General features: G+C 36.9%; 1 protein-coding gene across 2 annotated transcripts; it reads left to right on the top strand.

Moving 5' to 3' along the window:
• Positions 1-10,527: 10,527 nt before the first annotated feature.
• On the top strand, positions 10,528-89,838 carry LOC131076898 (aladin). Of its 2 annotated transcripts, XM_058014244.2 has the most exons (14): positions 10,529-10,717; positions 10,813-10,868; positions 14,603-14,824; positions 40,943-41,060; positions 41,233-41,332; positions 41,488-41,669; positions 41,973-42,029; positions 56,832-56,919; positions 57,095-57,170; positions 57,621-57,720; positions 88,354-88,405; positions 88,576-88,716; positions 88,889-88,976; positions 89,091-89,838. In XM_058014244.2, exons 1-14 carry the CDS (start codon positions 10,660-10,662, stop codon positions 89,142-89,144), a joined length of 1,392 nt encoding a protein of 463 aa, XP_057870227.2. In that variant the 5' UTR covers positions 10,529-10,659; the 3' UTR covers positions 89,145-89,838. The 2 variants fall into 2 exon arrangements, with proteins under 2 accessions (XP_057870228.2, XP_057870227.2); XM_058014245.2 differs by lacking the exon at positions 14,603-14,824 and having other exon boundaries at positions 10,528-10,717.
• The last annotated feature ends 42,371 nt before the right edge of the window (positions 89,839-132,209 follow it).

The raw sequence follows: 132,209 nt of genomic DNA, 5'->3' as shown, positions 1-132,209 counted from the left end.
TGAGATATAGGTATTCCATATTTTGAGGACTAGCGAGTCCACAATAAAATCCTTTTAGCTAATAATAGTATAATTGACATATTGAGAATGAATACGCATATATAATATATCACATATATGTATACCTCATATACATACATGCGATATACCTTTTTATATTTATATTTTCAAATATATAAACTTCATGCTATTTGTTATATGTTGATTGAATCCCATTTTCATATTGATTTCACTACGTTATCAAATTGAAACCATATTTTTGCATGAGTATGTAAATGAATGCATATGAACAACCATGTAGATGAAAGTAACATCATTGCATAAACACATATGAACAAGCATGCAAATGAAAGTAACATTATTGCATAAATGCATATGAACAATCATGTAGATGGCTATGTCAAATGCATGTCAACAAGCATGTAAATGACTATATCGTTATTGTATCAAAATAATCATTTAGTCTATGAATGCATAAGAACAAACATGTAAATAAATGTCATCATTGCATTGGAGCAGTCATTTAGTTTTAACAATTACTGTAATTTTTATATGAGATATGACCACACACCACATCATAGGAAGGATGCATAATTTATTTTTTATTGGTACGTATTTGTATTATATGTTGTCAAGCTATGTTTCTGCGAAGGGGTGTTGAATATGGGTAAACAAAGAAGGATGATCCTCTTTTTGGGAAAATCCACATTTTTAAAGTGCTTTGGCCAAATCCCAAATCTTTGAAATAGATGAAGTGCCTAGAAAATTTACTTAATATATTTCTTTGCCATACCTTGATAATATGACAGTGCATTATCATATAGTAAATGTGCATGCAGATGTATTAAGTTGAACTATGGTTTCTATCCTACCATTGTTTCTAGCTAGCTAGGCTATTTGCGCAAGGTCAGTGGTTCTTCATGTCAGGAAGAACTTCGGGGAAGCATAATTACTTTGTCCAGTTGGGCATAAAAGCGCCTGGACCATGTTCCCGTACTTAGCTTGTAGATGACTTGTGGTTGGTGGAGAGAAGTATTATGTGTATTTATATTTATTGTATGTTGTAACTCATGATGAATCATTATTAATTATGACCTTTGTGCCAATTTTGTAATCATATATTTGTATATGTGCTTTCTTGGAACAAGCACTAGAACTCCATGTATTTCTTTATTAATTATTATTTATGAATTTTTTTTAATTAAAAATATATTTGATGATGTGTTGAATGAATATTTTATTTTATTTATGTGAAATATTAAGGTTAAAAACCTTACAATAATCCATAAATAATTGCTACCAAAAATAACATCTCATATGTAATAATAGTCATGACACAGAAGTGTCACAAAAATTCCTGCATCGCAAGCTTAAAGTATCCCAAATACATAAAAGATCCTAGACAAACAATACTAACTCAATATCCCCTCTCTCACTGGACAGTGGATGCTCTCACCCCTCATGATGCTCTTGTTGCTCCTCCCACTAGTAGTGGTGGACTCATACCTACAGATGACCTTAATTAGAATGAGCTCAATCTCCATGATCAACTACTCTTTGCAAAGATAGGTGCTCTTTTCTTTGTTGGTATTACAAACTCATATAGATCCCTGTACTATTGAAGCTCCCACAATAGTCTACTAGTCTCCCTTTATGATGCTAGTACATTAGAAAGTTCCTATGTCAACCCTTGTCTTTCCAATAACCCTATAGCTACACCCCTCTCCTCACAAAATAGGGAAACATTTGTATCACTCCTCTACTATATAGACCTAGATGCATCCCTTTGTACTTTGGAAGCATCTCTCTTTGTTAGTACTATCTCCCTCTCTACCTTGTAGGAATCTCACTCTACCTGCACTAAATACCAAGCTATAACAACATAATCCCTCTCAACCCTAATTTGTGTTATTTCCCCATCATCTACCACCTATCCCTAATGTGCTTCGTCATCACAATATCAGTATGAAGGTTGTCTTGCTCCATAATCTTGGTAGCTAAATCAACATATAGTTGATATCTCTACTGTTGATAATCCTCGAGCTCTAACATAATAGTAGCTAGTGACACCTATACATTCTCCTCCTCATTTCCCCCCTCATCCATTGCATCATCCTCTCCCTTCTTATACCGTCTATCCCCCTTGGTGGGTGCATCCATGTCCTTCTCATCCCCCTCCTCCTCCGCCTCTTGTCGGCCTCATATTGTTGCATGTTATCCACTTAATCTCCCATCTCTTGAGGTCAATTTAAGAATCCCATTGTGGACCCACTATGCAATATAATCATCTGTACACCCTACATACTCAATGTTAGGTGACATAAACATTTGGTCACATTTGCAACCGAGTGTGCCTTGCATATCTAGGGTCTACTAGTAAGCACATGCCTAAATCTCTCAAGTCACTCTAGTAATAGGCACCTCATTTGATTGTCGAGTTTGTTGTGAACTAAACTGAAACAAGACTCTCAATGGTGTGTACCACTTAATAATATTCATTGACTTTCCAATGTGGTAGCAAGTTAATTGCACATAAAGAAGATGATATGCATCCTCCTCCCATGCCTCATAGGGTCACAATGATCATTGAGTGACCTCATATATCTCATCAATAACATGTTTATAATGTCTAAAATCACCCACATGTTTCAAATGGATAACATTAGCATGTAGGTAGATGAAGAGCTAACCTTATAATGGCCACCTCATTGATACTCACTCGAACATTGCAATGTGCTCTTGTGCCTAGATGTGCAGGAGAGTCACGTTGCACCCAATGCTTTGACCATCACTATAAACACTTATTGCATCTCTCAATATAGGTAAGCTAGTATAGAATATCCCCATCCATACGTAGTACCCTTTGATGTCATCATATCTATCATTTGACCCTATTTGATAGGAAATCCCTTGGATCAATGATTTGAGATTAGTATGCCATTAGCAAGTATTGCTATTTGTATAAGGGTAATATTGGTAATCTACCATCCTTTCCCCAAAATCCATTTATACTCATTAAATAGGTGAGTCCGTAGTCCTAAATACCTGCTCTAAGTACCTGCATCCAATCCCAATGTTGTAATTGACTAGATCACCTCTAATAGGAATGCATAGAACACTCCACACATATTCTAGGGTGATGTTTATCTCATCCATAAACAACCTAAGGTGCCACTATCAGAATCCTAGATCTTGACTAGAGCTATCATCATAGCTCAATGAGTACAAATCGTTGGCCATCAAACCACACCATCCAAGCCTATAGTAGCTAAGACGATCTCATCCATGTTTGACAATTGTGCACATAGCATCGCAATCATTGGTTGCCTCTCTCATGACTAAAGTTTTGAAAAATCCTCCTACGCTTGTCCCATAATAATACCATGTTAGCCTTTCTAAAGAAGCCAATCTCAAAGCTTTACTTTGCACAAAAGCACTAATCTCTAGCCTCAAACGTGCTACCATAGTGATAACCTTAATCAAAGCATTAAAAGGTGCTATTCTAACAATATCACTAAATTTGAACCCCAAAAGTGCTATCATGTCAATAATGCTAATCCCACCCCACTAAAGTGCTAATCTAGCGATAGTGCTAATCCATGATGGCAAAAATGCTAAAATAATGTTTGCATTTATCTACCCATACAAATGCACTAAAAAAGAAAATGTGCTAATTAAAACCTACAAAAGAACTAAAGCTAACTCAAAGGAGCTAAAACCTAAATCAACGCTTTTGCTAAAACTACAATAAATCTAGTATTTAATGCTACCTCAACTACAAATTGACAAGGTTTTTTTTTACACATACTAGTGGTCCTACATCCTCTAGCCTCTTATGTTCTTGTACCCTCTTCAAGTAATTCTCAGCTCGTGAAAACAATTCCATCTCAATCAAGTTTCCTCTACACTAGAGCTCCAAGTCTCCTAAACTCAACAATGAAAATGACACTCTATGGACCCTACCTAGGCCTATAAGTAGGTCTCATAAGCTCTAATTTATAGGCCTAACAATCCCCCCACCTTTCTTCTCTTATTTTTGAAAGTCTGAATATCTTTAAACAATCTTTCAAAAGGGTATCGCCACCCTATCTTCTTGTAAGATGACTGAGGCATCATATTACTAGTCCCCGATCATTTCTTTTTCTCATCGTGTTTTATTCTCCTTTCATTTTGTGTATATTGAAATGCAACCCTATTGTAAAATCCTAAATAGCTTAACCACAAGGCTATAAAATACTAAACAAATCCACTCCTTGAGGTACATATTTCACTCTCCCCCCTTTATATACCTCGCCAAGAAACATGGTTGAGGTCAAACCCTAGTGTGATCAAATCCTTGGGCAGGCCTCTCACTAAAAGAAAAATAAATCATTGTGTGTTTCTCTTGCACCCAAGTTCACATGGGCATGCGAGTGGAGAGTATACACACACAACAACCTAGGTGAACATAAATGTGCAAGTGCACAAAACATGACAAACAAAGTTCATTAACTTAGGAAAACCAAATGTGAGATGCTCTATTGATTAAAAATAGAACCAAAAATATGTTAGTAATCTCAAGACCAAGCCTTGGAAAAATGAAAGACAAGCTGCATCACTTGGTTAGTCAAAAGGGGTTAGCAAAAACAAATCCAAATTGAAAAATCAACTCTTTATTTTAAATGCGTAGGAACAATATACAAAAACATAGCTATATCTGGCAAATGTGTGGTAAGATGATGCAAATGAGAAACACTCTTGGATAAATGCACATGAACAGATTATAAATGCATATATAGAATGGACCTGCAAAATCATAGGCAAGGAACAAAAATGTAGCTAAAGGAAACAAAAGCACAATAGAATGGAAAAAATGTGCATAAACATAAACCCTGTAGCATAAAATGATGGCTCAAATACATAACACTGTGATTCAAATACGTACAAATAAGTAAAAAAATGTGCAAATTTGTGCAAAAAATGTACTTAAATAGAAATAAAACCATAAACACAACAAACATGATTAGCAAATGCGTAAATCTAGGTGAAAAACGCATAGGATTGGTGAACAAATGCATTGAAACATAGTGTAATCATGCTGCAAAATTCGTGAAAAGTGCAGGTTTTGAAGTCAAATATGTAGATCCAACATGTAACTTATGTAAACACTAAAAAATCAAGCAAGTTGTTAGAAAAATGAGACTAGTTGGTGTAGTCACGGTGGGAGGGTCCTCAAGGAGAACAGTTTGGATCGTGGAGCAAGAGTTACATAGTAGAAACAACTCAAAGTGATGGAGGCAATGCAAAAACATACAATATTATATCATGAAAATCAGTTACAAATTGTCGGCAACATGTGGGCTCACAAAATTCGACTCACAGGCCTGAGTACAAAACATGCGTGTTATGCAACATTCGGCTCAAGCAGAATGCGAACCAACTCCAGACCTCCAAAACTTTAGATCTATCTTCTATTTTCTAAAAATTGATTCTAAATTCTTACTTACATTGATTTATATGATCAAGGGTGATCCGCGTTGGCCCAAGGGGAAACAATCGCCGATGAACAAGATGAAACATGTAAAACAACAAGGTCAGTCTCCATCAAAGAGATCCATCCGAAAAATACATAGGATGAAGTGTGGACCTAAGGGAGGGTCGGCGGCCACATGGCAAGGAACGTTGAAAACAATGAACTGAAGCTCCACAAGCTACACGAATGATCCGCAAGATTCACCAATAGAAAAATAGGCCCAAGCGGTTCCGGTGTTCTAAGCCAGAAAACTGTCTCGGATTTCGGAAGTGATAACTTGCCAAGGAAAGATCCAAATATCCCGTGAACTTAGGATAAGGCAAATGAACGTGCCTACAATCAAAATCCAACTCCACAAGATCCAGTGAGCAAATGCAAATAAATGCAGAATGAAGTGCTCAAACTGCAAAATAGGAACAAACTGAAAAGAAAATGTTTTTGGTTGATGCAATATTGCCAAGAACTAGGGATGCTCCTTCATCACTAATGTCCCACTGAGTGTGCCAAAATGTGTATATTGAAATGTAACCCTACTATAATCCCCTAAATAATCCAACTACAAGCCTACAATCTACCAAATAAATCAATAACAATAATGGAGCTCTATATCAAATTTGTGAACCAAATAAATTAGATTATGCCTTCACACACATGATAAGCTCTATCGCATTGTCCTCCTATCCTTCACGACCTTGTAGATAATGGAATTTTCTCTCAGCATTAAGTGCTATCACAAGATGACATAAAGAAGTGAAGTGTGGTTGATTGATGATGTAAGTATGATGCAAGTAGGATGGTGAAAACAATGATGGATACTATGAGTCCTCTAAGAAAATTTCAGCATAATAGATGTAGACACTAGTTGTAGATGATCATATGAGAGGAAAAAACCTTTTTTTATAGAAAACTCCAAGAGAATCAAGGGCTTATATTGAAAGATAAATGACCATGATTAAGAGGTTAAAGGAGAATAAACAGGATTAAGAATTTAAAGTGAGATGAAGGGATAAGATTAAGAGGTGGAAGAGGGTGAATAAGATTAATAGGTTAATTTGAATGAAGTGATAAAATTAAGAGGTGAGTTGACTTTTTGAGTTTAATGAACCTCATTTTGACATTTGAGGAAAGGAAAAAGTGGGACACTTGTCACATGACTAAAAATTTAGATTATGATCCATGTGAGCAAGTTGAAGGTCTAGGATTCGAGAGAAGAGGATAACGAATTAATTAAATGAATACAAGTATTTATTTAATTAATAGTGGAAAAAGATGTGTTTAGAATAACTAAATAAATGATAAATATTTTTTTAACCATAGGAAAGAAAAGGGTAAATAAATAAATAAAAATATTTATTTAATTAATAAAAGAAATAGTGGTAAAATAATTATATAAATAATAAATATTTATTTAATTAAGTGAGGACATTTTTAGGTGTCTACAGATATAACATTATTTCCTACAAGTCATAGCGCCATACCAATGAGGGGAAAATGTAGATAGCCAAAATATGAATACTAAATTAGTTAGGTAGTATTTTATTTTATTTGCATTTCTTCAATTCATCCAAGTTTATATCATAATAATTAATTAAATTTGTTTAATTAATTATGTGGTTTTGTAATTGATTACATTCTCTCTATTCCTTCTTATGGTTGATCAATAAAATTATAACCCCCCATCTACATCAATTCTTCTAATATTATAGTAGTTAATTAATTTGAGATTAACTAACTAATATCTCCTCTAATCCTCATTAACATTTTCCTCCAATTTTAGAATTCTCTAGATCCCCAAACTCGTAGTCATGTGACATATGTCTTCCAAGCCCTCATAAATGCTTGTATGCCCATGTCATCCTCACCCTTCCACATCATCCTTTGACCAATTATTTAATTGGTTGGTCACACATGTGTGAGAATCCTCTTCCCAATAGAGCCACCCTACACTTTCCTCTTTCCTTCATTTGTCGCCTTTCCAATCCCACACCTCTTACATTTTGCCTCTTTTGTTTCCACATTTCATCTTGTTGTTCTTCCCAAAATATGCTCACACATGTGTGAGCACACCTTGCTCTCTTACCCAAGCCATCTGTCATTTTCACATGCTTCTCCCTTGTGACATTTGTCAGAAGGCTACTCTTTCAATATTGACTGCCTATCTCATAGTAAGATCTTGACCCTCAATTCCTCCATTCAAAAATCTAAAAATTTGAGCCTCTCCCTTCCTTCATCATCACTTCATTTTATGCTATCATTATTCCATCATTTTTCATATCCATTTTCTAAGGTTATGTTGCTTGAAGAGCCATCCACATATCCAATACAATCAAGAGAAAATCAAGTGCGTTGGGTACATCACTTTAGCTCAATCATGGGATAAAACAATGTATAAATTTGAAGTGTTTTTGTGTTGTTTAATTACTTCATAATGCTTTCTATTGTTAGCTTTTTATTCCCTACACTTATTACACCAATACTATTTTAGTATATCCATCAAAAGGATTTTTTAGCAAATATTTTCCTTCATTTCACCTGGGATCTTAAAGCGATTCATCTAGGATTTCTTTGATATACTTGACTAGACAAGTGAGACCTTTTGAATTGCCAGTGCCAAATATTTTCTTGAGTAATTCCACACCTTTTGAGGTAGGCATCTTTGAGCAAGAACATAGGTGGAGTCGTTGGTGAAATAAAAGGATACCACTGCATAATTTTTCCACGAGCTAGGAGCTTGCAAATTTGGAGGGAATGGGAACCCTATTCCCATAGTCAACCACCTCCAAAATATCATATAACTGCATCTTTGAGCAAGAACATAGGTGGAGCCGTTGGTGAAATAAAAAGATACCACTGCATAATTTTTCCATGAGCTAGGAGCTTGCAAATTTGGAGGGAATGGGAACCCTATTCCCATAGTTAACCACCTCCAAAATATCATATAAGTTGGCCCAATAATTATTTTTTACCACACTTGTTACTAGACACTTGATTATATGCCCCTTTCTTCTCCCAAATCCAACAATGATGTCATGCACATGGATGCTATGTTGAGTTAACCCAATGCTTATGATCTCACGTGAAGCTTGCCCCTAATATCCACTGTATGGTCAAAAGGATTAGACTATGTTTGGTTTTAAAGATGCAGTGCAACCATTGTTTTGTGATAAGGCCTAAAAAAGCCATTTGTCATTGGTAGGAAGTGAGCCCGATAGGTGTTTCCATATTTTTTTTTCTAGTTTTGAATATGTATTTATTTTCTTTCATTTATTTATTAAACAAACTTTGTGACAATGTGAAGCTTGCAATTAATGAAATAAAGACATTTCAATTAATGATTCAAGGTATTAAAAACGTGACTTGTATTGATGATTTAAATAGGTACACATCATGTTTTCAAAATGATTTATCCTTATCCCCACGTCACTCAACCATCATCACTTGATACTTCGAACATGAGTTCCATCTCTCTATTTACTATTGTGTTGGCTAGTGAGTTAACATACATGCTGGCCTTGTAGTATATGTGGTTTAGATTGAAGTCCTCTAGTTTTGGAAACCCTGTTTGTATTGTTGAGATGAGATTTTTAAGCATCTAGTTTTGTAGATAGTTCATCCTTAGGGCATTAACTATGAGAGTTAAATCCCCTTCAATGATCACTTTTAATTTATTCATATTCAAATAAATTTGTAGTCGTAACAATTATGTTGGAAGCTCAACTTTGTTGCTTGTACCATGCTTGGGGCATTTGGATGCATTGTAAACAATTTTGCCTTCCTAATCATGAATTATACACTCTGCATTTGAGGGCCTAGGTTTTCCTTTTGAGGCCCCATCGAAATTCAATTTTACCTATCCTTGTTGAGGAGGTTCCTATTTCACTTTTGCCCTTCTCATATCCATCCCCTTTAATAGAGGACCTTGAAGCAACTTTTTAATCTCAAGCATTATCAAGTTTTTGCAATATATTATCATTACATTTAGGTTGGTTATATATGCATACATATTTGTTAGGTTCCATTTTCTACATTTACAATATAAAAAAATAAACAATTTTACTTATTTTAGAAAACCTACAAAAACCCTTGATTTTGGAAAATGAAATAAAGTGAAAGTAATTGGAAAAAGATAAATATTTGAAGTGTTGGATTGTGGTTAGTATAAAGGAAGGAGATCAAGTTAGATATTTGATAACATTGACACCTATTCTCTTGTTATGCATGGATATTTGTTCATGGGTTTGTAATGACCACCGTTATGAAAAAATAAAAGTTTTATTTTATCAAGAACATATATTTATTTTTAATAGATACATGTTTAGGTTTGAGCATTCATTCCCAAACAAATAATGGTCACCCTCAAAATGATGTTCCATTTTGCTTAGAAATTTCATTTCAATATTTTTTCTCCTTATATCTATCCCATCTGTTTGCTTTCATTCACCCTTAGAATCAAAATTTGGAAGCCAAAAAAGATTTAGAATGCATTCATAAATAAGATTAGTGATAATGGGTATGCATACTAGTTATTGTTGTTATTACAAATTAAGGATAGTTCAATAGTTTATGACCTATAATAGCAAGCACACCCCATGAATGTATTAAGGGGTACATATTTTACCAAATTTGTCAAGAGCACAATCCTCACCTTAGTCTTTACATGGTCAATAACCTTGTATGATCCCCACCTCATCCTTTATAGTGTCAAGAGCTTTGTGCTCAACAAAATTGATCTTTGATGAGCTCATGTACAACCATTCAACTTTACTAACCAATCGAAGACCCTTTGACAAATAAACCTAATTTTAAGACATATCATAAGAACAAAAATTAACTACATACTATTTATTAAAATAAATATCTCCTTTAAATATTAAAAATAAAAATAATAAAAAATAAATTATTTTTTTAATAGACAAAGAAAACAATTTGATTTTTTTTTTAACCAAATTGCTTTTAAATAAAAAATCCTCCAGGAAGAACCTAAATGTTAGGCGTTCCAAGTCTTAATGATATTCAACAGAAACGTTTTAATTTTCAAAATCGACCAATTCACACTTCTTAACCCGCTTACTTTTCTGGCTTCTGGCCATTGAAAGAGGAAAAAAAAGGGTCTCGTCCGTCTCGGAACTCAGTGAGAAAGGGAAGCAATGCCAAGTATACCAGCCATTGGGGAAGTCACAATCTGTGAAATTAATCGCGAGCTCTGTGAGGATTTTTACCCCCCTTTGTATTTTACAACACTTTTCTCTTTCAGTTTCATTATCAACATGCTTAATAATTATTTTTCTGATGTGGCACAGTTACTGCAAAGGATGACTCGGATTCACAGCCCACTGATGCTTATGGAAAGATTTTGGTAATTTATTTATCTTCATACATTTGCATATATTTTATTCAAATGCCCATTGCAGATTTTAAATTCTTTCCATTGTCGGATTTTTTGAAATGTTTTAAACGTATATATTCATTAAAGTACTCATTGCAGATAATTTTTTTCTGTTGTAATATTTATTAATATGTTTTGAATTTACCCATTGCAGGTGTTTTTGTTTTTATTACAAGAGCATATTATGTGTTCAATTTATTCAATTCAAACCACTATTGCGGATTTTCTTTAAAGTAATCAATGTTTATGATACATTTGTTTCATTCAAATACCATTGTAGATGTTGACGGTTTTTATTACAGGAGTTTTTTATATGTCTGGGTTTGTTAATGCTCTCATAATTCATCTTCCATGTTTTAATTAGAAGAACCATCATGTGGCGTTTTTGGTACTCTCACAAGTCATTTTTTATTGGTTTCTTGGTACTTTCATATTCTTATCACCATTGTTTTTGGATTGCTTTATCTTCACCAGTGAGTACATTTTTCAATATTTATTTTCATTCAGAGAATTCTCCTTGCTCGTTGGACAGCCATTTGTCTTGAGTTTGCTTTCATTTCTGGAGTGTTGAGGGTTTTTATTTTTAATTTAACAAATATAGTGAATTGGACGTGGAAAGATTTATTTTGTTTGCATTTATAATTTCTTATAGAGCATAGTGATCCGGAAGTGACATTTTCAGATGAGCTATATATATTTTCTGCACTGTTTTTCAAGTAACTTCGATTTTATTTTGTGATATATAGAAAAGATTTGTAAGCATGGCATGCCTGTTACCAAACAATGAACAATCTACATATTCTTTTTGATTTTGAACTTGTTAGGTTTAGGGAAGAAATGCAAATCCATGCTTATTATGATGCCCAAGTTCAAAGCTCAGCTGTTGAGAATTTCTCAACGACCTGTTTACTATACCTGATTGTGTGAGAAACCACCCCAGCACCAAAACTGATGAAATCCTAATAGTCTCTTTGTCTCATTTTGTATGTCCAGCAAGAGGATTCACCATACCCAGTTGGGTGTTGGCTCCAAGAATTGTCATCTGGCCCAAGGGTTGTTTATTGCATTGTTGTAGATATTTTCCTGTTTTTTAATTTATACGTTTGGGTGTGTTGGTACTCTCATAATCCATTTTCCATGTTTTAATTAGAAAAAACTTTGCTTCATGCTCTTATCACCATTGTTTTTGGATTGATTTATCTTCACCCTTAAATACATTTTTCAATATTTCTTTTCATTCAGAGAATTCTCTTAACAGGTTGGATAGCCATTTGTCTTGAGTTTGTTTTCATTCTTGGAGTGTTGAGGGTTTTTTATTTAGCAAATATAGTGAATTGGAAGTGAGAATTTATTTTGTTTGCATTTATAATTTTTTTAGAGCATGGTGATCCGAAAGTGGCATCTTCAGATGAGTAATATATATTTTTTTTCAATAATTTTCAAATAACTTATGCCCAATTAAAAAAAAATAAAAAAGTCGGCCAAGATTTATAATGAAAGCTCTTCACATAGTGTGATTTAGTGGCCTTTGGCCTTAATGGTTTACCTCATATTTCTTTTGACATCAATATATTTCCCTTCGATATCAATGACAACATTTTTTCAACAATCCGATGTACTAGACAGGTTGTTGAGAATTTCTCAACAGCTGAGCTTTGCACTTAGGCATCATAATAAGCATAGATTTGCATTTCTACCCTAACCCTCACAAACTCAAAATAAAAACACATAAGTTGACGTGGCATAAGTTGATGTGGCATATTGTCTGAGACCATGCCATTCATGTTTCTGTTCTCTCATGCATGAAGGAATGAGAGATAAGGCATAAATGAACACAAAGAAATGTAATGTAGGTTTTCAAATATTCAGAGCCAGAAGCCCTATCTAGCTTGAGGTTGTACCATACTTCGTGCCTAAAGTACTTCAAAGAAATTGATCTTGGTGCATACGTCATATTTCTGGAAAATAAGCAAATGCGGAGATCATTGGTATATGAATTTCTAACTTTCTGTTTTCGAATTCCAAGCTCAAAGATTGCCATACTAGCAGGTGCTTTCCCGAAAAGAGAAACACCTGACCTCAGCAGTTTACCATGCAAGTGTTTCCTATCATAGGAAATGGGGCCATTCCTGGAGTCAATTTATGAATTCACCCCTTCCCTGATGCAGGTGTGTAGTGAATAATCTGCTTCTGATTAAAGAATCGTGTGTATAGCATTGTATTGATGAGAGTCTAATTATACTAACCAAAACACATTTGAAAAGTTACAGTGAGTTTTAGGAATCTCATGCGGTGCTTTTTGGATTCCAATTTCTCTTATCTTCAAATCATAATCATGACTACTTTTTTAAATGTAAAATATGGTAGTATTTGGAGTCTGGACCATAGGTCAAAAACATGACAACCCAAAATTTTGACTTGGGCTTGGGACTTGGCATATAAAATAAATACAGAAAATAAACTTAAATAATTTATGAGGGGCACAAAAAATGAATATAGAGAACACATAAGTCTTTATTTAATAGTAGCATTAGTTTGATTTGGGATTGAATTGACAAACCAAAATTATAAGTGGAATTCAATTACTTGGAGTTGGAATTTAATCTGGAGACCAAAAACTGCTGAGGGGATAAAATGACGTTTTTGTAATTTGAGTCCAAATAAAAGGAAAAACTGTGTTTTTTCTTCTGAAGCAGCCATTTTGTATATTATTTTATTTTGCTATGTTTTTCCTTCTAAAACAAGAGCGGGGTTCGAAAGGCATCATCATTGATGGGTTATAAGGCAGGGTGGAGTTGTAGAGCCCCTGCTACCAGGCCCAAATAAGGCCTTTGAGGCCAGAGGGACTTTCATGATTTTTTCATTATATTATTGCTTTCAACCAACGGTGGTTAAATCCATTCAATCAGTTGACAATTGGTTCAGGCCATTGAGATCCAAGTCACTAAAGATGGAAATGACAAAAACACAAAAAACAGGGCTAATCAAGGATATGCAATTTTTTTGGGTGGTTGAGTCTGCAGAGAAAAATCATGAAAAACTTGCAAGTTTCAGGTGAGTCTGGAGAAATTGGTGTGTGAGTCTCTGGCAAGTTATTCACCAGGCAGAAAAACCTATGAGTTCAGTGAGTTGTTTCTGAGTATGCAATTTATCGTTTAGACACAACAATTACAACAATCCAATTATTTGTAGTGCTGCCAGAAAAGATTGTTTGTGACAATGATTGGATTTTTTTTGCAATGCAGTGTTGTAAATTACCACTGACATTTATCCTAACATAATGATTTGAGAATTTCAGTAATCTTAAGCTTATTATTTTTTAGGGCCCTTGGTATGAGTGAAGTAAACAATGTCATTAATTGTTTGTAAGATTACATCAGTAAGGGAGGGCTTTTGCATATTGACATGTTAGAATATCGCAATTGAAATAATTCATATTAAAGAAACATGGAAGCGGCTTGAAATATTTTTTCCTGTTACTTTCAAGATGGCTTCACATTTGTAATGCAACAATTTATGTATGCTATAATTTATACTTACGTTGATACCCTTGATTTCATAATAAAATAGAGCTGAGTACACATGTTACAGTCCTTATAAAAGATGTTTGATAAAACACAATGCAGGTAGCAAGTAAAACTATTAAATACTGTGAAGCATGTAGGGGTTTGTGATGTCTCTTTTTTCTAACATGCTTCTTGCAGGGTCTTGTTTTCCATCCAATTCATTTTCAGGTAGAAGAGGGTTTTAGCTGCGTCTCTGGAGCTCATTTTGATCAAGAACCAGACAGGAAAATTGCTGATGTGATACCGAGTGTAAGTGAGGACACAGATTCTGTACAGGAAGGAGGTATTCTTTCAAGGAAGTTTGCTGTGGTGAAAAATATCTTGGCTTATTCATTTGGACCCATATTTCACCCTTATGTTGTAAGTTATCTTGAACAACAGAATCTGTGTTGTGTTTTTTCTTGCAGTGCACTGTCATTGACTGACAAGCTATTCCTTGATAAAATCTGTGGGCCTGTCATGTTTGATATATATTAATGGTTTTTCATATAATCTTTACTAGAAGTAGAAATTCATGACACGTCTTCAAGGCCATAGTTACAATTCATCGTTGGGAAAAATGTATCTTAGCCCTTAAATACAATGGAAGGATTGATGGAATATTAGAAACAACTTTCAAATAAAACAGTATTGAGAGAAATGTTTTTACTAAGTAGCTTAGCTGAAGGAATAGCCAAGAGAGACAACTGAAGAATAACCAACCAAACAAATATTTCTGGTCTCTCTGTTTTATTGCATGATGTTTTTTCTTTTTTTGATCATTCAAGCATGGAATGGGGGTTCATTCCCTTTTACATTTAAAAATTAAAAGAAGACAAAGAGAGAATATGTAGTTTGCTTCCACCGTTAAGCAGAGGAGCTCAAAAAGAAAAACTGGATTTCATAAATGTCCGCCCAAGAACCCATCTTTTGTTTTTCAATCAAGATTCCAAAAACTTCTATCAGTACCTATGTCGATTACCACTTATCCTGCTTTCCTTTTTAGTATCCATGTAACTTGATTCTATTCATAAATACCAATGTCTGCTATAGTATCTGAACATTATATTATTTAGATAGAAGAAATGGCATATCTGAACATATAACAAGCTGACAAACCATTCTTGTCATCCCTTCAACTAGGTATGTTAATCCTTCGAGCTGCAACTCCTCCCAGCCTGCGTACTACTTAAAATCTTGTTGGAGCATTCATCTATCCCTTTGCGTCTGTTGAAGGTTATGTAGTAAATCTCTATGCCCTCCCATGTCGAGGGAGATGTATTTAGGATCAACTCCTCTTCATGCTGCATGGCATAGTTTGCCAATTAGTCTGCTCGCACATTGTCCTCTTTGTAGCAGTGTTTAATTTCAAATTTATAAAGGGAATCTATTATCTAATATGGGCCAGACCCCTATCAGTATATTGTTTACTTTCCAATTTGGAGAGAATAAACTCCTCCTTACCACATTGACAATCAAATATAGAATCCCCTTTGATTTCCATATCCCTTTTTCCATTTGCTACACAAATTTGAAGGCCTAGAAGCAACGCCTGAGTGTCTGCCTCATTGTTTATGCCAATCATTAACTTCTTAGATGCAGCACACACCATTCTCCTCTTGTCATCTCTAATGATACAACCTGGCCCAGATGATCCTGATTTCCCATTTGAGGCCCTGTTGAAGTTGAGTTTTAGGCCTTCTTGACATGGGAGAGTCCATATGATCATTTGATCTATCAGCATGAGGGGACTTTACTCCAATAACCTCATGTATGGGGGCAAACTTAGGACACTCCAAACTTTAAAAAAATTGCAGTCCCAAGAAGTGAAAATTCTGTTCTTCCTTGATTGCTCAATGATCCAAGCCATAACTGTTTCTCCACTTGCAATTTCCAACTTTGAGAGAAAGGTTTCATTCAGAAGAGATTGATTCAGAAAGACCCTTCTATTTCATTACTTTCAGATTTGCTAAATTGTCATTAAAGCTCTTGGTATTAAAATTCTTGACAAACAAATTTTTTATTGTATTACTTACAATCTTTAAAAGAAATCTAGAAGAGTGGGAGGAAATGGCCTAGATCAATCAATTCTTGCACATAACCATCTTGAGCATTTAATTGCAAAAGGACACTCCACAAACAAATGATTCACATCCTCCTACATTGATAGGTAGGGAACACATTTGGAGGGACCAATCATTCCTATTCTCTTCATTATTTTTCCTAGCAATATCCTATTGTGGAGAGTCGTCTAGGCAAATGCTTCTACCTTGGGAAGGTATGCCTTATTCCAGCACTTTATCGTTGTCCAATCATTTAAAGTAGTCAACATTGTAGCAGCTTTGTATCTTAATTTCATTGAATATTTGGCCTACTTGGAGCAAGTCCATCTTATCGTGTCTTCTTTGTCTCCAATAAATACCTTCATCTTGGACAATTTGGTTGCTCAAGGGCTTAGTTTAAAATTTGGCATCCCTAGTCCCATAAGCTCCTTCCATTTCCAAATTACCAACTTACTCTAAATGTGATAGCACATGTAGTCTCTGACCTTGAAGATCCATACCAAAGAGTTTTTCTCTTGCTTCCTCTAAATCTCCATAGTTCACCAATAGAGGAAATTCTTGGAGGGGTCTTTATTGTCCAGGTATTTTCTATGTAGGATTTTGCACCATTTGGTTTTCAACTTGGTGTATGTACCTGTTGTGACCATTTCACACATCGCCCCATCGCAAATGGGGACCCCCTCTTTTTTTGCTTTTTTCGCTCGCTTTTGCTTTCGTTTTTAGGGTTTTGTTAGTTAGTTAGTCGTCTGGATTTAGGGTCAAGCCTTAGGGTTTTAAATTCTGTCTTTTCAAGCCAAAATCCAGTCGTTTTTGAGAGCTTTTGAGCTTCCTTTTCTAGGATGCAAATTTTGAATGCAATGAATTCGCCAAAATGGTCTAATTTTTAATTGGAATGTTGATGCAGAGCTTAAATTTGTCTAAGTATTGAAAGTCAATGTGAATTTTGTCCGATTGAATATTTTGACCAAATTTTGACTTTTTTAATTTTTGATCCTGGACATTGGAATTGATTTGTTTTCGCCTCGTGAAGTGTCAAAATGTGAAAATCATGTTATTTTGGCCTGTAGGAGCAAAATCGCTCCTGTCCCTCAGTGAAGGACGGGAGCTCATTTTCAAATATCTCATCATCCCTGCAGAGTCCAGACAAATTTCAAGTTGGAAGTGATGGAGAACGGCGATATCTTTCCATTGAATATAAATTGAAGATTTTCATGAGCACAGAAATGCCTCCAGGAGGAAAATCGCTCCTGTCCCTCAGTGAAGGACCGGAGCTACAATTCAAATTTCGCCTTGTCCTTGCAAGATTTCGATGACTTAATGATTTGAGGACGTCCAAAGGAAGATGCTTTGCCAAATGAATATAATTTGAGATGCAAAAACGAAGGAGAATGACCTATATTGACCAAATCGCTCCTGTCCCTCTCCAAGGGACCAGGGCGAGGTACCTTGTAGCTCTCGTCCCTCTCCCAGGGACCAGAGCGATTTTCTTCATTATGCAAAATCCAGACAAAGGTCAAGGCAAGTTTACGTTCAAAAACAAAGGAAAACATGAGATAAATGCGTTGAATATAAATTGAAGATTTTTGGGACGTCCATAACAGTGTTAAATGCCTAGTTCGCTCCTGTCCCTCAGGAAGGGACCAGAGCGATTTTTGATATAATTGCTTTTCTTGCAAAGTTACAGATGATGTCAAGGCATGGACGAATAGAGTGAAGAGGGACGAGTCCGTTGAATATAAACTTGGAACCTGGCAAAGTAAGATAATGGCCACAAGGGAAGGATCGCTCCTGTCCCTCTCCAAGGGACCAGGGCGATACAATGGTGATGATACTTCCTACGCAAGTTCAAGGTCGTTCCTCCAAAGTTCAAGGTCGCCACAAGTCAAGATAAGGGTGGCGCTTAGTTATCAAAAGGTGGTGCGAATTTGAAGACCACACCGAATGCGAACTTGAAGATACATTAAGGCGAATTTGCTAAAGACTGGGAGGATTTGTTTGAGCGATTTGTCAAGGATAAATTTGAAGATCATTTAGGACCACGCCAAAGGCGATAATTGAAGATCACGTTCTCTCCAGAGGTGGCGAAGTCAATTTTGAGGAGATCATATTGAAGATTATTTTATACCTCAATTTTTGCCTAAGCGAATTTTGTTTTTGCATTCTAGAGTTAGCTCTCTATCGAGGTATGGCGATTTAATTATTATTGCTTTATTCATTCATCGTCATATTTCAAATTTTGAAATTTTGAAATTTTGAATCTCTTGGCTCAATCGTTGTTTTTTAGGAAATGATAACTCTAGAGACTTATCATGATGTTTCCTAAAAATTTATCTCTCTTATTTATGCTATTTATTGCAAAATCTAGTTCTTATAATGAAATGTTGTGTAGGTATGGCGACCCCGAAGGCGGGAGCATCCACCAGTCGCTCGGCTCTCATGAAAGAAGATCAGAAGACCGAAGAAGTGGAGACCAAGATCGTGTCAAAGTGGAGCAACATTGGAGATACAAACTTGGGGAACTTTAGCACGAAGAAGTTCCGAGAGGTCCCTTACATCGGCAAGCCATCACCTGTCGCCCGGAGAATAATAGAGAGTGGCATCATCAAGGCGGCCGGCTTTCCTCCAGCTATTCAGTGCCACGAGTTGATGATCGAGTGTGCCCGTCACTACAATCCACAGTCCAGGACAATTGTGTCCAATGAGGGAAACACTTTGGCATACCTTTCAGAGGAAGCCATAAGTGAGGCCTTCCATCTTCCAGAGCACAGGGACATGATATATAAGAGCATTGAAGGTGCCAGATCAGTGTACGATGATGATCCAGATGCTTGCCTAAGCATAATCAACAAGAACTGGCTACTCAAGAGTCGTCCCCGTCTAAGCAAGGTACCGAACACGCCACACAGGATTGATTTCCAGGAGGAGTATAAAGATTTGATTACCATGCTCAACAGAGTTACAGGAGCACCTCATGCCTTCTATTTTGAGAAATGGATGTTTTACTTCATCCAGGTGATTGTTCAAGGAAAGGGTACGATACATTGGGCTAGAATAATTAGCCATTGCTTAGACGTACAGTTGAGAAGACTCAGGGCTACTAAGTCCTTCCACATGAGTTCATACGTCATCTATGCCTTAATCAGGAGCGTTGAGTACGCTGGACTACCTCACAGAGGAGTGATTGGAAGAGGACCCGGCGAGGTCAGAGCTTGTGAATCCTATACCTACTTGCATCATCCACCAGGGAAGAACTACAAGTTAGTCAATGATACTTTCACGATGAACATCACAAGGACGTTGCAAGGAGGGATTCACAACAGATTATCTCAGGATGCCCAGGAGTTCATCAAGAGGTACGGTGCTTGGTTCATTCAGTTTCCCAAGTTCACTTACATTAGAGTGCATGGATGTCCTTTACCTCCATACATGTTGCCGAGGTACCCGACAGACAGAATTGTGTTACTTGAAGTAACAAGCCAGTTGGCAGCATATGTGAAGGCATTCAGACACAGACATCAGAATGGAGTTCAGGTACCTATTATTTTGGGTAATTCAGTTGAGGTATGTCCTAATGTCTTAGCCATGGATGACGCAGAGAAGGAGTTAGCTTTGTATTCTTTTTCATCTTTTGCTTGGAGGAATAGCTTTGATCCCCATGGACATTTAGAGGAGACGGTCGGTAGAAGATTTAGACATGAGCACCAAATTGAAGATTTTATGATGAACCTCCTAGATGATCTTGAAGTGAAACGTAAGATACATTCTAGATTGCCTTTGGATTTCATCAGGAAATGCAGGATTTACAGAGTGGCCGACCAAGCTCAGGACAATGGTAGGCACATCCAGTCTTCATATGATAGAGAAAGCAAAACAATAAGTTTGAATTGGAATGAGCCCGAGGTCGTGGATTTAGATGATTTGATGGCACCAGTCTTGTCTTGTACTCGCAGATGGGTAGACGTTCAGCATCAGAAGTTGAGAGAACAAGGCATAGCTATGTCTTTTACTTTGGAAGAAAAACCAGCCGAAGGTGGAGCCAGTGTTAGTGAAGGCAATCCTAATCCTAGGAATTCAGGTGAAGGTAACCTTCGATGTGCCAGTGAGGGCAATCTCCATTCGAGAGGTTCGAAGAGAAAGGAAAGATCAGAAAAGAAAGAGCCTTCCAAGAAAAAGTTAGGTGCCAACAAAGGTCAAACACCAGGTACTTCTTCCAGACCAGAAGATAGAACAGTTCGAGTGGAAGAGTCCATGGAGTCGATGGTACAAAATGACAGACAGGAGGAAGGACAGGCACAGCATGTTTCATCAGATGGATCTCTCCAAGACTATGATTTAGAAGAAGATAATGAAGTAACATCTCCTCCCAGACAAGAAGAAATAGTACATAAAGAAATTCAAGTTCAAGAGACAAGATCGAATATCCCAGATTGGTTGAAGGAAAGATTGACTAAGGTGATCGTAATTGAGGATGAGGACAGTGCAATTGATTTAGAGAGCCTTGTTGGACGTTCACATATGACAACAGAGAAGAAGAAGGCTACAAAGATGTCCAAGATGATTCGAGATGAGACTGGATCTAGAAAACTGCAGATAGCTACACCGGCAGCAGACAAATATGAGGGTGAGATCCTAGCAGAAGACTATCATATACAGACTATTGAGTTAGGACCATCCACAGCAGAGCAGGCTTTAGATGATGCCACCGACACATTTGAGGCATTGAAGGACAAGCTTAGAGAAGAAGTAGAAAAGAATAGAAAGCTTGAGAGAGAGGTCGGTGCATGGAGGACTTATTTCAGTCACATCAATGAACCTTTGGGACGTCAGGATCCGGTTAGATCACCAGTGCAGGCATTGCCCCTTCAATCGATCAATGAAGCAGAAAGATTCAGGAACCTGGTCCAGCGTACATGCAGTTGGATGGATAGATCTCATACAATGGCTATAGAATTTGTTACAAGGATGTCGAAGATCATTCATCAAGCTATCCAAGTTCTTGAGATAATCCACAGATTGATGGCAACAGTAGCTGCATTTGCCCATACCAAGGACGTTGTCATCCCTGTCTTGAAAATTATAAGACATACATCCAGAAGAATTTTAGCGCAAGAGAGGATCTTAGAAGGTGATTCTCACAGTTTGTTTCAGTGGTCAACCTTACTCCATATAAAGAGTGTTCTCTTCGAGGACATCAGTGTTAGATGTGGTCAAGTTGAGGAGGTGATCAATCCGATCCAGGACAGAGTATTTGAGGTACTTCGTACCATTCTTGGCAGAAGGATCGAGGTCGAGATAGATGTGGATATACAAGAATTTGAGGACAGAATCAAGATCATCTTTCGCAAGGACGCAGATGTTACAGATGAGCAGTATGATCAGATGTATGCTACCATGCTCCTGATTGATAGAACAAAGGAACTTGAACCTACTTGGGACGCAGCTCTTCTAGATGCATTTGATCAGGTCATCCACTTAGAAGAGAGTATCAAGAATCTTCCCGAGATTCCAATCACAGAAATCGAAGGAATCGTAACAAAATTCATTGCATATGCTAAGAAAGAGAATTGGAAAGGGAATAAGATTCTAGATGAAAGGTTGTTACAGATGACATGACATCTTGTTTCTCATTGGTTGATACCTCCTAGATTTTTGTGCCAAATTTAATATTTGGCTATGTATTTAATATTGTTCAGTAAAAAGGAGGTCATTTGTAACAAACCCTAATTAGGGTTTAGGTGTCATAATCTTGTCCATTGATTTATTTTCAATCTGGACCTTTCATTGTAACTGGGGATGCTATTTATACCCCCATTTTCCATTTCATTTGGTAATAGTATAATAGAGGAATAGAGTAATAGTCAATAGTTGATGTAAGAGAGATTAGAGTTAGAAGCAATTTTTATTTTGTAGCAAGATTGAGTCTTGAAGAGAGAAATTCAAGCAATTGTTGTATATGATGACTTGGAAATCAATAAAATATTGAAGTTATGGTGTTTTGTTGCAAATTTCTTGAGTTATCTTCATGGTTGTTGGATGTACTTGAATCACGCTCAATCAAGGTAGTTTGTTAATTTGAAAGACTAAGTGTGGGATTTGATATTTGGTAGGATTCGCAATCCAAACCACTAGCTTCTTGCTGATTGTAGGAACGCCTTGCGTGGTCGACTGGAGAACATTTTGAGTCCCTAACCTTCAAGCATTTTCGTATCTAGGATATGTACCTTCGTAGTAGTGTCCTTGGTCTTTGATGCATTGAACATCATTATCACCTTAGAAGATCGCACTAATTTCAATTGAGTTGTTATCTTATGGCAAAATTGAAGTTGGTTGAGTCTTGCCAAATCTCATTCATGCTAAGTCGTTCATAGGGTTAGGCTAGATTAGACTTCCTTAAACCCTATCTTTTGCTTTTTTTTTGAAAGTTCCTTTTAGTTTAGTAGAATCTTCGAGCCTTTGGAATCCGTAAGACGCCTTGGAGGAAACAGCAAATCACATCATACCATTAAAAAGCTTGTCCACACGTGGAGACCCTACTAAAAGAACCTTGGAGTCCATCTAACTGATCCTTTTTGCAGATCTTCAGCAGTTAGAGACTATTTTCTCAAGAGAGGATAAGATGCCTTTGGGTATTTTATTCTGTGTATGATTGTGTATAAAATACACGTCAACAGTACCCCAATTTTTTTTTTTCTTTTGCTGGTGCTATATTCTGTAGTTCTATCAATATCAAACTTCCCCCACATTGTCTTTGAGAGCAAAGATCTCTGAAGCTATTAGTGGATTCTCTCTCTTCTTTTGATCCTTAACGAAAACCTTCTTATTTGTTTCTCTAACTAAGTAATTGTTTGCATATGCGTTTTCAAACAATATATCAAGTAAATAGAGATATCTGCAACTACCAATTTCAGCTTTAAGATTCTCCTAATGTAGTAGGCAGAGATAAATATTAGTTAGCCGAAAGTATAAACTGTGTTAGAACTTAGAAGTTAGTTGGCTATTTGGTAAATAAAACTATGCTATGTTAATTGTGTTTATTTACCAATTAGCTGACTAACTTCTAACACAATTTATACTTTCTCTTAATTAATATTTATTTATAAACAAACTTGGCACACTCTGCCGACTACACCCAACGAGTTAGATCCATCTCCCTATCCATGCCAACATTTTGGATTTACAATTCTAAACTAAGGTTAGCCCATGTATTGTTGGATATTAGAGTTCTTGGAATGTGTTGTTGTCATTGATGTCAACATATTCCTGTGTTCTTGTGCTTCGATGTTGCAGAGAGTTGGTTTGGTTGGTATATTTTAGATATGCTAATGCGGATTTAAGGATTTAGAGATTAGGATCTTCAGTTGATTCAACATGGGTTTCAGTGCTCCGAAAGGTGATTTGATCAAGTTATGAGGTCCGATGTGATGATTGGTTTTTCTGTTGGTTCTATATTGCAGAGTTGTGATTTCTGGTTTGTATTGCTCCGGAATTGATTCATTATGTTGAGCGGATTTTGGAGTGTGTCTGGGACGTTCATATGTGTCCCCAGTTCGAGTGGTTCATGATTTGAAACTTCACAAGCATATCTTTTAGTTTGTCAGTAAGCTATGTTGGTGTTCTTGAGCTCAAGAAGGGAGATGATGATGACGATTCTAGTAATCCGAGTTGTTGTGGTGGAATTCACGTTGCTTGTTGATATTTTTCAATCGTGTTCTATTCGTGTTGCTAGTCCGCATTGATCATTGTGCGCGTTATTGATCATTTTCTTGGTCCGGTAGTATTCTTCATGTTATACGACCTTCTGGCCGACTCGATGATTCTTGCGTGTTGCGGATGATTTTGGCGAGATATTCGGTGGTGTTGCGTGCTTGAGGTTTTGATTTTGGTCCATGCTATGCCCTTGACCGACATTGTATTGGTCCACATATTGGTCTATGTAGCGTGTGATGTAATTTTGTAATTAGGTCATGAGTTGAGCCGACCTTGAAATTAAGGTTGATTTTTTGTTTAAATAAGAGTAATAATCATGTATGGTGTGTGTTTGTGTTCTTAGAGGGTGTTGTATGTGCAAACAAGCATTTGATCTTTCAGAAGAGTGATAAAGTGAAGAAGAGAGCTGCAGAGCAGACAGTGTGCTTAACTAGAACTATGATCAGGCATTTGAAGATGCTATTCTTTCAGTTCATGTAATCCAGATTGGTGTCCGATCTTTGTAAGGCAGTGAGCCTTCCTTTCTTTCTTCAGGGGTTGTAGCCCTCTCTTGTATTTGAGCAGTGAGCTCTAGGCAGTGTGCTTGAATGCATGTGCATTCCCCATTGTAATATTTACATAGACTACTGCAGAGTATCATCATATTGTGGGTAGGCTCCCACTGTGGTTTTTCCCTTAATCGGGTTTTCCATGTCAAAATCTGTGTGTTATGTGTATTGCTGTTGTGGTGTTTATCTTTGTTCTTGCTATTAATGATCAGATTTGCAGTTATGGTTAATTTGTTTAAGTTTGGTAAAAATTGATTCACCCCCCCCTCTCAGTTTTCCTTCGTTGTTGTTGCCAACATGTATATGGTCTAGCAGCTCCTTGAAAAAGAGTTACCTTGAGGGATTTACTCAAGTGTTAATAATGTTGAATCCCATAATGTTACCATGCACCATTGCACTTGGCTTGTTATGTTGAAAAATAAGATGTTCAGCTTCTCCAGATGAACAATCTGACCCAAGGTTGTGCCATATCTTCCCAGACTTTCTTTAGTTACTTATGCTTCCTCATAATAGGGTGTACCATATAAGATCATATTGTTTGCAAATTGTTTTTTGTATTTATTACCAGATTCATTCCTTCAATTATTTGAATCACTTGTCATCTTTCTACTGTTTATACCTCTCGGATGTGTTAATGCATTAGTAGCTTCTGCAAGATAAGACTTTCCTAACTCGTTACTCTCCTCTATTCTGTTTTGGTTTACTCATCTATGCTATTAGATTATCTGATTTATGCTTTCCGAACTGAATATGTTTATCAGACTGTAACATTGATCATGATTATGATATTGACATTGGAAAAAGATGGATTAGATCGACGACTTGCTTAACATAGTTAAGCGTCGATCTAAATGCTATCGAATTAATACCCCGATAGCATATTAATGTCGATTCATTTATGAATCGGCATTATTATACTATCGGGGTATTAATTCGATAGCATATGTAATGCTATTAGTTATCGGGCTTGTTTGCTTTGATACCGATTCATTATCGGGTGTGTTTATATCGATCTGTTATCATTTACAATGGCACCGATTAGTTATCATAGACACCGAGTGGATCGGTTGACATTTGTAAGAGTCACGACCAAGTGACATCTTGGTCGGACATGTCTAAAAGACATGTCCGATCAAGGTGCCACTTGATTGTGACTACCTTGCTATATATGCATCATTCAAAAGAAAGGGGATGACATTGAAATCGATACATGTTCATCCTCCATACCTGCAGCAAAAGAAAGACAACAATATTATTGTCATAGTCATAATACCAAAATCTTAAATACACCATCCTGCATATAACTTGTTCATTAAATTGGAAATTGCAATAACATTTACAGGATGGACCTCACCAAGGCCTCGAGCAAAATGACAAACAAAAATGGGGAATTTGGATTACATTCCTTGAGGCCTCGAGTGGGCTTGAAAAAGCTTGTAGGGCTTCCATTTTACTAAAATTGAGAATCTAGTGTTAGATATGTAGTTGAAAGGCCACTTTCCCCAATCAATGTCAAAACCAAGATTTTCAGGAATCTTTGTAAAGAATCTCCAGTCAACTTGATCATAAGCTTATATCAAGCTTGAGAATCATGCTACGTGTTCTTGCAGTGGTTGAATGTATTATTTGATGAGAATGATATACCATTTTTGATAGCTTTGCTAGGGATGAAATGGCTTTGCTCTTTTGAGATTATCACCTTAAGTAGCTCCTTCAATTTGTTGGCCATGGATTTTAAAATTATTTTATTTATTGTATTGCATAGAGATGCCGATAATCTGCAAAAGAGGTAGGGTCTGGTTGTTTTGGAATTGATGCTCTAAATGTGGTTTAAAAATTCTTGAGCATGTTTTTGTGTATTTGTGATTCCTCTATTGTTGCAGGACCATCCCTAGCACTTTTGGTAGAAAGCTGCTGGAAATGCATCAGGACTTTGGGCCTCATTAGGGTGTTGTTGAGACTAAGCAGATTTTATTTCTTTTTATGAGAAAGGCTTCATTAACATATGGTTTATTTCTTTAGTAACTAATTGTGGAATGTTTCTAAGCATTAATTCTCGATTCCTTAGATTCCATGTATCCATATTTTTTTTGATCGATAAACTACAGCTGTTTCGGGCTGCACCTTGATATTGATTCAAAAGTAGAGGTTACATCCAGATTCAGTGTTCAAGTATGCCCCTCTCTGCTAACATCTGCCCATACTAACCCCTAATTACATTATAAATTTCATGCATCCATATTGCAAAAGAGATCTTTACAAAAATGAATGGTTTTTTTGATTGATTTCAATGGGATTTGACAATATTCTTTCATCCTTGGCTCTTATGGAAGAGATTTTGTTCAATGTTCTTGTTGGTTTTTTTGAATTGTGATTATTTTTGTATATCTATTCCCCTCTGAGCCAAGCTTCTCTTAATTTTGTCTCCAGTAAATCTCCTCTTTGGCCAAAATTTTAGATTGAATGGCCAACAATGTTTCTCTATCCATCTTTTGAGCAAGGAATTTCCTATAGCTTCTAGTTCAGCCTCTACCTTATAATTTGTTAGCAAGAAAATGGGGGAACACAAACCAACGTAATGAGTCCCAAGTAATTTATATGTTGTATTTATACCCCCGACTTAGTGGTACAAGGGATAAGAAGCTAACTTAGACAGTCAATACACTAGTTAGCAGATTGAAATATAAACAGAAAACTAATTACCTTCTATCATAACACAAATCCATATATATTTATGTATAAAATAATGATTCTCCATCATGTACATATGTTGTGTGATTTATCCCTATTACAATAGCCAATATCTAATATTCTTTCCTTTGTTCCTTATATCTCTCTCTGCCATTCCTACTTCTTGACTGTTACATTATATCTTGTCTTATACAAATTTCTATTTGATGGGACGTGTCCCTTATATTCTACTACTTCCTGGAGGGTGTCTCTTCCGCTAGGAGCTCCAAAACTCATTTGCGGTAGGATTGTGTTGCTATTTTGGCTTTGGTTGATCCCCTACTAACATCATCCTCCCTTTCAAAACTTTCTCTTGTTCTCAAGACAACTTTATGCTGGAAGAATTGATTTGTATATTTCCTTAAGATTAGCACTATTGCTATCCCAATGTACCTTAGCGTGTTGAAAGAGCTGATTTTGGACATTAATTTGTTAAGTAGGCGTTTTGCTTTTGGTAGTGTGGTGGGGATTTGGATTTGTTTGGCCAATTTATGTGCATCCTTCAATAGCTTGGTCATATGTGCCTCCTTGAGATTGACAACCTCCTTGAGTTGTTGAAATTTGTGCCTTGTCTGCTCTCTTTGATCTTGTAGCTACTGGAATTGTGCATGTAATCCTTCCATTTGTGCTCTTCTTCGCCCATCTGCGTTTGTCATTACATCATAAGAAGTTGCCACTTGAAGGATATGTAGTTCAATGTAATCAATCTGCCCTTTGATCTTTGCTCTAATTGTAGGCCATTGGAGGCAAAATTGGTATAAGGCATTGATATCACTTTCTGTATTCTTCAATGTATTGATGTGTGCCTCTTATGCAAAGTGGGTATTCACACATTTCTTCCTCTCCTCATCCATTTTTTAGCCTTTTGTAGCTCTCAATGATGTTCTGTGTTCTGTTGGCTTTCATCTACCAATAGTTCAACTTGTGCCACAAGGGGATGAGACTTCACCCCTTGTACTTGAGGGTACTTATTTTGGATGTCTTTAACAATGTCTTCTAGTTGCTTGATATTGTCTATGTGTTACTTCAAGATGTCTGCCCGTGCTATTTGGTGGAGAAGATTACCCAGTTGAAACTTTTGTAGAGGGGAAATGCTAGATAGGTCAACCTGGGAATCAACTAGTGGTAGTTGGAGTAGCTGGAGAGTGGCCACTGGTTGGAGTTGTTTTTGTTTAGCTAGGAAGTCCTTAATGGATTGCATAGGAGATGTGGTGGAGGAGGATGGTTTGTCAAAGGAATGCGGTGGATAAGTTACTTGTTGACCTATGGATGGGTTTGTTTTGATGGAGGGGGAAGATGATACCTCTTCCTATTTTCCTTCATCCTCACAAATTTCTATGTATACTTTCTTTGTAGCCTTCTCGATTTCTTCTTGTATTTGTTTTGTTATCCTTGACTTTTTGAGCATTAATCTATCTAGCATTTGCTTTGAAAGGAGCTCTTTGGTCTATATCAGAGCCAATTTATCTTTTTGGGCCTTATTAGTCAAGGTGACTGCTTCTGCAATAGCTGCCTCTTTTAGTTTTTCTTCTTCCCGTGCATCTTATTTCCACTTTTGTCTAAATATGGCAGCTAGTGGGGCTTGGAACTGGTCAATTAGATCTTTCGATGTGATATTGGAGGGCACCATGTATTTGATGAGTGTTGCTTCTGCTATTTCTTGATTGGGTGCACCCATCTCCTCATATACGTGGAAAGTATGTTCTAAGACTTCTTTTTTGAATCACCCACTATATAATGTATCCTCATCCATAAGCACCTCCTGTTGTTCTCTTGTTGGTGACTCTTCTTCCTTGCTTTCTTCCTTTGAAGGGAAGGCGTACTTTTGTCCTTTTTATTTCTTCCTTCTTTGCTTTTTCTGCACACTCATTTGAAGGATTGCCTCTAAGGCTTTCTCTATCGAATACTTTGCTTGTGGTGGAGTAGTTGGCAATTTCCTCTTTGCTTTCCTTTTGCTACCTTTAGATTGTGTTGATGTCATCAGGGATGCCCCTACTTGAATTTGTTCTGATCTCTGCGAAGTAGTTGTATTTTGCTCCTCAGATTTGGCCTAGGTATATCACATTTCTCTTGGTTCTTGTGTATATGTTCCTCTAATTTCTTTTTAGCTAGGTTGCCCATATATTCTTGATATATTGTAAACTTTTTTGCTTGAGGATCTTTGGGGATTTTGAGTAGTGTGGCTGCACAGGAGTTTATTTTTGCATTAGAGACCTCATATGGCAACTTGGAGATCTTGGATTTTCTTGGCTCAATCACCTCCATGAAAGTATAATCTTTATCAACTAAAAATATCATCTTTGATATACTTGTGAACTACATTATAGAGATGCGTTCTCTATCTTGTAGTTTTTTCTAGAGGGATTTGGAAAAACCCCAATAGGTGGTTGTAAAAGAAGTGGCATCTTGAAAATGCTTTAGATGATCTTGGATTTGTGTGGACCGACCTAGTATTGCCCCAAACTTTACTCGCAAGTGTTAGAAGTTTGTTCATGAAGTAAACTGCAAGGTAGATAATTAGGGTGCCATACCTAAACTAGTATTGTGTTTGTTTGGTGCATTCTAAATTCTCCATCAGCTTTTGCTGCAACTCCTCATAGAGATCAATATCTTTACCTTCAACCACAATTTGATATCTTGCATGAATGGAAGCCGCAATAGCAGATTCTTTTCTGTTTGTGTAGTAGACCTTGTAGGTTATGTCCATGGTGGCACACTTGACTGCAGGGTTTGTGATTTTCGTAATGTCTAAGCCTCGACCATCATATGTTGTCCTTGTTAGATTTGTGATCTTTGAATTTTTGATTGGCGTTTTGGGTAGAACCTTTCCTTGTGCACATAGAATAATCATTGCTTGTATGGATTCTTTAGAACTTATCTTGAATACGGTTGTCTTGTGGAATCTAGTTCTGTGTCCCCGATTGTATTATGGTTAGTCGTAGGGCTTCAAAATTTCGTGTGGTCTATCTTTGTTAATGACACATAGATATACCTTCTAATATCTTCTAGGAACATAACATTTGCGAGCACTTTAGAGAATGCTTCGTATAGGTTTGCTTCCATCGCCTTGTATGGGAACTTCTTGTATTTGGGCCGAAGCTTTCAAGAGATGTCTATGAGAGTAGGGGAAGTCATTTCTTGGATATGCAAGAAGATGCACTTGGTAGGGTTTTTAGCTGAGAAGTTCTAGTTGCATGGGAGTAAGGGTGAGTTTAGTGATAGTGTCTTCTCTTATTTATAGAACTTAGTTGGGTAGGGGTATTGAATGTTGTAGTCATTTTTTTATCGTCTTGAGTCTATTTGCCTGTTACTTTTCTTATGTGGTGGGTAAGATTATCATATACTTATGATACTCTTATTATACAATGTAATGTCCCCAAAGTTGGACATTACATCGCTAGTATTCCTCAATTTTGTGAAGTCTCTAAAAGAGACAAAATTGCAAAAATGATAATCAAATAAAGAATATTATATACCCTTGTTGATCATATTGGCAAAGTTGATGGAAGAAAGGAACGACAAAGACAAAGAAAGATTAGCAGTTACTCATTCACGGATCCTACATGTGGAGAGCATAGACAACGATATTGTTAGTCTGTAGGCAAGCTTCTGGAAATGATTGTGTGCGAGTTTTTGATCGACATTTCGGATCACACTCCGTGATCCATCATCAGGATGAATGAGAGCACAAGAAGCAAAAAATGATCGTTTGCAGTCTAGGATGATATTGTTAGTATCAACTCCTTATAAAGACAAGGGTCAACATCCCCACAATACGAAGATGCACCAGATATAACCGTAAGGGTACCACTTGTTAATGCATGATAGCCTCGGTAAGATAAATGATTGAATGAGAGATAAATGAAGTCTCTCATTCAAACATTTATTATCGTGAGGGGGCATGATCAAGTGATGTCTTGATCGGCCATGTCCAAAAGACATGGCCGGTCAAGGCATCGCTTGACCGTACCCAGCCCACTACATATACCAAATGAAATGTGTGAGAATGGACATTGAAATAAAATGCTCCTCCTCTCCTGCAACATAAAAGAAGACAATCAGATTTATACAACAATTCAGTGATAGATAATACATAGAACAAGATAGATTTTAATTCTGATCCACAAAATTAACATGGTATCAGAGCCAAGTTTCCTTCTATAAAGCCTAACCACCTGAAGTAAGATCCGATTAAGATCAGATTGATATCTCCTTGAAAGTCTCGAATATGGCCACATTGCAAGAACTTGTCCTCTCAAACTTAAACTACAAGCGTCCCTTGCTGAAGTCAGAAATTCAGACGTATGTTCAAAAAAATATGTTCTCTAGAAGAAACTCAAGATACCTTGTGATTGAGAGGGAGCTTGCTAATCAAGATTGAGCACTTCTGAGGTAAAAATTGTAAATATTGATTATTATTATTAATACTAATAATTATTTTATGGGCCCTGTGTAAATCATAAGGAAGTGATGACTTCCAAATGATTTCCACTTGTATTTTTGAGGTTATTGGAAGGTGACAATCTTACAATAACTCAAGATTGTGGATAGAATTGCCGACTGAGGCAATCCACGTAAAAGCTTGTGGATAGAATCGCCGACAGAGGCAATCCACACAAGAGCTCATGGATAGAATCGCTGACTGAGGCAATCCACGTAAGAGCTTGTGGATAGAATCGCCGATTGAGGCAATCCACGTAAGAGCTTGTGGATAGAATCGCCGACTGAGGCAATCCACACAAGAGCTCATGGATAGAATTGCTGACTGAGGCAATCCACGCAAGAGCTCATGGATAGAATCGCCGACTGAGGCAATCCACACAAGAGCTTGTGGATAGAATCACCGACTGAGGCAATCCACACAAGAGCTTATGGATAGAATCGCCGACAGAGGCAATCCACTCAAGAGTTTGTGAATAGAATCGTCGACAGAGGCAATTCACATCTTGAAACTATGGTCCCAAGATAAGCATCATACGATTTATGAATATTGCTCCCAATACCTTTTACATTTATCTTACCTAGCTAAGAGGGAGTGTTAATGCATGATAACCTCGGTAAGATAAATGATTGAATGAGAGATAAATGAAGTCTCTCATTCAAACATTTATTATCATGAGGGGGCATGATCAAGTGATGTCTTGATCGGCCATGTCCAAAAGACATGGCCGGTCAAGGCATTGCTTGACCGTACCCAGCCCACTACATATACCAAATGAAATGTGTGAGAATGGACATTGAAATAAAATGCTCCTCCTCTCCTGCAACATAAAAGAAGACAATCAGATTTATACAACAATTCAGTGATAGATAATACATAGAACAAGATAAATTTTAATTCTGATCCACAAAATTAACACCACCAACAAATGTTTACTATTCATGGACATCAAGAAGGATTAGTACGGATGGTGATCTTTAGCATTGATTGCTCTTGGATTACGGAGTGTCGAATTGTTTAAGAGGAGCCCGATCCTTCATGAGAATAGTTTTCTTCTAAGATGCCGCTACTGTATTGTCTCCAATGAACAATAACAAAATACAAGCAAACATCGACTTAGTAATATCAATAATGAAAGCATCGATATCAGTTGGTACCAACTAATGTTCTCTCGAAGCCGGACCTGAATATTTGCCATGATTGATAAAACACAGGAATCATTGCTAAAATATAGACTACAAATTACCGAGATTGTTGACTATTGTTGAATCCTTCAGATCGATAATCATCTACATACGTTGTTATTGGATCAATCTCTTACAAGAGTTATGCGCGAGAAGGAATGATTCCAATAATTGAAGGAGAACTATTAGTAAGACAGCAGGATGATACTAATTAGTGATGGAATTCCATGTAGGAACTAAGTTGTAATAACCAACCAATATAATTGTTGAAGTCGTCACTATGCATCTTGATACGCTGAGTAATTGAAGGAAGTGATTGACATACAGATAAATCATATGGCCTCTTCAACAATGACGAAGCCGCAAAGCATTATCAATAGCTAATGAGCATTAGAGTTATCAACTATATACCTCTAAATTATTATAACTGCTATACAGACGATCACAGCCTCAGAAGTATGATGATCGGTCCCTATATGTTCACAATACCTACCCGTGTCTACCATGTAGAGGAGGAAAGATAGAAGTTCGTGCTTGTTCTATTTCCGACATGAAATATGATCTGCTAAGAACATAATACCAACGCAGTTAAATAACGATTAATATTATTTTCATAATAATATAGTGTTGAAAACAAGCAACGATATTGATAACCATTTGCAATTAGAAGGCACAACTAATAATCATTATGAATAGGCCCAATGGTTATGAGGAGATACAATTAGATTAAATGAACCATTTTATTGTGAAAGAACATTTCTCTAAATAATTTTACCGATCAAAGATATAAGAAGGCCATTGATCACACTCCCTCAAAAAAGGAGAGAGGATTGGGTAGGGGAAGATCATACAAATTTGAGAAGGTATAAAAAGACAGATATAATGGCGGTCAACAATAGCAGAGCGGAGATCTTGTGAAATACAACAGTGAACATTAAAAGAGGAGGTTTGTGTTAATAAAATAACAATCATATTTAAAGGTCAGTGCTGGAACCAGGCTGACTCTTCTAAGGAGCTGCTTCATTTTGAGAAGTCCAATTATGAAGAGGGATGTCTCATTGATTTCCAAAGATGCCATCCTTTTGGTTTGAGAGCCATTTGTCCTTATCAGTATAGGTGAAAGAAAAGATTTGTCAACATAATATAGTTGCTAAATCTAAGAAAATTATGAAGATCTAGGTAACTCCCAAAAGGGGACATTACATACAACTAGAATATAGTTATAAGCTAAGTTGCTAGTACGTCACCTTTTTCCCCCAAATCCGGGTACGGTACGTATCTGATTTGGATTCGACCTGGAATCCCTGTGGATTCGAACAGGGTTCTGTTTTTCCCTCCTGAAACGAATCTGCCTTTTGAGTCACGAATCCCGACGCATTTGTGTTTGACGTGGCAATTCCATTGGGTTTTTTACACGAATCCGCATCCTGCACGAATTTCAAGGGGTTTTTACTGACTTTTCGCGGGATGTAATCGCGTTGAATATGTTTTAAACCCTAAAGGCGAAGTTAAAAAATAAGTGAAAACGGCAGGCGCGAGGGCACAGAGAAGGCGTAGTGAAAACCGAAAGGTGAAAACGCGAGGGCACAGAGAAGGCGCGCAACGTTGGCACAGAGAAGGCGTGACGACGAGAGAAGGCCAGAAGGCGTTACGGGAGGCGTGATGACGGGAGAAGGCCATATGGGAGACGCAACGACCAGCACGACGGGAGGTGCGGCGGGAGGCAATACGACCAGCACGACCAGTGATGGCACAGCGGCGGGAGGCAATACGACTAGGAGGTAAGAAATAATTTTTTTTTAACTCTTTTAGACTTTTCTATAGTTTGTTAATTGTTTTCAAATGTTTGTTTATTTTAATTTGTTTGTTAAATGTTTATATTTAAAATCTAAAATCATATTTGTCTATTTTAATTTTTAATTTGTTTGTTTTTATTTAAAATCATATTATAAAACTATTAGTCTATTTTTATATTTAAATATATATAAATAATAAAACTATTTTGGCATTTTGCTAGTTAAAATAATAAAATATGAATATTCATATTTAAAATTAAAATAATAGTAAATACTAATCAAAATTAAATATAATTTGTAGTATTATTATTTAATTTATTTTAAATAGGTATATTTTAATTAGTTGTGTAATTTAGAAGTTTGTAAATATTTAAATGTTGTAATAGGTTACTTTCATAATTATAATAATTTCACTTTCATTTTAAATTAAATTTAAATATTTAACATTTATAATCTATTGTTTAATATTAAATTTTAATAATTATTTTTTAATTTGTTGTAGAAATCATAATGACAACGACTGCTAGCTCTATTCCGCAACGGACTTTCAAAACCGACCCAAATTCACCTTTATGGAAATATGTCAAAATAATAGACCAAGTAAAAGGTGGTGGAACATTTAATTGGATATGCAACTTCTGTAGTGTGAAAAAAACTAGCTCCTACAGTCGTGTCAAAGCCCATTTTTGTGCCATTCCCCAACAAGGAATCAAAGCATGTCTAGGAAAGGATGGAAATGGGATGTCACCTCAAGAAATAGCAAGATATATTAGAGAGCAAGAGGAAGCAGATGCAAGAGTTGGTCGTGCTTCAAACCATCCTTTGTTGACAGCAAGAGGAAGTAGATCAAAGAGGCCCCCTACTTCTCCATCTTCTAGTAATTTTCCCGATATCGTGGTAGAGAGCCACCCATTCTTGGACCCAATTAGTGAAGAACCTGTTATTGTGAAGAGAAGCAGGGGACCATTAGAGAGAGCATTTCAAAATGATGCTAGAGAGATTGCAGATCAATCCGTTGGAAGATGTCTATATGCAAACGGTTTGTCATTTAATGTGGTACGATCACCATATTGGCAGGATATGTTGAGAAAGGTAAATGAGGCTTCACAAGGGTACACAGGGCCTGGTTATGAGAAGGTGCATAGCACCTTATTGGCAAAGGAGGTAAAAAACATAGACAATGCATTGGCTCCCATTAGAAATTCATGGAAACAAACAGGTGTGTCCATCATTTTAGATGGATGGAAGGATACCAAAAATCGGCCATTAATTAATGTAATTGCAGTGTGCCCTAAAGGGGCAATGTTTCTGAAAGCTGTGGATTGTGAGGGACAGGTGAAGGATGCACAATTTATTGCTAACATCCTTATACAATGCATTCAGGATGTGGGACCTCAAAATGTTGTCCAAGTAATAACGGACAATGCAAAGAATTGTAGAGCTGCAGGTATGTTGATTGAAACACGGTTTGAACACATATTTTGGACACCTTAAGCTGTCCACTCTTTCAACCTCATGCTACAAAAGATGGGCAGGAAAATACATTGGATCAAACAAATTTATGCTGAGGCTGAAGAGATCCAAATGTTCATCACAAACCATAACATGTCACAGGCCATTTTCAGATCATTTTCACAGTTGGAGTTGCTAAAGGTAATTGAAACACTTCAATTTTTAAAATCTACATTTCACTTTGTTAATCATTAATTTTTTTTTTTTAATCATGTCTTCTTTGTATTCTAAATTTTATTTTTAATTTTTGAATAGGTTGCTGAGACTCGATTTGCATCCAACACAATCGTCTTGAGGCGACTTGTGAAGGTGCGGGAGCCACTTGCTAGCATGCTAATTAGTCAAAGTTGGTCCCTATGGAGGCAATCCAATACTGAAAGGGCAACAAATGTAAAGCACATGATCCTAGATGACACTTGGTGGGATCGAGTGGAATATCTTTTGAGTTTCATTGAGCCCATCATGAGTATGATCCGTTATACTGACATGGATCACCCATGTTTGGGAGAGGTATATGATGGCATTGACTCGATGATTGAGAAAATGAAAGCCATCATCAATGCAAAAGAGCAAGATCCCGAAGAAACTTTCTTCAAAGAGGTTCAGACAATTTGTGTTGAGCGGTGGAACAAAATGACCACCCCACTACATCTTCTTGCATTTGCATTGACTCCCAAATTTTATAGTGATGAAATGCTTGCTAAGCCATCAAGGGTACCACCATATAGAGATTCAGAAGTTAGTGAAGGGTGTAGGGCAGCACTTACTAAACTCTTCCCCGATTCTGAAATGGAGGATTTAATGACAAGTGAGTTTGCTGATTTTGTAGCCTCCAATGGTCAAAGTGTTTCCGCTCTCCGTGACAAGTATAAAAAGGATTCTCATGCTTGGTGGTACCTCAATGGCCATACATCACCAAACCTTCAAACTCTTGCAATCAAAGTTTTATCGCAAGTAAGTTTCTTAATTTTTATTGGTTCTAAATTTATATTTTTTACTATTTTATAATTGTCGCCCTCTCACTTTGTGTCAATTATTCAATAGGTTGCTAGTTCCTCTTCATCTGAGCGAAATTGGAGCACATACTCCTTTATCCACTCAGTGAAACGCAACCGATTGGCAGCAAGTAAGGCGGAAGAGCTCGTTTATGTGCATTCAAACTTGCGCCTTCTTACTCATAAACAAAATGAGTATAAGGATGGGAGCACAAAGTTTTGGGATGTAGATCCAGAGCGAACTGATTTGGATTTTTCAGCTGCCACACAATCTTTACTTTCTGGGGAGTCTGATAGCCAATTTGCTGCTAGTGCAAGTGGCAGTGAGGCTGCATGTGGTTCCAGTACTCTACCTACATCATCTAATGTCAATGATGATGTTGATCTTGATCTTCCTAGTGACCCATATGATGCTATTGCTGATTATTAGTTGTGTTATTTTATTGTTGAACAGTTGAACCAATGAACAATGAATTTGATATCTATCATAACATTAAAAGTTTGACAAATGGATATTTCATATTAGATTAGACTTATAGTAAATTTGTAATTTTGTTATAGTTATATCAATATGAATCATATATGATAGTTCCAAGTTTTGTTTAGCATATGGATGATATGTGGGATTCTAAATTTAATTTTTGTTTCTACTTATTAGACTGTATATATGTATATATTTATGATTTTTACATTTTTTTGTATGGACATACCCATACGTACCCAGCCCCCCCCCTAAAAAATTTGCCGTACCAGCGTACCGTACCCACGTACATGTACCCGTGCCCGTACCCATACCGGCAACTTAGGTTATAAGTAATTGTGTTTATTGACATCACCCTATAGGCTCATAGTGGGTTAGTTTATTGATATCCCTCTTTTATGTTCTTAGGAGTTGGGTTAGTCGAGGAAATAGGTGTTCAATCTTGGTCCTAACTGTCATCATCATCTACTTTTGGATGTAATAATACAAATTAAGAGGTAGTGGGGCTGTCCATGGCCATTTTTGTTTTGTCTGTCCATATGTTATCAAGTTATTTTTGTGAAGTGTGGCCTCAGTGGGTTTTTCTGGCTTTTGTAATGTAGCAGTGTATGGATAGCTTGTACAATTTTGATTAACTTGCTTTGAGTTCTTGGGATCCTTAAGCACATTAGACGTATTAAAGGTTTCAGCTTTTTGTGGTGCAAGGTTCCTTTTTGCGGTAATATGCAAGTGTTTTTAATTCTTGATTGTATCATATAAGCTCTTCGAAACCCATGTACTTTTGGGGATTTTAGTTCTGGTTCTTCTTGCATCCACGCAGTTAGCAACTGATCATTGTCTGTACTACCCTCTTCAGTTTCTAATTCAATTTTCCCATCACTATTTGGTTCTTCTAATTCATCTGTGTTAGGCAATTTAGAATTTGAATACATTAATCTTGAATTGACTTCGTTCTCTTTTGGAGCAATCTCTTCTACATATGAGCTTTCCTTGTCCTCTCCTAGGGGAATGTGGACAACTTAATATCATCTGCAAATGAGATCTCTTCTGTTCTGGAGTCTACTATTCTATTTGCATTGACAAAACATTTGAGGTCTAGTAATGCACAAAATGTACTGAAAAGTTCTTTTATTTCTATCGCTTCAAAGTCTACAGTCAATTTGAGGCCCTACACATTAACTTAACATTCTTCCAAGTGCCCATTGTTTGCATCTCAGATCTATTTGCTAAGCTGGCATTGAATTGAGTTTTTAGTAGTTCAGGCCTTCCCAATTTCTCCCATGTTGTTGCCGATATGATATTAATGTCTGCACCTAAATCCTCCATAATTTTTTTTTCATTTCGTGTTAGTGTCTGCATCTATTACAACTTGCATCATCTCTTTTGTGGTTTCCCCTTCCACATCCTTGACCTCCTCTATAATTGAATGGTCTTTCTCCTCCTCATAATTTTTTGAAGGGGTAATTTGTAATGCATTGGCATTTCTGTTGTTCCTCCATGGTGTCTATACCCAACATCTTGTGTATACAAGGGTCGTGCAACAAGCTTGTTGACATATGCCATTGTTTGATTAACTTCTCTATTATATCCTTGGCTTTGCAGACATTTAGGGTTTGGATGAGCTTTTGTATCTCTCAAGTGGAATGCTTTTGATGGACAATTATGTGCCTCGTGGTCATCCCGTTTTTGGCAGATTCCACAAAAAACAAAGTGGAGTCTTTGTGGTGCAGTCTGTAGTTCTACTTTTATTAAACCTAAGAATCCACCAAATGGGCTTGAAGGTTGCCCCCCTCTTGCATGAGGTTCATGCCCCCTTGTGAACTTTCTAGCCAATTCCCAAGCTTTCTAGGTTGAGTCAAAAGTGGGTGAGCCATTGGGTCCAACTTTAAAAGGGCCAGATAGAATGTCTAAGGAATGAAGACCATTCCAGCTAAATTTCCCCTTAGTAGTTCTTGCAGCAATATTATCTAATGGCTAACCAACACCTTCAAAAGCTCCTCATCTACCAAAGTCTTCATTAGTCATTTAACAGCTAGAGGAATCCCTTGCACAAACAAATTCTTTAGTTCCATACTACCAATTCCTTTAGGCTTGCAACATGTCCTCTAGGAGATAGCATGTCTTTTTTTAGAGCCTTTACCATCCAACTGTCAAAAACCTTTGATAATTTTATTTATGTGATTGACATGAGAGAAGCAAGAAAATTAGGAAGAAGAGTATAAATAGTGTATGAAGACAACGGTCTCTGACACATCTGGAATCTACTTCCTAAGGAAAGGAGATGGCCTTGCCATCCAGAAACTTTTTTGGCAACTCTATCCATTACCCATTACCACATATCCTTAAAAGACAGAAGCATGTGTTGAATGTTAAGGTATTGAATTGGTGTTGTATTGCAAAGGAAAACATAACTAATGACAATGAAAACATTCACAAGATTCGACACATGCAGTTTTACGTTGAAAACTAAGTACCAATCTTGGTACTTGTTTGGGTTAGGGTTGGGGTTTGGTTCAAAAGAAATTTGGGGTTGGGTTCATTTTGGGTTCATCCACACACACACACACACACACACACACCTGTGAGAAAGATAGTAATTCTTGAATCTTTTGCAAATTACATCTCAATTTATTTCTTCTTTGAAAAGAAATCATGCAAGCATTATCTAGAAGTGATGCTCAAGGCCTTGTTCCTGGGTGTGTGTTGCCTTTTGTGAAATATATATAGGGGCTTTGCTGTGTGTACAAGATATGTGTTCCATGGGAAATGAACCTACAGCATAATCTTAGATTTACCACTTATTTTGTGGGCTACTAACACAGAGAGATCTCTTTTTTCAATATCTAATAGTATACAATGAAGAAATTGCTTGACACTATTTTATTCTTAGCTCAAACATTAGAACCATAAGAAGTGAAAAATTTGTCTTGTAGTATAAGTTCTCTGATTTTCTAGGGTCAGCATATCACTCATCCACACAAAATGCTCAATCTTACCCTGATAGTTCATCCTCGTTAACACTCCATGTCTCATTTTCTGCAGGTAAAGAGACTTAACAAGTTTGAACTATTTCAAGGAGTCAGTTGGCACAAGCATAAGCATATTTTAGCATTTATATCAGGTCCCAATCAAGTTACTGTGCATGATTTTGAAGATTCAGGTAAGAACACAAATATTCTTTGTCCTCTCAATCTAGGCAATTATGTTCTTGTTTGTTGATTCGTTTCTCCTTGTTCTTTCTTGGATAATTACATTTAGTACTTGTGTGTACTGGTATTATTTACTTTGTATCATTTTAGCATCTGGTCCTATGTCTTGTCTATTTTGGCCAGATTGGCAAGGGTCATCTATATTGACTAGTGATTCTCAAAGAGGAGTTGAGGCAATTGAATGGCGACCAAATAGTGGGACAACATTGTCTGTAGCTTGCAGGTCTGACACTAGACTTAATTGGAAGCAGTGTAATGATAAGGACCTTGTTTTCCTGGGCTTGTTATTTTATTGTTGGTTGTTTGTAGAGATTTTATGTTTTTTGAAGTTCTTTCAATTTGATGTGATAACTTAGGAATCTCATTTTGTTCCTATAGGGGTGGAATCTGCATTTGGACTGCCTCATTTCCTGGGAGTGTAGCACCTGCAAGGTCAGGGGTTGTTTCTTTCCTTGGAACTACTTCTCGAGGAACTGGTCTAAGATGGACATTAACAGACTTTCTTAAAAGCCCTGGCAGTGAAACTGTCACCACACTCTCATGGAGTCCCACTGGGAGATATCCTTTTACATTTTTTATAAGAATAAGTTTAATTTCCTTCAAATAAAACAATTGGAACTCTATATAGTTTGGTTCCTATAGGTTTGAATTTTTGAGGGCTATTCCTATTCTTCAAGTTTTATTGTTAGCATTATATTTTATGTAATGTATATGCTTGTGCATTTTGTCTTTTTGGATAGTTTGTAAAACCATTGTTAATTTGTAGAGCCATGGAAACATGTTGTGATGTGGTTAAGCAGTTCCTTGATGTAGAAGTAGTTTAAAAGCTGGAAATATAGTTTGGTTCTTAATAATGATCATATTGTTAGCATCAGCATCTCTGGAGGACTCATCAATTACAATCTGGGATGTTGCTCAAGGTAATTGTAAGCAGTTTCTTGTGTATTATCTTCTTTCTTTTAGCATGTATATTTAATAGTAGCTAATATATATCTCCTCCCCATAATTTGTTATATAATATTTCTCTATAATTGGAGACATTAGTAATTATTTCTTTGGAGTTTGAATATGTTTGTAATACTTTGAAAGATGTCACCATTGAATAGAAATCATATCTAGTATTTTATCTGACTTCTTGATAAGAAAGTTGATCTAGATATGAGTCTAAACCATATGATCTAGATATAAGTCTAAACCATATGATCTAGATATAGTCTAAATCATATGATCTGGATATTCCATTGAAATGGAACATGGATGAAGCGCATAATTGGAGACCAAAACTAGAAGGGGTGTGTCACTCATTTGTGGCAAGGTTGACTGTAAGATTTCGTACGCCGTATGGTCTTCTAAAACACTACTACACCACGTACGTGATGGCTGTACGGTATGCTTCCTTGTGATGTCCGTACGGTAATCCCTCTCTTATGTGCTGTCCGTACAATATTCTCTTCCTTCGGTGCGTGGAACAATGTCTTGACCGTACAATGACTGTTTGATGTACGGTAGTATGCTTGGCCGTATGGTGGGTGTTGGACGGTGTGTACGGTAGTGGGCCGTACGATGGGTGTTGGATGGGGGTGTACGGTAGTGGGCCGTACGGTGGGTGTTGGATGGGGGTGTACGATAGTGGGTTGTACGGTGGGTGAATGCTCGCCAAGTTTTGCCCTCGAGCCCTTCAGACACTTAATTAGTTCGAAGTTGTATAGAGTAGTGGAATGAATTATTATTATTACAGGCACAAGAGACTTAGGTGTAGATGATGAATATTCGCACATGCACAGGAAATTATATTGGTAATGATCACACAACAGCTTACACAGACTCGGAACAGAAGCAAAATAGGGTAAGGAGAATTCCCACCGAAACTGCGGATGCCAAGCAGGGAGGATCTCTCACCTCCGAAATGACAGACAAACTGAACTCCAACTTGAATTCGCACATACAAAGAAAAATACTAAATTCCCATCCCAACACAAATGATAGATTCGACCATAAATATGGGCTCTGGGAGCTTTCCCGAAGGGTTACAAACGGGCCGACACGACCAAACTAAGACTTGACTAATCTAATTAAATAAAAGGCTCGAAAGATTTGTTATTAAATTTGGGGCCTTACAATAAAGTATTTAAATTTATTATTTAATTATATCGGGGACATCACAGTCCTCCAGGGCCAAAAATTGCTTGCCCTTAAGCAATTGCAGACTTGGATGCTCCAGAATTTGCTCACCTTTCCAGGTGGCATTCTCGATGGGTAGATTCTTCCAGTGCACAAGGAACTCCTTGACCGTGTGTGATCTCAGCCTCTTTTCTCTGACATTGATGAGCTTCGCTGGCTTCGGAATTAGTTTTCCTTCTTCGTCGATGGGTGGGAGATCCTTGGACACTGTGACGCACTGTTCGACAACCTTCTTGAGACATGACACATGAAAAACATTGTGAATCCGACTCCCCTCAGGAAGCTCCAACTCGTAGGCAACTTCGCCCACCCTTCGAATCACCCTGTAGGGTCCATAGAAACGCGGCTTCAGTTTCTCCTTACCACTTGTCTTCAAGGAGGATTGTCTGTACGGTTGAAGTCAGAGGTATACCAGATCGCCCACCTCAAAATTTTGCTCAACCCGGTGTCGGTCGGCATACATCTTTTGCTGGTTCTGAGCCCTTTGCAGGTTATCTTTGAGAGATGTCAAGACGTCTAAACTCTCTTGAAGCCAATCTTTGGCCCTCGGTGCACGATTGTCTCCCAATGCCAGATCAACAAATGAAGAAGGTTCATAACCGTACAGTGCTTTGAAGGGTGGCATGCCTATCGACATGTGATAGGTGGTGTTGTAACAATGTTCGCCCAAATGTAACCAGCGAACCCAAGCCTTTAGTTGAGCTGAGACGTAGTTCCTGAGATAACCCTCCAGCCATTTGTTCACAATCTCGGTCTATCCGTCTATCTGCGGATGGTAGCTCGTGCTGGGCGACAACTCGGTTCTTGCCAACCGAAATAACTCCATCCAGAAGGTACTCAGAAAACAGCTATCCCTGTCATTGACTATGTTTCGTGCTAGACCATGTAAGCGGAATACCTCACAGAAGAATAACTCGGCCACTTGAATTGCTTGGTATCCTGTGGGGATGGCAAAAAAATGTGCATACTTGGTCAAGCAGTCAACTACGACGAAAATGCAATCCTTTCCTTGCACTCTGGGAGCCCAGTAATGAAATTCATCGAGATGCTATTCCATTTTTGGTCGGGGATTGGCAATGGTTGTAGTAGTTTGATCGGTAAGGTGTGCTCAGAGTTGTTTTGCTAACAGGTGGAGCATTCCCGCACATACTGCAGGACGTTGTTCTTAAGTCCCTTCTAGGAAAACCTTTCTCGGATCTGTCTGTAGGTTTTCAAGTATCCCGGGTGTCCGACCAAGGGAGAGTCGTGCATTTCCTTCAGAATCTTTTCCTTCATCTTGGACTCGGGTACCAGATAAATTCTGTCCTTGTAGTAAATGATGTCGTCAACCACCTTGTATCGGTCATCCTTCACTTGACCATCCATCAGTTCGCAGGCAAAAGTATTCTTGGAGTATTCAACCAACAGGTGTTCCTTCTAATCTGTCGAAATCTGGGATAAAGAACATATGGCAGGCCTTCTTGACAGGGCATCGACTACCATGTTATTCTTGCCCTTCACATGCTCAATATCGAAATCAAATGCTTGGACTTTGCTCACCCACTTCTGTTGTCGTTCATTCAGATCCCTTTGCTCCAAGAAATATTACAAGCGGTTGTGGTCTGTCCGTACAACAAACTTTGCCCCGACGAGGTACTACCTAAACTTTGTCAGTGCGTGCATGATGGCGAGCATCTTCTTGTCGTAGATGGAGTACAACCACTCAACTCCCGAGAGCTTTTGACTCTCGAATGCAATGGGGTGATGGTCTTGCATCAACATCGCTCCAATGCCTTCTCCCGAGGCATTGCACTCCAGGATGAAAGGGCGAGTGAAGTCTGGTAGTGCCAGAATCGGACATGTACTCATAACTTCTTTTAATCTAATTAAATAAAGGGCCCGAAAGATTTGTTATTAAATTTGGGGCCTTACAATTAAGTATTTAAATTTATAATTTAATTATATCGGGGACATCACATTGACTGCCAGAGAACCCATGACATCATTATCTACCACTATGAGAGGCCAATGCGTGATCTAATGATTTCACAGGAACTTTACTAGATAATCCAAGGAAGAAAGGAACTGCTTCTAGAACCTCTCTTAAAATCCAATGTTGATGATTAACTATATGTAGAAAAGAAACTTTAGATTTGTACCTGTCCCCCCTCATCCATATGTGGGTTTGGAGGACTAGAAGGCTCTTAATGATGAAAGGAAGTAGATTCATTGTGCCTGAAATAGGGGAAAGAGTGTTGGGGTGCACCAATGTTATTACATGAGGAGGAATGCCATTTCACTGATGTGTCTTTTGTAGATGGATTGGCAATATCCAAGGGGTGCTTAATGTTTAATGTTTCTATTTTTTGTGATGGACTATAAAAGGAATGCAATTACCTTGGTAGTTTTACGTGTCCCTCATAACTATCTATAACTAAGAGTTAGGCGCTCTTGATTTAAGAGCTTGGTGATTCTAATCAAGACACCAAGAGAAGTGGATAGGAAATCTCCTGGATTTTGAAGTACTTCATTTGCATCTCATAGTAAATGGTATACTTGAAAATAAAGTGCTCATTTGTCTCCACTTTTTGTAGTGTATCCCCATGTAGAATTTGTTAGTCACTCCTAATATGTAACTAGTGGGAGTGGACCCTCAGTTGGCTAAGGGGTATTCTCAAGTAATGATTTGAATGATGGGGGTTAACTAGAAGGAATGTTGATGCCATACACAATTTGTAGAAAATGTTTAATATAGAAAATCATCTTAGGGTTGTATGGTTGTAAAGGAGAAGTCAAACAACATGAATGTTTAAATGGTAAATATCACAGATTCATGAGAAAATGTCACAGTTGAGAAACTTAACCATTTACTTGCCTTCATTGAGTTTTATTGAGTGTTTGCTTAGTTTAACCAAGTTAATGAATTTAAGTATCTTGTTAATTTGTAGTCACTGAGTTGGAGTCAAAATTGGCTCTGCCAAGTATTGAGTTTTAAAACTATTGGAAACCCAATGTGGGAAAACCACGGTGAGAAATACCGCTAGGAGCTACTTTCCTATTCCAGCCTCACAATTGAAATGATTTACAACCTTTTAGGGCACCAACCCAAGGAATCACCAAATCCCTTCTCTATTGAGCTCCAACTCAATTATATTAGAGCACCAACTCTAGAACAAAAGGATCTTACTGCCACTTGTCACTTTAGAAACAAACATACGAATATATTTTAGCAATCTGAAACATCAATGTGTTCTTTAAGCAATCTGAAGATATAAGATCATTGAAAATCTGAAATTGACTTATAATCCAAATATCTTCTGAGTGTCTGCAAAACAATGTTCAGCGAAAGATGTTGAAACTCTCTGAATTTTTCAAGGTTATATTCTGAAGATGATTATCACAAAGAAAAACTCTGTATCACTGAAAGATAAACTCAGAATAAAAAGAATATCTGAAAGTTGTTGATCAACTCCAGTGGCTCTGTCTTCACATATTCAGAATGGACATTAACTGCAATATGTCAATCTGTCATAGCCATGATTAACAATTCATGGTAATCTTGAATCAACAAATAATAAAACAGTTCAAAATTGAAAACTTGAAACAATCTCACTACGGAAAGTGAATCTGTAAGTGCATAACTTCTTCAAATTATATCATTCTTATCTGAGAAAAGTCATCTTATATCAATCTTCTGAATTCGTAATATTCTCTTCAGCAAATTATATTCGTAATATTCTTTTTCAGGGAATCATAGGCAGATTGCTCTTTTAAAAAGTTCATCACACACTGTTTGCTGAAATGCGTTTTTAAACAATGGCAAATATGGTTGATAGTTGTGAATTAGTTTGAACCAACTTGAAACTGCCCAAACAGTTATTAGCAACTTTTTCTTACAAAATAAATTCTTAAAATGATTTCAGCGATCAAAAAGAGATTAGCAAACCATTGGCAACTAACTGTTTGATTAGTTGAAGATAACCAGTAATCAAAGCTTTCATATATCTTGCAACCATTTTGTCAAAGTGATATCTTGATCTGCTGCAATCATAATATTTCAATTCATATGATTGCCCAGAAGAACGCTCTGATCCATATTGGAATTCTTTGCTAGAAGGAACACGATCAATTCTTTGAATCATGTACAGGCAAGACTTTCTAAACACAACATAAGCATTTCATAATACGTCCATATGTCCAGTCTGAGTTCATTTTCTTAGAGAAACGGATGATCCAAGATCATGTGAATGAAAGCATTGTCTTTCACTGATAGAAATGATGACAGAAATGAATACTGTAGACATCAATGACAAATCCGAGGCTAACAATCTCCCTCTTTTGTTGTTGATGTCAACAAAAACAACTAAGCTGCCACCACACTAAGTTGTTGATGAAGTGCTTCAAAAGTAGCTGTAGGAAGAGGCTTTGTAAAGACATCAGCCAACTGCTGTTTAATATTAACGTACTGAAGACAAACATCATGATCAGCAACCCTTTTCTTCAAAAAATGATATTTGATAGATATATGCTTAGTGTGAGAATGAAGAACAAGATTTTTGGAAATATTGATGGCACTAGAGTTATCACAAAAGATGGATACTGGACAATCAAATATCACCTTCAAATCGGTAACAGTTTTCTTCATCCACAAGACTTGTGTGCAACAAGAGGCAGCAGCAATGTATTCAGCCTCTTCTGTAGTCAAAGTGACTGAGTCAGTTTTAGGATACCACAAACCATTATCAATAGTACCTTTGAGATACTTTAATATCCTTTTAATTGCATTAAGATGTGAGACTTTAGGAGCAACCTGAAACTGAGCAACCATACAAACTGTTTGCATAATATCAGGTCTCGATGCTGTGAGATATAACAAACTACCTATCATTGACCTATATTCTGTTTGATCTATGGTTGGTGAATCATCATTCTTACTCAACTTGCAACCTATAATCATTGGTGTGCTAACTAGCTTGCAATCCTCCATCTGAAACTTATTTACCATCTACCTAGTATATTTACTCTGGGACAAAAATATTCTTGCATCCAACTGTGACACTTGCAATCCAAGAAAATATGACAATTCTTCGATCATAGACATTTTGAATGCAGTTTGCATCTGATTAGCAAAATCCTTACAAACTAATCAGGTCTCGATGCTGGGACAAAAAATGTTCTTGCATCCAACTGTGACACTTGCAATCCAAGAAAATATGACAATTCTTCGATCATAGACATTTTGAATGCAGTTTGCATCTGATTAGCAAAATCCTTACAAACTTCATCATTCCCACAAAAAATAATATCATCAACGTATAAAACCACAACAAATACCTGATCTCTAATGGATTTGAAGTACAAATTACTTTCTGCATTACCTCTGTGAAAACCCTACTGTAGAAGTGTTTTGACCTTTTCACACATCGCCCCATTGCTAACAGGGACCCCCTCTTTTCCTCCTTTCTACGTTGTTAGGTTAGGGTTTTGGCTGCTTAGTGAGTAGTTTTGTGTTTCACGTGCCCGAGTCTCGGAGTTTTGATCATGCCTAATGCCGTTTAGGGTTTTTGAAGTTATAGGATCAAGCACGTAAAATTGAGATTTTTAATGATCCTAGTTTTGTTTTTAGTGTTGACCCTTTTGGAGCGTTAACGTGTTTTTTAAATGTCCTAATCGGTGATTTTAAGTTCTAATGTGTTTTCAAACCTTTTGGAGTTGTTTTCTCGCTCCTAGAGAATTATTCAAGTTGATTTTGCACTTTGTCCCGATGGATTTCCTTATGTTACGCTCTAATTTTGATAAAGTTGCCTAAGTCCAGATTAATTTTTTTGAAATTTGAAGTTTCTAAGTGATTCTGAGTGGAAAAATCATCATTTTCTGGATGAAAATCCATATTCTAAGGGTTAAAAGGTCAAAATTCCATACTAGAGGTGCTTTTCGCCTCATATTCCTGACAACCCATGGTTTTCCCCTCTCAGAATCCAGACTGGACATGGATTTCCCTTGAAATCCATACTTGCTCCATTTTTCCACCACTGTGAATCCATACTAGAGTCGTTTTTCCCTTGGAAGCAATAAAATTTGACTAAGTGTCAGGATTTATCCCGACTACCCATGTTTTTCCACCAGGGAGGTATGGATAGGTTGCGGATGACGTTTGCATTGATTCTACACCTGGGTTGATTTTCCACCAGGTCTTTGTGAAGTTTTGAGGATTTTTGTCTCGATTTTCATCCAGACTCAAGACAATTTCCCACTGAGAGCATTTTTGATGATTTTGAGTCTGGATTTTCATCCAGACTAAGGTCATTTTTCCACCAGAGGGGTGTTTTTGTGTGACTTAATTTTAAGTGGAATTTTTCATTCTACACTTATATTGATTTTCCCCTAGCCCCATTTTTATGCACATTTGATGATTTTGAGTCCAGATTTTCATCTAGACTGGGATCGATTTTTCCCTAAGGGGGATATTTGATGATTTTTAAGTGATTTTGTGACGATTTTTAATCCTTACTATGATCGATTTTCCCCAATTGGCCCATTTTTGATTTAAACTGAATTTTTTTTAATAGAGTGAGCCTTGTTTTAATTGTTTTTTAATAAAGCAATGATTATTTGAAAAATGAAAAAACAATTAATAAATGATTTGCAATAAGCATTTAATGTTTTCAACCTTCTAGAAGCAAATCGGTTTCACCAAAGCAAGTATAAGAACAAGTGTTTTATCCCACATTGCTCGTGTGGTGAGATTTGATGATGAAAGTGAGTTCAAATAGGGAGGAGTCCAAAATTATTTTATTATTGAATTTGCTAGGTGTCTCCATGCAAGGGCAATTTTCCCTCTTATTGGCGAATTTTTTGATGAAGTGTCTTGTTGGAGTGATTGATTGAAGACTTATCTTTTCCTTCCATTTTTCCTGCTGGGAGATTTTCCCTTGATTGCTGCCATTGGAGTTTATTGACTCCATTGTTTGCAGATTTTTGATTTTGGAGATTGTGATTTTTTTTCCTAAGTGGCGACTTTCTACTTTGGCGATTTTTGGTGATTTTAGAGGATTCTTGTTGTGATTTTCCTCAAGTCTGCCATGCAACCTGCTGTTGTCAGACTGATTTGCTGTTGAAGACTCCCCATACCACGATTTTTGGCAAAATTTGCCATTTTTGGAAGAAATCCACGATTTTGGTCAAGGGCGACTTCTTGTGTTGGGGTTTTGACTCCAGACTTTGATGATTTTCCTTGATGCCGCCATCCTTGCTGTTATCAGAGACCAAAGTTGGCAGATTTGAAGGCCATTGATGACATGTTTCAGATTTGAAGGTGGCGCCATAGCTGGAAAATACGATTTTATTTGGCCTGTATTTGTGGCATATTTTGATGGATTTCATGCATGCTTGATACCACCATTGTCCCCTACTTGCTGTCATTGCCTCAGATCTGAGCCTAAACGCCATTATTGCAGTAGGGGTGACCTCCATTGTTGGCTGATCATCAATTTTCAGACTTAAACTTTCATTGCCAGCCAGCTACAACTATAGTGATTTGCATTTGGAGACATTTTGGAGGCATTTTGGGATCATTTTCAGACCATTGGAGGGCTATCTCAGGTCTGCAACTTGGCCATGGCTGCTTGTCCTCAGAAAACTTAACTCTTACCAACCATACCATAATTCCTGGATTTGACTTGCTTTCATTGTCTAAATTGATTTTCATCAAGTTTGTGCATATTTTTGAATGATTGCAACATGTTTTGAGAGGTTTATTCATATTGTTGCAGGTTGTCTTCAGATTTGTGACCTCCATTGTTGACTGCGGAAGGTGTCTTCAGACATAATTTTTTGTGAAAACGCAACCTTTCACACCTTTCCCTAGTTACTCTTAATCCAGTATACTCCTTTGCACTATGATTTGCACGAAATTTCTAAGTATAAGGAGGTGTTGATTTCATGAGGGTTTCATACCCTATTCTTGTCACATTTTGTATTTAAATTGTTAAGATCTACCTAGAGTGTGGACTATTTTCTTGACGTCATACCCTAATTAGCCTCAATCATTAAGAAGTCAGGAATTCTATTAAGAATATTATATTTTTCCTAAGTCCTAGCTTCAAGCTTCGTACAGGTGTGATGTCCAAGTCCGGGTTTAAGGAATAAGAGAACAACAAAAGATACTGGAGACTGGATTCTATCAAGAATCCAAGATGTCATCCAGATGGAAGGAGATTAGGGGATACAAGCATGCATTTCTTGAGCCTGAACCAGATGCGACAACGGATGTTCGGAGTTGGAAATTAGATTCCTTCCCCAGCGTATGTAAACATTATGAAGAGTGGTATTTTTCAAGTCACTGGATTTCCACAGTCCATACAATGCAGTGAGCTTATCCTGGAGTGTGCACGATGTTATGATCCTCGCTCGCGAATGATCAAGACTCCCAACGATGTTGTTATTGCCTACCTTGTTGAGGATGCGATTGCTGAAGTGTTTGGAATCCGACGTGGAGCAGATATGAAGAATGCAACTAAAGATGAATATGAAGAGCGGTACACGAAGAAGATGGATGCGTGTAAGAATATAATAAACAAAGAGTGGATGATCGAGCCTAGGCTTCATCATTCCAAGGCTCCCAAGACACTCATGTGCACAAACTTCAAAGAGGACTATAGTGACTTAGTATTTCCGCTTAACAGAGTAATGGGGATGCCGCAGGGTGCAATATATGATGGATGGATGTTCTACTTCATCCAGGATTGTCTTAGAGGGACGTTGATAAATTGGTCTAGAATCATAAGTGACAATTTGGACTTTCAGCGGAGGAATGTAGAGCGGTCCAAGTCATTCGCCATGACTTCCTACTTGGTATACTTGCTTGCACGGTTTGTTACATACAAAGGATTGATATGCAGAGGTGAAGTCGAGAATGGGCAAGGACAATTCAAGATTCATGAGTGCTATCCCCAGCTAAACATGTATAGAATGGAAGACTATAAGAGAGTGAATGACGTATTCACAATGTACATCACGCGGATGCTGCAAGGTGGAATGAACAGGAGGTTGTCCAAGGAGGCAACAAAGTTAATAGAGAAATATGGATTGTGGTATATTCAGTTTCCCACTTTCACGTACCTTAGGATTCATGGGTTTCAATCCGAACCCTACAGGCTTCTTAGGTATCCTTTCGACATAATGATCTTGTTGGTGGCGAGACAACTTCTAGAGTTTGATTCGATTCAGAAAGAGAAGCATAGGACAAGCATGACATTCCCTATTTTAGTTGGGAAGATGTTTGAGGTTTGCCAGTCTGCCTTGGCTGCTAGCACTGTGAGTGAGGAGCTTGCATTTTATCGATTCGCAACCTTCAAGAAAAGAGAAAGATTTGATCCAGATAAGAAAGTTGGAAGGATCAGGGGAGAGAAGTTCATCCACAAGGTAGATATTGAAGATTATTGGGCCAACCTGATGGACGAGCAGGCAGTGAAGAGACGAATGTGGTCCAGAATGTCAGTGGATTTCATGAGGAAGTGTGGACTTTTCCTCATTCCCGATCAGGTGTTAGATGACAGGGATCATACGTATCTATAGTATGAAAATGAAATGATAAAGGCAATCTTATTGCCTAATTGGTCAGAATCAAAAGAGATTGATTTGAATGTATTGATGAGAGAGGTCTTGAGTTTCTCCCGTACATGGGTAGATATTCAGATGAATAAGTTAGTTGATATGGGTGTTTCCTTCACTTATGAAAAGATGAAGCTGGAAGAATCTACTTTCGAAGATGATCAGAGGACTATCAGTCATGTCAGGATTCATGCAGATGAAGAGAGTCAAGCTCCCAAGAGAAGGAAAAACATGCCAGGAGGAGTCAAGGCTAGAGGGAAGAAGATTAAGGAGGTCAAGAAGAAGAAGCAGAAGACTATCATTCCTTCAACACCTCTCAGTGTCTCATCAATTAAGGAAATTGAAATAACAAAACAGAATAAGGAAACTCAACAATGTTCCAACAGAGTAATACTACCAGAGAATATTCAAGAGTTTCATGCCACAATGACATCTACTCCACCAAATGAGAATGATGATTAGCCGGGATCCCCTACTGTCCTTTTAGAGGTTAGTTTTGGAAATGAGATATATGATTTGACCAAGAGTAATCCTGATGATGATGATGATGTTATCTCGGCATTGAGAGGACTTGATCGAGATATGTGTCTCGATGATGGTATGGAGATGGCTTCTATTCCTGATAGGCTGATGAAAAGTACGAAAAAAAGTAAGAAAATGATAGAGGTACAACCTATTGATAACATTGATGACTACCTAGCTAGGAGCAATAAGGAGAAAGAACCCAAGAGAGTTGAGATTTTGTCGCACATAGCTAGAGATGAGGCGAGAGTGCGGATTGCACAGGTGGCTGTTCCTATTGGAGGAGTGACGGCAAACATTGCTACTCCTATGGATTTCTAGATTACTTCAGTTGCCCTTGGCCGTACTACAAGAGAGCAAGAGTTTCAGGAGGTTGGTGATAACCTTAAGGCGATCAACGCAAGGTTAGATAGAGAAATTGAAGAGAAGGAGAAGTACAAAGAAGAGAATATCAGACTTAGAGAGTATATTGCGGGGATAAGGCGTGAGAATCCCACCCTTATTTCCCTTATTGCGGTTGATCATGGACTACATTCACACTATGAGGCAGCGAGAGATACACTCTCGGAGGTGAAGTGGATTGGGAGTGCAAGAAAACAGGCAGATGATTTCCTTACTCAGTTTGTCTAGGCATATGATAGGACAACATGGCTCGTGTTTAGAATCCAGTATTTGGAGGGAGTTTGGGAAGAATTCCAGCCTATTCAGGAAAAGACTATTCCACGCCTCAGAGCTTTGAAGAAGATTCTCAAGTCCACACTGATCAGCGAGAGCGTTGTGCACAGTGGAGACAGGTATGATTTCCATGGCTGGTTTTGTTCATTGGCCGTGAAGAAATCAACTTATGGGAACGCCCAGTTGAGTTGTACAAAGATGGAAGGATTGATTCATGACATTCAGTTGAAGATCCTTGCCTCAATTGAGGAGTTATTGGGTGTTGATGTTAGTGATGCTAGTGGTCTACACTTAGCCGAATTAAGAGACAAGATGAAACTTATGTAGTTTTGTTAGTTGGACTCTTTGAAGAAGAGTTAGATAGATGATTTGGTCTCTTTGTTGATTCATGTTCATAGTTCGCAGAAGCTCATGCTAGATTGGGAGAACACTTTGGACACTTGCTCGGATTCATTGGACGTGATTGATTTGCAACAGGATACCTTGCCTAGCATTTCCATGGAGGAGTTAGATTCTGTATTGGCTAGATTCGTGGAGTATGCTAGGAGAGAGAGAGATGCAGGGAGGAATCTTCTAGAAGATTCCCTATTTGATGACTAGGTTTCTTTTTATTGGGCCATATGTTGGTGGCACCATTTTTGATGTAAACGCTAATTAGGGCAATTCTAGTGCTAGATTGGGAGAACACTTTGGACACTTGCTCGGATTCATTGGACGTGATTGATTTGCAACAGGATACCTTGCCTAGCATTTCCATGGAGGAGTTAGATTCTGTATTGGCTAGATTCGTGGAGTATGCTAGGAGAGAGAGAGATGCAGGGAGGAATCTTCTAGAAGATTCCCTATTTGATGACTAGGTTTCTTTTTATTGGGCCATATGTTGGTGGCACCATTTTTGATGTAAACGCTAATTAGGGCAATTCTAGGGTTTTGTTGGCATGATCTTGGCCCTTGATTTAGTTTTAATCTTAGTCATCCATTTTGTAAGAGATTCTATATATACTTCCTTGTCTCTCATTTGTAAAAGAGAGTTTTTTGTAGAATTGTTGGTATATGCTGGAACTATTTGAATCTAAATCATTGTTCAATTGTTGGTGATTTTGCTCTTCAAATGTTGTCTTTGCTTTCATGGTTCTCAATTCCTCCAAGTTAGATTAGAATTTGTTTTCATGTTTATTAGATTGAGTGAAAGATTTGTTGAATATATTTGTGTGGAATCCTTAATCCATACCACTAGCCTCTTGTCGCTGGTAAGTGCGCCTTGTGTGGTCGACTGGAAATTTGAGTAAGCTTAACTTCAACTATTACGTGTCCCTTGATAAGCATCAACTTGGATGGTGTTGACGTTTGATGGTAATAGTCTGAAAATCCTTGAGTATACCTTAGACGATTGCACTAAGCTTGTGTTTATACCTATTTATGAGACCTTGCCTAGTTTGATTCCACTTAACTTGTTCATCATTTCCTACATTCTTAGCCCTAGAATAGATTTCCTGAACCCTATTCCTTTTGCCCATTTGTTTGGTAAGAACTAAGTCTAGAACTGCATTGCTAAATCTTCAGTTGTCAGCATACCTATTCTGCATATTTCATGGTCAAAGAAGATAATCCTAACATTTGTGTAAGTCCCCAAGTGAACACAACAATTCACAACGACCATTGAGTTACCCACTTGTCAAGACTTGACATGTAGAAACCTTGGAATCATTTTAGTTGATCTTACCCTTAGCATCTGAGGTGATTTTGTTCAAGAGAGGGTAAATTACTTTGGTATTTTATTCTGAAATGTTATGTGCATAAAACACACATCAACAAGAAGATGCTCATCAAGCCTGGAATACCAAGCCTTAGGGGCCAGTTTAAGACCATACAAAGCTTTTTTAAGCTTGCGCACAAAATCTTCTTTACTTTAACATACAAAACCTTCTAGTTGTTCCATATAAACCTCTTCTTCCAAAAATCCATTTAGAAAAGCTGATTTAACATCCGTTTGCCAGACTTTGAAGTTCTTATAAATTGAAAATGCCAAAAACATATGGAATGCTTCTAATCTAGCTACTGGAGCAAATGTTTCATCAAAATCAACCCCTTCAATCTGAGCATAACGCTTACAAACCAATCTAGCCTTATTTCTAAGAATATTGCCATTTTCATTCAATTTATTTCGAAAAACCCATTTTGCACCAATGACATTTTTGTTAGGTCTAGGAACCAATTCCCAAGTGTTATTTTTCTCAATTTGAGCTAATTCTTCTTTCATTGCATTAATCCAACTAGTATCTGAATTAGCTTCCTTATAAGATTTAGGTTCCATTTCAGACAACAAAGATATATATGCTTTTTCATTGTAATTAACAACCTTTTTCCTTGTTTTAATTCCATCATCTTTATGCCCTATAATTTGTTGTTCGGGATGATTTCTTCTAACAAACTTAGAAGGTTTCTTTTCACCAACATTTTCAAAAGTAATATGACTGGCAGTCTCTGAATTAGATTCAACATCATTACCAGAAGTATTTTTAGGATCAGTTGCACCAAAATCATGTGAAGTATTATTAGAATTAACCTCTACAATAGTATCGGACTCAACAATAGATTCTTCATAGTTGTCACTTTGAATGTTTTCATCAATTTTAACAGTAACACTTTCAACTATTCTGTTCAATCTATTGTTATAGCATTTATAAGCTTTATTGTTTTTTAAGCTCCATTGGTTGTATAAATAATACCATGCTAACATAGAAGCTTTGCAGGTGTTGGAACGCCACTTCGTCGAGGATTAGGAGGAGTATCATTATTAAAGTGGTCCCCAACAGGGGACTATTTGTTCTCTGCAAAGCCGTATGCACCTTTGTTTTTAACACTTGCCAAGGATGAAAATTATATGGCTTTTCCAAGCATTGGAATTATTTCTTTTTAAGATGATGTGTTATGGATACTATTGGTATTTTCCTCGAAGCTCTTTAACTCTCTCTTTGCCAGAAATTACCTAACACGTATAAATTTTATCTGACAGCAATGGAACATTTTACCTATGGGAAACAAACACATGGACTTCAGAGCCATGGTCGTCTTCTGGTGGTTCGGTCATTGTAAGCAATCTTTTCAATATGCATGTATAGGGTTTTACTCTTAAATGATGAGCATCTTGGCTGAATGTAGATGTACACTAATGGTACAGATTCTTTTAATGAGTAGAGAATGAAATTATGTATTTTGGTCATTTGAGGCCATTTATATAGCTCTTAATTGTTTGTTTCTATTAAGAAGAAGAGCTTATCTAAAAGTGTTTTATCCCTTATGCAGTCATTAGTTGGTGTAGTAAGCTTAATGGGATCTTGCCTATGGCAAATTCTTAGAACTTTTTTCAACAATAAATCTATCGTAACTGAGTCTAATAACTGTCATTCCTTTGCTACAATAATGTGCAGATGTGCTTGCAGATATTTTATATTCAGGACAATTTTTTTTCAAACAACTTATCTGATAGTTATCTTAGAAGATTTCTGACCTTCTGAAGTATTGGAAAATTTCTATGACAGAGTGCAACATGGGGTCCTGATGGCCGTATGCTTTTTATGGCCTTTTCTGAATCCATAACATTGGGATCACTACACTTTTCTGGAAGACCTCCATCGCTGGGTAAATTCATAAGTTTTGGGACATGAAATGGTATCTGTGTCGGTTGTTTGCACTTTTTTAATCTTGTACTTTATATTTCCTTTTTATTTAAAGTATTTTCTGAAGTTTATCCTGAGCCAATGCATTTTAATCTGCTATTTGAAAAGTTATGCAAATTTATCTTTATAAAAATGAGCCTTTATTAATTTTTGACTGGGTTCTATTTTAATATGTTGATGTGGTACTATAACTATCCACATATTTAGGTAATGATTGGATTCATTTTTTCTTGTGCAGCTTTAGTACTATGCCTTTGCACTTGCCGCAGTGCTGTCCATATTGCAAAAATTACATGTTTGATGACATGTGAACATTGAAAATGAACATTTAGCTGCCCAGACATGGGTAAACATGTGTTATACTGTAATAATCTCATTCGATCCCTAAAGCAAGTTGACCGAGAACAATGCCATCGGCCCAACATATGGCAAATCATGGGCGTTACACACAAAACAGATTAAGGTTATTGCTGAAGGAAGACATAAGCTCGATCAAGAAATAATTAACTCATTAAATAATATTGTTAGTAAACAAAGGATGAAGTCCGATTAGAGACATTTAATTAAGTATTTGTAAAGAGACATGGCTGTTGTAAGATACAACTCCTCACATCATGTCCCTTTGATAGCTATTAGATTAGGTCCATGGATCACAAAAGAGACATGGAAGAATTGTGAATTTATATCTTAGAACTCAGATTGGAAGTTCTCTTTAGAGCCTATGACCAGTCAAGTAAGGGTGGCATATAGCTCACCTATTACAAGGCTAAAGGACGCATAACTGCATAGACCATATTCAGACAAGGCGCCAAGAAGATACCGTAGGAGTATAAGGATCAAATCTGAAACAGCAATCAGATAGAGGCATAGCCTCTTCACATACAAGCACATGATCTTATAGTTGTAATTCAGAAAGAGCGATTACATCTTCTTACCAATAATCAAATCAGACTTCATCATTTCGAACAGAACTTTAGAATTCATATCAGATGTGGTCTTGTCCATTATAAGAGGCGTGACATCATTATTAATTACATTCTACTTTCTTGTATTAATATATATAAGTGTTCAATAATCAAGACTATTGTTACTCAATTCAAGTTAGAGTTGTTTCTTTAAATAAGTTGAAGGTGACATAGTAGATATCTATATACGATCCTTTAAAAGCTATTGGTTCCTTACCATATTTGATATTCTACAAAGGACATTACAAGTGGTATCAGAGCTAGTGAACCTGCCAACCTTTGGGTAAATGTCGAAAAACTAGATTAATCATGGCAGCAAAAGATATCAAACCATTGGCAAGATCACCATATGAACTAGGTAACAAGCTTAGCACTCAATTGCAATCGAGGGATGATATCTTGAACACATTAAATTGGTAGAAGAATGTTTGATACACATTGTTGAAACATCCTTTGAAGTCTTAGATGTAGTGCTAACTCCTACAGTGACCACCTTGAAACTACACAAATGGTTGAGGCATCGTGATGAGGAGATCAAATTGTTGGTTACCTCTTGTTTGGGCAAGGTAATGAGAATTTTGGTACCTCTAGTTCCTTATGATGATGACACAATGAAAAAAGCATTGCATCTGATTGTAGATAGTTTCAACGAGCTAGATGACATCAATAGTACACATTACTCAATAATGGTGATCATATTGAAGATATTTGCGGAAATCAGTTTGAGTAACCTTCTTGTGGACTTAGGGTTGCAAGACTTGATCTACAACATGTTCCATCATTTCTTTGATACGATCAAAGAGATACATGATATGGATGTTTTTGCAGCCATGAAAGATATTATGGTTCTCACTATCAAAGAGACCGATATTATCTCTTGACCCATCATATCTATTCTATGGATAGTTTGCAAACAAGAATGGACTCTCTCTTCGTTTGCGTATACATTTTTCCACAAGGTGTTCACACTGTGTGAGGAAAAATTAAAACCTCAGTTGAATAAAGAAGAGCAAGAGAAAATTTTCTGGGAATACGTTTACTCCTGAGCCTCCATTGATGATAGTGTTTGTCAACTTCTTCCCCATTATTTCCATCTTGACGACCCTCAGCTTCCTCTTGATGCTCACCATCAGCAACATTGGATTACTGGCCTCATTCCCTTCACATGGTGGTTTACATTGTTCTTGGCTAATTGTGTCGTCACTAACCATGTTGGTAATTGCCACTCTCAGTTGCAACATAGTTTGAAGAAGGTTTGTCACCTTGATGGTATGGTTGTCTATAGCACCTGTCGAACTATGTTCTTGTCTGACTCTTGTAGTTACATACTTGTAGTTCCATTGGAAGTTATTCGTTCCTTCACCAACACTTGTTCTACTTTTGCTCTGGCTTCTCAGAGTCGTTCCTTCTCCATACAAGGGTTCGTGTAATGTCCCCTACTAAGTTTAGGCCTGTTTTAACCATAATTAATCTATTTCTATATATTTTGACTTTTAAACTGACTTGAGTAGGAGACAATTCGTTCTTAACATGAATCAAATCAGTGATAACATAATCTTTTCCTGATATTGAATTGACAATTCAATCCGACTCATAGTTTCATATTTATTTTTTTCATTCACTATTTCTATATATATATGTATATTCAGATAGTAGTACACTATATGTTTTACTGCAGAGTAATTCTTTATAAATAATTATTTGACCGATCAACCCTTATATATATATATATATCAAATCATATTTTCTATAATATAAATTACTAGCACTGCCATTTACTAAAAGACTGATCATTATTCTACCTAGTACCTGTAGTGGCAGACAGATCTGACAAGCGTCAGATCTGGTCTGGCTCTGTATGTGAAGTTAAGTATGAAATATAATCTATATTAGTATTACTCTTAAATATTACTATTAAATCCTGCATAACAAATATTATCAGGCTATATATATTAAGCACATTCCCGTACATACCATCAAGTCCCAAGATATTACTGTCTGGAACTTAATAACAGTTCTGATTTGATCTGGATGTCTTGCAGACTATTAATCCCCCTCCATGATCGATAATTGATGATGATCGATACTGCTATTTTCTGAAGATTTGTTTTACCGACTGTTGTTCGATATTCCTCCTTGAAAATGTGTTTTTTGGATCTATTCCCTAATGCACCTTTCAAGAGGGAGAAGTTACATCCTTTCATGTCGATAAGATACGTCTCCTTCTCAACGTGTCATTTCATACCAATCGATTTATTATTCCAAGGGTGCCGATTAGTCTCCTTCTCATATCCGTTGCCTAATTGTCTCTAATCGTTGTTTATCATCAAGGTATTTACAGTAACCACTGATATTATGGTGAATGTATTAATAGTTGCAATATCCGTGATTCTGGCATTGCCGCCACATACATTTTTTTGAAGGGGTCGTTCATTAGCAGAATTAATTCTAATGTTCGTTGGTGGCATGAAGAAATTGTATTTCCCATTCTTACCATGTGTATCGGTCTCACCATAGTGACACATATATCTCATCATCCGAATAATTATATCAAACACTCAATATGTTTGGCTCCTCAATTACTCTATATCGGTTCTTCAATGTCTATTCTCAATAGTTATATTTGCATCAAATAATACTATAGGCTTACTAGAATCTGTAACGGAACATACTTGTCTTCAGAAATATGGCTTTCACCTATAGCCAATCAACTTGCTAAATATTGATATCTTATAGAATATCAAACTGGGTCTCTTCGATAATACGGATTTCTTCTAAACCTCGCACTACATAATTAACTCCTATGAATACTCCACCCACTTTTAGTTGTCCCTCACATTCATTCTGTTCAAGTCATCATTCTTTAATGCGGATAATAATATATATGTTTTGCCTTGTATATAATCGATATGATTGTTTAAGGAATGCCACTATATGTTGAATGGTCTTCTAATCTTATATCGGTAGATATCTTCACGTCTAGAATTATTCATTGCTGCTTAATGAATTGTAAGTTATCTTTAAAGATAATGCAAGGAGCTTATTTTAGTTGTTTAGTGCTATAGACTTATCATTTCGTTGGTGGACATCACAGTTCGAGTACACCACCTTCTTTGTCTGTATTCTCGTGATTGCAAGAATTGCCTAATCTTGTTCTACCATGTCTAGCATATTAATGCCCTTTTTCTTTGGGCAGTCGGTGTCTTCATGATTCCCTGGTCCACACCATTTGCCCAATAAGTGTCTTTCTTATTCGGATAGTCCCTCGCAAAGTGTCCCCATTCACTACATTGTTGGCACTGTATGATAGGACGTCCTCTGAAGTTGTAATGTATTTGATTCGCCCTCGTTGGTTTTGATAACCACCTGGCGATGCATTCTATGGTTTTGATGGAGTGGACTCCCCCTATGTGAAGAGTACTTGTGTACTTCTCATCTTCAAATTGTATGGGCACTCCTTGATCGAATGACCCAACACTTGGCAAATCTCACAAAACATATTTCTAAGACGATTACCCTTCGTGTGCCCCTCACTTTTGCATTCAGTACACCATAGTTCATTACTTTCTTTATTGGTTCCATTCTTTGCCTACAATTCTTTCATCATTCTCATCATATCTCGTTGTAGGGTCTGAACTGTGTTGGATTCTTCATCGCTACTACCTTCGGTGCTGTCGTCATTGTCAGTCTTCCTCTTCCCTCGAGAGGATGTTTTGTTTTTACTTTCATTGTCCATCGTCTGATTGTAAGCATCGGTGTACAAGGATGATGGCACTACTCTCATCTTCTTGCATAACAAGGGGATTAGTCCCTTGACAAACCACCTCTTGTTTAACCGGTTGGCTGGATGGTTCTCCATCTTACCCAACAACTCTTTGAGCCTACGATTGTATGCCCGTACGATCTTGTGCTTCCCTTGTTTGGTATTGTAGATTTTAACAATTTCATTTTTGTTCCTTAGCAGTTTAAATTCCTCCTGGAATGCCTTGTTCAAGCTATCCCACAATTGCATATGTTTCTCTTCTAGGTCTGAAAACCAGTCGATGGCTATTCCTCGTTACATTGCAGGATGCGCTCTCAACCATTATTTTTTATATGACTAACCATTTGCCAACCAAATGGTTTTGCACGTCTTACAGTGCCACATAGGATACTCTAACCCATTCCCTGTGAACTTTGACAGTTTTTGTCGATCCACATTCAGACTTGTCGGAGGAGTCACCATCATTCTCGCTTTCTTACCCCCTTGTGTGCCAAACCTGGGTGGACTGTTTCGACTGCTACGTTCTGGTGCTTTCCTGGCACTCTCAGCCACGCGCATGTCCTCTACATGTCCACCTCCATGTCCCCAACAGTCTAGGTACTTTCAAGCTCTGACTTGTTCTTGTGCTCCCTCCGTTTGGGGGTTGCGGTTCAGATCCTCCAATTCTTGGTTCCCTTGAGATGGATAGACGACGGAATACGTCTGTGAGTTCAAGGTTTCCCTCTTCATACTCCTTGTCCAACATTGAGTGTATCGACGGATGGTCCTATTGTCCTATTGGATTTTCCTCAAATGTTTCTTTTTATCTTTTTCTTCGTTCTCTTTGTTTTTACAATCCTTAAAGATCGCTTGATCGCTTTGTCTTGACCACCCTGTGGCCTCTTCTCACCTTTATCGGGGTCTAACAACATGAATCACTCGAGGCTGACCTAATTTCTCTAAAGACAACGACGCCAAATGTTTACCGCTATATCTTTTAAATTAATTACAGGAAATAATAATATAGATAACAATGAATATCAAGTACATGAGTAAAATATATCTTTATTCGCACATGAAATTATTATAGAGAAGAAGACCAGAGATGGTCGACCAAGGATTACAATTGATCTGTCTCCTGCTACCTTCCTTGGCGGTACACAACATGTTTAAAGAACCCGATGGTTGCCAAGAGGAACACAACCGTTAACCAACTGATACATTAACTACGTGAGAGTGACAACAAACTTAATTTGGGCCAGAGGAACGAAAGTCGCTTGGACTTGGCGAGTCCCGAGCTGAGTGAGTCTTGGCGAGTCCAAGGGGCTCAGACTCGGACTTGGCTGAGTTTGGGGTCCAGACTTGCTTGGACTTGGACTCGCCCAAACTCACCCAAACTCAATCGAGTCTGGGGTCCAGACTCGCCTGGACTCGGATTGTTTTTTTTAAATTTTTCTCATTTCAAATAATTGGTGGAACTTTTTTGGCCCAAAAACACCAAATATTGAGAAGTTGGCCATTCACATTTTGAGCCAACCAAGCAATGCATTTGATTGTGAGCGCAATTGGAGCATGTTTGAGTACATACACTCCAAGAGGCACAATAGATTACTTGTGGAGAAGTTGAACGATCTTGTCTTTGTTCACTACAACCTCCACCTCAAACAAAAATAGAGTGCACAAAATGACATCTCCCCTATCATTCTAGAGGAGGTTGATCCTGCAGCCGAGTGGACCACCGAGGCTACAAAATCTGTCTTTAGTGACAACGACATTGATTGGCTCAACCAGGCAGATAGAGGCTGAGGCTCTAGCCATGGCGGAGGAGGAGCAGAGATAGCAGAGCCAGAGGCAGACACAAATAATCATATACCTAATGTTGGTGAGGGTGGCATGGTGTCATAGGCAGAGGCTATGGCTGCCGAATCATCTTGGACCTACCTTAGATGCCTTCATAGGAGGGATGCAGGCTCCTCTGAGCCATAGGCTTGTAGTTGTTTTTACTTTTGATATTTGTATGGAATATTTGATCATACGATGACATGGATTTTTTATTCCATGAGTTTTGTAATATTGTATACATTTGACAATATTTATATCCCTATGTTTGTTATTCCTTTAGCTACAATTTGCGTTTATTCTTATGTGATTGATGTATACTTGTGTATGCAATCAAATTAGCTTCTATTTGATGATGTTATTGTGTCTCTAAGGTGTATATAATAAAGGGTGCATGAAACAAGTTTTAAATCTTTAAAAATCTCCAAATTTCTTGAGTTTTTCACTTTTCCGAGTCCAGTCGAGTCTGAGCCGAGCTTTTTTTGCAGAGTCCGAGTCTGAGCCGAGTTTGAGTCCCGTTTCTATGATTTGGACAATTAATACATTTGCTGGATAACCAATATTATCAAACATAACAATAGGCATTTTATGCCAACTATAGAATTACGTATCATTGTAGAAAATGTCAAAATGAATGTAGATTGAGCTGAGACTATCAACTCATGAGTATCTACAAAATTTATCACTATGGAAGCATTTGAATGTGGAGGAGCAGGATGATTTAATTTTACCCATCTAGAAATAGATGGGAAGGGAGAAAACCCATTGGGAATAAAACTCCTAACCAATTATGTTCGATCTTGAGAAAGCAAATGAAGAAGCTATAATTGTCGTTCGAAAACTTCAACAAGATTAAGATCAGAATCAAAGAGACCACTTCATGAGTATCAACTGGACACTCTTGAATGCTCAAAATTACAGATATGTTACATAGTCTATATGAATGTTGATTATGGACACTACTCAAATAGATATAGTTGAAAATATAGGTACCGAGTCTTTGGATGTAGAACTCTATTCTTTTGAATACATTAACTTTGCTTCCATACTACAAGTGTCTATGTTGTATCTAGTCCATCATACTGAAATGCTTGGGTAACCAAGTACTGCATTTGCTATGTATATAGATATTGACACTTAATACATAGATCAATTGAAAGAAGCATGAAATATGAAAGATGTGGCAGATTACACTAAAACGACAAGATTGTGGCACTTGGTTTTAGTGCGTTTACAACATTACTTCATATAGGAGTAGAGTAGGACAACAACAATGATGCAAATTTGAAATTTCCGATGAAACCACACAAAAATCTGCTCCAAATTAGATGACCATTTTGCCATTAAAGATGTTCTCCAACTGGGATGTCACTATAATATCAGAAGTGACTGGACCCTGGTGAATGACAACTTTGTGGAAAATTAACAATTTAACAGTTGATTTTAAGGTTTTTGGGTCTCTTGAGCGCAATAGTAGGTTAGATTTGACCCAAAGTGCTTCAAAATGATGGCTGTTTGTTGGATTTGTCAATGAACCTCCCGCTTCAAGCCTTTGCAGTTTTGGCTTTGGATGTCTGATTCAGGCAAAACAAAAGGAAAATATGATTTTAGTAGCTGCTCTAAACTCAATGGTGGGCTCAAAATTTCTCTAGCAAGCTTCAAAATATCTACAATTGGCAGCTCAAACCAAAGATGTAAAAATCTTAACCGGCAATAAATCTTTTGGCCAAAATTTAAAAAAAATCGGAAATTGGCAAAATTATCGAACATTTGAAAATATATAGTTTCTTAAAATATTCTAAAAAAAAACACATATACACTACTGTTTTAATGCTAATGCTAATAGATATTCTAAATTTATAACAATAATTACTAATTACTAATTAGTAATCAATATGAATGTATAACAGTAATGTATAGTAAACTTATAATTAATTTTAAAAATATTAAAAATAGTGAGAAATTTAAATTCCAGAGCATATTACAGAGAGATTTTAATGATGTTAAAATGAGCAAAATTGTGAGAGATTTTAATGATGTTAAAAATAGTAAATACTGTGAAATTAGCACAGTTGCGGGTTGCCAAAGATGCAGCATCAGGCGTACGGTGTCATTGACTGTCAGAAAATGGAGTGAAATCACATTTTTTTTTTCCGCATTATGGTTTATTGCATTTTGGTTTTTACTTTTAGGGTTTCCGTCGAATTTTGAAGTCGTGATTTTTTATTTTTAACTCACGATTTAAACCCAAAAAAAAAATGTGTGGTTTTTTAGGTAAAATCGGGGGCGAATTTAATGCCCATTAAATTGGCCGCCCATTTGCCTCCCGATATATCGCGATTTTGACAATTTTTTGGCAATATTTTCATCCTTGGGTCAAACTATGAATCCCCATAAATTATTATTTTCTCCACATTTTTTTGATTCTCTAGTTCATTGAAGGATGCAAGAGCCCTGTTTTGAAAAATAATAGCTCTACACTCCCGAATTTCCTAAAAAATGCCAACCCACAAGTCATAACAACTTTGACACCATGTAAGATTAGGCTGAAAAACTATCATGTCCCGTCCTTGATCGTTATATATATAACTTAAATAAAATAATTATTATTAATTATTTTCTAAGTAATAATTATTAATGTTTTATTTATTAAATATTATTTTTTAAATAATATTTATTAAATATGTATCATTAATGTTTTATTAATACTTATTATCTAAGTCACCAGGTTCACTCGAATTTCATCCTTGAAGTTCGAAATTCGCCGAACTTTAAAACATGCAATAAAAATCGTTGAAATTCGTTGAAGTTTGATTGGTCAAGAAAGTGATTTTTTTTCTGTTAATATTTTTTAAATCGCGATTTGGGGTTTCTTTCATTTTTTTTTATAAATGAGAGGCCAACGTTTGTTGAAACACATCTTCAGTCTGCCCGCTGCCGTGAGTCTTCAGGCCGCGTGAATAATGAAATCATGGCAGGGCTGCTATTGATAGAAGGGGTGATAATGAAATCATGGCAGGGCTGCTATTGATAGAAGGGGTGATAATGAAATCATGGCAGGGTTTTACCAAGCCATTAGCAGGTATGTACCAGATCCAGAAATTGCAGCACTAATTAGAGATCAAAGTTGGCAATAGAAGAGAGGAGAAGGGATGTTTGGAGGGGCAGAAGCCAAATATGATTCGCCACGTATGCCTGGATATAGATGGTGGATCGCTTATGGATCATTAGCTCTTGAACTGCAAGAGTTTGCTATTCGAATTTTGAGTCAGGGAGCAAGTTCATCAGCTTGTGAGAGGAACTGGAGTTGCTTTGACCACATCCATTCCAAAAGAGGAACAAATTGTTGACTAGAAAGTTGGGAGATCTTGTCTATGTTCGCAGCAATTTAAAATTGCTGATGAACAAATCAGCAAAGAACACTTCTTTAGAACAAACTCTTGAAGGCATAGCAATGCCAGATGCAGATGAGCCTGACTTTGCAGATGCTGAACTGAGTAGTGATACAGATGATGATGATTTGGCATCCCAGCCAAGTGCTTTTGATGACTTAGAGTTATTTTAAAGTTCTAAAGTCTTTGACTGTTATTGTACCTTTTTGACAAAAGAACATCTTTGCAATCGTGAAAGCATATGTTTCCTATGGTTTATATTTTATAAATATGTCATCTTTTTGTAATGATTTCAAATCTATTTATCAATGTTAAACTATTTAGGCAATTTTATAGATATATTACATATATTTATTAAAATTTTAAAAAATTACATATGGCAAGTTTAATTCGAATTTTATACATTTCAAATTTTTTCCTCATCGAACTTCATTCAAATTTCAAAGTTGTCGAACGTCGAATTCGAATTCGAACCTGGTGACTTAGCTTATTATTATTATTAAATAATAATCAATATCAATATTTATTATTGAATAATTATTAATATTTAATATTTATGAATATTTATTATTATTTTTAATGTTTTATTGTTTAATATATCCTTAAGAGCAATATAAATAAAAGAAATCAAAGGGTGCATCGCTGGTCAATACATCCCTCTTCTCCCTTGGTCGAAACTCTATTGATCACTTAGTTTAGAGTCTTAACAATTTGTTAAACTAGTCAGTCCTCCAATAGCTACGTAAGATAGTAATTCTGCAGTGATAGGATATAGGAGGATGTTTTATTAAGATATGTATAATTAAGAAGATGCGATTATGTTCCAGCAGCCACAAGTCCTTATGGAAGAGGCACAAAATATTTTTATTAAATTAATTACAATTAGTGGTAGTCAAAAAGGCAGCAGTCACTAAGAAGAAGACACTACCTTAGAAGAAAGGGACATGGATTATGGAAGGACATGACTTTCCCACTCTAAGGAAGGGGATATTTATAGGAGATCGATATTCAAGGAGAAGGGGAGGGGACAGCAGAATAAAAAGACAAAAAGAACTATACTGATCATATCAGAACTGTTATTAATTACAGGCAGTAACATCCTTGTTCCTGCTTAATATGTTTGCCTAATTAATGAAGTCCGATAATATTCTTATGCAGAATTTAATAATAATATAAATGTAGATAGTAATATAATAGTTATAAATGTAGATATTACTATAATAATTATAATTATTATAATGTCTTTTTAGAAACTAATCTGCAGTAATGCATAAAAATTCATACAATTAGTAATTAATAAATATGTAAATGATTTATAATGAATCGGAATAAAATTAATTATCTAGTATGATAGAGTTAATTTATCCATTGGGGTAGATGAACAATTTACTTAATAGCAAATTGATCGATTGAACTATTGAATATCATCGATTCGATTCACGTTAAGATAGAGATGTCTCCTAATCAACTTAGTTTAAGTCATAAGTATATTGAAATAGCTTAATTAGGGTTAAATCAAGCCTAAACCTAGTAGGGCACATTACAAAAACCTACCCAAGATTCAAATGAATGAAGGAAAGCAAATTTAATGTCCCCAGTAGTGTTCTTATGTTTTTATACCCAGTTTGATAGATCAAATAGAGGTATCTACAACTTATTTAAAGAACCAACTCTAAATTGAATTGTTTAACAACAGTCACATTTATATTTATTTATAGAAGATAGAATCTAATTATCAATGATGCCACACCTATTACAATAGGCAATCCACAACTGGAATGAAATTCTGAAATGATACTGTCTCATATGAATGTTGGTTCGAGTTTGGAAGATTGACAAATAAGTGAAATCATTGTTACTAAATTTGGCTTTAAGATTATGCATTTGTATGCAAGTAGGGTAAGTCTCTGTTAGATCATTGTATTTGAATCAATCTCTTTGCTCGATGTTGTTTGCTTGTCTACTCTTTCTTTTCGTATGTCTATCGCCTTTTTACTGGGGGACGCACCACCTTCACTTGTCCGCTTTTAATGCCTCTCCTTGCCATAATTCCCCCCAATATCCTATGCTGATTCTTCCTTATATCACTTCCTCCCGTTAGGAGTTGTGACTCTTCAATCAATGAAGAGTTGTGTCTTCATTATAATTGTAGCCCCTTTAAATTAATAAGGCATCACACCTCTTTGACTTTAGTTTCTTTTGACAGTGCTAATGATTCTTTGTCCCTCCTTAATTGCTTCCTCAGAATAATAATCTCTGACTTAATATTTTCGATGTCTTTTTCATAGTAATTGGTTTGCTTATCATAATCGCCATTAGCTATTTCAAATCATCGTCTTATTTGTGATTATGACTAATCATTGGATTAGTCAACTTCTTGCTAAGATGATTCATTCAGGTCAGTGGCTGTTTGGTTTATACCTTAATCATGATATAAGTCGATATTTGTTTGATTAATCGAACTGCCTCTTTTGCGATGGATTGCTCCATACCATTACGATTCTTCCTTGGCCAGCGATATATTACTCTCTGACAATATCGATAAATACCTTAACACATTACAAGCATAGTCGTGGCTTTTTTCCATATTATTGCTTTCTTCATCTATTGCTAATTTAGTAATTATTATTGCATTGTTTAATCGTTCTTCTATTCTTTCTCTTTTGCTCCTTAGGGAATGTGTTGTCATTTATTGTTCGGCTACCTACGGGATTAGATGGGAACATTACACCCTTTAACCTCAATCATGTTCCAATATTGAGACATGTTGAGAATTGTATTTTAGATATTGTTGTATTTATATCTTGTTTGGTACTGTAAGCCATCTTCCTTCGTAGATAACACCAGGAGCTTCCTTATACTTTTTTGATTTTACAGATTGAATGGGGACATCATAGCAAATAGAGAAATAATAAATGAGCGAGAATAAACTATATTCTGTTGGAATGTTTGTCATTGATGTCAAGAAGATATCCATTATCTTTGAAGAATGATTGAGATTAATAGACAATTGAATATGGTCATTGAAGCCAAAGGAATTGGAAGTTATCATAGATATCAAAGGTGAGAAGACGAATGGACAAGATGGACAATGTTGTCATTATTGTTGAAAGGTTGTCATTGATAAAAAAGTTTAAGAACACAGTCATTATTATGTTAAGTTTTGAACAGTGACCAAACAGAAGTATGGCAAAGCAAGTCATTATTATATTATGTTGAAGTCTGGACAGCAATCAGTATTGAAGACAATAACAAGTCAGTGAATTGTTTGATTGAACAGAAGGTGCAATTAATAACAATGCTTCTGTTAGACAGAAATTCATAAGAAACCGTGATATAATTTGCTACTAGTAGGATTGCTAAGACGGCAATCTGTTTTAGATAAACAATGATAAAAAGGGCAATGATCACGAGCAAACTACAGTGATCAAATTACGAGGAAGTAGGAAGTGATTAAGAAGATACACTGCTGACTGGTGCGAATCTGATTTCAGACTGATAGAAGTCTGATTCCTACCCAATATCTCCTTAAAATGTCATAGAATGAATCACCTTGGTCCTCCACAAATATCGCTAGACTCAAGTTGGGTATTTGATGCCTCAAAGAAGAGAGATGAATGAAATCGTGATTTTGGGGTTAGGAGCTCAATTTGTTTCAGACCTGAAAATTAGGATCAGCAAACTCACAATTTCCCCCAATGCTCCTCCAATGAGTTTGGCTACCTTTTCCAATCAAAAATCGATATGCAATGGACACTTTACTTGACAATCTGAAAATCCAATGAATTCATCCACCATGAATGTATAGCAAAAACTCGGTAAGCACACTTAGGAAAACTGATTTGTCTCCCTCACTAACTTGCAACCCCTCGGAAGGTCTTTCACTCCCTTAGTTATGCAATCTATGGGAGTTTTTCGTTCCCAAAGACCCAAGTCTACAGACACCTCTCGGTTCTACAAAACCCAATCAGTTATCAAATCCAATTCCAAATTTGCCTTGAAGCTTCATCTTGATCTCCTTAAATACTTTTTAACCCCAACATCCAGAAGCTTCTAGAAGTGACTTTATGAAATAATATTTGATTAGTCACTTTATTAAATTAATTAAAAATAAAGTCATCTTTTAATTTTTTAATTTATTTGATAATTTTATAAATAATTAATCAAGCTATCCACAAAAATATATCAATAATTTGGACAACTTAATTAATTAAATTAATTAATTAATTCTTCTTCAAAATGGGGACATTACATTTTAAGTCTTAAACCTGCATGATAACTTGCAAAACAATCACACAAATCTGCAATTCTGAACTCATTGCTATAAATTTTATAAAATTTTGCAAAAAAAATGTAAATTTGGGCGCCTAGGTGTCAAGGTTTGCCTCAGGTTCGCCCTAGATTCGCCCTAGATTCGCCCTGGACGAACCAGCTTGCCTGAGTACGAACCCTAGCTGAACCCAAAGGCGAACCAGACTAGGACCTGAACTCAAAATGAACCGGACCAATACCAGCCCCTGAACCCAACAAAACCTGCAACTTGGGTAAAATCCAATGGTTACAAATGATCTATGAAGAAGCAAAAGAAATCCAAATGTTTATTTCTAATCATCACATATCACAAGCCATTTATAGACAATTTGCTAAGTTGTGGCTATTAAAGGTAATTTAAAAAAAATTAAAGTACATTTTGTATACATCATTTAAAATTTTTTTTTTATATTTTGTATTTTAAAAAAATTATATTTTTTTAAATTATAGGTCGTTGAGACTTGTTTTTCTATGCTCTACATTATTCTTAAATGACTTGTGATAGTGAGGCAAGCCTTAAAAAGTATGGTGAGTAGTGATATTTGGGTTGTTTGGAGGCAATTTCATACAAATAGAGCAAATAATATTAGGACACTCATTCTTGATGATGATTGGTGGGTTGAAGTAGACTACTTTCTATCTTTCATTGGATCAATATACAACCTCATTTATTGTTGTGACACAAATAAGACAATATTTTGCAACATCTATGATTGTATATATATAATGGTAGAGCAAGTTAGAGATATAATCATTGCAAAAGAGCAGGACCCCTCTGATATTATAAATAGATATATGAGGTAATCAAGAAGAGGAGGGATAAAATGACAACTCCTTTGAAACTTTTGGCATGTGCTTTGAATCCCAAATACTATCATGCAAATATGTTGGCACTACAAAATTGGAAAACACCAAATATGGATGTTGAAGTAGTTGACTGATATAAAAAATTCTTGAAAAAGATATTTACAGACCTAGAGTTGCAAAGATTTGGGATGAGTTCAGAACTTTTGCATCCTCCAATTGAAGTTATGCAAATGTTGATCCGGATAAAAATGAAATGGACCCTATGAAATGGTGGAATTTTCATACTGCAATGAATAAACATTTGCAAAAATTGGCTATCAAACTTCTATCACAGGTTTAACATTATATGAATTATATTTCAATTTAAATTATTTCTTATTTTATTTTTTATTTGATTGTTTGTGTTTGTACAATTAGTAATATCAATTTTTTAATAGGTTTCAAGTTCTTTTGCATTTGAGAGAGATTGTAGCACATATGGCTTCATCCATTTGGTGAAACAAAATAGGTTGGTGACAAGTAAAGTAGAGGACCTTGTATATGTTCATTCCAATCGTCTCTTGTTGCATTCCTCCACAAACTACATGGACTTAACAGACTTTGGGATGTGCAATCTGAGATAAGTGATATTGATTTATCTATAAATACATTGACCCATCTCAACAATTCCCTTGTTGAGAATTGACATGGTAGGAGGATCCTTTGGCACATCTTCCTTTGGCTTCAAGAGTCTAGTTGGTGGTCATACTAATCCAACTATCCTAGCTCTTCAAAAAATGTTGATGAACTAGAACTCCAATTTTAGAACAGCGATGACATTTTTGATAGCATGTGATTTTATCAATGTATTTGAATTCTGTTTTGATGATGAAATTATATCTAAATATGGACATTGTGCAATATGTAGCAATTATCTGTCCATATTTTGCTTCTAAAATTATGAAAATCTTCTTGAATGACTTAAAAAGTGTGGTACATATATGTTTCTCTTTTCTTTTTCTGATGAATTCCGTATTCTGCCTTATTCATATTAGGGGTCTTGAGAATTTTCCGTATTTGTATCCAATACCATATCTGATACCGTGTCCATGTAACTTTGATATTAACTGTTCTTGTTCATGGAGAATGCAACAATCACATGACTTCTTTGAAAAATGACATGACTGACTAGTACAATTAAATTCCAGCGATCCCTAGGTAATTTATAGATTCATTATATTTTAAATACATCCTATGTAGCCCCAGGTGGGTTTTATAGGGCCATGCATATTTTTAAGCCATCTTCATGCACTTTGTTAGATGCTTATCGTTTTGAGATGCTAGGGATTCTTCTTCTTGTATTTTGTAGCAGCTCTCAGATTTACCTTGTCTATAGGATTGACTTTAAGTGGCTTGGAAAAGTCATCTCAAGGTCCATGTGAATGCATAGTTCAAGACTCCTTGGAGGTCTTGTTAACTATGAATAGGGCATTGCGATTGTGATGGATGGGATGTCTCAGGTGGCTGATCTTGTAATTGCCCCTTGGCTATTACTAATTTCTTTTCTTTAACTCACTTCACAACAAGTACCAACTTAAATAAACAAAGTTTTATTTATACACTAGGTGACTAGTTTAGACACATCACAAGTATAGCAGTGATTAGCCCATACATACATCACAAGTACAACAATGACTAGCTTGTACATATATCACAGTGTTCCACGGAAACGCGTTTCCCCCCCCTAGGCCCAAGTCCCCCCGTCCCCGAAACCCGTCCCCCAAACATTTTCCCTTTGTCCCCCCGTCCTCGAAGCCCGTCCCCACGTCCCCCTGTCTCCCCGTCCCCAACGGTCGTGGAACACTGAATTATATCATAAGTACAATAGTGACTTTCTTATGCTTATTTCATATATACACAATGGGAATGATTCATGCATATACAACATATACAAAATACGATAAATTGTGCGTGCATCACATATACATAGTGTGACTAGCTCATGCACCCATCATATACAAAATGTGAATAAATTAAACAATCCACATTCATATATAGATCAATTAGTAAAATGGAAGTGAATGCAACCTACTACATTCATCATCCACTACTTGGTTCACAATCACATAAACACATAAGTAGGTCCCATTTGAAAAATAAATATTAGTATATCCCATACTACATTGTGGATCCCATCCTTTTCCCGATCCACTACTCTCTATGATAACAATCAAGCATTCCACACTACTTGTCATAACTAGCAAGAGGTATAATAACATGCACAATGCTTGAGACCATTTACACAAGTGCACAATGATTGATTAACACATATATAGTGACCAACTAATTATCAGAAGTGGATGTGACACTATTGCATGCATTTTCCACTACTTGTCTCACTAATTCCAAACCCTTTTAGTGCATCCCAACCTAGAAAAGGAATATTAGTACATTCCATACTGCACCATGTGTTGCATTATTTTTCCTGATTGTCTACATCAATCATGATGATGAGAAAGCATCCCATTCTACTTATGATCATCATTTGTTAAGGTTTAAGTATAACAAAACACATCACATAAGGTTGTTAATAATTTTCTCACAACTCGTTGAACCATTGAGTTGGTGGATTTTGACATCTATCACCCCTACGCCATTGGAGACAAATCTATTCACCCAAGAAGGGGGTAGTACCTTACATATAATACCACATGGCTTTGGTGATATGTCGACTAACCCTTTCACAACATGGATGGAACCTAGCACTGATCACTTTCGTACTATTGGTGACACTTGGCTAGACCATAAGGTACAATTAATAGCTCTAGGCATTTGTCACCTGCATGATATTGGTGATAGCCAACTAACTACTCTTATATCAAATTTGGTTTCAACATGCGAGGTTAGCTTATAGCCAAGTACACATAATACATAGACCACAAGTGTTCACAAATGCTTGTCAAGTGGATCTAGATATATGTGACAATCAAGCAATCCGTGAATCTATCCAGAGAGTCATATAGGTGTTGAGATTGAAAGACTAACACATAGTTAACACATAAAACCCACATGAGTTAGCCTCTGCTCAGCACATATACATAAATACTGCTCATTAGTGAACAAAGGCCATATACTTCATTCAACAGTTATCTATAATCACATTGTTTACAAACACTATTTATTAGACAACAATTTCTTCCACAATAGTAATATTAAAAAATATCCTACTTTGACTTTAATATTTGTATAGAAGAAAAGCGTAACATACATTTATCCACCAAAAAGACATAATGCAAAAATACCCTTCAGATTCAATAAGAGTTATTGTTAACTAACCATCATAGGCAAACTCAACTCAAAATTAGGTACACATCTAGAGCAAGCAGATTGGCCACACAAAATAAGAGTTTACATTGTTCACACCATCATATCATATTAGTATAATTCTACATTATCATCAGATGCAAGCTATCAAGTTTCTTTAACTTATCTATAGCTATGTCATGGCCAAGTTTATCATATCCTTATTTCAGGATGAATAAACCTCACTAGTTCTTGAGGATAACTTATACCCGTTGTGACGTTTTCACACATTGCCCCATTGCAAATGGGGACCCTCACTTTTTTCTACTTTCTAGGATAGTTGTTGAGTCTTTTAGCTATTAGCCTTTCATTTGTAAGAAGTGTAGTTGGTCAAGAGCTAATCAAGGCAGGGTTCTCTCTCTTTAGGATGAAATGAGGTACAACTCTTCCTTTGCCCAACCAAGCTTCCGACTTGCTTCTCCTAGCACTGCCAATGGGTGCCCAAGTCTGTTCGCTTCCCTTCCTTCTCCCCTCATTTCTATTTCCTTTCATCTTTCCATCTCACTCCTTCATCCCACAACCCCTCCATCTTTTCTACCTTCTATTTCTTTCCTTTCACCCCCTATGCCTTCACCACATTCTCCTACCTCCATCTCCCTTTTCCCTTCCATTTCCCCTCACTTTTCCATCTTTCCTTCCTACCTTTCCATTCGTTCCCATCTTCTTTCATTACCTCTCCATCTTTCATCTTTCCACTCACCATTCCTCCCTTCCTTCCACTTCCTACCTTTTTACCCTTCACCTATAATCACCGCCTCTCCTACATCTTATATCCTACCTTCCATCACCCGCACTTCATATCTATCGTCCACCCCTTATACCTCTCAACCCACCTTCAACTCCTTTATTACATCCCAACTACCGTTTCATACTTTCGTTACCACTCATCTCATGCGCTTTACTCCCTTTAGCCTACCCATCCACTACCCAAACTCCTTTTCCTACCTCCTACCCCTATCCTATCCTAACCCAGAGTCAACTCCCTGCTATCCCCTTATAATCCGATCGTACCTAGCGTACACCCTACACCACCTCCTTGCCACGGTATCCTTTATCCCCATATAACTCCCCATCTCCCTTATCACCTTCCCTTAGCACTTCCCTTTCCTAACCCCTTATGACTCCCACCGCGTCACCTACCTTGCCCCTCACGTCCCTTTACCCCACGACATCCCCTCAAAACCCATTCCCTCATCCTACTGCACACCCCTTCCATCTCACTAACATCAGTTCCTCCTTCCACTTACGTGGCATGCTTGGGGCCACGAACTTTAACATGGAGATTTAATTTTTTTTTGAAGGCATTGCAATTTCCTTTACATCTCCCCACTACCACGTAGCATGCTTGGGTCCCACCAAAACCTTACGGTAGAGAGCAATAAAATGTTTCTAAGGCATAAGCAATAGCAAACCACCAGCCAGATCACCGACAACATTTTTTTTGATTGCTCCAAACTGCGAATTAGGTAGAAGCAACTTCCATCTGGAGATAAGAATTATTTTCTTTTCCTAGCTAAAGTGGCGACTCAAAGAGATCATGAATCCTTTGACCAGGCATGATAAGCAAGAACTGAAATCGCCTTTAGCAATACGTATACATGGCATTTAATTCTGTGAGCATGATTTGATCTAAACAATGCAGGAGGTACATGTGGGGTGCGCTTCTCTAATTAGACCCTTTCTACAATGTAGCCAAGCATTTTCATTTAAAATGAGTTGCAAAACCCAAAGTCGGCTATAGGTGTTAATTGAAAGATATTTGATAAATGATGTTCGCACTCATAAATTGATTGCAAAGCATTCAATGTTTGTGGCAGGGCGGCTTTATGAAAGAGTCCGATCTTCTTTTTAGATGTTTATATTTATTGTCTGATCATTTCATTTGATCAAACAATAATTCGTATTGCAAGTGTGCCTAGAGGACTGCGATTTCAGTCTGAATGACTTCAGGTTTTGTCATTATTTGGAGAGAATTCCAGGCATAGCGATCTACACCAAAACAAAGGTGATCATTGGAGGTGGCGAATTCAATCACCATTCACAGGAACGTGATTTCTCTTGCAATGAATTCTCCCTTTGATTGAAGGGGGCTTTGATTGAGATTAAGGCAAGGTTATTTGAAGCATCAAGTTTGATCACCATTCACAGCGAATTGATCTCTTTGTCAAACAGCGAATTCATTTCCCAGACAAACACGATTCTGATCAAGACTAAGGCAAAAGAATTCAGGGATCCTTGGTCAAAGGATATTTCGTCCTTGAGCCAAGGACATTTTGTCCTTTGGCTAAGGACATTAAAGTCGAGAACAAGAAATATTGGCTAAGGCATGGAAATTCAAAGGACATTCTGTCCCTGGTCAAAGGACATTTCGTCCTTGAGCTAAGGAAAAGTGCAACATAAGAAATGACAGGGTCCGTCCTGGGCAATGACAATCAGTGATCTAAGGATTAGCACCTCCTTTGCTATATGAGATCAATGCAAATCAGATCTGTCTCAGACCTGAAATTTATCAAATCAGGCATATTAAAGTCAGAAATCATACATAAATCAGGCCTGAGACAAAATCAGACTCAAAATCAGATGTTTACATGATCAGAAAACTCATTTCCAGACTATCAAGAATGAAACCAGAACTTAATAACATCTATTTTTTTGGAAAAAGGGGTAAATTTATGTATTTATAATCAATTCACAGTCACGATTAAGATGTTTTCATTGTCTTTTCAGGTCTAATGCAAGCAATCAGCATGAGGAATAATGGAAAAGCAACACCAAGGCAAAGGGTAGCAATCAACATCAAGCATTCAAGGATGGAAATTTTAACAATCTTGAATTTCCTTCAGAAATCCAAGAATCATTGTCAGTATAGCCAGATGGAAGCTCAAGAATGCAAGTGATTAAGACAAGAGATAGTTCTAGAAGAGTTAATCAAAGCTAGAGGATCTATTCGAGCAAAGTCATCATCACATCGGGGGCTTGATAATGTTGAGTATCAAGAGATATGCCTCATTCATTTAGGTTCACACTTGTGATGAGTTACAAGGATCAACCAGCAGAGGTGGCGGCTAGTCATCACTTATCCAATCATATCATTTTAAGCTAAGGCATCCAGATTTAATGAACCTAACTCATCCATCAAAAGGACAACTACTACATATGGTCACAAAGTTCGATGTACCTACCGTCACCATCTATTGGTCGAATTTTCAAAGGATGTGTCCCATCAAATGTAATTTTATCATTGGTCAAGCATTAAATGCTTTGCAATGGGTTTCTATCTTTCGATCTTGGCCATTGATTGAGAATCAATTTGAGCCACTCAATTGTAATGGGAGCACTATAAAGAATTGACAGTAGTTCAAGAAAGTAGAAAATAGTTAGAGTAGAGTAGGAAGAGAAGGCAAAGATTGTTGCCAAGACGTTGTAAGACGCATGTAAACTTCATTGAAGATATGGTGAAATTGATATGTTGATTCAACAATTTGCATGGTTTCTACTTGTTTTATTTTCATGTTGTTTAGACGAATGAAAAAACTTTGTGTATGATCAATGGTGAAATTTGTATATCCATACTACTAACACCTTGCTGATGGTAAAGTGCTTTGCGTAGTCAACTGGATCCATCCTAGCCAAGCTTAACTTCAATTATCGCTCTTTCATTGATATGCATCAACTTGATAGTGTCTATGCTTGTAGTGGTGATTTGAAAATCATAAAGCTATCCTTAGAAGATCGTACTAGCCTTGCGGAGATGTTCGTTGCATGTCGAAGCAAGACTTAGTTGAGTTCCACCAAAGATTGTCCATTGCTCTTACAGTCCTAGAGTTAGATTAACTTCCTAGATCCTATCCTTTTTCCTTTTTTTTAAATCAAGTGAAATCCCATGTTCCAGCGACATTCAAAGCATTCATGCATTCAATGCAAGTCCACCTTGTGATTCCAGCAATATCACATCAAACAATTGAGTCTATCCAAGAGCACGTCAAGACTTGACATTCGAGAACCTTGGAGTTGTCCCACTTGATCACGCAGTTAGCATTTGGGAATCTTTGTTCAAGAGAGGATAGAATACTTAGTATTTTATTCTGTGTTGCATAGTGCGTAAAAACACCATCGACGATACCCTCCTATACTAGTCAATCCAAGACAAAGGACCCTAGTATTCAATCCTTAAACTCCAATTATTTTAGTCCATATAAGATTAGAATCATTCTCACCTCTTCACATCAAGTTAGACAACAATGACAATGACTCTAAAGCTCACCAAAGATTTGGATAAGTATTGGAAAGTCGAATACCATTGACCTTAGAGTAGATAGGCTTGATGACAATAGCTTGCCTTTTGATTGGGTCACTCCTATATAGCGAGGACATATCAATTGGAAGGTAAGATCATTACCATTTAAACCCTAAATATGGAGAAACCTTCAAGTTTAGGGACACCGTGGACCTTGGAGTTATCGCCCTACAGATTTGCCTCACATGTGCATGCTTCTCCCGAGGATTGCCTACACACTTGGATTGAAGCCCCATGTAGTTTTCCTCTCCTTAATCTCTCAAGGAACATACACTTTGATTTCCATACCTGTTGTGACCTTTTCACACATCGCCCCATTGCAAACGGGGACCCCCTTTTTTCGTGCTTTCCGCGTTGGTTAGTTTAGGGTTTTGGCAGCTTAGTGGGCAATTTTGAGTTTCCCTTGCCCGAGTCTCGGAATTTTGATCATGCCTAATTGTCATTTAGGGTGTTTTGAAGTTATAGGATCGAGCGCATAAAGTTGAGATTTTAAATGATCCTAATTTTGTCTAAGTGTAGACCTTTTGAGCGTTAACGTGTTTTTGAACGTCTGCATCGGTGATCTTAAAGTGCCAAGGTGTTTAAGGACCTTTTGGAGTTGTTTTCTCTCTCCTAGGAAGTTATCCAGTTGATTTTGCACTTTATCTTGATGGAATCCTTTTGTTTCGCTCAATTTTTTTGGTAAATTTGCCTAAGTCCACATGAGTTTTATTGAGTTTTGAAGTTTCCTAGTGATTTTGAGTGGAAAAATCATCATTTTCTGGATGAAAATCCATTTTCTAAGGGTTAAAAGGTCAAAATTCCACACTAGAGGTGCTTTTCCCCTCATATTCCTCACTACCCATGATTTCCCCCCACTCCAAATCCAGATTGGACATGGATTTCCCTTGGAATCCAGACGTGCCCCATTTTTCCACCATTGAGAATCCATACTAGAGTCGATTTCCTCAGGACGCTTAAATTTTGACTAAGTATTGGGATTTTATCCTAACTACCTTCGTTTTTCCACTGGGAGTATGGATAAGGTTGTGGATGACGTTTGTGATGATTCCATACCTAAATCGATTTTCCACCAGGACCTTTTGTGACAAGATTTGTGGATTTTTATGTGGATATTCATTCCAAACCTTAGGCGATTTTCCACTGAGAGTGATTTCGATGATTTTGTGTCCGGATGAATGTCCAGACTAGGGTCGATTTTCCACCAGGGGCATTTTTGTGCTAAGTGATGAAGTTTTAATTGGAATTTTCATTCTGGACTCTAATCGTTTTCCCCTAGACCCATTTTGTGCAAGTTGATGAAATTTTGATAGGGATTTTTATCCCTACTTGGATCGATTTTCCCTTAAGGGGGTATTTTAATGATTTTGTTGGGATTTTATCCCAAGTTAAATCGATTTTCCCCCATCGGCCATTTTTGATTGAAATTTTGAAATATTTTAATTAATGAGCCTCATTTGATTGTTTTTTAATGAAAAACAACGATTATTTAAAAATAAAAAAAACAATTAATAAATGATTTGCAATGAGCATTAAATGAATTTTACCTTCTAGAAGCAAATCGATTTTTGCCAGGCAAGTATAAGAACAATTTTTTTATCTCACATTGCTTGTGTGGTGAAAGTTGATGGTGAAAGCATGTTTAAAAGGAGAGATCCCAGCCTTACTTTATTACTATATTTGCCAAGTGTATGCTTGCAAAGGCGATTTTTTCCTCCAGCGGGCGAATTTGGGTGAAGTGTCAAGTTGACACCATTGAGCTGCAAGTTGATTTTATTATTTTTCTTCCTCCATTCCCAGCTGGGCGATTTGTTTTGGCTGCCATTTGAGTGCCATTGAAGCTCCATTTTCAGATTTTTCGATTTTTTGGAGGGCGATTTTTTATTTTGGAAGATTTTCACCTCCATTTTTGGTGATTCTCTTCACCATTTGTGGTGCCATTTTTGGGAGACTGCTGATAATTGTTTTCAGATTTGATATTTCGCCATTGTTGAGCTTGTGTGACCTCCATTGTTGGCTGGCAATTAATTTTCAGACTTTAATTTTCATTGCCCAGCCAATTCCAACTTAGGCGATTTGCATTTGGAGGTGTTTTGTGGAGTTTTAGTGCATTTTTCAGACCATTTCATCGCTGTTGCAGGTCTAAAAACTCCATTGTAGGTGGTTGTCCTTAGAAATATTCATTTCCAGCCACCTACCCACTTTGACGGTTTTGCTTGAAACTCATTCCTTAGTTATTTTTTGATCATTTTTCAGGGATTTTCACTACTTTGCAAGGTGCTGGTAAGTCTGAAGTAATTAATTTTCAGACTTGTCCTCAGAAACTTTATTTTTACCTGCCATACTTACATTCTTGGATATGATTGCTTTCGTCATTGAGGTTGATTTTCATCAAGTTTGTGCACATTTGGGGTGATTGCAACATGTTTTTAGAGATTAATTTGTGAAGTTGCAGGTTGTCTTCAGATTTGCTGGCAGCCATTGTTGACTTTGGAAGGTGTCTTCAGACTTAGTTTTGTGTGAAAACACAACCTTTCACACCTTCTTTAGTCATTGTTGATCCGGTATACTCCTTTGCACTCTAATTTGAACATAATTTCTAAGTGTAAGGAGGTGTTTTCAGACTTTGGTCTGAAAATTATTGATTTTAATGAACTTAATGAGGGTTTTATACCCTAACCTTGTCACATTTTTGCATTCAATTGTTAAAATCTATTGAGAATGTGGATTATTTTCCTAATTTCCATACCCAAATTAGTTTAAATCATTAGGAAATCAGAATTTTTGTTAGGATTATTTTCCTAAGTTCTAACTTCTAGCTTTGTACAGGTACGATGTTGAAGTCCGGACTCAAGGAAAGGGGAGAACAACAAAAGATAGTTGAGATTGGATTCTATCCAGAATCCAAGATGTCGTCCAGATGGAAGGAGATTACAGACACAAACATGCATTTCTTGAACATGAGCCAGATGCGACAACGTATGTTCGGAATTGGGAGTCAGATTCCTTCCCCAACTTATGTGAACATTATGAAGAGTGGCATTTATCAGGCCGTTGGATATCTGCAATCCATATAGTGCAGTGAGCTTATCATGGAGTGTGCATGATGTTATGATCCTCGCTCCTGAATGATCAAGACTCCTAAGGGTGCCATCATTGCCTACTTTGCTGAGGATGTGATTGCTGAGGTGTTTGGAATTCTAAGTGGAGCGGACATGAAAGATATATTTAAGGATGAATACGAAGACCGATATAAGAAGAAGATGGATGCATACTAAGGATGAATATGAAGACTGGTATAAGAAGATGGATGCATGCAAGACCGTAGTAAACAAGGAGTGGATGATCGAGTTTAGGACTCATCATTCCAAGGCTCCCAAGACACTCATGTGCATAGACTTCAAAGAGGAATATAGTGATTTAGTATTCCTGCTTAACTTAGTGATGGGCATGCCGTAGGGTGCAATATACGATGGATGGATGTTCTATTTCATCCAGGATTGTCTAAAAGGAACATTGATAAATTGGTCTAGAATCATAAGTGACAATCTACACTTTCAGCTGAGGAATGTGGAGCGGTCCAAGTTATTCGCCATGACTTCTTATTTGTTGTACCTGCTTGCACGATTTGTTACTTACAAAGGATTGATATGCAGAGGTGAAGTCGGGAATGGACAAGGACAATTCAAGATTTATGCGTGCTATCCACAACTGAACATGATCAAATTGAAAATTATAAGAGAGTGAATGATGTATTCACAATGTACATAATGCAAATGTTGCAAGGTGAAGTCCACAAGAGGTTGTCCAAGGAGGCAACGAAGCTGATAGAGAAATATGGATCGTGGTACATACAGTTTCCCACTTTCACATACCTTAGGATTCATGGATTTCAATCTGAACCCTACAGGCTTCCTAGGTATCCTTCTGATAGAGTGATCTTGTTGGAAGTGGTGAGACATCTTCTGGAGTTTGATTCTATCCAGAAGGAAAAGCACAAGACAGGCATGTCATTTCCTATTTCAGTTATAAAGACATTGGAGGTTTGCCTGTCCGCCTTAGCAGCTAGCACGACAAGTGAGGAACTTGCATTCTATCGATTTGCAACATACAAGAGAAGAGAAAGATTTGATCCAGATAAGAAAGTTGGAAGGATCAAGGGAGAAAAATTCATCCACAAGGTAGACATAGAAGATTATTGGGCCAATCTGATGGACGAACAGGCAGTAAAGAGAAGAATGTGGTCCAGAATGTCAATGGATTTCATGAGGAAGTGTGGACTTTTTCTCATTTCTGACCGTGTTAGATGACAGGGATCATATGCATCTACAATAAGAAAATGAAATGAAGAAGGCGATTCTATTGCCTAATTGGTCAGAATCAAAAGAGATAGATTTGAATGTATTGATGAGAGAGGTCTTAAGTTTCTCTCGAGCATGGGTGGATATTCAGATGAACAAGTTAGTTGATATGGGTGTCACCTTCCCTTATGAAAAGATGAAACAGGAGGAATCTGCTTCCGAAGATGATCAGAGGACTATCAGTGATATCAAGATTCATGCGGATGAGGAGAGTCAAGCTCCTAAGAGAAGGAAGAACACACCAGGAGAAGTCGAAGGCTAGAGGGAAGAAGATTGAGGAGGTGAAGAAGAAGAAGCAAAATACTATCATTCCTTCACCACCCCTCAGTGTCTCATCAATCAAGGAAGTTGAAATGCTAGAACAAAACAAGGGAACTGAGCAATGTTCCAACAGTGATACTACCAGAGAATATTCAGGATTTACATGCCACAACGACATCTGCTCCACCTAATGAGGATGGTGATCAGTCGGGATCCCCTATTGTCCTTTTGGAGGTTAGTTTCGGAAAGGATGTATGTGATTTGACCAGGGATAATCCTGATGATGATGATGGTGATGTTATCTCGGCATTGAGAGAGCTTGATCGAGAGATGTGTCTCAATGATGGCATGGAGATGGCCGCTATTCCTGATTGGATGATGAGGAGTATGGAGAAAAGTAAGAAAATGATAGAGGCACAACCTATTGATGACATTGATGACTACTTAGCTAGGAGCAATAAGGAGAAAGAGCCTAAGAGAGCTGAGATTTTGTCACACATAGCTAGAGATGAGACAAGAATGTGGATTGCGCAGGTGGTTGTTCCTATTGCAGGTGTGACGGCATACATTGCTACTCCCATGGATTTCCAGATTACTTTAGTTGCTTTTGGCCGTACTACAAGATAGCAGGAATTTCAGGAGGTTGGTGATAACCTTAGTGCAATTAGGGCGAGATTGGATAGAGAGATTGAAAAAAAAGAGAAATACAAAGAAGAGAATATCAGACTTAGAGAGTACGTTGCAGGGATAAAGCATGAGAATCCCACCCTTATTTCCCCTATTGCAATTGATCGTGGACTACATTCACATTATGAGGCAGCGAGAGATACACTCTTGGAGGTGGAGAAATGGATTGAAAATACAAAGAGACAGGCAGATGATTTCCTTATTCAGTTTGTCTAGGCATTTGACAGGACAACAAGGCTCATATTTAGAATACAGTAGTTGGAGGGAGTTTGGGAAGAATTTCAACCTATTCAGGAGAAGACTATTCCACGCCTTAGAGCTTTGAAGAAGATTCCTAAGTCCACATTGGTTAGGGAGAATGTTGTGCACAATGGAGATAGATACGATTTCCATGGCTGGTATTGTTCGTTGGCCATGAAGAAATCAACTTATGAGAGCGCACAACTGAGTTGTATTGAGATGGAAGGATCAATTCATGATATTCAGTCGAAGATCCTTGCCTCAGTTGAGTAGTTATTGGGGGTTGATGTTAGTGAGGCCAGTGGTTTACACTTAGCAGAATTAAGAGACAAAAATGAAATTCATGTATTTTAATCAGTTGGACTCTTTGAAGAAGAGTCAAATAGATGATTTGGTCTCTTTGTTGATTCATGTTCATAGTTCGCAGAAGCTCATGCCAGATTTGGACACTTGCTCGGATTCACTGGACGTGATTGATTTGCAACAAGATACCTTGCCGAGCATTTCCATGGAGGAGTTAGATTCTGTATTTGCTAGATTCGTGGAGTATGCTAGGAGAGAGAGATGCAGGGAAGAATAATCTTCTAGAAGATTCCCTATTTGATGACTAGGTATCTTTTTATTGGGCCATATGTTGGTGGCTCCATTTTTGATGTAAACGCTAATTAGGGCAATTCTAGGGTTTTTTTGGCATGATCTTGGCCCTTGATTTAGTTTTAATCTTGGCCATCCATTTTGTAAAAGATTCTATATATACTTCCTTGTCTCTCATTTGTAAGAGAGTTTTTTGTAGAATTGTTGGTATATGCTGCAGCTATTTGAATCTAAATCATTGTTCGACTTGATGGTGATTTTGTCTTTCAAATGTTGTTTTGCATTCAAGGTTCTCAATTCCTCCAAGTTAGATTAGAATTTGCTTTTATGTTTGTTAGATTGAGTGAAAGATTTGTTGAATATATTTGTGTGGAGTCCTTAATCCATACCACTAGCCTCTTGCTGATTGTAAGTGCGTCGTGCGTGGTCAACTGGAAATTTATGCAAGCTTAACTTCAATTGTTATGCATCCATTGATATGCATCAACTTGGGTGGTGTCAATGTTTGATGATGATAATTTGAAAATCTATAAGTATACCTTAGATGATTGCACTAAGCTCGTGTCAAAATCTGTTCGACTTGATGGTGAGACCCTGCCTAGTTTGATTCCACTAAATTTGTTCATCATTTCCTACATTCTTAGACTTAAAATAGATTTCCCGAACCCTATTCCTTTTGCCATTTTTTAGTAAGTCCAGTTAGTCTCGAGTCCAGAACTACATTGCCATATCCTAAGTTATCAACATACCCATTCCATATCCATGATCTATGAATTTAATTTGAACATTTGTGTAAGTCCCCAAGTGAAAACAGCAATTCACATCGACCATTGAGTTACCCACTCGTCAAGACCTGACTGTAGAAACCTTGGAATCATTTTAGTTGATCTTACCCTTAGCATCTGAGGTGATTTTGTTCGAGAGAGGGTAAATTACATTGGTATTTTATTCTGAATGTTATGTGCATAAAACACACATCAACAATACCCAAGGTTGAATTAGTGATTCCTATTAATTAATAATGCTTAATAGTAGGTATGAAAATATAAGTAAGTTCACAACATAACAAATCTGTACTAAGAACTTTCAACAAGGACATAGGTTATAAATGGGTATCTTCATAGTGCTATGTGAGGTTATAAATGGGTATCTTCACTTGATTCTAGTTCTAGTAACTTGTATGAGTTGTGTATTGCTTGGCATACCTTATACAGGTTATATCCATTGACAGTGATTGTAAACAACGGGAAACTAGTTATTTGTGACTTAAAGGAGTCTTTAAATGTTTAACAAACCACAATATTGTATTCACAATATAAACTACTAGATATGGCATGCCATATCTAGTAGTTTATCTTCAAGCATCCATTGGTTGAATCTTGTGATCCAGCCACCGTTTGTTCCTTTTGCTTTGAAATGGAAAACTTCAATTAAAAGTTGAGATCATGATAGAATTAAAAACCTGAACATACAATGAAGTGTCTAATAAAGAAGTTTTTACAAGCTTAAAACCAGAATAATAACATTTTTGGTGGTGAATTGGGTTAATTTAATAAAGAGCTAATATATTCATGTGTCCTTCCAGTTTATGTCACGTTTGCTTGTATATCTGCAAATTTTCAAACTGTATATTTTCACCTAGTAATTTTATATCTTTTATTTTTTTATTATTAAGTTACTCTTCTTTCAGTAACTTGCCCTGATTATCAATAGTAAGGATTTTACGTATCTAATTTCTTACATGTTTGATTTGGCAGATGCACATTTACTACCCGTGGATTTACCAGAAATTGGGTCCATAACTGGAGGGTGAGATATATGAATTTGTTTCAATCTGATATTATCAGAGGAATATTTGCAAAGGAGACTGTTTCAACATGCTACATTTTTGAGCTGAATTTGAGATGTAAATATGAGTTGGAATAACTATCTGCCATGATTCTAAATAGTTTTAGCTTCGCCAAACTTTTGTTGTCTAGGGTTGGCAACATTGAAAAGATGGCCTGGGATGGTTCTGGAGAGAGATTAGCTGTGTCCTATTGCGGGGGAGATCTGATGTATGCAGGTCTTATTGCAATCTATGATACAAGAAGAACCCCATTCATATCAGCATCACTGATGTAAGTTTTTTAGCTTGCTTTCTTGTCTCTTTTTTATTTAAGAATTTTCCTTTTCAATTGGATTGATTTTTTAACAGTAAGTTCTTTATTTTGGGAGTGTCAAATGCGGTTTATCAACCTAAAAATCTGTTTTTTTTCTTTTTTTTCTTTTTACTTTGGCTTTGAAATATAGAGGATTTATACGAGGGCCAGGTGAACAAGTGAAGCCCCTCGCGTTGGCCTTCCATGATAAGTTCAAGCAAGGACCCCTATTGTCAGTGGTAATATAAATTATACCATTAGCATCTTCTTTTTTTTTTTCTAATTAATTTTTCAATTATTTATACCAAGATGTTAGTTTGGTGGGATATAATGTGTTGTTATTACTTTCTCAGTGCTGGAGCAGTGGCGTGTGCTGCACATACCCTTTTATATTTCGGTCAAACTGATTGCTAAAGAGAAACTATACTGCTAACATAAACGAGACGTTCTGGATTACAGTTAAATGTATTGGGCTTCATATATATTTATTTTCATTGAATCCCTTTGTGTATGTTGTTTGAGAAAATATGTCAATTGTTTCTAGGGCAACGTATTGCTTTTGTAAAGGCAATAATTTTTCCAACATTTTAAAGCATACTTTCTTAAAAGCTTCTCCTGCGGAATGATGTTATGATAGAGAATCTCATTTCTTGATCTCCTTGATCAGCAAGGCATGCTTTCTACGAGTTGAAAAAATAGACCTGTTTCTGCAAAAAGGCTTTTATCCTTCATATTGTATTATGCCAAAGGCATACTTTTCTACAAGCTGAAGAAATAGACTTAGTTTTCTGCAAAGAGGCTTTTATCCTTCATATTGTATTATGCTCAGCGCTAGCAGAAGCAGTTGACCTTTTGTCCCAGTGATGTTTTTCGCTTCTTGCTATTTTAAGTAACACTCGTCATGCTCTAAAAGAATGTCTTTATGTTTTAAAACTTAGTTGCATGAAATTATTTAGCAGCAACTTTTGTCGTCATGCCATTCTTAATGGAAATGTTGTACTAAAGAAAGACCAAATTCCATGCACCTTTTTTTAATTTTGAATAATTTCTATATGCTCATTATATTTTCAACTTTTAATATATTAGATATTGTTTGGGGAACATCTTAAGTGGGGCATGTGTTTTGTTGTACTTAAAGACAAAGAATACATACTAAAAAAATGCAAGCGATTACAAAAGTAGGTCTGTCTGTCTTAAAAAGACTCATATCACACCAGTTCCAGGGAATCAAGAAAATTCAGATTGACTGGAAATAGACAATCGGTAAGAGGGAAGGAAACAACCAAAGCCTGTAGATAGGGCATAAAAATCTCTTCCTCTAAAAACTGTGAAATCCATTTAAAAATAGTAATTATAAAATTAACCATAGCGGGAATAAATAGGAAGACAACCATAATTATCTGTGGTTTTTTCAAACATGTTGCCCATGCATGCTAAAAATAGATAGAGCTGAATGTTAAGAATAAATATTTAGCTTGAAAATGGAATCTATACTAGAGTTTGTGTTGAAGGTGTGTAGGTTGGTTAATATAGTAAATATACTTTAATCTCTTTGTCCAAGACGGATTGATTGTTGTAAACTTATGCCAAGTTATAGTTGCAATATACTATTTGCCGTAGAGATAAATATTTTATCCAATAAGTTTTTTCAAATCATAGGTGGTGTGTGCGAGACTTTTATTTTTATGGGCACAAATCTATTTCAAATATAAAAATATTCTATTAGTTAAATAAGAGCCATGAACGTAGTTCCAAATTCCAATTAACTAAGAGGAGACAATGAATAATTATAATGACTTGGGGGCCATATTTTCATACAATGATTTAGGTGTTTTTTATTAAGAATTGAGACAAAAAATTCTTTAGATTAAGTAAACGCCACCTCGTGAACATATTATTAGGACGTACTTGTGATAGTTGAAAAGATTCAACATATACTTCAAACATAGGTGATGATGGGTCATCATTAAAGTAGCAAGATGATCTTGGATAAAATAATAGAATGTTATCATGTTTGGTAGCTATCTTTGGAATCACAAGCTATCATTAGCTCAACAATGGTAATTGTAGGACAAAACATGGAGACACCAAACAATAAAAAGGTCCAAGGTAAAAAGAAAGAGCAAGCAAGGAAAATGATATAGAAGAATATCAAAGTTAGTAGAGGTGATGCCAATAACATAGAGCTTTGCAAGGATTAGGAAATAACAAATCTAGAGTTGTGTATATGGATTCGTTTCTTTTTGAAATCATAACTAAAGTGTTGGAAGTATGGGTTCATTTCTTTTGGACCTTGGTTTGTCTATCGGTAGGAGAAATGTGTTAACATCGCACACCATTTGGTTGTGTATCTATCTTTGTCTATGGCATCCAAAGATTTTGTGCCAAACTAGGATTGAAGTGGGGTTATTTACCATGCTAAGGCTTTTTACTTCGACTATCTATGCAAACTAATGGATGGACAAGCTATGCTCAACAAAGGTATGCAAGAGTGCTGCTACTTGGTGGAAGGACACTATTGCTGCTCACTTGATTGTCAGTGCTTTTGATTATGATTCCGATGACTCCTCATAGGAGGATGATGACTCATCTCGAGATGAGGTTGTGCCTCTTATTGTTATTGAAGCTTCTGTTGACCTTTTTGTTAATAGTGACGTTGCCTGCTCTGACCTTGAGTCTCTTGCTGCTCTTGTTCTGCAACATTGATATGCTTCGAATGTTGTTCTGTAACATTGATTCGCTCCGAATGTTGTTCTGCAACAGTCTGTTGTTGTTGCAGACAAAAACTCTACATGATCCTCCCTGCTTGATTCTTCTTTTGATGTCCCTAATGGTAGTATTGTCTAGATTGTTGTTTGTTGCAGGCGGTATGGGAAGTCATCCCAGCCGCCCCTTGCCCTCCCCCGCCTCGCTTTCCCCAAACCCCTTTGTGTCAAGTTTTAGCTGTTTCACTCCTCTTGAGTTGGGTTTTGGGTTATTGTTGGTTTGACAAACTTCTAACAGTGGACTTCTAGCTTGTTGTTAAAGGCATGCTCGACCTTGTTTTGTTTTGGATTAGTACCCTTGTCTTGCTGCCTTTCTTTTGCAGGTTACGAGCTATTGTATAAAGGGTCAACACTCTTTCTTTGCTGCTTTTTTTAATTAAAAAACAAAGGTATGCAAGAAATAACCTAGAATTTGAACATTAATGTCAAAGGAGACAATTTTTATAAATTCACCAAAAGAAGACCTTTTAATTAAAGGAATAGAGGGTAGCTCTATTGTGACCATGCAAATTCCATCCATTGAAAAAGTGTTCATTCTAATTTTTACTACCAAATTTTCTTAGAAAGGAAAAACCTTCATTCGTGAAGAAGTTTCATTGACACAATCTTTTAGAAGCGAAACAATAATTGGTGAAACAACCATATTAAGTGGAAAATATCCAAAAGGAACCCCAAAAACATAGGGATTCATGAACACTTCCATACAGTACTTGGATATATTTAACTCTACCTTAAAGGCTTTTTCCAAGGTTGAAGAAGTGTTATTTTGATCCCTTAAGAGCACATAGAAGAAAATTATTGCAAAAATGAAAAGCATCACAAACATTTTGGTAGTTATAAATAAATGTTCACTCAACAAGTCATCCACCTCTAAAAGGAACATATTTTTTATTTTTTTTGATGGCTTTCACTATGGCTCTAGCTGCCACGACGACTCTCGTTGTCTCCCACCCAGTAATTACAAAATTTGCTTGTTTCGCATCATTGGTTGTGCTTGTTGGGGATGGATTGCTTGGTTCTCGTCTAGTGTCGTTGGGAGATGGTGTTGTCTCTCTGGATGTTGATGTGTCATTGGGAGCTCCCACAATTGCGACTTGCACAATGACTCTTGCCTAGGTTTCTAAACGATGCTTTCGCTTGCATTATCTTGCCCAATGGTCTGACTAGGGTAGTTGTGGATGTTGCCACCCCCTCCTCGAGCCTTTTTCTATTGTTGGTGGGATGAGCTTTGCTTGTGTTGCTAGATTTGCTATTGCCAAGTTGTGGTAGAAAATGTTGCTTTCTACCAACGTTGTGGGTTGGTGTGTAGATTCGCTTGGCTGTAGCCTTCTCTCTTGGATCTACATTGTTGGGTGAGTGATTCTTGAAAGCCATTGGTTGCTAGTACCATCGAGTTTTTCCCTTGGGAAAAGGGTTTTTTATTGCTTCCTTTGCTTCTGATCATCTTGACTTAGTGTTGAGTAAGTTGTGGGGTTGGGGAGTTAACTTTGTCTCGGTCAAACCCTGGACAACTTCTTTTAACCTTCTTACTAAACCAGTCAACGTGCGTCCGATGTAGGTTCGTATTCCCAATCTTCCTCTTCATTTTTGAGAGCATTCTTGGTATGAGGCCATTGGCAACTCTATCAGTTGCTTCTTGAAGGTTGATAATACCACGTCCTTCATAGGTCATTGTACTTTTGCTCACATTTTAATCAACATTGACATCTTTATGCCTCTCCTTAGGGATGTGGTTGTTATGGTCGGGGATAGGCCATGGACTCAATCATTGGATTATGAGGGCCTCCCCTTTCGTTGTTGTAGATGCTTCCCAACTGGTCCCTTAGCTACGAATTGTTCTCTCATGTGTCATAAAGGTGCTTCTACTTGGTGGAAGGATGTTAATGGTGAGCATTTGACTGTTGAGGCTTCCGATTTTGAGGACTCTTCAAAGGCTAATGACTCCTCTCGGGATGAGGTTGTAACTCTTACTATTTTGGCCTCCTCTGCCCCCTGGATCCTACTCCCCCTCTTGCTATTAGTGTGGTCTCCACTAGTCCAAAGGTTTTTACTTCAGTTGGTCCTATTTTGTAGCAGCCTATTGGCCAATAGTCTACTCTAGTTGCTCACTTCTAATGATGCACCAGGGCTTCATTGGCTAGGCAATATTATATCACACGCGTTCATATTTGGGGGTTTAATATCTTGAATATCAAAAACAATATATTGCCTATCTGGTGAAAACAAGGGGGTTTTAAGCTATTGAAAAATATAATATTTGGTGAAAATAAGGGGTTTTTTAATTCAAGTTGTGTATTGAGAGGGGGTGACAAAAAAGGAGTTTAGGGCAATTTTTTTGAAAATAGGGGGATTCTTTAGTATGTCATGAATGCATGTGATATAACCTAGGTTCACTAAGTGAAGCTCATGTGTAATGATGTTCCTAACAATAGTATTTCCTAGACAGTTGTTTATTGGAGGCGAAAAGGTAATTCTTCCCCCCAAACTCTTCCTCGATCTGTGGGTGAAATTTTTTACCCTTCTTGAGTTGGGTTCTTAGCCATTATGCTAGTGTGTCGTTAAATGTGTGTTTGGCCTTTGTTTAGATAATAATGGTCTTGTGACTTGTTGTTAATGGCTTGTTTGACCCAAGTTTGTATAGGGTCAACACCCTTGTCTTGTTGCCTATTTTTTATAGCTGCCTATAGGGTCTTTGTATACAAGATGAATATCGTTGTTTTGCTACTTTTATTATCAAATACATATTTTAATATCAGATTGTTAGTGAACCCAATTACATGGAGAAGAGCATCTTTTTGCTACACTTTTAATAGAAGTCACCCCACCAGCTACTCAATGCTCATAAGGAATGTCAATAGGAGAAGGTGAAGGTTTTGAAGATAACCTTGAGTTCTCTAGCTATCTTTCTTGAGGAGTGAACAACTAATTTACATTTTTATGTTCAAACCAACTCTTTTGTTTTGTCCTCCTTTGTAGATACAACCAAATACCTTGAATGATGAAATCAAATGCCTATTGACCTTGTTTAAGCTGCCATGTTTTATGTATAAGCCAATTTTCTTACAAAGTGTTAGGTTATGATGCCATTCAACTTTATTTGCATCTTTAGTAGTGAAATGGGTGTAGCCAAACACTATTCTTGGATATTGTTGTTCCTTACTAACTTTGATAGGAAATGAAGATGAAATTTGGTAATAATATTTAAAGTGTTATTTTTTTGCCTAGAATACATTTTTAAAACAAAAGACGTGGCTTATTATTTATGATATATAACATCAACTTAAAATCAAAACTGAATTAATTTTATTCAATTTTAAAAAATATTTTGATATCTGTTGGAAAATTAACAAGAGCTTAAACATGTGATTTTAATATTGAATATAATTTTAAGGACTAAATATATAAATATTGAAATTAAAACACACAAAATAGTTCGTCTTTGAATTCATATGTATGAAATTTGAAATTTTCTCACACGTGGCTAACTCTAGTAAGATTCTTCTTACAAAAGAGTTTTAAAGTGTTCCGCTAAGGAAAACTATTCCTATTATCATCACTAATGTACATTTTTCTACAAGTTGAAGAAACAAACTTTATCTTCTAAAAAGTGGCTTTTAACATTCATATTGTAGTATGCTTAGACAATGCTAATTGAAGAATTTTCAAGTGTGTCTTTATGTTCTAAGAGAATGTCTTATGTTTTAGCATAATTGTATGAGATTATTTAGCAACAAATTTTTTTTTTCTTCGTGTCATTTCTTAATGAAAATATTGAAGTAATGAATAACCATTTTCAATTTTGAATAATTTCTATATGCTTATAATATTTTCAACTTTTAATGTATTCAATATCATTTAAAAAACATTTTAAGTGGTACATATGCTCAACCTTATATATGATGTTTCCAATGTTGTTATACACATCATACATATGCTAAAAATAGACAAAGTTGAAAGTTAAAAAGAAACATTTAGCTTGAAAATGGATTCTATTTTAGAGTTTGTGTCAGAGATGAAGATGTATGTTGGTTGATATATAATTACCTTTTTACATCTTTTTGTCAAATAGAATTGATTTTGATTAATGCATTCAAATGGAACCTATTCTAGAGTTTGTGTCAGAGATGAAGATATATATTGGTTGATGTATAACTATATTTTCACATCTTTTTGTCAAAGAGTATTGATTTTGATTAATGCATTCAAATTGTAGATTGGTTTGTTCAATATTTATATTTTTGACTGGTTTTAATTTATTTATGTATAAAAAAATATAATAGTTAAATAAAAACCATTAATGTAGTTTTAAGTATATCTAAGGTTTCAATGTGACTATTACAATTTTGGCCAACACATAAGATGAAATGTAATGTAAATCAAGTGTCACAACCCTCCTTTGTCACTTTTTGATTTAATACAATTCTATTATATTTTTGGTTGAACTATTGAAAATAATTGAATGAATATTATAAAAGAATAAATAATGGACCCACATACACACTTGGAGAATATAATTCAAAAGGCATTATTTATTTTTATTTTTATTCCCAATTATGGCACATGTTGTAGGAGGAATTAGAAGCTTCTAGAGGAATCTTCAATACCTTGCATGTAACTCCCCCACTAGGATATTAATCAATTTTGCATGGGTCCAATATTGGAAAAGAATCTCATTCTTAATTAATTTCTCTAGATAGTGGAATTAAGGGATTTTTGTATGCAAGTTTTCAAAAGAGGGAGTTGGTTAATCTTTGAAGAAAGTTTTCTCAAATAGTTTGTTTTTAGTAGTCATATTTTCATTTGGAGAATAGTTAAGATTGTTTTGAAGAAATTTTTCCAAGCTTGCAAGGAAGGATCAAGGAAGGCTAGGCTTGAAGATTTGGAGATGATTCAACATCAAAAGGCTTCTCCAGGTTCCCTCTTTGCATTTGCTAATTCTTCATGTAAATTTTTATATTTTTAAGGGAAATATCTCTTCTTAGATTCTTTAGTTGAATATAGCTTTATGAAGGAAATCATTTCTTAATTTTTAGATAGATTAATTGGAAAGGAAATCTATTTTTCATTTAAGAAATACTTTGATAAAAGTTTCTTTTCTTTTTAAAAAAAATGCAAATGCTGATTTCTCTTTTATTTGTTAATCTATTTACAATAAAGAAATCAGATTTTGTTTTTCTATTTTTTTTGAAATCTAGAGAAGATCTTGAATCAAAAACAAAAAAAAGGGGGAAAATAAATCATGCTTTTCAACATCTCTATTCTCTTTTTTTGAAAAACTTAATTTCTTTTATCTCTGTAAATAATCTTTTTTTCTATGCATATAATCATTTGTATTTAGGAATCTCGCTATGTGAAATAATATATCAAATATAATTTCTTCTCAATGTTGTTGTATAAAATCCCTGTGGGAAATATTGCCTTGTTATTTAATTAATTTCAGAAATCTCTCTCTGTGAAAATCAATTTCCTGGAAATCTCATCAAAATTTTTATTATCTCAAAGACATATTTGTTGAATATGATCTCTGTGAAATCAAAATTTATATATCTTTGAGGAGATTTAGCTCTCTCTTGTTTTGCTGCCTCGAATACAAGCACAGTGTGTTTCCCTGGGCTCTTGTGAGATCATCTGAATTAAATTTCCTCTATTATCTTCCATGCCTGTGAATAGATTCTTATTTTTTTTATATATAATAACATTGTTATATATATACATACTCCTCTTAGATTATTAAATAAGTTGGATATATATATATATAAAATATTAAACTTAATGCAAAAAAAAAAATATTTAAGTTAATACACAGTGTTATCAAAAAAAAATTCTTCGCATTATATACCGGTCACTGCTACAATAGTAGCCACAGAGGGAGTGGAGGGGACCACGACTGTCCCCTCATTACTGCGGGCCTATACCTGCAGGTCCACAGTGGTGATAGGACCCGTGGGCCCCACTCCCACTTGGCTTTTAAAAGCCACTGCAAAAAATTCAAACTCATGGCAACTTGGATTTTGTTAACTTTTTTTAAATCTAAATTTTAGTTTAATAAAAATTTAATTTAGGTAAATTTGAAATTTAGTAAATTTATAATTGTAAATTAAATTACATCAAAATTTATAATTAGAATTTTATTCAAACTATTTAAGATTCATTGGGTCATTTAGTTGGCATTTTAGACTCATTAAAAGCAATTAATTCATATTAATGTGATTTGAACCAAATGTCTAAGCTAATTGCTATTTTTGGGACTAGTGACTTTATAAGTGATTATTCTCATGGTAGAAATCAACACATTGCTTAACCTTGCATGTAACTTACACTATCCTTGCTTCATGCGAATTACTTATACGTTATTTGCATTTATTGATGACAAAATTACATTTTCTTCATCTTCATGCAAGTTACATGTTTAATTATTAATATGCAAGTTTCATAATTATCATTATTATGCAAGTTATATTTCAAGTTTTGAATATTAAATAATTTAGTTATGGTTCTTTTTATTCCACGTGGTTCATCAAGTAGTTGTTTCAATTAATTAAGCTTTGCAATATTTAATTATACACGTTCAATTCATAATTGTTTTCAAGTATGATGTTTTTCATAGTTTCTTAGTTAGAAAACTAAATAAAGGAAGTCAGAAAACCAAAACCTAGCAGCGTTCGGTATATATAGTGCCTCTGGGTCACACTTACGGGTAATGCCGTCGTGTTGAACTACTGCACTTAACGCCTAATAAAGCTGCATCAACGATGTCTGTGGCATCATCCCTATAAATCGTCGGGGAGTAATAAGGGACACTTGGAAGTTAAAATCCAAGGGGTGGGTAATCCTCCTTGGATCGATAATTTAATAAAATAATCCTTAAAAGATTTTACATCCACTGAGTTAAACCATAGTAAACCCCCTTTAGGGTTGATTGAGTGAAATGCTTTTATGAAATTGATTTAATCTTGAAGAGATGTTGACGATTGACAATTGGGTCAAGGGTGATGCTTATGATAGGTTTTAGGATCTAATTGTTTTAGGCCACAAGCAATAGGCCATCTTGAGCCTTTGCTTAAGTGCTACCACCGTGGGTAGCAACCGCAAAGAAACTATCTGGGACATTGACCCTAGAAAGGGTTGCGTACCCACTAATCAGTTTACATCAAACCATAGAGTATAAAATAGAACTACATACTTTACGCCTTGATCCCGTGCCGAAACGCGTATGTAGGTAGTCTAGGGACGGAATTGTCCCTAGTACTCAAGCGTTCGTGGATGGGGTCTAGGTTTTGGTAACAAGAAGGATTGAGAAGAATCCTAATTTGAAAGATAAGTATAATAAAAGGAAAAAGTAATTCAATGCATATTCGGAAGGAATCCCGTATGGATTCGCTTGACTTCCCGAAGCTTTAAGCCAAATTCCAAGGTGGAATTCAAGCTTGTATTATGTTATTTGATTTCTCCTAAGGACGACGACCTTAGTGCACTCCTATTAGAGGAGTGTGGTACTTAGTGAGTGACTCAGGACCCGAATGGTCCCGATGAGTCTAAGTCTCTAGCCAGAGCACCTCCTATCCCAATTGATAGATGCCTACCCTGTATGGGTAGATGCCTATCCCGTATTGGATAGATGAAACCTTATGCTCCGTATGGACATATGCCTAGCCCGTATGGTTAGATGCTCATCCCGGATGGATGAATGCCTAATCCTAATGGATGGATGCCCAAAGTATGCGATTGAATCAAACACAAATGATTAAAGTAAACAAAAAAAAAAGGGCTCAAATTTTGTTGGGTTAAGTAAAGTGGGTTATTACATCAAGAGAATACTAGGCTATTATAATAATTAGATAAAAAATATTAATGTAGTTTTGAGTATATCTAAGGTTTCAATGTGACTATTACAATTTCGGTCAACACACAAGATGATACCTAGTGTAAATAAAGAGAATACTAGCCTAGTAAAAATTTCAAGACATCTAGCTTATATTAAATACACCAACCCTCCTTAAGAACAACTTAATAAGTGAGAAAATGAAAACAAAGATGAGGAAAAATATTAGATATGAGTTTCAACAAGATATGATTAGATTATCATGTATATGTTGGCTGGATGATAGTGATATTGATGTAATAGGTTGAGTGATGACTTGTATTGTGTTGTCATTGATGGAAACCATGTTTTGTCAGTCATCTAAGTCATTTAGTCCAATCGGTAAAGCCTAATCGGTAGAGGAAACAGTTAAACAGTGAACTGGTAAATAGTGATAAAGCTATGTTCAAGCAACAGGTATGGAAGATCAGTGAAGAGTTAAGTGTTGTGGTTTGGTATGTATGTTCATGACATTGGTATGAGTCTATGGATAGAACGACATCAACAGATTCAAAGTTTGGAGCGAGTTATGATGTACTAAGTGTATACACATAAAAATGGCTATGAGTAATTAAATAAATTATTTATATTTATTTAATAATTATTCATCTATTAAATAGTTAATTTGAAAATATTAATTAATTTAATTTATTTCATATCTTTCTATTAATTAATATTATATCAATTAATTCATTTATCCTATTCTTCCAATTAATTAAATATCTAATATTTAATTATTCTTTCTAACCAAGTTAATTAAATATCTAATATTTAATTATCTCTTCCAATCAATTAAATATCTAATATTTAATAGTTTTTCTCCTATCCTATAGTCTCAAATATTAAATAATTCCTAAATTATCTAATCTCTTTTCCAACTCACCCCCCATCTCCACTTCATCTTCCCTTTGCCAACTCATTCAACATGTGGCTAAGGAAATTAATATTTCTTAAATATTAATTTATCATTTATCCTCAACTTCCAAAATTTAATGAAATTGTGTACGTACACATATTTCATAACCATCTTCTATATTCTCTCCAACACCCTCTACGTCTTAGGAAGGACTTGAGTCTCCTTGTCCTCTCATGCCTAAATTTCCTCCAACCATCCCTAGATTCTCTCAGTCAGCAACCCAGTCAATGTGAGATGAGTGACACTTGTCTTCTCCTTCCCCCTTTCTCTCAACTTTCACCTTTGCTCATAGCCATTCAAATTCGTAGATCTGATCATGACCGTTGATTTGAGCCATATCATCTACTCCTCTCCAGGTCTATAAAATCAGGAGCTTCAGTTGAGAGGAAGTTAGTCTTCAAAAATAGTTTTCAATCAATCATATGCATCTGTGAGTTTTTGAAGCAAATAACAAATATCATTTTAGCAATATAACCATATAGCATTATCATTTTAGCATAATCATGTAGCTTTGCATATCATACTATCAGTTAACTACAAGTTATCAGTCCATTCTTCATATGCCATCTTGGAAGCCAATAGTGCATTGTTTGAGAGCACACCATCTGCAACTAGGAACAGTGGAGTTAGGACACAATGAGACATAAATCATGAAGGTAAAATAATGTTTTATTTTAATATGTATTTCATGTAGTTTCATTGGTGTATTTTGGATTTCCTGTATGCATTTCCATTGTATTTTGTGAAACTAACTTATTACAGGTAATATTCTAAGGATGAAATTCAAGCTCACACACTAAGCAGTCAATCAAGAAGAACAGTTAAACCGGTAGAGTAGAATTGCTTAGATCGGTAAACTGGTAGACCTAATGTTTTATTTTTGAGTTAAGTTGTTTGTGGCCGACATGAGTAAAGCATAATGTGCAAGATTATCTAGATACATTGAACCTAGGAAATTGTTCGAAGGGGTCTTAGTTGACTTAGCAGAGTTGTTTATAAAAAAGGAGTATATTGTGTGATGATGTATCATATATAAAATCTGTAGTGCGAATTTGATTGTGCGGTGAAAGGTGAAGCTCTATATTGATGTTTAGTCGGTGTTAGAAGAAGAACTAAAGCGCATCTAATCAGACACATAGGTGATATATGCAGATCAATTAAACCTGTTGTTCCTGAAGAAGTTGAGAAAGTACAACTTTTGAGTTCCCAAGAGCATCTGCAAGCAAAATCCCTGTCACAAGAGAAGATTGGAGACAAAACACAAAAAAGACTAAAGAAAAAGACTATCATTCATAGAGGGAATGAAAAAGAAAAGTTACAATACAATCCTTATGACAGGAGAATAGTAACTCTAAAGATGTGCAACCCTAAAGAGACCCTAAAGGGATAAAGAGTATTTAATAAATAAATAATTATTAAATACCTACAATATTATTAAATGCCTAATTTTAGCTTAAGCATAGAGTATAATAAATTAATAATTAAATAAATATTAATTTATTAGTTTAAGCATAGAGTATAATTATTAGCTAATACAAGATAGCTCTAACACCCCCCCTTAAGATGAACTTAGGGAGTAGCTAAAAATAAATGCAAGAAAGCAAAAATGCAACTACAGGAAGAAGGCAAAATTTGGGTCCCAACGACAAGGCCTGATGAGGTACCTAATCACAACTAAATCTCTATGAAACGGAGAAATAGAGAAAACCACATGGGAAAAAAATCTACTCCAAAAAGAGATGGGAAAAGCATGCAAAAAAAAACATAAAGGAAGGAAGGCCTCAATGAGCCCCCCAAGGACAACTTCCTTCACCCCAAGCATAGAGCGCAATTGAAGATAGCGCGAAGATGCAAAAGGTTTAGTGAAGATGTCAACAACCTACTCCTCTGTAGGAATGTACTCCAAGATGAGAAAGCCATCCTGAATCAACTGTCTGATGAAGTGCATGTGAAGCTCAATGTGTTTAGACCTCTGGTGCTCCACTGGGTTGCGAGAAAGGTGAATGACACTCTGATTGTCACACCAAAGAATAGTGGGACTATCAAGAGGAAACCCAAACTCAGTCATCAACTGCCAAAGCCATAAAACCTCCTGACTGGTTAACACCACTGCTCGGTACTCACCTCTGTAGATGATAATGCAATAGCAGATTGCTTCTTACAAGACCATGTGATAGGACCAGATCCAAGGAAAAAACAAAGCCAGAAGTAGACTTCCGATCTTGAGCATCACCAGCCCAATCTGAGTTAGTGAAGCCAACAATGTGAGGAGATCCTGAAGTATAGTGAATGCCAAAATTTATAGTGCCCCAAATGTACCATAAAATACGTATGGCTACTTGCCAATGGCTCTCATGAGGATCATGGGAGAACCAAGAGACAAGACCAACCGCAAAAAAAATATCCGGGCGTGTATGTGTCAGGTACAACAAACTGCCAACCAACTATCGATATAAGGTAGAATCCACGAAAGGTGTAGAACAAGTGGGAGACAAAACAACACCTGACTGAAATGGTGTGGGTGCAGGCTTGCAAGTAATCATGTCTAATCTGTGAAGCATATCAAGAGCATACTTCAGCTGAAGTATGAAAATCCCATGGGAAGACTGAATAACCTGTAGGCCCAAAAAATAGTGCAGAAGGCCAAGATTTGTCATCTCAAACTGCTCCATTAGGGCTCTCTGAATATCCTGAATCAAGGAGGATGAGCTATCGGTAATGATAAGATCATCAACATAGAGCACAAGAATAACTATATCATCCCCCCAACGCTGAATATATACTATGGGATAAGAATGACAACGTGTAAAGAGTATGGAGAGCAAGAAAGAGTCCATCTTCTCAAACTAGGCTCGAGGAGCCTGTTTGAGACCATATAATGAACGTCGAAGTCTACAAACCAAAGAGGAATTCTCCACAAAACCCTGAGGTTGCTCCATATAGATCTCCTCATGAAGCTCTCCATGCAAGAAAGCACTCTTCACATCCATCTAAAAAACTGTCCATCCCCGTGAAGCTGCCAGAGAAAGTATAAAGCGAATAGAATTCATCTTGGCGATAGGAGCAAAGGTCTCGAAGTAATCAATACCCTCCACCTGAGAAAACCCCTTCGCAACAAGATGAGCCTTATACTTATTAATAGAACCATCTGCAACAGACTTGGTACGATATACCCACTTGCACCGAACCAACTTTCTTCCCTTTGGAAGAGAACAAAGATCCCAAGTATGATTCTTCATCAAAGAAGAATACTCCTCATTCATGGCCCTATCCCACTCCGGGTGAACCGTCACCTCTGAAAATTTCTGAGGATCATCCGAAATGGCATGACTCATAAGACTAGAACCAGATGTCTGTGCATGAGTACGACGAGTGTCAGAAGGATCACCTGCCATAGAACCAACAATATCAACTGTAAATCGGGCCCACTTGGGCAAAGGCTGAGCGGCGGGTGGTGGTGGTGGTGGTGGTGGTGATGGTGGACCATCATCTGCATCATTCTCAAAGAAGAAGGAATCCTCAAAAGATGAAGAGGGAGGAGGAGGCAGTGAGGGAGAAGCTGGTGATGGAGAATCCATTTGAGGAAGGCGCTCATCAAACTGGACATCCCACCTAAACAAGACCTCTCAGGAATCAGGATCAAACAACTTGTACGCCTTAACATCCTCACAACAGACAACAAAATGAGTGGTCGACTCTTCCTCTCCATGGCTTTCCTCTGAGCATTGGGAATAAATGCCTAAGCCTCACTACCAAAAACTCGGAATGAAGAAACATCAGGCTTGACATGGGACCAAGCCTCCTCAGGAGTCAATTAGTGCAATGCCTTATGAGGCATTCAATTTTGAATTTAAGTGGCATAATTAACTGCCTCAGCCCAAAAAGAAGGCTGCATAGAACGTGACTGAAGAATACAATTGGTCATCTCCCTTAGTGTTTTGTCCTTTCTCTCAGCAACACCATTCTGTTGAGGGGTGTGAGGAACTGATAATTGATGTTGCAAACCATGCTCGGTGCAAAAATCTGTAAAAGCCTGATTCACATATTCTCTCCCATTATCTGTGCGTATTCTCTTTATAGAAAGACTAGACTACTTCTCTACAAATGTCTTAAAGACTCAAAATGAATCTAAGACATTAGACTTGTACTTAAGAAAGTACACCCATGTACGTTTGGAGAAGTCATCAATGAAAGTGAACACATACTTGGACCTTGAAAAAGATGGAGTTGGAAATGACATAAGATCACTGTGGATCAAATCCAAGGGTGCCTTAGCATGGGTGGCTCTTCCTGTAGGAAAAGGATCACGCTGATGCTTGCCAAGTGCACAACCTCGACATACACCATCAATACAGGATATCTGAGGGAGCCCAATAACAAGTGCTTGTGTGCTCATCTGTTGTAAGTATCTGTAGTTGACATGGCCAAAACGCTCATGCCACAGTCTGCTCACTAAATCTGCATGTGCTACAAGAGAAACACCTGAACCATTTGGACTCTCAAAGCCATCAAACCGATATAACCAAGAATCAAGATCAACACTACCAATAGCCACAACCAAATCAGGATTATGGAGCTCTCGAATAACCACATCATGTGGTGAGAACTCAACCATTTTATCAGAGCTAGAATGACAAATCTAATAAACAAAGAGGAGGTTCATAGAAATGTCAGGAAACAAAAGAACATCCTGAAAACAACCACTTGTCAATGGAACAAAACCTAAACCTGAAACTGAAAGTTGTGCTGAGTCACCAACTGCAATCTGTAAAGTAGTACTGTGAGCAAGTGAGGTAACAAGCTGTGGTGAGTGTGTCATGTGATGAGAAGCCTCAGAATCAATAATCCAAGTGGATGCAGAAGGAATAGCTCTTGTAGAAAGAGCATGTCCTTTCCCAATAGAAGAGGAAGATGGAGGCTAAGGAGTAGAAATGTGATGTTGCTGCATGGCTGCCTCCGAAGCCTCTAATCGTTTCCAATAGCGAGAAAATGGATGACCTTCATTGACACAAAAACTGCAAAGTTCATCTAATTTCTTCTTAGTCTTGGAGGAAGACTCACTAGACTTGGAAGAGTGCTCCTGTTTGGGATAGGACTTCGGTTTGAAATCAGACCTAGGTGGGGGTTTGGAGGGACGTTAACTGCCAGCTGAATCCTTCTAATGCTTTGGTTTCTGCTTCTTGTTCTCTTTAGATGTCTAAGCAACCAATGCTTTTGGCTTTGATCCTGTGAGAGTGTCCAACTAAGATAGGTGAGCTTGCTCATGAGTCAAGCGATCACATAACACATCAAAAGTAGGCATAGCGAAGCGTGTACCCAATGCATCCATAGTAGAATAAAAGGTGGAAGAAAATATATGATAGGGACCTCAAAGCTTAGAGAGAATCAGGTAGATACACTCTGGGTCTGTCTTATTCTTACCACAATTGTGTAGGATAGATTTGGTGCTTTTAAACTTGTTCAGAAAGTCCTCAATGTGAGGAAAAGACTCAGGTAACAAGGAAGAGAGCTTTGCCTCAATCTGTAATACTCTGAACTCATTAACAGTACCAAAGAGAGTTTCAAATTTGGACCACATAGCTTGAGGAGTGAGCAAACCATCAAGGTGAACAAGCAAGCTATCTGAAACATGTAAGGAGATGACACCCATAGCCTCATCGATCTTATTTTGGTGCTGAAGAATCTCAAAAGGACGCTACAACAATGGCTGATCCGCATCCAAACAGGACCACAACCCTCTTGATCTGAGAAGCCTTGTCATATGAACTTTCTAAAGGTGATAGTTCTAGGATGTAAGTAGCTCAATTGAATAATCTGCCATGTGTACCTGTACCTGAACTTGGACTTGCTCTTGATTTTTTTAATTAAGTGATCTTTTAGAATAGACAGAAGATGCAAAAGGTTTTTTTTTTGTTTTTTTGAGTTTAGGTGTTTTGATTTTCTGAAGTAAGTTATAGAAAATAGAAAAAAATAACACCCCCACAATATGTAAAACAAAAAACCAGTACAATCTGAGAGCTAGAAAAGAAGACATGAGCAAAGAAAATGTGTCAGACACTATCTTGTGTACCTGGTTATTTTTCTTGAAAAAATAACTCCAAATTTTAGAAGAGCTCGCCAAGACCTCTCTGACGCCTATTCATTTTCTGAAAACGAAGTCTATTTGCCCAAGTTATGGCTCCCAGAGTGCAGAAAAGAGTGCTGACTTGGATGGCAAAAAATAGGTACTAGATTAAAAACCCAGAAAATATCACCTCCAGATCTAAGTAGGGCTCGAAAAGAGATTTCCTGCGCCTATTCGTTTTCAAAAATCCAACTCCGTTTGCCCAAGTTAGGATAAAAAAATCCCCTCTATCAAAAGGGCTTGCAAGAGGAAGCAAGAGGAGGAGAGGTGACGCTCTGGTTGGGCGACGATGGAGAGGGGGCAACGGCTAGGCATGGTGCAGTGGGATAAGAAACGGCCAGACATGGTGCAATGGGCAGAGTGGTGGTCGGACGCGGTGTAGTGGGCGGAGCGGTGGCGCGACGGAGTGGCCGCTGGGGGGAGGCAGGCCGGGGCGACGAGGCGGTGGAATACACCGCCTGCGGTAACCGTCGACCGCTGTGCTGGCTGTGACGGTTTAATAAACCGCCAGCGGCTGGCGGTAATAGTCGTGGCCTTGGCACACCGTTAAAAGGCCAAAAAAAAACTTTCTTTTGATTTTTTTTTTTGCCTTGAAAAACTTGCCTGTAAGGGCCAAACTGAATTTTTTTCCCCAAAGCTAAAGTTGTCCAAACTGGACAAATTTTATATGAAAATGGGGGTTTCTGGGTGTTTTGAGTTCAATGGTGAGGTCTGTTTGAGCTCAAAATGCCCCAAAACAAAAAAAGATACCCCAGATCGAAACTAAAACCTCTGAAAAAAACTGAAACCCTTGTCTCCAGAAAAAAAATCTTCTGAAAAGAAATCAGGAACAAGAAACAACAGCAGATGTAGGCTCTCATACCATGAAGAAGTTGAGAAAGTACAACTTCTGAGATCCAAAGAGCATCTGCAAACAAAATACTTGTCACAAGAGAAGATTGGAGACAACACAAAAAAGACTCTGAAGAAAAAGATTATCATTCATAGAGGGAATGAAAAAGAAAAGTTACAATACAATCCTTATGGCAGGAGAATAGAAACCCTAAAGATGTGCAACCCTAAAGAAACCCTAAAGGGATAAAGAGTATTTAATAATTATACCTACAATATTATTAAATGCCTAAGTTTAGCTTAAGCGTAGATTATAATAGACTAATAATTAAATAAATAATTATTAGCTAATACAAGATAACTCTAACAGTTACCTAGCAGTTGCAGCAATATAAAATCCTCTCACAAGGTTGCTCCTAACCGGGTGCGATAGGATCCTCACGTCCGAAGGTTAAATCCCTTAACAGGGTCACACATTAACTTGTGTTGTTTAAATCCCATAGCTGGGTAGCTCCTAACAAGGCTGGTTCTAACAAGCCTTATTGTAATAGCTCCTAACTGGGCTAAGACACTCCTAACTGGGTGTGCTTGTAATAGAGCAATTGTAAGACCTTAACCGGTCAAATCCCTATTCTGTAGATAGTTGATCTTGCAGGTGCTAATTCCCACCGTGGTTTTTCCCATTTGGGTTTCCACCTGAAAAACATTGTGTTATGAGTTGCATGTTTTATTGGGTGTTAACTTATGTGGTTATTTTCCTTGCATGCTTGTTAAGTTTCAAATTGATAAAAGTGGTGATCAAATTTGTGTTGTTGTTTTTGCTTGCATTGATTCACCCCCCCTCTCAGTGCCTTATAAGTTTATCAGTATAATATGGTAGGGCTTAAAATTTATTTAATAGATCCTCCAAGGATGAATTCCTTCACTCTAGGTATTGAACAAAGATATAAATATTTGAGTTGTAGCTAAATATTTAGTGAAGATGTTGGTAGCTTTATTCTTAGCACGATAACACCTCATGTTGAAAAAAATCTTGGACGAGTTGTTGAACAAATTTTATGTGGATTTTAGTATGTTTCGTATGTCTAGATGCTCCACTAAGTTGTTATCAAAGTGAATTACACTTTCATTGTTATAGAGTAGTGGGATGCTACTAGGATTTTTTTTTTTTGCCAAGAACTTGTTAATCTAAAGAGACTCTTGACTAAAAACATATTCACCTTGATACTCAACCTGAGTAAATGACAATAGAATACTAGTTTACTTCTTGTAAGAACATGCAACATGATTGGTACCATGTTTTCAAACATAGCTAGAGCTTGAATTGCAATCATCAATATCACTAACCCATTATGAGTATATGAAGTCCATGATCTAAGAAGAAAATATTGGCATGTAGAGTGAATACCAAAGTGCATTGCGTCATGTAGATACTATCTCATAAGGATTTTGGGATAAATAATAGACAATTCCAACCATAGAAGACATATTTGGGTGACTATATCAAATAGAGTAGGATTCTAACCAAAGACCGTTACATAGTAGCATTAATTATCACTATAGCACAACTAATGGAGAAGGTAACTCTTGATTGAGATAGAGTTAGTGTAGAATTAAAATTGAGAATATAAAAAATGATGAAACAATTCAAGGGTATAATGTATTGTGAAATATAGATCTTGTAGACACCTAAAAATGTCACTTTCACCTCATCACTAATCTACTAATGATGCATTTTATCTAATCTCCCAATTCGTCCATCCATCTCTTAGATAATCTTATCACCCGTTGAATTGTGCCATCACTTAATCATCTACATATTTGATTCATCCAATCACCATCTAATTTATTCATTTATCATCTAGTATGCGCACATCATCTCCTTATCACCTAGGACCTTGAAATTTCATAATTTAATTGAATTATTTTCAAGTTATTTAATCAATATCATGCATCCATTTAATAAATCAATGCAATATTCAACCCCCTTGATTTTATCATGCACATAGTTAACTCCTCAATCCGATCTAGTCACATTGAGTAATTATTAAATAAGACTTAAAATAATATGCAACTCTTTTATGTATGACACATCTCCCCATCTATCTGCCAAATCATGGATCAAATCTAAGGTTGTAGATTCAATCTTAGCCATTCATCAGATTTACCCTTAAATCTATAAATCAATCCTCTCTCTCATCAATTAGTTAGGCATTTACCATGTAATATTTTTGTATCCAAATTCACTCAATTTCATATCTAGGGAATTCTAATGTCATGTTGACAAATTGAGAAATTTGCATATTAAATTATCAAAGGATATTCAAGATCAATGGAGTAATATGAGGCTTTTTGGAGGTAAAATTGTGTATTATTTCATTTGATGTATTTTCTTATGTTATATTGTAAGTGGTGATTGAATGTCAAATTGGTTACCTTCATAGTATTGTCCTTATTTTAAAATCCCATATTTTATCATGCAAAAATTGGTATGTTTGGTGGGATCCACAATCCTCAAATTAACAAATTTATTTGAGAATTCTATGTTTTGAAGAGTTTAGGTGCAAATTGACACATTTGACTTGAGAAATAGTGCACTCAATCTCCGAAACAACATATTTGATCTAAAAAATGTTGCATCTTATTTGATTTATGTTTTGAGAAGTCTAACTATAAAATGCCACTTTTGACCTATAAAGTAGTGCTTTTAATTGAAAAAGTGGTGCTGATATCTAGAATGATGCTTTGGATCTCTAGAAGGGTGCTTTGGATCTCTAGAAGGGTGCTTTTGATACGAAGAATGGCACTTTTGATCACTCCAATAGTGCTCTGAGGAGTAATTTGGTACTTTTCATTAATAATCATTTTAGTAGGATTTTTTTTGTTTGTAGGTATTTTGAACCTAAGTACAAATTGGCACTTTGCACATAAATTTATACACATCTAATTAACTAAATGACACATCTAACATGTATAAGTTCACATCTAACAAGTACTTTCTCACATCTAATTGTTTTTTCTTTTTCTTTTTTATTATTATCTCAAAGGTGTGTTGGAGTACAATGAACACTGAGAGGGGGGGGGGGGGGGGGGGGGCGGTGAATCAGTGTTCATACATAATTTTAAGTTTTTAAAATCTTTTCAAACTTTGACAAACTTTGAGCAATGTAAAGCAAATGGGATAGATAGCAGAATAGACAAAACATACACAAGTATATGACACTGTGATATGTCCTAAGTGGAAACCCTCTTGGGGAATAAAACCACTTGAAAAATACCTCATTGGCTTATTTGAAATATTCTTTGTACAATGCCTCACTAGTTGTTTGTATGCTCACTGACAATGCTATCTCATTGATATTCTTTTTCAATGCCTCACTAGACTTTCAATGCCTCACTGGCCTTTTAGCATTTACACAAACATTTCATTTTTGAAATACAAAGTATCATCTCTGTTTCATTCAAGTACAAACCTTGATCTTACATCACTTAAAATTCAAAGGGAAAGTTCAAATACAACATGATAGTATGTATTTTTCAGATACATAAAACCACAAGGTATTTCTACAATTGTATTTTGTCAGAGAGCACTGAATGCACTTATATAATATGAATCAATACAATGCCTCAATGTCAGAAAGATATTTATTTTTTGTATATTACATAAGAGAAGGAATAGAAGGAAGTACATACAGTGGTATTCATTTTCAAATTGAAACATAACTTCCATCTATAACTGTTCCTTAACAAGTAATAGTTACAACCTGATATTCTTTTGGTTGCTCTTTAATAAATAACATAAAGATATGTTTACTGCTTTAACAAAATAATCCTTTGTTGTTTTGTCTTACCAATATCATGCTATGGTGTTCACATTATAAGATTTGAATGGTAACTGAATCAAAGCTAACAATCCCTTGACAAAAACTCGGGTTCAACAAAACAATGCTTTACAACCCCTTAATACATTTTCACAACCCGAATAGGGGTTAACAAAACTTAAACAAATTTAATCCCCTTTCACAAATGTTTGATGCACAAATGCATAAACATAAAAAATTAAATACAAGTAACATTTTTTCTCAGCAAACAACATTCTTAACAAAAGATAAAGCAAAACCGAACTTGAAACCTAAATAATGCTTTTCATCTTTTTTTTTTCAAGAAACAAAAGAACTGAAGTGAAAAACCTGTAGTAAGCCTGCCAAAACCAACTATCATTATCGTGTTTGAAACTCACTTGCTCTTGCCACCGGAAACACATAGCTATGTACCAGTCTCAAACCTTCAAACTTGTCATGCAACTCTTTTCTGCCATGTCACATTGTCTTATGTCGTTCCCTAATTGCCTCGAGTTGTGCCCTTATAGCCTGACCAAGGGCTCTAAACTTTACAAAATAAACAAAATGAAATATGAATCGGCTTCAAGAAGCCTTTTTCATGTTTTATCCCTTTATTCACCTTAGAACATGTTGATGGGAATAAAGTCCCAACGTTTTACTTTTAGCTTTTACAAACTAATGCCATGGGGAACAAAAGATGTACACCTCCTTGTATTTGCATTAGGACTTTCTTAAAACAATCTTTTCAACCAATGCAACCAATATGACCATGGGGTGAAACAAACATATTCACCTTTACCCTTTGCATAGAGTTCCTTTTAAAAAATCAAACATGATAGTGCCAATGTATATCAAATCATAACAACAATGTCAATAGTAATATCAATGTTCTCACAAGTATATGAACCAATCTGAATATGCTAATCATGTCATGACAATATGAATCTCATTGACATAGAAGAATGCTCATGGCATCTCAGGACATTCGACACTAATGCCAAAAATGCCTTAGGGGTTAACAAGGTGTCCCCACGACTCTTGTGAGGTGAGACTAATCCTTTGGGCTGCGTGATAACCCACAAACCCCACCTCGGCGTGGCTGGGTAAATCGGCTCTATTTGGTCAGGCTGAGGTTTGAACCTGCATCAGTTGTCTGTGTCTTTCAATAGCTCAACCAGCCAATGTACACCTCGAGGGTTCCCACATCTAATTGTTAATGCTACTTGTTTGATTTGTATTACTACACTTTTGATTAGAATTAAATATTCTTCATTTTTTAAGTAGTGGAAGTTATAGTTCAACTAACCTTTTGTGGTCTTGCAAACTAACTCAATTGGTGCATCTTGTCTATCCATAGCAACATAACTAAAATATCAAATTATTATCATTAGGTGCCGAAGGCTTGTAAAAAGTTGTTTTTATCACTAGAGTAGTAACACACTTTATTTCTTAAAGAAGTAATTGAACTTATTTTTTGACGATTTTATAGGCTAATTGGTGTGTATGCTCTCTCCTTACACTGAAAAAGTGATTGTGGATGTAAAAAAAACACCTATAGCTAACTATTTTGGTGTGTTTAACCCAAGGTTGAACTAGCTTGTGTATGCACATCTTACGATCTTGGGAATCAAATACTATCTATTAGAAAAATTGTCATTGATGTTAGTAAAGTTAAGATAAAAAATTAATGCAAGACTTGAAGTTAATATTAAATACATGTTTCGAGACTAAATTAGCCGACCATCATTATTGACGAACAAAATCTTGGGACTATACGAATAGACCATGTTTGAAGACATTAACATATACTAAAATTGTCATGTTATGGGGCTGCAATGATTTATAAAAAATGTCACTATAAGGCAGTGACTTTATTAAAGAGAATTAATAGTATAGACGAGTTTTTTCTATAAATGGTGTTACAAGGTATAACTTTGTTAGCTAAGACAAGTAGTGATTGCAAGGAGTTTCTTAAATGTTTCATTTAAGAGTTATGTTTAAAAAAGAGATGTCTCGAAGGAATCAAATCTCTTGAGAGATATAAAATCAATTTGTGAATTATTGAGAAGGTGTGTGTTGAGTTTTATGAAAGATAAAACAAATACATATTAGTGGAGAAAGGGAGGTTTTTAAAGAGATTAGTTGCAAATTTTATGAAGGTGTGAGGATAGTTGGAGTATAATTTAAAAGGAACATATGTAAATCTATTAGTTTTATGAGAGATTTATGATCAACATAATAGGAGATTGGAGAAGATTTAGTTATAGTAGATTAAAAAAAAAGAAGAGAATCTATATTGAATGAGGGGTTAGTGCCTCTAATGGGTTGATGCTCACAAATTGAATGAGGAGTTGGTGCCTCTAGTTGGTTGGTTCTCAAAAAGTGAATGGGGGGTTGGTGTATCTAGTAGGTTAGTGCCCATGATTTCTGTAAAAAGAAAATTAATAAAAGCAATATTTTTGTCGTTATTTTCTCCCACAAGGGTTTCACATAATTTATGTTGTTATTGTGTTTCTCATTATTTGATCTTATATGTGTACAATTTCTAACACAAATGATAGATTCAACTATCATGCCCCAACCCCCTTTGCAAATAGTAGGACTCGCTTAGAATATTAGGGGAGAACCTGCTGCTTGAATAAATCCTAGCTAAATTGTAGGGATTGACTGGACGAAGCAACCTTTGTTGATTGAGTCTCACCCATGGACTCATCAATAGTTGACCGAACAAAGGTACCACCAGTTTTATTTTACAGAGTGAAGGCAGTGCATGTTGTAAAGACCCAATGAATCCAATTCTAGTCCTAGAAGTCCAAGAGGCATTGAAGCCTTAGGCTATCCTCCCACCCACCGTTGCCCACCCAACAACAACTATTAAGTAGCAATCCTCCCCCAACTATAGTCCCCCCACCCCTCCACCCTTTTTTTCTTGAAGAGATTAAATAGGTTTTAAAAAGAAAAATAATATTGATATATTGATTCACCTCTCCTCGGTATAACCATGCACTCATCAATTGGTATCAAATCCTATTCCTTCAAATTAGTCTAACAAACTAGGAGAAAGATGTAAAGAGCATGGATGGGTGGATGCGAAGGATTCTCTTCCAATAAGGTTCCATTGTTTGATGGGAAAAAAAATCATTTTGGAGTTTAACAATGGAAACTTATATGTCGCCTAGGATTTGACATTTAGGAATCAGTGGTAAATGAATATAGAACTCCATCAACTCCTCTAATAGATTTAGTAGGAAAGAAGGAAAGTGAAAATAATGCTAAAGTGAATCATGCAATCTTATGTGAATTAACCAAATTAGAACTTATGGAAGTAATGCATTATAAATCTACTAGGAATATGTGGGAAAAATTAAAAAACATTTATGAAAGAGATAATAAAGTGAAGAAACCAGAACTTCAAATTCATCAACGACAATTTGAGAGTCTAAGATGGTGGATGAAGAAAATAGTTTTGCCTATCTACTTTCAGTAGATGAGATATTCAATACCATAAAGGGTCCCGATGAAGAAATAGAAGAATCAACAATAGTGGAAAAGGTAAATTAAGATCTCTTCTCGTAAGTTTTGATACTAAAGTTTTTTCTATAGAAGAGATGGACTTGGATATATTAACCATGGATAAACTAAATTGAATTCCTCACAACATATGAGGTGAGAACCGAAAAATATAATACATCTAAAAGGGTTGCAACCTTCAGAGCCACAAAAAAATCAAATAATAAAGAGCCTATGCCAAGTGAGAGTCTTGAGGTTCCAAGAAACAAACAAGGAGTAAGATTTTTTTGGTATGGAAGTTGTAAAAAGAACAAGGAAAAATTACCATTCAAATGTTTTAACCATGGAAATGCTAGACACTTTATTAAGAAATGTCCACTTTTGAAAGAAAGTAATAGTGATGAAGAAGAAGAAGAGCCTTATACAAAGAAGGAAACAAATATAGTGACAAGTATGGTAAAAAAAAATAAGAAGAAATATTTTGATTACAGAAGAGTCTCTGTGCTTATAGAGATGATAGTTCATTCGATTAAAGTAATTGGGACATCTATAGAGAAGAAATGCTTTTTATGGCGTATGAAATAGAAGGCAATAACATTGAAAATAATGGTAAAGAAAAAATTAATTCACATTAGGATGAGAGGATCAAATATAATTATGAAGATGATGATGAGGAAAGCTTTGAGGAAGAGCTCTATCATACTATAGGCAAAATTGAGAGACTTCAGAAAAAGAATTTGAAGTACAAGCAACTACTTCAAGAATAATTTAAAAAGGCCAAAACACTTGAAGAATTAGAAAAAATAATCACCCGTTTGAAAGGTTGAATTGAGGAATCCAAGAAAATTGAAGAATAAATAAAATCCAAATTAAAAAGGTAGAGGAAGAAATTTCTGGAAGATTAGAATTTGATATTGTTTCTCTAAATAATGATTTAGAGAAGAAAACCACCAAATTAAATACAAGCTTCAAGCTTTAAAAGAGCATCAAAATCCTAGATAATACCATAAGTGAACAAAGATCACCATCTATAAAAATTGGTATTTGTTATGAAGAAAGAAAAGAAAAGGCACAAGTAGAATCAAACATAGAAAAGCCAAAACATTATACTAATGCACTTAAAAGCCCCATCAAAGGAGAATGTGGCAAAGAAAAGAATGTCGTGTTGCATGGAAACCAAGCACATATGAAAATATTAAGAACACTTTTAGAAACTTGTTTCCACAAATCAAGTACATATGACTAAGTACCATCATCCTTTTATTGGTTATTGTTTCACATGGAATCATTTTGGTCATACGAAAATAACATGTAGGATTCATATAAGAAATTTTGGTTGGAACAAGGATTAGAATACCTTCAGGGTTGATAAAAGGAATTACAATTCTTTTGCTCCACTTTACAATGTTGAATGCGATAAATGTAATAACTGTGGGCACACAAGACAATTTTGTAGAACTATTTTTGTAGATCCCTCAAAACAAGACCGATGCTCTACAAAAAGGGAAGGTTAGTCATGATAACAAAAAACAAACAAGAAGAAAAGCCAAATTGTTAGTGTCAGAAATCATAAACAAAATACTTTCCTACACAAGCATATCAAAAGAGATACCAAAAGCATGAGAGAATATTTAACTAGGAAGATAAATATGATGAGGCATCTCCAAATGCCTCCTAACATGCTCTTAGTTCCTTCTCCCTTGTTCCTCTCCTCTCCAAGTTCCAAACTAGTGTAGCTCTCAACAACTTTTTGCACTATGGATGCTTATGGAGGTTTGAGATTGAAATATTTGCTCTAAATGTGAATAAAAAGCTAATACTAGATACTATTGATATTAAAATGATTTATTTTAAACCAAAATGACAAGATATTAGTGATTTATGCTAAATGCTCTCTAGAAATGCCTATAGATTAAATGCATACAAGTTTTTTAGGATGCTTGAGGCTTGAGGATTTGAAAATGAGGAATGTGAGCTCTATTTATAGGTAAAATGGAGCAATGGATGGTTGAGATTGAGCAATCTCAACAAGGGTCAAGATTGAATGATATTCAATCCATGTGAGAGCTTTCAATCCAATCCCAGGATGACAAGTGTCAATATGAGATAGGTTGAGAGGAGAGGGAATAAGCATTAAATGCTTGACATGACTTGGGAGTCAACTTGGGGGTTAAGGTCAAGGTTGGGTTGAGTGAATAAATTCTTTATTCAAAGAATAAAGCTTTTATCCAATGGATAAACTCTTGTGCAAAGGCAAAAGGGATAACCATGGTCAAAGCAATAAATGCTTGAGGAGACCCATGAGTGCAAGTTGAATTAACCATAAATGGTTATGTAAGAGCCATTAATGGTCATGTAAGAGCCATAAGTGGTTTGGAAGACTTTGGAGGTTAATTTGTTGAACACATAAAACATTAAATGCTTTTCAAAGACTTTGGAGTATTTGAAAAGTGACTTAAAGTTGCTTAGGAATGTGACAATAATTAGGGAATGGATTATGCTAATTAGGAAGGGCTTAGAAGAATCTAGAATGGGGTTTAGGAATGCAAGTGGATTTGGTGGGTGAGGGAAAATAGGATTTTGATTAAAATAAAATTAATTTATTTTAATTTGTGTGTGCAAGTTGCATTTGTAGGAAAATGCAAGTGGGGTTTTTTTTAATGATTTAAATAAATGTTAATTTCTTTAAAAGAGGAAAAGGGGATTTAATAAAATAAATAGATTTTATTCATTTAACTGATTGTGAATTTGGTATAGTGAATTAATTAAAATAAATTGAATAATTTATTTAATTAATAGGAGAATTTTTGAAGATGAATCAATTAAATATTAATTTAATTAACTGATGGCTAATGGATTTTTAATCAAATAAATAGCAAATATTCATTTAATTAAACTTGGTAGATTTATGTGACTACATTTGCCCCTCTTTGAGACGGTACGGTTTATCGCGTCGTTTCAAAGAAAGAAAAATAGGTGTGAAGAAATATGCCCCATAAAATGTTGATTTAATGTGTGGTATGCCCCCTCGAGAGATGAGCCGATTTTTTTTTCGAAAAATCGGGCGATCTCTCGAAAAAGAATAAAAATTGGCAGGGTGATAGAAGAGAAGAAGTTAGCAATACTGGTGAAAGAATGGAAGAAAATAGAGTGAATACGGAGAAATGGCAAGCTAGTGAGTACCCTGAGGTCATGCAAGAGATATGATGAAAATGTGGTGGTTGGGTTTTTGATTGATGCTATACAATTGATCAAAATTGGTTGAACAATCTGGTGCAATTGGTTTAATTGCCCCGGTCAAGTCAAAGCGTGACAGTTGATGTCAGTTGGTCGCTTGGACAGGATAAAGTCTGAGTAAGTGAATCAAAGTGACCTGATGTGACTTAGGCAATTGATGTAATTGCCCAATGAAGTCAAGGTATATGAAGCAAAATACTTGTTGAGACTTAGACAATTGATGTAATTGTCCATTATGATTGTGTTTGATTGGTTGATCAATTGATAGTGTGTGTGTGAGAGATGGTTGTGGTGAATCATAGTAGCCCCATTGAGACTAGGTCATTTATGATAAATGCCTGATGTAGTCTAGGATTACCATGATCGATTACCTATTGAGACCCGAAGATACTTGATCAAAGTATCTGTTGATAGTCTAGGTGTGCGTGAGTCGATGTACCTATGCAGATAGAGTAACTGGTTTGATTTATAGGATGACTTACGATAGGAAACATAGTCCCTCCTATTTAGAGATGGATGGTGATGAATGTGGCTTGATTGGGTTGATTGGGACACGATGTAGGGTATGTGATGTTGATTATCGAGATGGGGAGGGTGAGGGGGGGATTCGATGTTAGATAGAAGAAATGGAGGACCTATGACGCATTCCTATGGAAAAAGATTGAAAAAAAAAGAGTATGCACCCATTGTCATTACTATGTATGAATGATATGCAGCTATTTATGAATGTATGGATGGATGAAATGCAACGAAATGCAATATATATAGATGAGATGGAATGACAATCCATAGTGCTCTATTTTCATCATTGAGCTTTAAAATGTTGTAAGAAAATACAAGCAACTTGACATAATGATTCAAGATGACCTAAGTATTCCTTACATGGATTTTGATATAGCAAGTTAATACAAGCAACTTGATATAATGGATCAAGTTGACCAAAGTATTGCTTGTGGAACAGACAAGGATCATCTCCTTTCATGCATGACTTGGATCGTCCTCCTTGATCTTAGGCTGATCATATCCTGAGACAAGTTCATACCGTAATAAGAGATAAAACCTTTATCCAGTTTGGATGAGGTAGGAGGAACCAAAGAAAGAGCATTGTACCTGTAAGCCAACAACATACATAAAGAATAAAGAATAAAGAATATGGATTCTCGATAATGGTTCATGTTTAGATGGTCGAGGTATACGCTGTAGTCAGCAAGCCGTAATGATCTATGACTACATTTCGCATAAGATCTGGTAACTTGGTGAACTTCCTACGTAGACACCATTAGTGCATGCCCCATAATTTCATCAGAATAAATCGCATAAGATACACAAACAATGCTGTAGGAACCTGATATGAATAACCCACAAATCAACCAAGTATTTGATAGCTTAAACAAAATTTTCTTATCAAAGAAAAATGTCATCTTGTCTTTGTTTTGGTAAGGAAGGATGCATCCTTGTTGAAGACAGTTTGAGTGTTTGATGTTGATTGTTTGGTTGATTGATAAGTGGTCATTTTGTGAAGTATATCACAGTGTTTGCATGGTATCTGCCCAGATGAGTATGTACAATGTGCTGCCATGTTTTTGTGTTTGATTTTGACGTTTTCTATTGTTTTTGGATTTTGTGATTTTGAATGTTTTTGGTATTTTGATGATTGTTTTGAATTTTTTTGGATTTTGTGAGATAGTTTTGAATGATGAACCCAACGAATCACAAGTAATGTAGAATCCACTTCCATCAAATAGGTTAATGGCATTGCCCCTAGTTTTTTAGACATGACTTTGAAAAAGCGGGATGCAAGATGCATGAAGTACTTTCTCTTTATTGCAGATCAATAACAAGCCATGGTTCAGATGGATGGATGTGTGTATGTAATGAATGTGATCACAACAAGCCTGAAAGATAATGGAGCTATAGCCTTTACGAGTGGTGCATGTTTGCTAGGTTTTCACCATCGCACTTACCCAAGGTGCCACCGGAGTGGTTGTTCACCGTTTGGATGCATGAGCTTTCTTTACTATTTTGATGTTTTTTGTGTATTTCTTTAGGACATTTTTCTAAATGTTTTTAGTATTTTTCTGGTATGTATGGGAGCTTGATGCTTTGTGCAGCTTATGCGTAAAACCTTTTAAGGTGCATGCTATTGATCGGATCTGCTAGCGGTTCTCCTTCTGAAGTGGCCAACTGATATGCCCCAGACCCAAATATAGCAGTGATAACATATGGACCCAACCAGTTTGATTCAAACTTTCCCTGATGTTCTCGATTGGGTTGGTTACGAGGATTCTCTCATAGAACAAGATCACCTACCTCAAATGTACGAGGTCTAACTCAGTGATTGTAGCTTCTGCTCATGCGTTGTTGATAGGCTTTGAGGTGATTGTATGCAGCTTGTCGTTTTTCATCAAGTAGCTCTAAGTCCTGAAGACGGGATACCCTGTAGGCTTCATCATCGATAAGATTATGCAAGGAAACCTATAGAGATGGTATCTCAACTTCAATAGGAAGGATAGCTTTTGCACCGTAGACCGGTTAGTAAGGAGTTGCGCTTGTAGGGGTGCAAATGCTTGTTCGATATGCCCATAGTGCTGGATTCAATTGAACATGCCAATCACGATCGACATCATTGACTGTCTTCTTGAGGATTCTCAATATGTTCTTGTTTGATGCTTCAGCCTGACCATTGCCTTGTGGGTAATAGGGGGTGGAAAAGCGGTGTTGGATGTGAAATTTCTCACAGAATTCACAGATATCTTGATTTTTGAAAGGGAGCCTGTTATCTGTGATGATGGACATGGGTACACCATACCGACAGATGATGTAATTAAGGATGAATGAGGCGATCTTCTTGCCGGTGACTTGGGTAAGTGGAATAGCTTCGATCCACTTTGTGAAGTATTCGGTTGTGGTAATAATGAATTTGTGGCCATTAGATGAAGATGGATGGATTTTATCCACAAGGTCAAGTCCCCATTGATAAAAGGGCCATGGTGTTGTGATTGGTTGTAATTCCTATGCTGGTGCATGTATCAGGTCTCCATGAACTTGACATTTCTTGCATTTTCTGACAAAGTAATAGGTTCCATGGATGGCCAATAGTATCCAGCTCGTATGATCTTCTTGGCTAGTGATGGGCCACTTGAGTGAGTCCCAAAAATTCCTTCATGTACTTCTTCCAAGGCCTTTGTTATCTCATCTTGTTCCAGACATCGAAGGAGAGTACCATCAAGATTGCGGCGGTATAGGGTTTCAGCAATAATGGTATATCGAGCAGTTTGGTGAATGAAGGTTTTACGTTGGTTATTCGATTGGTTAGGAGGAAGTGTGTGATCGTGGAGATAGGTGTAGAACTCACCGTACCATGGGGATTCAGAACCGACAAGGCGACATATCATCTCGGATTCGGGGATATCATAAGCGGGAATCCAAAGCTGTTCGACCAAGAACTCATAGCGTGTTGAATTTTTTAGAAGATCTAGGAGAGATGCAATAGTAGCCATAGCGTCAGTGGCTTGATTCCGATCTCTAGGTATCTGCTCAAAGGTGATAGTAGTAAATGATGCCTTTAGACTATCCACCATTTGCTTGTATGGCATGAGTTTATCATCTTTAGTTTGATATTCATCAGTTGCTTGTGGAATGACCAGTTGGGAGTCGCCATATACTTGTAGCTCTTGTAACTTCCATTGTATGGATAGCCCGAGTCCAGTGATCAAAGCCTCATATTCAGCTATGTTGTTTGTGCATGGAAATGTGAGCCTGTAAGACTTCAGGATGCTGTCACCTTGAGGTGTGATAAATAGAATGCCTGCCTCCGAGCCATGCCTAGTGTATGAACCATCAAAGTATAGCTTCCATGGTTGTACTTCTGTGATCATGAATATCTCTTCATCTGGAAAATTGGAAATGAGGGGATGATCACCTATGAGGGGTGCATCGGCCAACTGATCTGCAATAACTTGCCCTTTGATAGCCTTACGGTCCACATACTCGATGTCAAATTCACTGAGAATCATGACCCATTTGGCCAAGCGGCCTGTCAATGCTGCTTTGTTGAGTAAGTACTTGAGTGGATCGATCTTTGCAATGAGTTGTACCTTGTGAGTTAACAGATAGTGCCTCAGTTTGGTGGCTGCCAAGATTACTGCTAGGCAAGCTCGCTCAATAGGTGTGTAATTGAGTTCATAGCCAACCAATGTGCGAGAAATGTAGTAAACTGCACACTCTTTGCCTTCTGCATTGTGTTGTGCCAATAGTACTCCCAAAGCTGTATTAGTTGCCGATATATAGAGAAAGAGAGGCCTACTTGGATCTGGTGGGATCAACAATGGCGTATTCATGAGATAGTCTTTGAGCATCTGGAATGCTTGCTGGCATCTAGCATCCCACTGAAAGTGGATGTTCTTGTGTAGCAGGTGTGTGAATGGGTGACACTTATCGACCAGTTGTGCAATGAATCTGTGGATAGATTGGAGTCGTCCTTATAGTGTCCTTAGCTGACTGATATTCTTTGGAGGTGGCATGTCCATGATTGCCTTAACCTTTGCTGGATCGAACTCAATACCTTTGCTTGAGACAATGTATACTAGAAGTTTCCCTGAGGTTACTCCAAAGACACATTTCTTTGGGTTGAGTCAAACATGATATTGTTCTAGTCTATCAAAGATTTTCTCTAATATGTCCAGATGAGCTTCTCTTGTGAGTGATTTAGCTAGTAAATCATCAACATAATCTTCCATTATGGTATGCATCATATCATGAAAGATAGTAGTCATTGCTCGTTGATAGGTCGCTCCTGCATTTTTCAGACCGAAAGGCATTACATTCTAGCAGTATGTGTCCCATGGACATGTGAAGGCTGTCTTATGTTGATCCTCTGGTGCGATTTTTATCTGATTGTACCCTGAAAAGCCATCCATGAGTGAAAGCATGGCATGTCCTGCTGTTAGGTCTACTATGATGTCGATGTTGGGTAGGGGGAAGTCGTCCTTAGGACATGCTTTATTCAGATCTCTGAAGTTAGTACAGATACAAATGCCCCCATTTGGTTTTCTGATAGGCACAATGTTGGATATCCAATCTACATAATCAATTGGTCTTATGAAACCAACATCCAGAAGTTTCTTAAGTTCAGCTTTGACGAGTACTGCAATCTGGGGATGCATCTTGCGAAGCTTCTGCTTGACAGGTTTGGCTCCTTCTGCTACTGTGCGGTGATGCATGACTAAATCAGGATCAAGACCAGACATGTCTGCATATGACCATGCGAAGTTGATCTGGCATTTTTGGAAGAATTCGACAAACTTGGGCTGTTCCTCAGGAGTCAAAAGAGATGCCAGATGTATGTGGTGAGGAGTTTTAGGAGTCCCCACGTTGTATTCCTTTGTTTCCTCAATCAGAATCGTTGACCTTTCCTGCTGTGTACTAGAGGGAAGGATGTCAAACCTTTCATCCTTGGGTGCCTCGAGAGGTTTTCACCGTTGGATACGCTCTTTCTTTTTACTTTTGTGGGATCAAACAGTGCCACAGTGTGGTTTTCACTGGAAGATCCGTGTTTTATTGTTATCTTTTTGCAGCTAAAAGGTTTGGCATCTGCCCTAAAGTATGCTGCGCTATTAAGTTCTATGGTGAATCCAACTTTGTGATCCCCGCTTGGTATGTTATCTCATAATTCCAAGAAGTCAATGATCGCCTCATCATTTTGGAAATGGTCAAGACATGGGGGATTAGGTTGGTTCCATTCGATGAGTTCAGGATGGATAATGGGCATTACCTCATCGATTAGGTTAAGTTCGTTAGATGTGTCAGTGAGGGTGAAGACGTTGTGGTGGAGGTCGTTGATGGTACTCTCCCTGTTAGAATCAGGCATAGGATGTGACATAGGGTCTGTGGAAGAAGTTTCCAGTTTAGGACCCCAAGAGGTCATTATTTGTACTTCTCCATAAATAGGGATGTCTTTGCGGGGTGGAGGGGGTGATGTGTCTTCCTCATCTGAAGTGTTAAGCTGTACTGAATCAAATTCCCACTCATGTGAGTTGGTTTCTGAGTCACTTTCCAAGATCCGGTTGCTATACCATACTGGGATACCTCTTGAGTTAAATACTGTAGGTGTGATCAGTTGATGTATCTTTGTGGGTGAAATGATTGGTGCTACAGGAAGAATTATAGGGATCAATGAATCTGATACAGGGAGTGTTGGTAATGTTGAATCTGCTGCTTCTGCTGGAATTGCTTGTGTTGTAGATACTGCTGGGAATTCAGATAGAGTTGTTGCTGCTAAGTGTAAGGAAGTTAAGTAGCGGAAACAACTTCCTACACTAACCTTGAGAGGAGGGTAATGCAAAACTTTTTCAGATCATTACAACAGTTACAGAAAATAGAAATAGATATAATAGCAATCATACCACAACACAGTGATTTACGTGGGGAAAACCCTTTCGGGAGAAAAACCCCACCCTCCAAAAGCAGCTCAATATTTTATTCAGCAATCAAAAACAGATTACAACATACTTGCAGAGCAAGCTCTTCACAAGAGTACCACTAATCAGAGATTCAGAGGCAACTCAATAGCTATAGGACTCTTACACACAACCTCTATCTCACACACCTCATAAATAGGAGATACAATACAAGAAACCGTCAAACGGTATTACAAAACCATGGGCTAAAACCACCCAATAAGGTGTAGCCGACCTTATCTCCCATCTAGATGCCCTATGACATGTTAAAGCACACATCAACACGTGTCGCTCCCTTTTACAGCTCATTTATGTATCCGATACAAATTATTTTTCCTATTTCAGGAGTACAAACTTCCAGAGGCCATAACTTGAGAACCGGGTGTCCGATTGACGAACCGTTTGAAGCGCCGGAAAGCTCGCGAAGTGCTCTATCACCTCGTAACCCGCTTCGCCGGTTACGGCCACTTTTCAAGGCGTTTAGGAGCCTCTAAAGTCCCCAAAATTAAGTTTAAACATTTTATTGCACCCCTCCAAGACGAAAACTTTAATATCTTCAAAACTAGCTGTGACCTTGCGACGCAACTTTACCGGAATGCTTATCTAGCCAACCAGAAGCTTCAGGGAGAGTTTCGCACCATTTCATGCTCAAATAAAAAACTTACTATAAATAGTAACCTCGCATAAATGCAAGGTTGAGACACCATTTTTCCCAACAAATCTCCCACTTGTCGAACACCTTGCAAGAGCCGAAGGGAATGTCAACACAAAGAATCAATTGCTAGGGGCCATAAGGCCCATAGACTCTGAACACCATCTGAACTTCTCTGTGCTCACAGCCTTAGTTAAAGCATCTGCAACATTCATCAAAGTTTCCACCTTAACCAGCTTCACCCTACCATCTTCGACCATATCTCTAACAAAATGATACTGAACATCAATATGTTTGGTCCGGGCATGAAATGTCGGGTTCTTAGCTAGGCTAATTGCACTCTGACTGTCACAGTAAATTGTCACTATACCTTGTTTTATTCCAATATCCGAACACAGTCTCTTAAGCCAAATGGCCTCTTTACAAGCATGAGTAGCTGCCATATACTCTGCTTCAGTAGTGGATAAAGCAACCACAGCCTGTCGCTTACTCATCCAACTAATTGCACCACCAAACAAAGTAAACACATAAGCACTGGTGGATCTTCTGCTATCAATATCACCTGCCCAATCTGAATCCACATAACCATGGATATCAAGGGAAGTCATGTCTCCAACTGAATTACCATGATAACACAAAGAATACTCTGAGGTACCCTTCAAATATCTGAAGACTCTTTTGACTGCATCCCAATGAACTCTACCAGGATTAGACATATATCTAGAAAGTACTCCCACTGCTTGGGCAATATCTGGTCTAGTACAGACCATAGCATACATCAAGCTTCCAACCGCACTCTGGTAAGGCACCCTACTCATGTCTTCCATCTCCAATGGGGATGTAGGACAATCTGAAATAGATAGTTTCATTCCAACTGTAAAAGGAACACTCAATGGTCTACAATTCTGCATGTTGAACCTCTGTAACACTGAATTCACATACTTACTCTGGCCTAGCCATAGCTTTCTGTTCACCCTATCTCTTCTAATTTCCATCCCAAGAATGTGCTTTGCTGCACCAAGATCTTTCATTTCAAATTTAGCAGCGAGCTGAGATTTCAGTTCTGAAATCATACCTTTCCCTTTGCCAATGAATAACATATCATCAACATACAATGCAATGAATAAGAAATGATCACCATAAGATTTATAATAAACACAGTGATCTGATTTAGAACGTTCAAATCCCAAACTCAACACATATGTATCAAATTTCTGGTACCACATCCTAGGACTTTGTTTGAGGCCATACAAAGATTTCTTCAATTTACAGACCAAATTACTTTTGCCTTTCACCACATAGTGCTCTGGCTGTGTCATATAAATATCTTCCTTCAAATCACCATGAAGGAAAGCAGTTTTCACATCCATTTGCTCAACCTCTAAATCATAAGCAGTAGCAATAGAAAGCAAAAATCTAATGGACGTCATTTTTGCAACAGGAGAAAATATCTCACCGTAATCAACACCCTCAACCTGAGAGTAGCCTTTTGCAACCAACCTTGCTTTATACTTCTCAATGCTTCCATCTGAACCAATCTTTTTCTTGAACACCCATTTACAACCAACAGGTTTTCGTCCTTCAGGCAATGGTACAAGATCCCATGTATCATTCTTTTTCAAAGCTGCCATTTCTTCCTCCATAGCAATCTTCCAAGATTCTGCATCATTCATACCTAATGCCTCTTCTACAGATTTCGGTTCATCCACACTAGTATTCAGAGCAAAAATACATCTCCAATCATCAGGTGAATACCTTTCAGGTGGTTGTCTATGTCTTGTAGACCTTCGAACAAGCTGAGTTGGAGGTTCTTCCTCCTCTTCTGAAGATTTAGAGCTAGACGAGCTCTCCTCAAATTCTTGCCTATCTAGGGGTCTCGATTCAACTCTTTCAGGTGTAGAAGGAAGTTGAATCACATGTTCTTTTTTAGTCTGTTCTGGCTGCAGTGTAACAGAAGGAGACTTAATTTCTCTAAAAATAACACTTCTACTGTGAATTACCTTTTGTGCAACAGGGTCCCAAAGCTTGTATCCTTTCACACCATAACTATACCCGATGAAGATACATTTCACAGCCTTGTTCTCCAACTTTGTTCGCTTCTCCTTTGGCACATGTGCATATGCCTCGCAACCAAAAACTCTAAGATGTCTCAATGAAGGCTTGTGACCTGACCATGCTTCCATAGGCGTTTTATCAACAAGAGCTGATGTAGGAGACCTATTAATCAGGTAGCAAGCAGTGGCAACAACTTCAGCCCAAAACTTTTGTTCGAGACCAGCACCACTCAACATGCTCCTAGCCTTCTCCATCAGTGTCCTGTTCATTCTTTCTGCAACTCCATTCTGCTGTGGAGAATACGGAGTTGTCTTCTGCCTGTTAATTCCACAGTCTTTACAGAATCTATCAAAATCATTAGAGCAAAACTCACCGCCATTATCAGTTCTCAAACATTTTATTTTCTTTCCAGTCTGCAACTCAACCATTGCTTTAAATTCTTTAAAACGACTAAAAACTTCAGATTTACTCTTTAGAAAATAAACCCATGTCCTTCTACTAAAATCATCAATAAATGAAACATAATATGTGGATTTTCCAATCGAAGAGACATCTACTGGACCAAACACATCAGAATGGATAAGATCCAAAACACCACAAGTTTTATGAGAACTCGAGTAAAACTGAACGCGGTTTTGTTTTCCATAAATGCAATGCTCACAGAAATCAAAGTCAAGATTACAATCATTCAAACCTTCAACAAGATTTTTATTTTTCAAGGTCCTTAGACCCTTTTCTCCAATGTGGCCAAGTCTCTGATGCCATAACATAGTCTTCTCTACAGGTAACTTTGCTTCAGACGAAAGAGCACCCTTAGGTACCCAAAAACCATTACCATCTGCTGAAGGTGAAACCTTCAAATCTTCCAGTGAAGTATCCGCAGATTTACTTTTTACAGAAGTGCTATTACACTCAACAGTGTATGCTTCAAGCTTATACAAAGTGCCAAACCTGACACCTCTAGCAACTACCATAGCACCCTTAATCATCTTACATCCTGCTTCAGAAAAGACTACCTGCACACCTGCATCTATTAGTTTGCTCACAGATAACAGGTTTCGTTTTAATCCAGGGATATGCAGCACACCATTAATCCTTTTTATTCTACCATCAGAAAACCTGATTCTAACTTTACCTCGACCAACAATGTCTAGATGTGAATCATCACCCAAGTACACCTTACCTCCATTAAATCCTTCATATTCAGAAAACCAATCTCTATTGGAAGTCATATGAAAAGATGCACCTGAGTCAATTAGCCAGGCATCATTACCTGTATGAGTCGCCAAAGCCGCAATAAATACATCGCCATCTTCCTTGTCGGACTCAGAATTAGAATCGAACTTTTTCTTTTTCTTCTTCTTTTCTTCTTTGCAGTCCTTACGGATGTGACCCGGTTTACCGCAATTCCAGCAAATGACTTTGGACTTTCCAGGAGATTTCGATCTCCCTTTGGATTTGGACTTGCCATGCTTCTCATTCTTCTTGCCTTTCTCCTTAGGTCTTCCACGAACGGTTAGGGCTTCTTTTGAACTGATGGATACCTTCCTTCGCATCTCTTCACCGAGTAGGGCACCCACCACGTCTTCAGATTTCAAAACAACAGAAGTACTACCGATAGCCATAACAAGAGAATCCCACGAATCAGGCAAAGAACAAAGCAAGATCTGACATTTCTCCTCCTCATCCATCTTAACACCAACGGATACTAATTGAGCCACAATCATATTGAATGCTTCTAGGTGGTCTGCAATTCGTCCACCCTCTTCCATCTTCAAGGAATACAATTTCTTTCTTAAGAAAATTTGATTTAATAAAGATTTCACTTGATACATCTCACCAAGCTTAGTCCATAGCTTCTTTGCAGAGTTTTCTTCATGGACATTGATTAGAACAGAGTCTGCCAGGCACAGTCTGATTAGACCCTTGGCTTTTCGGTCCATAACATCATACTAAGCTACTGCAGTAGGATCTGAGGGTCTTTGGACATTCGCATCAACAGCATCCCAAAGATCTCGATCTATTAGCAGATCTTCCATCTTCAGCTTCCACATCTCAAAATTACTTCCATTAAATTTCTCCACCTCTATTCTCCCTGACGAACTCGCCATCTGAAAATTCCTGCAACAAGATCAAAAAGTGTCTTCTGCACAAGCTCCCACTCAAATCTGGATTAGTTCAAAAAACCCAACTGCCCACAATTGAAACCAAAGGTGATCAAGCTCTGATACCACTTGTAAGGAAGTTAAGTAGCGGAAACAACTTCCTACACTAACCTTGAGAGGAGGGTAATGCAAAACTTTTTCAGATCATTACAACAGTTACAGAAAATAGAAATAGATATAATAGCAATCATACCACAACACAGTGATTTACGTGGGGAAAACCCTTTCGGGAGAAAAACCCCACCCTCCAAAAGCAGCTCAATATTTTATTCAGCAATCAAAAACAGATTACAACATACTTGCAGAGCAAGCTCTTCGCAGGAGTACCACTAATCAGAGATTCAGAGGCAACTCAATAGCCATAGGACTCTTACACACAACCTCTATCTCACACACCTCATAAATAGGAGATACAATACAAGAAACCGTCAAACGGTATTACAAAACCATGGGCTAAAACCACCCAATAAGGTGTAGCCGACCTTATCTCCCATCTAGATGCCCTATGACATGTTAAAGCACACATCAACACGTGTCGCTCCCTTTTACAGCTCATTTATGTATCCGATACAAATTATTTTTCCTATTTCAGGAGTACAAACTTCCGGAGGCCATAACTTGAGAACCGGGTGTCCGATTGACGAACTGTTTGAAGCGCCGGAAAGCTCGCGAAGTGCTCTATCACCTCGTAACCCGCTTCGCCGGTTACAGCCACTTTTCAGGGCGTTTTGGAGCCTCTAAAGTCCCCAAAATTAAGTTTAAACATTTTATTGCACCCCTCCAAGACGAAAACTTTAATATCTTCAAAACTAGCTGTGACCTTGCGACGCAACTTTACCGGAATGCTTATCTAGCCAACCAGAAGCTTCAAGGAGAGTTTCACACCATTTCATGCTCAAATAAAAAACTTACTATAAATAGTAACCTCGCATAAATGCAAGGTTGAGACACCATTTTTCCCAACACTAAGGGGACTATTGATGTTATCACTACTGCTGACGATGTTGCTGGGTCAATTGATGGGACGACTGGCGTTGCAGATGGTTTTGCTGGGATTTTTAGCTTCAATGGGATAGTTGTTATGTTTTGGCGTGATGCTTTTATAATCAAAGGAGGTCTCTTTGTAGTAGGTTGATATAGCGGTTTGCTGGGTTTCCCTTTGAATATGAGCTTAGGAAAGATCTCCTTTTGAAAGCCTAAGCCTGTGTTATCTTTAGGCTTCATTTCTGTCTACAGTGGCTCATGTCATCCTTGCTTACAATACCCTAAAGCACTTTGACCATCATATCCCATTCTTTTCATAATGAGAAGACCTTTGCCATATTGATCTGTGGGAAGTTTAACTTGCGGAATGTCGGTGGTGATAGGATCCTTATAGATCCATTCTGTTATGTCTTCGTCGTTGGTTTCTTCTTCTTGAATTTTTTCAAGGATGAAAGGCGTCAATGTACAAGCTGGTGCGACCAGTGATGTCTGAAGCACTTGTTGCGGTTTGCCATGTGTTTTAGGAGAAGTGGGCATTTGTCCAACACAAAAGAGTTGGCTTAAAGTGTATTCTCCAGGACCTTCCTCTGCAATTTTCATTTTGAGCTTCTCTTGCTTGGGTATAATAGTGTTTGAACTGGAAAGAGAGGCGGGACTTATGTATGATGTGGAGGAGATGGCTTCTCTATTGTTGGGAACAGTAATCTCTAGCTGATGATTTATGTTATGACAATATGCAAAGGGGTTTGCATCGCCCAGGATTGTGATTTTTGTACCATTATGTGGGAACTTGATACACTAATGGTAAGTGGATGGAACGACTTGCATGGCGTGTATCCAAGGTCTCCCCAACAAATTGTATGGCAAAGGAAGGTCCAAAACCTGACAGATGATGTGCTTCACCACAGGGCCCACTCAGATTGGTAGTACAATAGCTCCTTTGGATGAACGCTTTGCATCATCATAAGCTTTGATTGTGATCTTCTTGCGGGGATCCATTGATTCAATTGCATATCCCAATGCAGTGACTAATTGGAGTGTACAAATATTCAGGCCTGCTCCATTATCGATCAAGACTCGCTTGATCCTATGCTGATTGATAAATCCTTCAATGCGGAGTGAGGCGTTATGTGGTTGCTGGAAGGAAGAGTTGCCACTTTCAGAGAAAGTGAGACAAGGTGATGACCTTAGATTTCCAACCATGGCTTGGAACTGATCTGTATTCAAGTTAGCAGGGACTGACGCCTCTTGGAGAGCTTGATCCAAGATTGTTTTATGAGATGGAGATAGGCGTAATAGCTCTAAGATGGATATCTGTGCAGGCATTTTGTCTAACTGGTCCACAAGGTTATACTGTTTGGAGATAGATGGGGTGCCTTGTGGAGCTGCTTTTATGGTAATCTTGTTGCGACGTGTAACAACATTGCAAGTGGAGCTGAGATTTTTGATGGTAATAGTTGCAATTTGTTCACTGGCATCATATAGGTGATTCATAGTGTAATTATACGCTGCTTGTGTATAATCAGTGGTGTCTGTGTTTCTCCCCAAAGTGGAAGGACCCCTTTGATCTTGTGATAGAAGTGGATTTTTGAACATCAGATGATCATTGTTTGTTGTCTTTGGGTCGTGTCCTTCGATTTTGATTTCACCTCGGTCAATAAGATCCTGAATAAGATCTTTCAATTTGTGACAATTGCTTGTCTTATGTCCTTTTCCTTGATGGAAATCACAGTGTTCAGTTTCTCTCCACCATGCAGGTTTGACTTGAGGTTCATAGTTTGATGTTTTGGGTAAGGTGACCAGATTCTGAGAAACCAATTGACGTAACACAATTTTGATGGGTTCTCCTAAGGGAGTGTATGTTCATTTTGGTTTTTGTTGACGCGGTCTGGGTTCATCTTGAGATGTGATGTGTCCTTGATTTGGAGGAACAACTGTGTTAGTCTTTGGTGGAGGATTCTGTCGTGCAAATCTAACCACAGGTTGGGCACTTTTGATAGTTCTTGCATCCACAACCCCATCGTTGATGATATTTTTGCTTTTGTTCCAGAAGTTTGGTTTGTCATTATTGA

Source organism: Cryptomeria japonica, chromosome 10 (assembly GCF_030272615.1).
Source record: "Cryptomeria japonica chromosome 10, Sugi_1.0, whole genome shotgun sequence".
Lineage (NCBI taxonomy): Eukaryota > Viridiplantae > Streptophyta > Pinopsida > Cupressales > Cupressaceae > Cryptomeria > Cryptomeria japonica.
The sequence above is the reverse complement of the archived record's forward strand: the minus strand, read 5'-3'. Positions and strand labels throughout refer to the sequence as shown.

Coding starts and splice junctions, on each gene's coding strand:
- LOC131076898 (XM_058014244.2), top strand. CDS start 10,660: ATGCCAAGTATACCAGCCATTGGGGAAGTCACAATCTGTGAAATTAAT. Junction 88,717..88,888: donor TTCATATCAGCATCACTGAT/GTAAGTTTTTTA, acceptor TTTGAAATATAG/AGGATTTATACGAGGGCCAG. Junction 88,977..89,090: donor AAGGACCCCTATTGTCAGTG/GTAATATAAATT, acceptor TTACTTTCTCAG/TGCTGGAGCAGTGGCGTGTG.